The sequence below is a fragment of the Mangifera indica genome, unplaced genomic scaffold (genome assembly GCF_011075055.1).
Source record: "Mangifera indica cultivar Alphonso unplaced genomic scaffold, CATAS_Mindica_2.1 Un_0008, whole genome shotgun sequence".
Classification (NCBI taxonomy): Eukaryota; Viridiplantae; Streptophyta; class Magnoliopsida; order Sapindales; family Anacardiaceae; genus Mangifera; species Mangifera indica.
Window position 1 is genome coordinate 199,261 of NW_025401100.1, and position 117,421 is coordinate 316,681.

A 117,421-nucleotide genomic window follows, 5' to 3' on the forward strand; every position below is an offset into this window, starting at 1 on the left:
TTCCTTTGTAAAACAGTTTGAGTCTATGGCCATTAACTTGAAATACTTTTGATGTCGCTACGCTTTGAATCTCTAGCTTTTTCAGAATTTGCACCAGTTTCTCTTCTTGCTGCTCATTTAACTTGTTGGAAATGATCACTGGTAAGATTTTCCCATCTCCTAGGTACACATATTTAAGGTGATTTGGAAGAGATTTCAGCTCCAGCTCTAGTACCTGCAAAATAGAAGGCAACGATTTTTCATTAGGCACTGGCAGCTCAATATAAAATAAATTACCTGTATTTTTCAGCTCTCTGAGCTCATTCATCTCTGTCCCTGCATTCTGCACATCTGAAATTAATTTAAATTCATCTCTTTCTTTCAATATATTTTTATGGTTAGCCACCTTTAACTTATCATCACCATCAAGTATATCCTGCGCTAGAGAATCAATTAAATCAACTGAATACACAGGAAAATCCACATCAGAATATTTCATAGCATCATAAATATTAAATTGGATAGCTTCACCATCAAACTCCATGGTCAATGTGCCTTTGTGAACATCAATTTTCGTTTTAGCTGTTTTCAGAAAAGGGTCTTCCTAGCAAAATAGGTGCAGATTGGTCATTATTTTCCATGTCAAGAACATAAAAATCAGCTGGAAAAATTAATTTATCATTAACCTGAACAAGAACATCTTCCATTAACCCCTTGGGATATAAATTTGATTTATCAGCCAACTGAATAACTGTGCCAGTTTTTTCTAAAGGTCCAAGATTAAGAGCAGAATAAATGGAATATGACATTACATTAATAGATGCTCCTAAATCTAACATGGCTTTTTCAATTTTTGTTCCTCCTATGGTGCAAGGGATGCAAAACATACCTGGATCTTTGCATTTTTCAGGAAGATTTTTGCGAATTATGGCTGAAACATTTTCTCCTACCTTGATTTTTTCATACCTTTTGAGTTTTTGCTTTTTTTTCAATGTACACAGCTCTTTCAAAAATTTAGCATATCGAGGCACTTGTTTTATTGCATCAAACAGTGGAATATTGACTTCACACTCTCGAAAGGTCTCATATAAATCCGCATTGCTTTCGCATTTCAGTTTTAAAGCTTCAGGAAAAGGAGGAACAGGTTTGTATTTGCTGAAAGGAGGATATTTACCTGTCACTACCTTTTCGGAAAAATTATTTTCTGCTGCCAATTTTTCTCTGTTTTCTGTTGGCTGTGTTGGTGCAAGTTGTGCTTTAATTGGCATCTCCAACTCCTTTCCACTCCTAAACATTATGGCACTAACATTCTCCTTTGGGTTCATCACAGTTTGTGACGGCAGTTTGCTTGAATTTTGTGCTTCCAGCCTATTGATTGCAGTAGCCATCTGGCTCATTTGATTTTCCAGATTTTGAATGTTGGTTTTGGTTTCCTGCTGAAATTTCATAGTGTTAGTAGCCAAACTTTTAACAATATCTTCAAGAGATGTACCTGAATTAGAATTTTGAGTTGGTTGCTGTTGTCTAGGAATATAATGCTGTTGGTATGGCTGAAAATTATTTGAAGGCTGATCCACATGTGCATTCCCATAACGAAAATTAGGATGATCTCTCCAACCTGAATTGTAAGTATTCGAATAGGGATTATAATTATGATTTCGCTGCTGCTGTCCTAAAAATCTGCCCACTGCATTAGCATGTTCAGAGCAGTCCTCCTGAAGTGTTGGGCACATATCAGTTGGATGTCCTCCTATCGAACAGATTCCGCAAACTTTCGTTGTCTCTGTTTTTCCTACAGCCATTTGACGTACAAGAGTAGTTAGATCATCAAGTCGTCTTTCAAGAGAAGATACATTTACCTCATTGAAGCGCCGAGACGAATGGTCTAATCTATTTCCAAATTGTTGTGAATTTGATGCCATATTTGCAATTAAATTCCGGGCTGCTTCAGGTGTTTTGTCAGCCAATGCTCCACCACTTGCCGCATCAATCATATTTCTCTCATTCGATAGAAGTCCTTCATAGAAATATTGAATAAGCAGCTGGTCACTAATTTGGTGATGTGGACAGCTCGCACAGAGTTTTTTAAAGCGCTCCCAATATTCGTATAAAGACTCTCCACTTTGCTGCCTAATGCCACAAATTTCTTTCCTTATGCTGGCTGCTCTTGATGCTGGAAAAAATTTCTGCAAAAACAATCTTTTCATCTCATGCCAAGTAGTGATACTTCCAGCGGGTAGATAATATAACCAATCTTGCACATCATCTTTCAAAGAAAACGGAAAAGCCCTCATCTTGATTTGTTCTTCGGTTACTCCATTCGGTTTCATTCCGGTGCACACCACATGAAATTCTTTTAAATGTTTATGAGGATCTTCACCTGCAGAGCCACGAAAAATAGGTAAAAAATGAATTAGTCCAGATTTTAATTCGAAGGTAGTATTAACATCTAAATTCGGAAAAGTAATGCAGTGTGGTTGTTGATTTAAATTTGGAGCAGCAAGCTCTCTTAAAGTCTGATTTTCAGCCATATTTTCCTCTGTTTCGCAAGCAGATCTGTGTGCTTGCAGTCTCCTTTTCGCTTCTTTTCTCAGCCCTTTTGCAGTCTTTTCAATTTCTGGATCAAACTGTAAACTAGCTTGTTTCAAAGATCGCGTAACGAACATACAAATTAAAAACTCCCCGGCAACGGCGCCAAAATTTGGTACGTGCTGTCGTTGACACCCAAATTAAATCCTAAATTCCTGTAACAAAAATGTAGTAAAGGAAAGTAGGGATCGATCCCTCGAAGAGCCTTGATTAGTACGTCGTTACAAATAATCGAAACAAAGAAATAAAAAGGGGGGTTTTGAACTGAATGCAAATTATAATGGAAAACAATAAATAAAAATTCAAAAAAAGTAATCTAAAAGGAATAAATTGATTTAACAAACCTTAGTCTTCGGTCACATCCACCATTGGAACTACGATCGATCATCGAAACAAAATATCAAATTAATTAATTGAATATTCGTTGTGGTATTAAATTTACCTGTCATTCCTTACGATTAGTTAACCAAAAACATGTATTCTAATTAACCCTTATTGATTAATAATTCGAATACGATCTCGAATTTAATTAAACAATAGCATTACGAATTAGAAAGACCAACGAAGCAAGACAACACAAACGTACGACGTTGCATTTAATCCAGTTGATTATTTTCCTAGGATTTAAAGTTTCTAACGCAGCAAACGATAAACCTAGTTGCCACTTCGATTAGGTGGATTGAACAATTACGGATTCAGCACCTAAACTAGCAATAGATTATATTAATTGATAAACTAATTGCGCATCTTAGAAATCAACCAACACAATCATGAAAAATAATTCAGAAAGATAACCAATACTCAAATAATTAAAAGATGCATTAAAGAACAAAAATAAATCTCACAATCATTGTAGTTCCATGGTTTCAGATCCCTTCAACCAAGATAAATTACTCAGCCACTGTAGAACATGTTTTGCTCTCTAATTCTCTAAGTACAATGGTTGATAATTCTCAAATAAAAAAATAAGAATATATATATATATTATCTTCCGACTAAAAATCTGGAAATTGAATCCTAATCCAATCAAGCAAAGTTATACATATCTTCCCAAAAAGAAAGGAAAAGATATGTATCTTTAATATATATCCTTCTTCCTAAAATCTCCTTCCTTATCTAGCTCAATTAATCCTCTTTTCTAGCTGGTGATTATCCCTTTCCTTGGAAGCAAATCTTAATTTTTTATGGACTCTTGTAACAGATCTGGACGTTCAGATCTGCTTTCTGGATTCTGCTCTCATCTTTCACGTGCCCACGCCTAGTCTGCATTACGAAATTTCCAGTTTAATATATCTGTTGCAGTTTTTCCTCTTTTTGGCCCTATTTAGTCCAAAATTGCTCAAAGCTTCCTAAAAGCAAAAAGATAAGTAATTCTATTAGAATGAATCAAATTTCCACACAACACAAGGGAATTATAAATCAAAATAGTAACAATTAATGACCTTATCAATGCTTCAGTGCAAGCAACAAGAATCTCACAGGTAACATCCCCAAAAGCTTAAAAAACTGCACAGGCTTGGTAAGACTCCGTTTTAAAGTCAACCAACTCACTGGAGGTTTAGTGGCAGAGTTTGGCATTTATCCAAAGCTGAGCTTCATAGACATAAGTCATAACAAATTTCATGGTGAAATATCATCTAAATGGGGAAGTTGTCCAAATTTAAGTTCCTTACTTGTGGCAAGGAACAATATCACTGGAACTATACCACCAGAGATTGGAAATGTAACTCAGCTACAATCACTTGATCTTTCTTCCAACAATTTAGTTGAGAAGATTCCAAAGACATTGAGAAAGTTGACTACTCTTATTAAGGTCAACTTAAGTGACAATCAACTTTTCGATGTCATACCTCCAGAAATTGGGCTACTGACTAATCTTGAGTCTTTGGACCTGTTCTCAAATAGAGTAAGACAGGCAAAACCAAAAAATCTAGGAAACTTAGTTCAACTGCACTACCTGAATTTGAGCAACGACAAATTTAACCAAGAAATTCCAGTTCAGGTCGAGAAGTTAATTCACTTGTCTTAGTTAGATTTGAGTCATAATTCTCTCAGAGGAGAGATACCACCGCGAATGAGCCATCTAGAAAGCCTAGAACGACTAAATCTCTCCTACAATTCTCCAAATAGTTTTGAGGAAATGAGGGGTCTATTGTATGTTGACATATCCGACAATCAGTTGAAGGGCCTTATTCATGAGAGCAAAGCATTTCAAGATGTTGCTATGTTACAAGGGAACAACGGATTGTGCGATAATGTTCAAGGATTCCCACCAAGGGACTTGTTTGAGGACAGGTCCAAAGACTCAAGATTAGTCAGTAGGCCAATTTCTGGAGGTATGACATTGAAAAATTGATTGTCATTGAAGTTGACCTTAATAAGAGTAGTCAACTTTCCCAATGTCTTTGAAATCTTCCCAACTAAATTGTTGGAAGAAAGATCAAGTGAATGTAGTTGAGCTACAATTCCAATCTCTGGTGTATGCTTCCAATGATATTGTTTCGTGCCCCACGAGTAAGAAACTTAAATTTGGACAACTTCCCCATTTAGATGATATTTAACCATGGAATTTGTTATGGCTTATGTCTATGAAACTTAGCTTTGGATAGATATCGAACTTTGTCGCTAAATCTCCAATGAGTTGGTTAACTTCAAGATGGACTCTTACCAAGCTTGTGCAGTTTTAAGCCTTTGGGGATGTTACCTGTGAGATTATTGTTGCTTGCAGTGAAGTATACAAGTGAACCACCTTGACAAATGTTGGGTAGAGGACCAGTAAACTGGTTTGTGTCTAGTTGCAGTATTGACAATTTCATGAGATTTGTCATTTCTTGAGGAATGGATCTAGAAAGTTGGTTTTGGTGAAGATATAATATTTCTAAATTAATCAAATTGCCAAATGAAGGGGGAGGCGAACCATTTAATTGGTTTACACTCAACTTTAGATCTGTCAGAGATTTCAAGTTTCCAAGCTCTTTAGGAATGAGACTAGAAAGCTGATTTCCATAGAGATGAAAGTAGGTAAGGTTCGTGAGACCACCCAATGATACTAGAATAGAACCAGAAAGATTGTTTGAATAAAGGCTTAGATGTTCAAGACACTTTAAATTTCCTAATTCTTCAAGAATGGGACCAGAAAGTTGATTGTCAAGGGCGTGCAACATAGTAAGCTTTGTAAAATTTCCAAAACTGGAAGGAATGAGGCCTGTAAGATGGTTGGTATTCAAGTAAAGTTCGATTAAATTGGTTAGACTTCCCATTTCTATAGGAATAGAACTTGAAAGCAAATTATTGTGGAGATATAACTTAACCAGGTTGCTCAGATTACCAAGAGAAGTAGAAATTTGACCATCTAGATTGTTGCCATACAAGGCAAGCTCATTAAGAGATGGGCATTGACCAATTTCAGATGGAATTGTGCCATTCAATTGGTTTTCGTCAAGGTGTAGGTTCTGAAGATTTGTTAGGAGACTAATCTCAGGTGGGATTTTTCCAGAGAAATGATTAAAGGATAGATCAAGATAAATGAGCTTTGACAAGTTATCAATCTGAGCTGGAATAACACCAGAGAGTGAATTTACTGCAAGATCAACATATTTAAGACAAGGGAAAGAGAAGACTGAAAACTCATACAATGTACCATTTAAAACCGAAACTGGTAAGGTTTATTTTGGTGACACTTCCAGCTAAATTGCATGAAATTCCAGGCCAAGAACATGGGGTTGTGAGTGGCGTAGAGCTGGTGGCATTAGGAGAAACCAGAGTCCACGAAGTTAACTGAGATTTTGTTTGATTTTAAAAGCTAGGTTTCCATTTTAGGAGAGCATTTCCCTCTTCAGTAGAAGAGGCAGAAGCAACAACACCCACGAACCGGACAAGGAGGAGAAGGGTAAGTAGTTTTTTAAAGCTTAATTTTCCCATGTCTGTTTCTTTGTTGATATTGTGCTGATAATATACAAATTCCCTCTTATTTATAGCCAGCAAGCTAGTAGAGTCAGGCTAATTTGCCCATGTCTGTTTCTATCTTTCCTGAAGATAGGAAATTATACAGATATAATTCCTATTGCTATTTTATTCCTATTTCAAAATAAATGTTTACCCTTTTGCATCATAGGCCAATTTTATTGCTTCATGGTATTTTTTTTAATCATTCTTAACCTTGGACAGTAATTTAATCCAAGAAGTGGTTGCTTTTAAAGTTATTTTGGTCTCTGCACCATGGCTTTATCTGATTCTATGACTCAGAAACTCTTATCATTCTGTAGCAGAAATTATGTTGTTCAATATATTATAAAGCTGAAGATCCCTTCTGTCACTGCCAACTTACTTGCTTAGTTTAAAGGCCGCTATGTTCACCTATCAAAGCAAAAATTTAGCAGTCATGTTGTGGAAAAATGCCTCAAGCATTTTGGAGAGAGTCGATCACAAATTGTCCATGAATTGCTGTTTGTGCCTCATTTTGAACAGTTGCTGCAAGATCCATTTGCCAATTATGTCATTCTGACAGTTACCAAGGTTTGGAGCACAACATCCTTTTAGCAACTTCTCTGATGTCTTCTAAACTTTTGATAGAACCTTACTCCTTAATTTCTATCTTCAGGGTCCCCTTCATGCTGCACTGCTTGAAGCTGCTCCACCCCACTCTTTCTTACAAACTAGTCCATATTTTTAGCGGATTCTCTGGAAATCTGTCAAAGAAGTGATGTAAATTCGGGTGTGGTGGCAAGTGTTGTTGCTCTCCCAAACTTACTAACCTGTTCACTGTTCAGAAGTTTTACTATTTCTTGCGGCACTGGATGTAGAACAGCCTTCAAAATTTGAAGTGGGTCCTCAAGAGAACCTTTGAAACTTAGTACCTACGGCTGATCTCTCCATGATTTTGAAGAACGTAAACTGGAAGTTTTTGCTGCTGGTTGTTTATTTTGCTTATGCAACTTGTATGTACTGTTCTGTTGTCTTCTGGGTGTTGTTGTTGTCCTGTTGATATGAACTGTTACTGTATAATGTTTCACCCTTTTTACGTTTTAATCTGGGTAAATGCCATGCGGTTGTTTAGTTCCTCATAAATTCTGAGATGATTTTCTTAAGGGATGACAAAGGACACTTTCAAAGAATATAAAAATGATATAGAAAGATTATACTCTAACTGGGACCCATGTCCTAAAATTATGACTGCTCTCCGCCACTTATTGCTGTTCCATTCTCATGAAGATGTTTGTTTGCTTATGGCGGAGGTATTTTTCCTGGAAAATACTCTATGCAAGTGGCCATGCTCTGCTATGACTTTTCCATACCAGTTACGGGCCCAACATGTGATTGAACATTGGAAGAATGAGGTGGAAGTTGGAACCATGCATGTCTTCCAATACAACCAAACAGTGAATGTAATATTTTTCTTCAGTCCATCTCTCTGGTTGAATTTGATAGAGATGGATATCGATTTTGAAGATGACAAATGAGTTTATCATTTACTCCCGCTTCTGCGTTGACTGTCATTATCCGACGAATTTTCATGAAACAGTTTTCATTACGTTGTTTCAATTTTATTTTATTTGTTACCATTTTGATTATAAAAACTCCAACCAGCTTGTTAAATATAATTTCAAAAAAAAACTATACATAATTTTATATACAAATAACGATGTGTCATAATGCGATTAAGTGTTATTATTTTTAATTTTTAACTATCCAATCATATGGTGATACGTCGTTATTTATGTATAACGTTGTATATATAACATTATTCTTTGAAAATTCATTTTGGAGATGTGATTGAAACTATAGTTTGTCAAATCTATTAAATATATTTTTATTTGATTTGATTCTAATCAGATTTGATTTTTTATTTAGTCTTATTTTGATATGTTATTTGTTATTATTCTATTTCATAGAATTAGAATTTTAGTTTAATTATTTATTATTTTTTTATTTTATAGAATTAAAATTTCAGTTTAGTTATTTATTTATTTTTATTTCATAAATTTAGGATTTCATTTTAAATTACATTATAAAACTATATATTATACTATGTTTCGTAAATAATATTTATTCAGTTTCTAATTAATTCAAAATTCTATGTAATCGTGGTTTCTACAAACTTTATGATTTGATGTTTCGTAAATAATATTAATTTAGTTTCTAATAAATTCAAAATTCTATGTAGTCGTGGTTTCTACAAACTTTATGATTTGAATTCAATGCTATAAATAAATAATATAACTCCATGTTTATTTGTAAGCATTTGTTCCTTGGGAAGAAATATATAAATACCTTATAAACTAGGCAACACTTACCGTGTGGAAGCTGTTGCTTTTGCCTAACATTTCCTCTACATGATCCTGAACTTTTACAGCACAATTTATTTGTCCGGATTTAACACTGTAAAGGGCTCTAGAACTGATCTAACATCTGAGAAATCTTGTGCATGGATGGCCTAGATTGTGGATTGACATGTAAGCAAGCAGTTGCTAGCTTTACAATGGTCATCACTTGTTCCTCAACTTCAGGAGGAGGAAGTGGAAGTCGGTGGTCCAGAATATCTTTCAGCATGCTCTCACTTGTTAAATGAGACAATAGAGAAGCGATTATATCGCCTGGATGCTTTCCTTTAATCACTTCCACTGCTAACACTCCAAAGCTATAGACATCACATTTTTCTGTAACTTTCATTGTATAAGCGAGCTCTGAAAAAAATACAGTCTAAATCATCATTATGCAAATGTTATGTCATATATTAAAATTAGGCATGCAATTCAGGATGAGCTATAGTACCTGGTGCAATGTATCCATATGTGCCAGCAAGTTCGGTCCAATTGGATGAGTCTGATACAGACCTGGAGAGCAAGCAGTTCCCAATCCAGCAGAGCAATGGTACCCAGGGAGCAGCTTCAGTTATCAACAATCTCAGGAGCCCAGTCACACACCAAAACAAGAAAACAATAAGCAATGAAACAGTGAAATGCAATTATCTCATGTAACAGAACAATCAGATCTCTATTGTATTCATTACACAGAATTCCTTTTCATAAATAGAAGAGTCCAAAAGCATTACAATAGATTTTCTTACACAAAAGAATGGAGAGTTCCCTGTGCATTACAATCAAAATTTGCAGAATTTACATTGAGATAACTGTTCATACAAAATGACAGTCTTCCACAATACCCTCACCAACTCAACTGTTCTTCCTCCTTACAGCTATTCGAGAGGTTGTACTCTCCCCCTTCTATCTTCCTTTCATCCTCCAAAAAGTTGCCCATCTTTCCCTCCTCCAAGTCTATATCTACTCTCCCTTTTCTCTGCCTCCTGTCTCCCACTCATGGTCTGCCACCTCATCATTTGCATTTCCCAGGATCAAATCATTCCTGTTGCATTGATTTGAAAAACTCTCAAGGCCTGCTGTTTTGTTCTTTGCCTTTCCCGTTTGACTGCTATTTGCTGCTCTTCCTCTTTTGCTTTTCTTTTTGACATAAACCTTCACCCTGACATTGCCCCTCCCATCAAGAGGCACCTTGTCCTCAAGGTGCAAATTAGGGAAATGAAGTTTGAGGTTATCATATAGCTCCCATGAATTTTCGCAGTTCGGCAGTCCTCGCCATTTGATTAGTAATTCCAAATCGCCTTGCTCAGAATATCTATAATCCAACACTATTTCTGGTTAAGCCTGCAGCTCCAATTCCTCACTGAGACACTCTGGTAAGGGCTGATGAATCACAGCAGAACCCAAATGCTTTTTCAGCTGAGAGATGTGAAAAACAGGATGTATTTTTGCACCCACCGGCAGTCTCAGTTTATAGGCTACAGTGCCTATTTTTTGAATCACTTCGAATGGTCCGTAAAAGCAGGGACTGAGCTTCTCATTGGGGCGGGAGGCCAATGAACGAAACCGATATGGCTATAGTTTAAGGAACACCCATTCACCAACTTGAAGTTCCATGTCCCTCCTGTGTTTGTTGGCAGTCTTCCTCATTCTTTCTTGGGCCATGTGTAAGTTGGTTTTTAATTCATCCAAAATTAGATTCCTCTCCTTGATCATGACATTCACAGCTTCCATTCTTGATTCTTCTTCCACCCACTTCAAAAGAGGGGAAGGATCTCTGCCATAGACTGCTTTAAAAGGAGTCATACCGATCGAGCTGTGAAAGGACGTATTATACCAATATTCCGCCCATGCTAGCCACTTGGGCCAATTTTTGGGCTGCCTTGAAGAGAAACAACGAAGATACGTCTCTAAACAACGATTCACGACCTCGGTTTGGCCGTCTGTTTGTGGGTGGTAGGCGGTACTGTATTTCAAACTGGTTCAGGCAGCCTTGAAAATTTCTGTCCAAAATTTACTCAGAAAAATGCGATCTCGATCCGAAACAATTGTCTTCGGAAATCCATGGAGGCGAACCACCTCCCGTATGAATACCTCCGCTACATCCTTGGCATTATACGGGTGTCGTAGGGGGATGAAATGCCCGTATTTCGTTAGCCTATCCACAATCACTATAATTACACTCATCCCTTTAACCTTCGGAAGACCCTCAATAAAATCCATAGACAAGTCTTCCCATGTCTCAGCTGGGATGGGTAATGGCTGTAACAAACCTGCTGGCGACATAGCTTCATATTTCATCCTTTGACAGACATCACATTTGGCCACGAATTCCTTGACATCCCTCTGCATTCCTTCCCAATATACGACTGAATTGAGTCTTTTATAGGTTTTAAAAAATCCAGCATGACCCCCATAAGATGAAGAGTGAAATTCAGTGATGAATGAGGGAATAAACCTGGAATTTTTAGGCACCACCAATCTGCCTTTATACAGCAGCTTCCCTCCTCTTAAAGAGTAGCCAACGTGTGAGTTAGGATTTAACAACAGATCATGAATAATACCTTGGAGTTTTTCGTCCCCTTCTACTTCATGCTGTAAGTTGTCAGCTCCCTCCATTTGAACCACCGTTACCACCGTCATTTCTGAAACAAACCTTGGGTTTCTTGACAAGGCATCGGCAGCCTTGTTCTCGCATCCAGGATGATATAGAATTTCAAAATCAAATCCTAACATTTTCACCAGCCACTTTTGCTGCTCATGTCCTGTGATCTTTTGCTCCGTCAGGAATCTTAGGCTCTTTTGGTTTGTTCAAATTTTGAAGTGTCTCCCGAGAAGGTAGTGCCGCCATTTCTGAAAAGCCAAGACTATTGCCATTAATTCTTTCTCATACACCGATTTGCCACGATTTCGTAACGAGAGGCTTTGCTTAAGTATGCAATGGGTCGGCCTTCTTGTATTAGGACAGCTCCCAGCCCTGCTCCGGATGCATCCATCTCGATTATAAACTGTTTGGAAAAATCTGGGGTTGCCAAAACAGGGACAGTAGTCATTGTAACCTTGAGTGCTTCGAAGGCCTGTTGTGCTTCGGTTCCCCACTGGAAGGCATTTTTCTTCAACAAATTTGTTAAGGGTTTGGTGATCCGTCCGTACCCTTTTACGAATCTGTGATAATAACCCGTTAATCCTAAAAAACCTCTCAGATCTCTCAAGTCACGTGGAACAGGCCATAACTCTATATCTTTTATTTTTTTGGGATCAGCTACAACCCCCTCTTTGGAGACAATATGCCCTAGGTATTCTATCCGGTTCTGCCCAAACATACACTTCTTTCTGTTTACCACCAGCCCGTGATCTTGCAGCAGCTGTAAAATGATCTTTAATTGCTTTAGATGTTCCTATATACCCTTGCTGTAAACCAATATGTCGTCAAAGAAAACGAGGACAAATCTTCAGAGATGCGGTTTGAAGATCTCGTTCATTAGGCTTTGGAAGGTGGCTGGGGCGTTTGTTAGCCCAAACGGTATGACCATAAATTCGTAATGCCCTTCGTGAGTTCGAAAGGCCGTTTTCTCGACGTCTTCTTCTCGAACTCTTATCTGGTGATATCCCGACTTCAAGTCCAACTTACTGAACACCTTAGCCCCTCCTAATTCGTCCAATAGCTCATCGATGGTGGGAATCGAGAATTTGTCTGGAATGGTTATGTGATTAAGCGCTCGGTAGTCGACGCAGAATCGCCATCCCCCATCCTTTTTTCAGACTAGAATCACCAGGCTGGAGAAAGGACTCATACTCGGTCGTATAACCCCTGCGGCTAGCATTTCTTTCACTATTTTCTCGATCTCATTCTTTTGATAATATGGGTAGCGGTAGGGTCGTAGGTTCGGAGGTTGGGACCCCGGCAATAATCGAATAGCATGGTCGTGGCTCCTCTGTGGTGGTAGCCCCTATGGTTCTTTAAAAAGAGCTCTGAATTCCCATAACAATTTGGTAACCTCTGGACTTTCAGCCATTTCCACTGTGCCTTCCTGTTCTGTCAATGTAGCCAACTCAACCCAAAACCCATGCCCCCTGTCGCTGATTAGCTTACAGATAGTCTTCAGAGAGGTCTCCAATTTAACAAGAGAAGAATTCCCTATCAATTCTACCCTCCTGCCTTCCCACCAAAATTTCATATGAAGGTCATTCCAATTAATTTTGACCTCCCCCAATTTCTTCAACCATTCAACCCCCAGAATAACATCTATCCCTCCTAGTAGGAAGGGAAGGAAATTCAGTTGCATTGAAAGTTTCGACAGCGTCAGCTCCACTCCTTCACATCGCCCCACTCTCTGAACCTTCCTGTCATCACCCAATACTACAGAGTATTTTGCTGCTTGAACCTCCAGACCCAATTCGCGCACCAGTGTTTCAGAAAGAAAATTATGAGTGGCTCCACTGTCCACCAAAATCACTACCTCTCTGCCTTTGACTTTCCCTAATAATTTCATAGTTCGAGGCGAATCAATTTCTACCACCGAGCTACTATTCAAATTCGCTTCCTCTTCCGATAGCTCCTCTGAAGGTTCATCTTCAGCTGTCTCACCCCCGTCTACTTCCCCATCTTCTCCCGCTATCATGACTCTTAGTTGACGGAATCGACAACGATGACCAGACATAAATTTCTCATCACAGCGAAAGCAAAGTCCCTTCTCTACTCTGGATTTGAATTCTTCATTTGATAGTCACAAAAAATTGCTAGATCTAGGAAAGGAAGAAGTCGCCCCTGTCAAACGCACATGAGAGCTTGAGTGAGCTGAAGGCGGGTTGGCTTTGTTATAAGAGGGTGGGCAGCTTTCATTTAGAGATCGGGTCGGACCAGCAGGTGGGTTCAGAGTTGGGCTAACTGGTTTTTGGGTGTTGGGCTGATGATAATTGGTTTGGGTTGGGGCTAAGCTGAAGGAGACACTGGGCCTGGAAATTGCAATTGGTGGGTAAGGGTTGGGTGAGTTTGAGATTGGGTCGGGTTGGGAGGAATAAGTGGGTCGGGTCATCTGTGCCTAGTTTCTGCGGCTGCTTCTTCCTAAACGCAGCATATATTTTTCATGAATGATGCAATTCTTCTTCTCCACTTGCCTTGCCCACGTCATCATTTCTATCAACGTCCGAGGGTTAAACATCTTCACTTCTGATCGAACTTCCTCCAGAAGGCCATTCATAAAGATAACCTTCATGGTGTCCTCTGTAAGATTACTGACAGTTGCGAAGAGCAGTTCAAATCTGCTGCGATACTCCTGTACTGATCCTGTTTGCTGCAGAGCAAAGAGTTCTTCTTCTGTCGTACGTTCACCGGGAGGTGGAAACCGTTCCAATACTTCTTGCTTAAACGTCTCCCAACCAGTAAACGGGTGATGTTTCTCACGCCACTGTAGCCAGTGTAAAACATCCCCTTCCATACTAATTTCAGCTGCCGTCAATTTCTCTCGCTCCGTTAATCCATTGATCTAGAAGTAGCGCTCAACCTTGGATATCCAATCCAACGCTTCGTCGCCACCAAAGAGCGGCAACTCTAATCACCTGTATTGGAAATCTCTTCTGTTACCTCCCCTCATCACTCTTTCTTCTCTTTCTAGCTCATTTATTTCCCCTTCCCCGACCTTCCCTCCTCAGTCTTTTCAAAAGAAGGTATCGTCGACTCTCTTGGTAGAGAAGCACTCGTCGAAGCTGGGTTGGTCTCCATCGGTGCCTTCCCTTTGTTGTGACTCTCTCGTGAAAGAGTTGCTTCTCTCAGTTCCCTCAAGAATTCCTTGATGGTTTCCATATTGGATTCCATCTTTTCCATCTTGATGTTACTGTCTCTCAGCTCCGATCGAATGACCTTCATCTCTTCCTGTACTACTGTTAATTCTGATTCGATTCCATCCACTCTGGACTCCATCCGAGTCATGCTCTGATACCAATATGATACAGACCTGGAGAGCAAGCAGTTCTCAATCCAGCAGAGCAATGGTACCCAGGGAGCAGCTTCAGTTATCAACAATCTCAGGAGCCCAGTCACACACCAAAACAAGAAAACAATAAGCAATGAAACAGTGAAATGCAATTATCTCATGTAACAGAACAATCAGATCTCTATTGTATTCATTACACATAATTCCTTTTCATAAATGGAAGAGTCCAAAAGCATTACAATAGATTTTCTTACACAAAAGAATGGAGAGTTCCCTGTGCATTACAATCAAAATTTGCAGAATTTACATTGAGAGAACTGTTCATACAAAATGACAGTCTTCCATAATACCCTCACCAACTCAACTGCTCTTCCTCCTTACAGCTATTCGAGAGGTTGTACTCTCCCCCTTCTATCTTCCTTTCATCCTCCAAAAAGTTGCTTATCTTTCCCTCCTCCAAGTCTATATCTACTCTCCCTTTTCTCTACCTCCTGTCTCCTACTCATGGTCTGCCACCTCATCATTTGCATTTCCCAGGATCAAATCATTCCTGTTGCATTGATTTGAAAAACTCTCAAAGCCTGCTGTTTTGTTCTTTGCTTTTCCCGTTTGACTGTTATTTGCTGCTCTTCCTCTTTTGCTTTTCTTTTTGACATAAACCTTCACCTTAACAGAGTCTCTCTTCAACAGCTTAGCAGTGCCAAAATCTGAAACATGAGCCACATATTCCTCATCTAGCAGAATGTTGTTGTTTGATATGTCTTGATGAACAATCAGAATAAAGCAATTATGATGCATGTAGGACAGCGCATGAGCCACATCCTTGACGATATTCACCCTTTTGAACCAATTCAATTCTTTAGTAGTTTCTTCTTTGCTCAAGATTGTGGCCAAACTATCCCTTTCAAGATACTCATAAACCAAAAAAGAGTGTTGCTGGTTTGAGCAAAAGCCGTTCAACTTTACAATGTTTCGGTGTCGTATCTCCGTTAAAGTCTTGATCTCATTCAAAAACTCCTTTTGATGTGTTATTTCAACATTTGGTAACGGGTGGGGTTTTTTAATAGCTACTATGCTACCTGATGGCAGCATGCCCCTTTTCCCAATACAGTACCTAGCATCAAAAGCTTTGGTTGAATCCATGATTTCTTTGTACAAAATTCTTCCATCAACAGTTGACACCGAGAAAAGCTCGCCATCGTCCTCACTGCTTTGTTCAGCTGATTTGTTTTTCCTTCTTTTCTGAAAGATTAAGTAAACCCCGACCGCCAGCAAAACAACTCTTCATCCACGTAATATAATTGAAAACACCAATTTTTTGACCTTTCCATTTCTACGTTTGTAAGTGACAGGAGATGTGCATGGTGGAAATCCTTGAACATTACCGCATAATCCCTTATTCCCTTGTAACATATCAGCATCTTGAAATGCTTTGTTCTTAGGAATAGGGCCCTTCAACTGATTGTAGGATACGTCACCATACAATAGGCCTCTCATTTCCTCAAAATTGTTCGGAATGGAACCAATAAGAGAATTGTGGGAGAGATTTAGCAGCTCTAGGCTTTGTAGATGGTTGATTTGCGATGGTATCTCTCCTCTGAGAGAATTATGACTCAAATCTAACTGAGACAAGTGAAATAACTTCTTGAGCTGAATTGGAATTTCTTGGCTAAATTTGTTGTTGCTCAAATTCAGGTTGTATAGCTTGACTAGGTTTCCAAGATCTTCCAGTATTGACTGGCTTAAGTTGTTTGAGGACAAGTCCAAAGACTCAAGATTAGTCAGTAGCCCAATTTTTGAGGTATAACACTAGAAAGTTGATTGCCACTGAAGTTGACCTTAGTAAGAAAAGTCAACTTTTCCAAAGTCTTTGGAATCTCCCCAACTAAACTGTTGGAAGAAAGATCAAGTGATTGTAACCGAGTTGCATTTCCAATCTCTGACGGTATGGTTCCAGCGATATTGTTCTTCGCCATGAGTAGGGTAGTTAAATTTGGACAACTTCCCCATTTAGATGATATTTCACCATGGAATTTGTTATGGCTTATGTCTATGAAGCTCAGTTTTGCATAGATACTGAACTCTGCAGCTAAATTTCCAGTGAGTTGGTTGAATTCAAGATGGACTCTTACCAAGCTTGTGCAATTTTTGAAGCTTTTGGGGATGTTTCCTATGAGATTATTATTGTTTGCAGAGAAGTTTGTAAGTGAACCACCTTGGCAAATGTTGGGTAGAGGACTAGTAAACTGGTTTGTGTCTAGTTGCAGTACTGACAATTTCATGAGATTTCCCATTTCTTGAGGAATGGATCCAGAAAGTTGGTTTTGGCGAAGATATAATATTTCTAAATTAATCAAATTGCCAAAAGAAGCAGGGAGTGAACCATTTAATTGGTTCACACTCAACTCTAGATCTATGAGAAATTTCAAGTTTCCAAGCTCTTCAGGGATGAGACCAGAAAGCTGATTTCCATAAAGATGAAGTAAGGTGAGGTTTGTCAGCCTACCCAATGATGCTGGAATAGAACCAGAAAGATTATTGGTGTGAAGGCTTAGACATTTGAGATACTTCAAATTTCCTAATTCTTCAGGAATGGAACCAGAAAGTTGATTGTCAAAGGCATGCAACACAATAGGCTTCGTAAGATTTCCAAAATTGGAAGGAATAAGGCCTGTAAGATGGTTGATATCCATGTAAAGTTCCATCAAATTGGTTAAATTTCCCATTTCTACAGGAATAGAACCTGAAAGCGAATTATTGAAGAGAAATAACCTCACCAGGTTGTTCAAATTACCAAGAGAAGCAGGAATTTGACCGTCTAGACTATTGCTATACAAGGCAAGCTCATTAAGAGATCGACACTGACCAATTTCAGGTGGAATTGTGCCATTCAGTTGGTTTTCATCAAGGCGTAGGATTTGAAGATTTGTTAGAAAACCAATTTCAGGTGGGATTTTTCCAGAGAAATGATTAAAGGATAAATTAAGATAAATGAGCTTTGATAGGTTACCAATCTGAGATGGAATAACACCAGAAAGTGAATTTATTCCGAGATCAACATATTTAAGATGAGGGAAAGAGGAGACTGAAAACTCATGTAGCGTACCATTTAAACCGAAACTGGTAAGGTTTATTTTGATGACACTTCTGGCTAAATTGCATGAAATTCCAAGCCAAGAACATGGGGTTGTGAGTGTCTTAGAGTTGATGGCATTAGGAGAAAGTAGAGTCCAAGAAGTTAACCGAGATTGTGTTTGGTTTGTAAAGCTAGCTTTCCATTTTAGGAGAGCATTTGCCTCTTCAGTAGAAAAGGTAGAAGCAACAACACACGAGAACTAGACAAGGAAGAGAGTGGTAAGTAGTTTTTTAGAGCTTAATTTGCCCATGTTTGTTTCTTTTTTTATGTTGTCCTGTTAATACACAAATTCCCTCCTATTTATAGCCGGCAACCCCGTAAAGTTTGGCGAACTCTCTATCCAATTTACACTGTGGAATTAATATTGAAGGCAAATCATTTTGTCGGAAGACTTTGACCTTTGGTCAATGCAGCTAATTTCCTTCTCTGGGACCATATATGTGGAATTCTCTGCAGTAGTTCAAACATTTGCGTATTTTTAAAACATTTGCGTTTAAAAACATTTGCGTGTTTTTAAAACTGGACTGAACCAATCAGTTTAATTAATTGAATTAGAAATTAGTTTTAAGTCTAGCTTGATTAGTATAAAAAAACAGTTTATTCATTGATTGGATTAAAACTGATTAAAATTAGATGAAATGATCAAAACCAAATAGAATTAGGTTTGACTAAAATTTAAAGCATTTTTTAAAAAATTAATTATTTTAAAATAATTTGATTATTTTTATTAGATTAGATGAATTTTTAAAGGTTTGTAAGAAAAAATAAGTTCAAAAATAAAATTAAAAAGAAGAAAAATATATTTCATATATATTAAAATGTCTTTTATAAACAATAACTTAGATAATTATTTTTTTGTATCATGAGATTGAGATATTTTTTTATTTTAATTATTTTATTGAAATAAAATAAATAATTGTTACTCTTTAAAAATAATATGATCTAATTTTCATAAGTATGAATACTCTAATTTATTTTATTTTTTATAAATTTTAAATAAAATATATTTATTATAATTTAATAATAAATTAAATCAATGAGCTTAAATTGATGACATAAGGATGCGTGGTTGGGTTTATGGGTATTTGAAAAGAGGCTCAGCATATATTTTAAATCTCATTTCTGGCAGAACTTAACCGTTTAAGACCTAATTGCAAGAAAGTAAACCATGTTCAAATTATTTAAAACTAGGTGCGGCCAAGTGAATTGTAAAACAACAATACCCATTTTAATTGAAAAAATAAATACAAATTTATGTATATTCTTATATGATTAAATATTATTTTATTATTTATTTAAAATCATTAAGTTATATAATAATATATATCAAATATGGATATACATAATTTTATTGATAATAAAAATAACTTAATTTTTGGGAAAAAAAATCTCAACAGTTAGCTTCTTGATTAACCATTTGGAACTTTTGTAGCTTAAAATCGTTACATATGCAAAAGCTGGTCTTTGATTGAAGATTCAATACTAAAAACTGAAATAAAAACAGTAACTATACAGCCTCTTTAATACAAATTATTACAGCGTAGACAGTCCAACCGACATTGTACATTCATGCAACACCTTTTTTATACTTATAATAAAAATATGCGTATTTATTTTTTATATATAATTGATGCATATAGATAATGTGCTTTGATCAGGCTGGAAAAAAATGGATTATTAACATAGAAATATAATGTTTTACATGATAAGCTTATTGTTTTGATGGTACTCCGTAATCCCTACATATAGCAATTGCTAGGACTAAGCTTGAATTCTAGCATTTGCATAATTCTCCTCGATTTTTTTTCAATACATTTTTTTCTGTTCTTTTTCATTACCTATATTATAAGACTCACCAAACTCACCAGTCACCAACCAATTAAACAAACCGGATCTCTTCTCTTGAATCTCTCTCTCACTCTTACCAGACTCACCAGTCACCACCATTTAACCAAATCTCACCTCTCCCCTCAATCAATTCCTCTCACTCTCACCTTTCTTCTCAATCGACTCTCTCTCACTCTTTCCTCTCTTCTCTCTTCTCGGCTCAACCTCTTCCCACGTTCGTATACTAGTCACCATCAGACTAGATCCCTTTATTTTTCTCAATCTGACTCCGACCTCTCTTCTCATTCGCAGGCGTAATTTATTGAATTTTATTTGGAAAATTGCAGTCCAACGTTTCCAAGGGTGCTGGAATTTGGAAGTTGCAATGGAAGACTTGATTAGTCTAAGGACGTACTAAAGGGGGCACGCAGCTTAGATCACGCTGACTTGGAAGAAAGCTACTCGACAATAGATGCTTGAATTGATAATCAATCTACCACTCAAATTCTTCTATAGCTGATGATCAAACTTACTTGAGCAAAAATTGTTTTCTCAATACATGATTTTTTCTGTTCTTTTAAACTACTTTTCTACTCTTTTACTGTTAAGATTAAATAGTAAGACTGACTGATAGATGGGAGAACTGAATTTTCAAGAAATCTTGGGTGGGAAATAGTCATCCAACCTATCAAAAATCAGAAAGCGTGAAAAAGAAAATGCACAAGTTAATATCCTCTCTTCTATAAATCTTATTATAATAAGTTCTAATGATTCTTACCAATCAGGGCATCAACAAAGAAAGCACGCCAAGAGGATAAAAATTAGCATACAAGGTACAAAATGAAAGCACAGAAACTTATGTCAAAGCTAGTACAAAATGACATGTACTATTAATCAACTAAAGTATGGATGAGGCAGCATATATGGATAACGAAAAACCAATAATATGAAAGAAAATTGGTAAGAAAAAATGAACATGCCTGTACTACACTCTCACTTTTATCCCATCACGTTATATGTCATTTAATTAAACCTTTATTATTTTTGGGTTCTTTAACAATACTTTAGATGTCAAATAACAATCGAATGTATCAATGAAGTAGGACACTATCTAATCACTTTGCCATGCAACTAACATGTCCCAAATTAAAAACTAGCCTGCTTCTCAAATTAAGATCTAAAATGATAAACCCAAAATAATGAAAATCATGATAGATTTAGCGAATATAATTATAATGAAAATAATGTCGACAGTATCAACGAGACAAACAGTAACAACCATATGAAATGAGATTCAAAATCAACAGCTAATTATAATGAAAAAAAACTGCCCTTTTGATTATTAGCTCTTCTCATGATAATCTCATCCTTTCAGTTGTTCATTCTTGTTAACAAATGAGGTACAAATTTAAATTATGGCCAAAGGACTTTGTCCCACCCAAGTTTTTATGCACTCCCAAACTCCCACCCTCAACCTTTCAAAAACCAAAATGTCTACCTATTAGTGGTTAAAATTAATCAATTCTATTAATTTAATTATAAATTACTAATTTATCTTTATTAACATCGATCTATACATACCCATGAAAAACAAAAATTTAATGAAAGAGTATATTATTCAGAAAAATGACATTTTCCCCCTTGACCTAAGGTTTCCTATTACTCAAAAGGCCAAAAGAATTATTCTCACTTAAGGTATAGTAAAATCTCAAACTCTTACCCTTCAACTTTCAAAAACTCAAACACCCACTCATGAGCTAAAATTTGTTAACATTTTCAGTTAAGGTCAAGGGTAAAATTGTTATTTAACAATAATATTTAAAAAATAAAAGTTTATATCATTTTACCCCCTTTGTTTGAAAAACTAACAATTTTCCCTAAAATTAAGTTTTGAAAAGTGACATTTCCTCCCAACCTAGGGTTTCAAATTTTGCCGATGAATTTTTGGCCAATGACGACTGATCTCTCTCCCTCTTGGTGTCATCTCTCCCTCCAATGGTTTTCCTCCAATCAATGACGTTTGGATTTAATGAAATCCAGATGAAGAGTTGAAACCCTTTGTCTAGATGATGACAACAGTCCAAACGAGTGTATTATTCAAAAAATTACTATATTCCACCATTTCCTATTACTCAAAATTTCATCTTCTATCACCCCCCAAACTTTACAAACATCACAGTTGCACCCTTATATTCCACCATTTTCTCACTCCACCTTTGGCGGCTTCTCCCTTCATCTTCAACTAACAAAGAAATCCAAGGCACTGTCAGTGTTGTCGACTAAGAAAGCTGACAAAGAACGTTGACAAAGAAAGCCGGCATTGCCGACAATAATCAAGCAATGATCTGATATTGATTTTTCGATTCGAAGAAATCCAAGGAATGATCTGACATTCCTAAGCACAAATCGAAAACCTCGACCCTCTCCTTTCTCCTGCAATGCGGCATCATCGACCACCTAAGGAAGGGCAATGACGCTACAAAAATGAGTGAGAGATCCAAATCTTATGCTTGTTTTTTGGTCAAAAAATCATGATAGAATCATCAGAGATACCACCTAGGAGAAAAAAGGAGTGTCGACAAAGGTTTAGGGTGGGAAGAGAGCATTGCTGAAGAGAAAGACGGTGACCTGAGAGGGAAGAAAAAAAAAACCTATGATGAGGGGAAAAAGTTATTTTTCAAAGGCCAAACGACTATTTCCCACCCAAGGTATACTATAATCTCAAGTTTCCGCCCTTTAACTATGGAAATACCAAACACCCACCTATGAGCAGTTAAAATTAACGGTGGTAAGGGTAAAATCGTTATTTTCTCTATAATATTAAAAATAAACTAAAATAGAATCTACTTTTGCCCTCCTAAACTTTAAAAACTAAAATTTTCCCCTAGCCTAAGTTTTAAAAAATGGCAGTTTCACCCTAGGGTTTCTTTTTGAAATCTCCAGCGACATCTCCGGCTCCATTGCCGATGACCTCTCCCTCCCAAAGCATCCTCTCCTTCCGGCGATCTCTTTCCTCCCATTTGAACGCTCAATCGACATCGGAGAAGCTGTGGAAGATGAAGTTCTTTGTCTTCCCAGTCGTCGTCGTCTAGCATCGTCTTCCCAGACGAAGACGAGACGACTCATCATCTTCTTCATCTGGGAAAACGATCGTCTTCCCAGACGACGAAGACGAGATCGATCGATCTCTTCTTTGTCATCTGGGAAGATGATTTCTCTTCCCAGACGACGTCTCTCTGCATCGGATGGGTTGGGGTGGAGTTGAGAGGGGTCGTCGGTGGAAGAGAAATCGTCGGGAGGGGGAGACGGTCGACGATGGTACTGGAGAAAGTGAAAGGGTTTGGAAACTAAACCCTAAGGGGGGAAATGCGATCTTTTTAAACTTAGCTTAGGGAAAAAATGTTAGTTTTTAAAATTTTAGGGGGGGAAATGAGATTAAATTTTCAGGGGTTAGGGTTTCGTTAAATTTAACCGGCCATGGGTAGGTGTTTGGTATTTCCATAATTAAAGGGTGGAAACTTGGGATTGCAGCATACCTTGGGTGGGAAATAGTCGTTTGGCCTTTTTCAAAACTAGAAAAGTTGAACCTCGGGTGAAATTGTTAGTTTTCAAAATCTAGGGGAGGAAATAGGTTAAAATTATATTTGTTAATATTAATGATGAAATGACATTTTTGCCCTTTTTAGTTAATAGCTAAATGTAATAGAAGTTGGATGATAGATTGGGTATTTAAGTTTTTGAAAAGTTGCGGGTGGGAATTTAGGAATGCATCAAAACTTGGTTGGGAATAAGTCCTTTGGCCTAAAATTATTAGCTAAGTGATCGTGTTTCATAGCGTCGCAAGTCAAATCTTCATAGTACATTATGAATTTTGGTGTGATATTTTCATGAAGGGTGGACATGTTTCTAAATCAATTTTTGACAGAATGAATCTTATAAAAACTTTATACAGGAAGAAGAGCATTAGTTAGGTAATAATATTAATTAAGTAATGCTATGTGCACAACTCATATACACAATTTTGTGCACAACTAATGGCATGTCACTATGTAATTTGATAGTTTTAAATTAAAAATAAAACAATATTCAATCATATAATAACATGTTATTAGTTGTGTATAAAGTTGCATATATAAGTAGTGCATACAGTATTATTGATATTAATTAATATTAATTATGATAATAATTAGTATAATATTGCTTATCTTAATAAAATAATTAGTATAATATTGCTTATCTTGATAAATAATCAAATAATACTTGATAATTGAATTTGAATAATTGATGGGATATAAGTAAGATTTGAATTTGAAGATTAATATATATTTACCTTTAGATAGTAATTATATAGGATAATAATTGATTAGATAAAATAAATTAATTGGAAAGTTACGAAACATGTATATATAAGTAGTATACATAAAGGGCAGTTGGGATTGTAGAAGGAAGAAAGGAAAATACTGTCTTTGAGTTTAGAGTAGCTCATGGCTGATTGAAAGGCTAAGACCTTATGTGGAGTTAATAACTCTTGTTATTAATATTGTTTTATGTTAGAATATTTATTCTGTTTAGTGGTTCATATCAAAGTGGTATTAGAATTGTTGCGATTTTGAGGATGAATTTTGCAAAGGATGAGAGTAGAAGGTACTTGACTAACGAATACAGAAGCTCGGGCTATGGGAGCAAAAGGGATTTGACCTTGAACTGGGAGTGAATACAGTCTAAATCACGATTGTTGATTCAAGTCATTGGCGGTAGGGCTAGTGCGTGAAGACAAATCTGATGATAAGACCGTGAGTGATGAAAAGTGAGAAAAGAAAGACTTGGTTCTATACTTTTGAACTTGATAGTGGATCGGAAGATTTCGACAACATCTCAAATCTAGCAAAAGTCCAAAATGATAAATTGGTAGGTTTTGATGGAAAATTGGTTGATTCCGATGAAATCTAGTTGTCGAAACTCATTTTAAGAAATCAAAGATTTTAATAGAGTTTAAATTAGGATAGAATTTTAGGAAATGAGAGAATAAAAAGGGCAGAAGGGAGAGAAAATCTGAGGGAAGCTTCTAACTTGGAAGGAAGGGCACCTTTAACTGTCTAGGGAGGATTTGCATCTCTTTCTTGCTAGAATTATATTCTTTTTTATCATTATTATTTACATTTACACTCAATATTCTGGTATGTTTGATTCATTGTTTGGTTGTTTTGCTTGTTGTGTGAGATTTATTAGTTTGCACGGGTTACTATTAAATTGTTATCAAAGTATGTGAAATCTAGGTATAATTGAAAAAAGTATGGAGAGTAATAATATTGATTTGGAGAAGATTATGAGGATGGTTATAGATAGGTTGGGACATCATATACACTAGTTTAAATTGTTTGGTTAAAGACTTTAAAATAATGAAAGAACACATGAATAACTTAAAATGATGTCCTTTAATAATGTTGACAAAAAAGGAACTATGATGGAACTGAAGTTGTTAATGACAAAACACACAAACTTGATTCTAAGCCAAAATAAAATATTGATAGATTTTAGTAATTGAACAATAGACTCCAATGAATCCTAGCCAAGAAAACTCAATCGTGCACATCTCTGCCTTACGCCTTTGTTGAGTGAGGCAAAACTAGAAGTGAATGAAGAGAAAGATAAAAAAAAAGGGGTGAAACAAAGAGCAGAAGAGAAGAATTGGATCATGAAGAAATAATTCAGTCCAAAACCCACTTAATCAATCATCCCATTCCACAATAACAATGCAACCCAATTTGCTTTAGGTGTTAACTACCACTCATGTCCACGCACTAATAATCAATCCAACTACTAAACCACTCACACTCAAATCCCAATGCAATTTATTGCCAAGACCCAACCATTAGACTTGATCCGAAACCCAATTGAGTTAACTTAAAAACAATTTACCCATCATACTCAATCATTCACCAATTAAGTCCAATCACAATCCACTTAATCAATTCCAAACCATACCTGTTTCAATTAAACCCAAAACATTTTAATGGAATTGAATCGTAATTTAAGATTATAATTAAAGATTATGATAATATTTGAATAACGAAGGAATTATGATTGAATTAGTTTTAGAAGATCAATGATTTAATAGAATCTGAATTAAGATTGGACTTTAAGATATGACAGAAAAAAGGGACAACAACATGAGGGGAAAGAGGAGGGAAAATCTGGTTAGAGTATTTGATAGAGACTTTTACCTTGGGAGAAAGGGCACCTCTAATTGCCTGGGAAGGATTGATACCTCTTTGTTGCTTGAACTATTTTCTTGATTTATCACTATTATTCAGATGTATCACTATTTTGTTAAGTTCACTTCATTGTTTTTCCTATGCAGTTGTTTTTCTTGTTGTGTGGGATTGATTAGTTTGCATGATTGCTATCAACATGCTTAGGATAGTTTAACTAATAGGCAAAATGATTAACAGTGATTAGTCCATGTGTGTAAGGGGCCAGCAAAAATTCTGGCTTCAAGTTGACCAGGCACAAACTTCTTTACGTACAAATTAACGATTCTCCTAGTTTGGTAGATTTGTCCTGCCAATTCATAATCCTCTGTCAGTGTAGGTGTTGGAGCTTTTATGGAAATTCTGATCATCATTAGGCTCAAGCGCCTGCTTGCATAGTTTATACAATTTTTGCTTGGTACATACATATGCATGGATTCAGGACCAACAATTCACAGCCTCTAAATTCTTGGAGCTGGCCATGTTTGGTGCTCTGCAGCCAGAGGGGATCCAGGGAGATAAAGTCCATTCAACTGTTAACAATATAAGCACCAAGAATATTATACACATATAATTCCTATTACTGGATTAGCCCATCCGTACAAATCCAACCTGAACCCTGCCATATTTGTGACAACTCCAACCCAGTGATGGCAAGATGAACTTAAAATAAATTTAAGAAGATAAAATTTTTAGCTTTTTTCTTCTTGTTTTTTCTGACAATTTTTTCTGCAGTTTATTTTTTATTCAGCTGCAAGGTTTTGTGTTGAAATTGCAACTCGTCAGCATGGTTGCTGTGTGTTGCAAAGATGCATTGCTTATTCAATTGGTGAACTTCGTGATAAGTTATTAACTGAAATTTCCAATCATGGGCTTCTCCTTGCTCAAGATCCCTTCGGCTATGACCTAAAATGTGTTAATTCTTGTTGTTATTTTCTGACAGTCAAACTCATTACAGGACATGATAAAACATGGTGTCTATATATATATATATATATATAGCAGTATTATACTTATTCATTTCAAGTGTATAAATGTGTATAATTTATGTGTGCCTTCACTTATTGAGTATTTTTTAATTTTTAATTCAAAATTACTCAATTATATAATAATATATATTAAGTATATACTTATTTGTGTATTCAAAATGGATACGTATAGTTTTATTATATATATTCTAATATTTTTAAGATGTTGATCCATCTATTTCAATGACAAAGCCCTCGGGACAAATATTCTCTTTATTTGTATATTTTAGGATGCATTATGCTGGCTGGGTATTGGTCATTTGTTATTGTGGGAATTGAAAATATTGTTCCGTTTTACTTAGGTTTTGAGCAATTACATATTTATTTCCATGAAATATCTCATTATTAATTTCTTTTTATCTGGCCTGTTGCGCTGGTTATTAGGTAGGCTAAGCTACTCAATCTGCATCTTATATTGATATGCTACCTGATTATCTATATGTTGAAAAGAAACTGAGTTGCTCACTTTCCTTACACACACACACAGTGAATCTTTTCCAAGAGTAGCTTTCATATATTTTTCTTAGAGAGGAAAGTGTAAGAATTTGCATCACAGCTAAGTATTATGTCCTGTTTTCTCATCTCCCACTATCAAGGGTTTTTAACTATCCACTCTTGTCAGCATGTTCGAGTGGAAATTAGACATCATATGTGCATCAAATTTGAAAATGCAGAAGTAGATTTCAACACAATTTCATGAACCTTGATCAAAAGGAATCCAAGTTTTAGAATATTGGCCATCCTTTCCTTCTTCATTTTCCCATCTCATATCTGGCCCTCTCGCCTCGTTGACATGGCCATTGCTTATAAGTTTTGTTACACACCCCAAATTTTCTTGATAAATTATTCTTGTCTCCCAACTTAGGTGTCGATACTCACATTTGTCAACCTTAAATCACTAGGTTTCTCCATCCATCAAGCTAATGTTTACAGAAAGTGTTGCTTCCTTGGTCGCTCCGCATTTGGGTAGAAGAGGACTGGTCACTTAATGCCTTCATATAAAGCATTTGTTTTGTTTCAATGTGTTTATACACCATAATATCAATTTAAATATATAATCCTGTGAAGTAAGACAACAAGTATAAATAATAAGTATTATTTTGTATATTAATAATGATGTGTCATGATATGATTAAGTCTCACTTTTTTTCTAATTTAAAATCACTTAATCATACGATGTTATGTCTTTGTTAACACACAAATTAGTATTCGTTGTTAGTGTATGTACTTATCCCAAAATAAATGTTTACCCTTATGCATCATAGGCCTATTTTATTGTTTCATGGTATTTTTTTTATCATTCTTAACGTTGGACAGTAATTTAATCCAAAAAGTGGTTGCTTTTAAAGTTATTTTGGTTCTGCACCATGGTTTTATCTGATTCTCTGACACAGAAAACTTTTATCATTATGTGGCAGAAATTATGTTGTTCAATATATTATAGAGCTGAAGATCCCTTCTGTCACTGCCAACTTGCTCAGTTCAAAGGCCGCTATGTTCACCTATCAAAGCAAAAATTTAGCAGTCATGTTGTGGAAAAATGCCTCAAGCATTTTGGAGAGAGTCGATCACAAATTGTCCATGAATTGCTGTTTGTGCCTCATTTTGAACAGTTGCTGCAAGATCCATTTGCCAATTATGTCATTCTGACAGTTACCAAGGTTTGGAGCACAACATCCTTTTAGCAACTTCTCTGATGTCTTCCAAACTTTTGATAGAACCTTACTCCTTAATTTCTATCTTCAGGGTCCCCTTCATGCTGCACTGCTTGAAGCTGCTCCACCCCACTCTTTCTTACAAACTAGTCCATATTTTTAGCGGATTCTCTGGAAATCTGTCAAAGAAGTGATGTAAATTCGGGTGTGGTGGCAAGTGTTGTTGCTCTCCCAAACTTACTAACCTGTTCACTGTTCAGAAGTTTTACTATTTCTTGCGGCACTGGATGTAGAACAGCCTTCAAAATTTGAAGTGGGTCCTCAAGAGAACCTTTGAAACTTAGTACCTACGGATGATCTCTCCATGATTTTGAAGAACGTAAACTGGAAGTTTTTGCTGCTGGTTGTTTATTTTGCTTATGCAACTTGTATGTACTGTTCTGTTGTCTTCTGGGTGTTGTTGTTGTCCTGTTGATATGAACTGTTACTGTATAATGTTTCACCCTTTTTACGTTTTAATCTGGGTAAAAGCCATGCGGTTGTTTAGTTCCTCATAAATTCTGAGATGATTTTCTTAAGGGATGACAAAGGACACTTTCAAAGAATATAAAAATGATATAGAAAGATTATACTCTAACTGGGACCCATGTCCTAAAATTATGACTGCTCTCCGCCACTTATTGCTGTTCCATTCTCATGAAGATGTTTGTTTGCTTATGGCGGAGGTATTTTTCCTGGAAAATACTCTATGCAAGTGGCTATGCTCTGCTATGACTTTTCCATACCAGTTACGGGCCCAACATGTGATTGAACATTGGAAGAATGAGGTGGAAGTTGGAACCATGCATGTCTTCCAATACAACCAAACAGTGAATGTAATATTTTTCTTCAGTCCATCTCTCTGGTTGAGTTTGATAGAGATGGATATCGATTTTGAAGATGACAAATGAGTTTATCATTTACTCATGCTGCGTTGACTGTCACTATCCGACGAATTTTCATGAAACAGTTTTCTTTACGTTGTTTCAATTTTATTTTATTTGTTACCATTTTCAAAGAGTTTTTGTGTATAACATTACCCTTTGAAAATTCATCTTGGAGATGTGATTAAAAATATTTTTATTTGATTTGATTCTAAACAAATTTGATTTTTTATTGAATTTGATTTTAATGTGTTATTTATTATTTTTTTATTTTATAAGATTAGGATTCTAGTTTAATTATTTATTATTTTTTTATTTCATATAATTAAAATTTTAGTTTAGTTATTTATTATTTTTTTATTTCATAAAATTAAGATTTCAGTTTAGATTACATTATAATACTATATATTATACAATGTTTCCTAAATAATATTCATTTGGTTTATAATCAATTCATAATTCTACCAAATCGTGTTTTCTACAAACTTTATGATTTGAATTCAATGCTATAAATAAATAATATAACTCCATGTTTATTTGTAAGCATTTATTACTTGAAGAAATATATAAATACCTTACAAACTAGGCAACACTTACTGTGTGGAAGCAGTTGCTTTTACCTCACATTTCCTCTACTTGCTCCTAACCTTTTACAATACAATTTATTTATCCGGATTTAATAGTGTAAAGGGCTATAGAACTGATCTAACATCTTGGAAATCATGTCCATGGATGGCCTAGATTGTGGATTGACATGTAAGCAAGCAGTTGCTAGCTTGATAATGGTCATCACTTGTTCCTCAACTTCAGGAGGAGGAAGTGGAAGTCGTTGGTCCAGAATATCTTTCACCAGCATGCTCTCACTTGTTAAATGGGACAATAGAGCAGAGATTATATCGCCTGGATGCTTTCCTTTAATCACTTCTATTGCTATCACTCCAAAGCTATACACATCACATTTTTCTGTAACTTCCATTGTATAAGCGAGCTCTATAAAAAATTCAGTCTGAATCGTCATTATACAAACATTATGTCATATATTAAAATTAGGCACGCAATTCAGGATGAGCTATAATACCTGGTGCAATGTATCCATATGTGCCAGCAAGTTCGGTCCAATTGGATGAGTCTCTCTTCAACAACTTAGCAGTGCCAAAATCTGAAACATGAGCCACATATTCCTTGTCAAGCAAAATGTTGTTGCTTGATATGTCTCGATGAACAATCGGAATAGAGCAATTATGATGCATGTAAGACAGTGCATGAGCCACATCCCTGACGATATTCACCCTCTTGAACCAATTCAATTCTTTAGCGGTTTCTTCTTTGCTCAAGATTGTGGCCAAACTACCCCTTTCAAGGTACTCATAAATCAAAAAAGAGTGTTGCTGGTTTGAACAAAAGCCATGCAACTTTACAATGTTCCGGTGTCGTATCTCTGTTAAAGTCTTGACCTCATTCAAAAACTCTTTTTGATGTGTTATTTCAACATTTGGAAACGGGTGAAGTTTTTTAACAGCTACTATGCTACCTGATGGCAGCTTGGCCTTATAAACACTACTGTATCCTCCTTTCCCAATACAGTACCTAGTATCAAAAGCTTTGGTTGAATCCATGATTTGTTTGTACAAAATTCTTCCATCAACAGTTAACACAGAGAAAAACTCTACATCCTCCTCACTGCTTTGTCCAACTAGTTTCTTTTTCCTTATTTTCTGCAAGATTAAGTAAACCCCGAGTGCAAGTAAAAGAACTCCCAAAAAAGGGAATATAATTGATAACACCAATTTTTTGACCTTTCCATTTTTATGTTTGAAAGTGATAGGAGATATGCATGGTGGGAATCCCTGAACATTACCGCACAATCCCTTGTTCCCTTGTAACATAGTAGCATCTTGAAATGCTTTGTTCTCAGGAATAGGGCCCTTCAACTGATTGTAGGATACGTCAACATACAACAGACCTCTCATTTCCTCAAAACTGTTCGGAATGGAACTGGTAAGAGAATTGTGGGAGAGATTTAGCAGCTCCAGGCTCTCCAAATGGCTCATTTGTGATGGTATCTCTCCTCCGAGAGAATTATGACTCAAATCTAACTGAGACAAGTGAAATAAATTCTCGAACTGAGCTGGAATTTCTTGGCTAAATTTGTTGTTGCTCAAATTCAGATAGTGCAGCTTGACCAAGTTTCCTAGATCTTTCGGTATTGCCTGGCTTAATTTGTTTGAGGACAAGTCCAAAGACTCAAGATTAGTCAGTAGCCCAATTTCTGGAGGCATGACACCGGAAAGTTGATTGTCACTGAAGTTGACCTTTGTAAGAAAAGTCAACTTTCCCAAAGTCTTTGGAATCTCCCCAACTAAACTGTTGGAAGAAAGATCAAGTGATTGTAGCTGAGTTGCATTTCCAATCTCTCGCGGTATGTTTCCAGTGATGTTGTTCCTCGCCATGAGTAAGGCAGTTAAATTTGGACAACTTCCCCATTTAGATGATATTTCACCATAGAATTTGTTATGGCTTATGTCTATAAAGCTCAGTTTTGGATAGATACCAAACTCTGCATCTAAATTTCCAGTGAGTTGGTTGAATTCAAGATTGACTCTTACCAAGCTTGTGCAGTTTTTGAAGCTTTTGGGGATGTTTCCTGCGAGATTATTGTTGTTTGCAGAGAAGTTTGTAAGTGAACCACCTTGGCAAATGTTGGGCAGAGGACCAGTAAACTGGTTTGTGTTTAGTTGCAATACTGACAATTTCATGAGATTTCCCATTTCTTGAGGAATGGATCCGGAAAGTTGGTTTTGGCGAAGATATAATATTTCTAAATTACTCAAATTGCCCAAAGAAGCAGGGAGTGAACCATTTAATTGGTTTACACTCAACTCTAGATCTGTGAGAGATTTCAAATTTCCAAGCTCTTCAGGAATGGGACCAGAAAGCTGATTTCTATAGAGATGAAGTAAGGTGAGGTTTGTCAACTTGCCCAATGATGTTGGAATAAAACCAGAAAGATTGTTTGTCTGAAGGCTTAGACATTCGAGGCATTTCAAATTTCCTAATTCTTCAGGAATAGGACCAGAAAGTTGATTGTCAAAGGCATACAACACAATAAGCTTCGTAAAATTTCCAAAATTGGAAGGAATGAGGCCCGTAAGATGGTTGACATCCATGTAAAGTTCCATCAAATTGGTTAAATTTCCCATTTCTGTAGGAATAGAACCTGAAAGCGAATTATTATAGAGATATAACCTTACTAGGTTGTTCAGATTACCAAGAGAAGTAGGAATTTGACCTTCTAGACTGTTGCTACACAAGGCAAGCTCATTAAGAGATCGACATTGACCAATTTCAGATGGAATTGTGCCATTCAGTTGGTTTTCATCAAGGTGCAGGATTTGAAGATTTGTTAGGAGACCAATTTCAGGTGGGATTTTTCCAGAGAAATAATTAAAGGATAGATCAAGATAAATGAGCTCTGATAGGTTACCAATATGAGATGGAATAACACCGAAGAGTGAATTTACTGCAAGATCAACATATTTAAGATGAGGGAAAGAAGAGGCTGAAAACTCATACAACGTACCATTTAAACCGAAACTGGTAAGGTTTATTTTGATGACACTTCCAGCTAAATTGCATGAAATTCCAAGCCAAGAACATGGGGTTGTGAGTGGCTTAGAGTTGGCGGCATTAGGAGAAAGCAGAGTCCAAGAAGTTAACCGAGATTGTGTTTGGTTTGTAAAGCTAGCTTTCCATCTTAGGAGAGCATTTGTCTCTTCAGTAGAAGTGGTAGAAGCAACAACACACGAGAACTGAACAAGGAAGAGAGTGGTAAGTACTTTTTTAGAGCTTAATTTTCCCATGTCTGTTTCTTTTTCGATGTTGTGCTGTTAATACACAGATTCCCTCCTGTTTATAGCGACAACCTCACAGTTTGGCGAAGTCTCTATGCAATTTCACTGTGGAATTAATATTAAAGACACATCATTTTGTCGGAAGACTTTGACCTTTGGCCAATTCAGCTAATTTCCTTCTCTGGGACCATATATGTGGAATTCTTTGCAGTAGTTTGAACATTTGCGTATTTGACACTCTTTTTTAAAGTAGATTGTATCAATCAGTTCAATTGGTTAAATGAGAAATTGGTTTTAAGTTTAGTCTAATTAGTATAAAAAAATAGTTTATTCATTAATTAGATTAAATCTGGTTAAAATTAGATGAACTGGTCAAAACCAATAGAATTAGGTTTGACTAAAATTTAAAATATTTTTTGACAATTTAATTATTTTTAAGTAATTTGATTATTTTTATTAGATTGGATGAATTTCTAAAGGTTCGTAAGGAAAAATAAGTTTAAAAAAATTTAAAAAAATTTCATATCTATTGAAATGTTTTCTATAGGTAATAACTTAGATAATTATTTTTTTTCTGTATCATGATATTAAGATATTTTTTTATTTTAATTATTTTATTGAAATCAAATAAATAATTATTATTCTTTAAAATTAATATGATCTAATTTTCATAGGCATAAATATCTTGATTTATTTTATTTTTTATAAATTTTTAAATAAAATATATTTATCATAGTTTGATAATAAATTGAATCAGTTTAAACACTTGGTGAAAAAGAAAATGAGCTTGAATTGATGACATGAGGATGCGTGGGTTGGGCTGGGCTTATGGGTATTTGAAAAGAGGCTCTACATATATTTTAAATCTCATTTCTGGCAAAACAATACCCATTTTAAATGAAAAAATAAATATAAATTTATATATATTATTATATGATTAATTATTATTTTATTTTTTATTCAAAATTACTAAATCACATAATAACATATATAATGTTTTACATGACAAGCTTATTGTTTTGATGGTACCCCGTAATTCCTACATATAGCAATTGCTAGGACTAAGCTTGAATTCTAGCATTTGCATAATTCTCCTCGATTTTTTTTCAATACATTTTTTTCTGTTCTTTTTCATTACCTATATTATAAGACTCACTAAACTCACCAGTCACCAACCAATTAAACAAACCGGATCTCTTCTCTTGAATCTCTCTCTCACTCTTACCAGACTCACCAGTCACCACCATTTAACCAAATCTCACCTCTCCCCTCAATCAATTCCTCTCACTCTCACCTTTCTTCTCAATCGACTCTCTCACTCTCTCCTCTCTTCTCGACTCAATCTCTTCCCCACGTTCGTATACTAGTCACCATCAGACTAGATCCCTTTATTTTTCTCAATCTGACTCCGACCTCTCTTCTCATTCGCAGGCGTAATTTATTGAATTTTATTTGAAAAATTGCAGTCCAACGTTTCCAAGGGTGCTGGAATTTGGAAGTTGCAATGGAAGACTTGATTAGTCTAAGGACGTACTAAAGGGGGCACGCAGCTTAGATCACGCTGACTTGGAAGAAAGCTACTCGACAATAGATGCTTGAATTGATAATCAATCTACCACTCAAATTCTTCTATAGCTGATGATCAAACTTACTTGAGCAAAAATTGTTTTCTCAATACATGATTTTTTCTGTTCTTTTAAACTACTTTTCTACTCTTTTACTGTTAAGATTAAATAGTACGACTGACTGATAGATGGGAGAACTGAATTTTCAAGAAATCTTGGGTGGGAAATAGTCATCCAACCTATCAAAAATCAGAAAGCGTGAAAAAGAAAATGCACAAGTTAATATCCTCTCTTCTATAAATCTTATTATAATAAGTTCTAATGATTCTTACCAATCAGGGCATCAACAAAGAAAGCACACCAAGCGGACAAAAATTAGCATACAAGGTACAAAATGAAAGCACAGAAACTTATGTCAAAGCTAGTAAACAAGACACTAGTTTCAATAAAGTGTGTCTAGCTTCAAACTTTTCTTCTACATGATATGTCAGTTTAGCATAAATTACCATAAAATCACGCATTGAGCATTACACTCATGAAAAACACATTGCAAATATGCGTTCTTCCTTGTGGAAACAGATACAAACAACCCATCAAGCGAAAGAAATATCTATCACATCGTAGGCTGCTTTATGATTCCAACAAAGTGAAAATACCAACATAAACAGTTCAGCCACAAAGTTCATGACGCAATTTAGAACTAAAAAATGTGGATATGGGACTCACAAGAGCATTGGTTCTCCGCGGAGATGGAATTGGAGAAACAGAGCACCGACCATGTGGTGATGTTGAACAAGAGTGGTGCTACTAAAATAATAACTTTATTACTTAATAATTACAAACTTTATACAAAACCCACACACACACTTAATACACTCACACTCACACTTACTACACATACGGCACACTCTTTATTTTTGAACATCACAGCACTCACACGTAAGCAAACACTCACAGCGCTCACTTCTTAACTTTCTACACTAACTGCCTCTGAATTTCTTTTTCCTCTGCAGCATTCTCACTTCTTCTTCTTTTCACTCACAATTGCCTGGCCAACAAGTCTATTTATATGAATTCAGTTAGCAAAACTGGCATTAACCTTTCTTTACTCTAGAATGGCAGCAGACTTGCATTGCAAATTCTAGATAATTTGGAAGGTGGCAGCAACTTGCAACATGGAGGCGGTGCCTTGTGGAGAAACTTCTGGAGAGAAAGAGAGAGGCAGTGCTCTCTTTAGCACTCCCCCTCACCGCCTACTCTCACGTATCATCAATCTCGTATGTGGTCATATTGAGCTGTCTACAATATGAGATCTTCTGTTAATGTTGCATTCGCATATTTGGGATTTGGTTTATGTATCCTTGTAGACCTCCTAAGTTGAGGTACTTGCTCTTCCTACTCTTCTAATTGACTCGATTCAAGTTCTTCCATCACTCTAGGAGGTACTCAAGTCGATTAAACAAAACCCACACACTTAATACACTCACACTAACTACACAATCGACACACTCTTTTTTTTGGCACATCACTGCACTCACACATAAGCACACACTCACTTCTTAACTTTCTACACTCACTGCCTCTCAATTTCTTTTTCTCTAAAACACTCTCACTGCTTCTTCTTTTCACGCACAATTGGCTGGCCAACAAGTCTATTTATGCTTGTTGAAATCGGTTAGCAAAACTGATATTAACCTTTCTTTACTTTTCTAAAATGGCGGCAAACTTGCATTGCAAACTCTGGATAATTTGGAAGGTGGCAGCAACTTGCAACACAGAGGCGACGCTTTGTGGAGAAACTTCTGGAGAGAGAAAGAGAGAGGCGGTGCTCTCTTTAACAGGTGACACACTTTTCAGAGCAGGGGAGTGTTCTTTAGGGTTGTGTCCAATAGGACTCTCACTGCTCTAAGTCTTATGTTGAAGAGGGGCCCTTTTAGAATTAAGACCATGCCGATTAGGGGAGACACTTCAAGATATAAACATTTTCCTAATAATAAGAAATTACAAAAGCCAATTCAATGATGAAAGAATATATATATATATATATATACACATCCAATGTCTTCTATAAGATCGACTTTGACTGCATCTCTCTTCATTATATTTGTCTCTCCAAAGTGTTTCTGATGATCAGGACTAGAGTTTGACATGTACTATTAATCAACTAAAGTATGGATGAGGCAGCATATATGGATAATGAAAAACCAATAATATGAAAGAAAATTGGTAAGAAAAAATGAACATGCCTGTACTACACTCTCACTTTTATCCCATCACGTTATATGTCATTTAATTAAACCTTTATTATTTTTGGGTTCTTTAACAATACTTTAGATGTCAAATAACAATCGAATGTATCAATGAAGTAGGACACTATCTAATCACTTTGCCATGCAACTAACATGTCCCAAATTAAAAACTAGCCTGCTTCTCAAATTAAGATCTAAAATGATAAACCCAAAATAATGAAAATCATGATAGATTTAGCGAATATAATTATAATGAAAATAATGTCGACAGTATCAACGAGACAAACAGTAACAACCACATGAAATGAGATTCAAAATCAACAGCTAATTATAATGAAAAAAAACTGCCCTTTTGATTATTAGCTCTTCTCATGATAATCTCATCCTTTCAGTTGTTCATTCTTGTTAACAAATGAGGTACAAATTTAAATTATGGCCAAAGGACTTTGTCCCACCCAAGTTTTTATGCACTCCCAAACTCCCACCCTCAACCTTTCAAAAACCAAAATGTCTACCTATTAGTGGTTAAAATTAATCAATTCTATTAATTTAATTATAAATTACTAATTTATCTTTATTAACATCGATCTATACATACCCATGAAAAACAAAAATTTAATGAAAGAGTATATTATTCAGAAAAATGACATTTTCCCCCTCAACCTAGGGTTTCCTATTACTCAAAAGGCCGAAAGAATTATTCTCACTCAAGGTATAATAAATTCTCAAACTCTTACCCTTCAATTTTCAAAAACTCAAACACCCACTCATAAGCTAAAATTTGTTAACATTTTCAGTTAAGGTTAAGGGTAAAATTGTTATTTAACAATAATATTTAAAAAATAAGAGTTTATATCATTTTACCTCCTTTGTTTGAAAAACTAACAATTTTCCCCTAAAATTAAGTTTTGAAAAGTGACATTTCCTCCCAACCTAAGGTTTCAAATTTTGTCGATGAATTTGGCCAATGACGACTAATTTGTCTTTCTCTTGGTGTCGTCTCTCCCTCTAGTGATTTTCCTCCAATCAATGACGTTTGGATTTAATGAAATCCAAATGAAGAGTTGAAACTCTTTGTCTAGATGATGACAACAGTCCAGACGAGTGTATTATTAAAAAAATTACTATATTCCACCATTTCCTATTACTCAAAATTTCATCTTCTATCACCCCCAAACTTTACAAACATCACAATTGTACCCTTATATTCCACCATTTTCTCACTCCACCTTTGGCGGCTTCTCCCTTCATCTTCGACTAACGAAGAAATCCAAGGCACTGTCAGTGTTGTCGACTAAGAAAGCTGACAAAGAAAGTTGGCATTGCCGGCAATAATCAAGCAACGATCTAATGTTGATTTTTCGATTTGAAGAAATCCAAGGAATGATCTGACATTCCTAAGCACAAATCAAAAACCTCGACCCTCTCCTTTCTCTTGCAATGCGGCATCATTGACCACCTAAGGAAGGGCAATGAGGTTGGAAAAATGAGTGAGAGATCCAAATCTTATGCTCGTTTTTTGGTCAAAAAATCATGATAGAATCGTCAAAGATACCACCTAGGAGAAAGAAGGAGTGTCGACAAAGGTTTAGGGTGAGAAGAGAGCATTGCCAAAGACAAAGATGGTGACCTGAGAGGGAAGAAAAAAAAAAACCTATGATGAGGGGAAAAAGTTATTTTTCAAAACTGGAAAAGTTGAACCTCGGGTGAAATTGTTAGTTTTCAAAACCTAGGGGAGGAAATGGGTTAAAATTATATTTATTAATATTAATGATGAAATGGCATTTTTGTCCTTTTAGTTAATAGCTAAATGTAATAGAAGTTGGATGACGAATTGAGTATTTAAGTTTTTGAAAAGTTGAGGGTGAGAATTTAGGAATGCATCAAAACTTGGTTGGGAATAAGTGCTTTGGCCTTAAATTATTAGCTAAGTGATCGTGTTTCATAGCGTGGCAAGTCAAATCTTCACAGTACATTATGAATTTTGGTGTGATATTTTCATGAAGGGTGGACATGTTTCTAAATCAATTTTTGACAGAATGAATCTTATAACAACTTTATACAGGAAGAAGAGCATTAGTCTGGTAATAATATTAATTGAGTAATGCTATGTGCACAACTCATATACACAATTTTGTGCACAACTAATGACATGTCACTATGTAATTTGATAATTTTAAATTAAAAATAAAACAATATTCAATCATACAGTGACATGTTATTAGTTGTGTATAAAGTTGTATATATAAGTAGTGCACACAGTATTATTAATATTCATTATGATAATAATTAGTATAATATTGCTTATCTTAATAACATAATTAGTATAATATTGCTTATCTTGATAAATAATAGAATAATACTTGATAATTGAATTTGAATGATTGATGGGATATAAGTAAGATTTGAATTTGAAGATTAATATATATTTACCTTTAGATAGTAATTATATAGGATAATAATTGATTAGATAAAATAAATTAATTGGAAAGTTACGAAACATGTATATATAAGTAGTATACATAAAGGGCAGTTGGGATTGTAGAAGGAAGAAAGGAAAATACTGTCCTTGAGTTTAGAGTAGCTCATGGCTGATTGAAAGGCTAAGACCTTATGTGGAGTTAATAACTCTTGTTATTAATATTGTTTTATATTAGAATATTTATTCTGTTTAGTGGTTCATATCAAAGTGGTATTAGAATTGTTGCGATTTTGAGGATGAATTTTGCAAAAGATGAGAGTAGAAGGTACTTGACTAAAAAATACAGAAGCTCAGGCTATGGGAGCAAAAGGGATTTGACCTTGAACTGGGAGTGAAAATGAACTAAATCACGATTGTTGATTCAAGTCATTGGCGGTAGGGCTAGTGCGTGAAGACAAATCTGATGATAAGACTGTGAGTGATGAAAAGTGAGAAAAGAAAGACTTGGTTCTATACTTTTGAACTTGATAGTGGATTGGAAGATTTCGACAACATCTCAAATCTAACAAAAGTCCAAAATGATAAATTGGTAGGTTTTGATGGAAAATTGGTAGATTCCGATGAAATCTAGTTGTCGAAACTCATTTTAAGAAATCAAAGATTTTAATAGAGTTTAAATTAGGATAGAATTTTAGGAAATGAGAGAATAAAAAGGGCAAAAAGGAGAGAAAATCTGAGGGAAGCTTCTGACTTGGAAGGAAGGGCACCTTTAACTGCCTAGAGAGGATTTGCACCTCTTTCTTGCTAGAACTATATTCTTTTTTATCATTATTATTTACATTTACACTCAATATTCTGGTATGTTTTATTGATTGTTTGGTTGTTTTGCTTGTTGTGTGAGATTTATTAGTTTGCACGGGTTACTATTAAATTTTTATTAAAGTATATGAGAGCTAGGTATAATTGAAAAAAGTATGGATAGTAATAATATTGATTTGGAGAAGATTATGAGGATGGTTATAGATACGTTGGGACATCATAGACACTAGTTTGAATTGTTTGGTTAAAGACTTTAAAATAATGAAAGGACACGTGAATAACTTAAAATGATGTCTTTTAATAATATTAACAAATAAGGAATTATGACGGAACTGAAGTTGTTGATGACAAAACACACAAACTTGATTCTAAGCCAAAATAAAATATTGATAGATTTTGGTAATCGAACAATAGACTCCAATGAATCCTAGCCAACAAAACTCAATCGTGCACATCTCTGCCTTAAGCCTTTGTTGAGTGAGGCAAAACTAGAAGTGAATGAAGAGAGATAAAAAAAAAGGGTGAAACAAAGAGCTGAAGAGAAGAATTGGATCATGAAGAAATAATTCAGTCCAAAAGCCCACTTAATCAATCATCCCATTCCACAATAACAATGCAACCCAATTTGCATTAGGTGTTAATTACCACTCATGCCCACACACTAATAATCAATCCAACCACTAAACCGCTCACACTCAAATCCCAATGCAATTTATTGCCAAGACCCAACCATTAGACTTGATCCGAAACCTAAGTGAGTTAACTTAAATGCAATTTACCCATCATACTCAATCATTCACCAGTTAAATCCAATCACAATCCACTTAATCAATTCCAAACCATACCTGTTTCAATTAAACCCAAAACATTTTAATTGGATTGAATCCTAATTTAAGATTATTATGAAAGATTATGATAATATTTGAATAACGAAAGAATTATGATTGAATTAGTTTTAGAAGATCAATGATTTAATAGAATTTGAATTAAGATTGGACTTTAAGATATGACAGAAAAAAGGGACAACAACATGAGGGGAAAGAGGAGGGAAAATCTGGCTAGAGTATTTGATAAAGACTTTTACCTTGGGAGGAAGGGCACCTCTAATTGTGGAGAAAGGGCACCTCTAATTGTCTAGGAAGGATTGACACCTCTTTGTTGCTTGAACTATTTTCTTGATTTATCACTATTATTCAGATGTATCAATATTTTGTTAAGTTCAATTCATTGTTTTTCCTATGCGGTTGTTTTTCTTGTTGTGTGGGATTGATTAGTTTGCATGATTGCTATCAACATGCTTAGGATTGTTTAACTACTAGGCAAAATGATTAACAGTGATTAGTCGATGTGTGTAAGGGGCCAGCAAAAATTCTGGCGTCAAGTTGACCAGGCACAAACTTCTTTACGTACAAATTAACGATTCTCTTAGTTTGGTAGATTTGTCCTGCCAATTCATAATCCTCTGTCAGAGTAGGTGTTGGAGCTTTTATGGAAATTCTGATCATCATTAGGCTCAAGTGCCTGCATGCATAGTTTACACAATTTTTGCTTGGTGCATACATATGCATGGATTCAGGACCAACAATTCACAGCTTCTAAATTCTTGGAGCTGGCCATGTTTGGTGCTCTGCAGCCAGAGGGGATCCAGGGAGATATAGTCCGTTCAACTGTTAACAATATAAGCACCAAGAATATTATACCCATATAATTCCTTTTGCTGGATTAGCCCATCCGTACAAATCCAACCTGAACCCTGTCATGTTTGTGACAACTCCAACCCATTGATGGCAAGATGAACTTAAAATAAATTTAAGAAGATAAAATTTATCTTTACTTCATATATTTTTCCATAAGCATTGGTTACTAAAATATTCTCCTTTCAAATGTTTGATTGTTTTTTATTAATGGCTTCTAAGCTTCTGATTGAAAAAGTGAAGATTTTAACTAGATGTATGCTTTTCATTGAAAGAATAGATAGTTTGCTGGACCTGCCTACTACTGTCTAGAGATTCTAAATTTTTATCTTTTTTCTTCATGTTTTTTCTGATAACTTTTCCTGCAGTTTATTTTTGATTCAGCTGCAAGGTTTTGTGTTGAAATTGCAACTCGTCAGCATGGTTGCTGTGTGTTGCAAAGATGCATTGCTCATTTAATCGGTGAACTTCGTGATAAGTTGATAACTGAAATTTCCAATCATGGGCTTCACCTTGCTCAAGATCCCTTCGGGTATGACCTAAAATGTGTTAATTCTTTTTTTTAATTTTCTGACAGTCAAACTCATATATATATATATATATATATATATATTATATAAAAGTAAATATTATGTTTCTCTATTTTAAGTGCATAAATAGGTACAATTTATGTGGATCGTCACATAATTAGGTATTTTTTTATTTTTAATTTAAAATTATTCAATCACATAATAATATATATAAAATGTATATGTATTTATATATTTAAAATGAGTACGTATAATTTGATTATATATATTATAATATTTTTAAGATACAGATCCATTTATTTCATTGACAAAGCCCTTGGGTTAAGGATGCATTATGCTGGCTGGGTATTGGTCATTTGTTATTGTGGCAATTGAAAATATTGTTCCGTTTTACTTAAGTTTTGAGCAATTACATATTTATTTCCATGAAATATCTCATTATTAATGTCTTTTTTTCTGGCCTGTTGCGCTGGTTATTAGGTAGGGTAAGCTACTTAATCTGCATCTTATATTGATATGCTACCTGATTATCTATATGTTGAAAAGAAACTGAGTTGCTCACTTTCTTTTTATATATACATACTGTGAGTCTTTTCCGAGGGTAGCTTTCATATATTCTTCTTTGAGAGGAAAGCGTAAGAACTTGCATCACAGCTGAGTATTATGTCCTGTTTGTGTTTATCTCATCTCCCAATATCAAGGGTTTTTAACCAACCATTCTTGTCAGCATGTTCATGATGGAATTTAGATATCATATGTGCATCAAATTTGAAAATCCAGAAGTAGATTTCAACACAACTTCGTGAACCTTGATTAAAAGGAATCCAAATTTTAGAATGGTAGCCATCCTTTCCATCTTCATTTTCCCTTCTCATATCTGGCCCTCTCCTCTGTTGACATGCCTATAAGTTTTGTTACACACCCTAAATTGTCTTGATAAATTATTCTTATCTGCCAACTTAGATGTCAAAACTCACGTTTGTCAACCTTAAATCACTAGGTTTCTCCATCCATCAAGCTAATGTTTACACAGAGTGTTGCTTCCTTGGTCGCTCCGCATTTGGGTACAAGAGGACTGGTCACTTAATGCCTTTCTATAAAGCATTTGTTTTGTTTCAATGTGTTTATACACTATAATATCAATTTAAATATATAATCCTGTGAAATAAGACAACGTGTATAAATAATGAATATTATTTTGTGTATTAATAATAAAGAGTATTATGTCACGATATGATTATGTCTCACTTTTTTTTTTTAATTTAAAATCACTTAATAACACGGTGTTATGTCTTCGTTAATACACAAATTAGTACTCGTTGTTAGTACATGTACTTATCCCAAAATAAATGTTTACCCTTATGCATCATAGGCTGATTTTATTGTTTCATGGTATTTTTTTTTATCATTCTTAACCTTGGACAGTAATTTAATCCAAAAAGTGGTTGCTTTTAAAGTTATTTTGGTTCTGCACCATGGTTTTATCTGATTCTCTGACTCAGAAAACTTTTATCATTCTGTGGCAGAAATTATGTTGTTCAATCTATTATAGAGCTGAAGATCCCTTCTGTCACTGCCAACTTGCTCAGTTCAAAGGCCGCTATGTTCACCTATCAAAGAAAAAATTTAGCAGTCATGTTGTGGAAAAATGCATCAAGCATTTTGGAGAGAGTCGATCACAAATTGTCCATGAATTGCTGTCTGTGCCTCATTTTGAACAGTTGCTGCTAGATCCATTTGCAATTATATCATTCTGACAGTTACCAAGGTTTGGAGCACAACATCCTTTTAACAACTTCTCTGATGTCTTCCAAACTTTTGATCGAACCTTACTCCTTAATTTCTATCTTCAGGGTCCCCTTCATGCTGCACTGCTTGAAGCTGCTCGACCCCACTCTTTCTTACGAACTAGTCCATATTGTACGCGGATTTTCTCTGGAAATCTGTCAAAGAAGTGATGTAAATTCGGGTGTGGTGGCAAGTGTTGTTGCTCTCCAAAACTTACTAACCTGTTCACTATTCAGAAGTTTTACTATTTCTTGGGGCACTGGATGTTGAACAGCCTTCAAAATTTGAAGTGGGTCCTCAAGAGAAACTTTGAAACTTAGTACCTACGGATGATCTCTCCATGATTTTGAAGAACGTAAACTGGAAGTTTTTGCTGCTGGTTGTTTATTTTGCTTATGCAACTTGTATGTACTGTTCTGTTGTCTTCTTGGTGTTGTTGTTGTCCTGTTGATCTGAACTGTTACTGTATAATGGTTCACCCTTTTTACTTTTAATCTGGGTAAATGCCATGCGGTAGTTTATTTCCTCATAAATTCTGAGATGATTTTCTTAAGGGATGACAAAAGGACTCTTTCAAAGAATATAAAAATGATATAGAAAGATTATACTCTGACTGGGACACATGTCCTAAAATTATGACTGCTCTCCGCCACTTATTGGTGTTCCATTCTCGTGAAGATCTTTGTTTGCTTATGGCGGAGGTATTTTTCCTGGAAAATAATCTATGCAAGTGGCTATGCTCTGCTATGACTTTTCCATACCAGTTACGGGCCCAACATGTGATTGAACATTGGAAGAATGAGGTGGAAGTTAATACAACCAAACAGTGAATGTAATATTTTCTTCGGTCCATCTCTCTGGTTGAGTTTGATAGAGATGGATATCGATTTTAAAGATGACAAATGAGTTTATCATTTACTCATGCTTCTGCGTTGACTGTCATTATCCGACGAATTTTCATGAAACAGTTTTCTTTTCGTTGTTTCAATTTTATTTTATTTGTTACCATTCTGATTATAAAACCTCCAACCGGCTTGTTAAATATAATTTCAAAATAAATAAAATTACACATAATTTTATCAATAAAACTATGTATACCTATTTTTGGTACATAATTTATGTACACAGATTAGGTGTTATCATGTGATTAGATATTTTTTTATCATATGATGACACATGTTTTAAAATCACCTAATTACATAATGACACATCACTGTGTATATGAATTGTGTACCAAAAATGGATACACAAAGCATTGTTCTAATTTTATATATAAATAATAATGTATTATAATATGATTAAGTGTTATTTTTTTATTTTTAATTATCTAATCATCTGATGACATATCTTATTTATATATAAAGTTTTGTGTATAACATTACTCTTTGAAAATTCATCTTGGAGATGTGATTGAAACTATAGTTTGTCAAATTTGTTAAAAATATTTTTATTTGATGTGATTCTAATCAAATTTGATTTTTTATTGAGTCTGATTTTGATGTGTTATTTATTATTTGTTTATTTTATAAGATTAGGATTCTAATTTAATTATTTATTAATTTTCTATTTAATAGAATTAAAATTTTAGTTTAGTTATTTAATATCTTTTTATTTCATAAAATTAAGATTTTAGTTTAAATTACATTATAATACTATATATTATACAATGTTTCATAAATAATATTAATTCGTTTATAATCAATTCATAATTCTACCGAATCGTGGTTTCTACAAACATTATGATTTGAATTCAATGCTATAAATAAATAATATAACTCCATGTTTATTTGTAAGCATTTATTACTTGAAGAAATATATAAATACCTTACAAATTAGGCAACACTTACTGTGTGGAAGCAGTTGCTTTTACCTCACATTTCCTCTACTTGATCCTAACCTTTTACAATACAATTTATTTATCCGGATTTAATAGTGTAAAGGGCTCTAGAACTGATCTAACGTCTGGGAAATCATGCGCATGGATGGCCTAGATCGTGGATTGACATGTAAGCAAGCAGTTGCTAGCTTTACAATGGTCATCACTTGTTCCTCAACTTCAGGAGGAGGAAGTGGAAGTCGTTGGTCCAGAATATCTTTCACCAGCATGCTCTCACTTGTTAAATGGGACAATAGAGCAGAGATTATATCGCCTGGATGCTTTCCTTTAATCACTTCCATTGCTATCACTCCAAAACTATACACATCACATTTTTCTGTAACTTCCATTGTATAAGCGAGCTCTATAAAAAATTCAGTCTGAATCGTCATTATACAAACATTATGTCATATATTAAAATTAGGCACGCAATTCAGAATGAGCTATAATACCTGGTGCAATGTATCCATATGTGCCAGCAAGTTCGGTCCAATTGGATGAGTCTCTCTTCAACAGCTTAGCAGTGCCAAAATCTGAAACATGAGCCACATATTCCTCGTCAAGCAAAATGTTGTTGCTTGATATGTCTCGATGAACAATCGGAATAGAGCAATTATGATGCATGTAAGACAGCGCATGAGCCACATCCCTGACGATATTCACCCTCTTGAACCAATTCAATTCTTTAGCGGTTTCTTCTTTGCTCAAGATTGTGGCCAAACTACCCCTTTCAAGATACTCATAAACTAAAAAAGAGTGTTGCTTGTTTGAACAAAAGCCGTACAACTTCACAATGTTTCGGTGTCGTATCTCCGTTAAAGTCTTGACCTAATTCAAAAACTCCTTTTGATGTGTTATTTCAACATTTGGTAACGGGTGGAGTTTTTTAATAGCTACTATGCTACCTGATGGCAGCATGGCCTTATAAACGCTACTGTATCCTCCTTTCCCAATACAGTACCTAGCATCAAAAGCTTTGGTTGAATCCATGATTTCTTTGTACAGAATTCTTCCACCAACAGTTGACACCGAGATAAGCTCGCCATCCTCCCCACTGCTTTGTTCAGCTGATTTTGTAATATTCACCTTTTAATTATTATTATCATTAGTATTATTATTATTATCATAATTATTATTATTATTATTATTTTTTTAAATAGGATAAAATTTAAATTTTAGGGGATAAGGTGAGTTTAATTTTTTAAAAATATTTTATTAGGTAAAATCTAGATAATAGTTAAATCTTTCCATTAAGAGATGAGATATTTTATTGGTGATAAATGTGGATTTATTTCAAAACTTATTTTTCTTTAAAGAAAAATAAAATCATTATTAATAAAGGGAGAGAGAGGATTTTCTTATTTTCAAAACAAAGAGCAAAGTTTGGAGTAATGATTTTAGGAAGAGAAGAATTGTGAGTAGGAGACTAAAGCAAGGAAATAGTGTTGTTTTATTTCATTAAGGTATGTCTCAATATTTTATTATTTTGATATATAGGTGTTTTATGATTTGAAGATTAGGGTTTCTTTTAGGATTCGACTCAATTTTGCATTGTAAATTGCTTCTTTCATGATAGTTTTATATTAGTTTGTAAATTTACTAAAAACAAAAGAAAATTATGTACCTTTAATTCTATTTTTATTTTATATATTAATTTCGTTTTATGAAAAGAAAGAAAAAAATAATAATAATACAATTTTTTAGCAATTTGTTGATATCTTAATTTGGTAAAAGATTTATTTATTTTTATATATATTTTTTTCATCGTTTTCAATTTAAATATTTTTTTAACATAAATCAATATGTCTAGTTATGTTCTGAAAATTTTCATAATTTTATCTATTTAATACAATTTATTAAAATTGTTAAAGTATTGAGTGTTAAACCTGAAATTTATTTGACAGAATTTGTGACTAGTAAAGAAATATAATTTTCAGTTTCTTTTTGAATTGATTTTGACTTGAATAATTTTTTTATAAGTAAATTAGCATATATAGTTTAATTCTGGAAGTTTTCAAAATTTTGTAAATTTTATGTTATCTACTAAAATTATTATAAGTGTATATGTTCAATCTGGAATATTTTTGACAGTGTTAATGGTTTGTGATAAAAATTTCGTTTTGCATGACTTTTAAAATATTTTGGGTTCATATTTTTTTGATAAAAACGTCAATATGTTAAGTTTATATTTGCAAAATTTCGTGAATTTTCGAGTTATACAGAATTTTATAAAATTGCTGGAAGCATGAACTGTCAAACTTGAAAACTGTTGTTGTGATTAGGAGCTGTGGACGGAAGTAATTTTTTTTAGAAGTTTATATTTATTTTTTTTAGCTGAATAATTTTTGGGTAAACCATCTATATGTCTTCTTTGTCTTTGCAAAGTTTTGTAACGTTTTAATTTGTGTAAAAATTTATAAAATTCATAGAACGAAGGTTATACAGTATAAATATGTGTTAGTTAAGTCTAGGATTATTCACCTTAGACACTCTTAGAATTTGTAAAATTAGTTTTGGAATTGAGGATTTTCAGTGGGATTTAAGGATATTACTAAGAGTATTATTACAATTTGAATTCATTGGTTTTGGCTAGGATCCGAATAGGTTGTACGTGATAGCTTGGATCGTATAAGGGTTTGTGTAGACTTTTGCTGGTAGTCAAGGTAAGTAGAAACTATTCTTTTTGTATACATAAAAATGTTATATGTTTGGAAATGATACTTAAATCTGAAAAATTTGGTTTTCGCAAGCTATATAATATTTTTATAAACGTCTTCTATCAAACCCAAAGAATTTCTACAAATGCTTTGTTTATATAATATATATATATATGTTTCTTTGATTTATATATATAATTGTTTTGTTCGCATACATGGGTTGTAAGTTATATAAATGATATTTCATTCTGTTTGTATCAAATGACTTTTGCAAGTTATAAAATATTTTCGTATACTTTTTGTTCCACTTAAATTTTAATTACTCAGACATTGATTCAATAAAATTATTTATGGTACATTTATGATTTGAAATTTTGTTTATATATATACGGTTTTGACTCATTGTCCGTAGTCTCTGAATATCTGCTCTGAACTCTGAAACTATAAGTTTGGTCCAGCTGGATTATTTGTTCTGTTGTGCACATTTCTGAAATTCTGGCCGGGTCACCGGGATTACAGGTGACATTTGATTCTGAAATTTTGGCCGGGTCACCGGGAGTACAGGTGACACTACGTGACAAGAGTTTAAAATAAATTTTGACTTAAGTTTGATAGTTTGAAAGGTTCTGAAATAATTTATTTATTTATTTATTTATTTGTGGTTTTATATGTGTAAGCACTTGGTTTTCTGTTTGACCTTCTTTTATTTGATTTTCTTTATTAATGTTTAAATTAAATGTTTAAGTATGCATATATAACGTTTAGCTTCTGCTTACTGAGTTGACGGCTTACCCCTCGTCATTAACATTTTTGCAGATTAAAGATGTCATAAAGTGTGAGTTTCTGTTTAGCTTTGGGGAATAAAGAATAAAAGAAGTTAGCTGGGAAGATTGGCTAAGAGAAAAAAAAAAAAATAATAAATTAGTTTAGTAACTATTTGATTGTATGTTTTGTTTGAAAGATTTTTGTTTTTCATGTTTTTTTGTGGTTGAAAAACTTTGTATTCAAGATTTGACTTTATTTAAGGGATTTATGAAGTCTTTTGAAATCATATGTTTTATTATAGTTTTGGGGTGTTACAGTTGTGGTATCAGAGCTTTAGGTTTAAGATTCTGTAGACTTTTAAGATGATTTTAATTTGTGTTGTGGTAATATGATTTAGCAATAAAATCATGTTATATGATTATCTTTAGATAAATTTAGTATATATATAGGCTTATATTTTTAGTTTACACTAAAGTTTTGCTAATTTTGTTATTGTCATTAAGATGCCACCACGTAAATCTGCTACAAGGCAAGACCCTTCAGCTTCGAGAGATGACAATCAAGATAATGACAACATTACCCTTCGTCAACTTGCTCAAGAAAGCAACCCGATGTTGTATGCGATGAATAAATTTCTAGAAAGTCAAGCTCGAGTCTTAGAGCAATTAGCAAATGGTCAAGCCCCCGCAAGGCAGGATGTGAGGAACGAAGAACAAGATGTTAATGCTGGTGGTGCAACGTTGGAGCAATTTAAGAAGTTAGGACCTCCTGTCTTCAAAGGGACCACAGATCCTATGGTAGCTGAAGCTTGGTTGAAGCAAATGCAAAAGATATTCACAGCTATGGGGTGTAGTGATAATCAAAAGGTTGTCTTTGCTACATTTATGCTTCAAGGTGAGGCTGATCATTGGTGGGAGGCTACTTCACGTCTTTTAAGGAATCAATTGGGTGTAGCCCCTATTACTTGGAGTAGGTTTGAAGAGGTTTTCAATGAGAAATACTTTCCTGATCATGTGCGTTTTAAGATGGAGGCTGATTTTCTTAGTCTAATTCAGGGTGACAAATCTGTGGCTGAGTATGAAGAAAAGTTTACTACTCTATCTCGTTTTGCAATAGGACTTATAAAGGATGAAGGTAGTCGTTGTCGACGTTTCTTTGAGGGTTTAAGACCAGCTATCAAGAGTCGATTGTCTATTCTAAAGTTGAATACTTATGCTGATATGGTTGAGCGGGCAATGATAGCAGAGAGATATTTAGCTGAGTCTCAGAATGCTCGAGACAAACGGAGTAAGCAGTTTAAGCCTGGTGGTAATCGCAGTGGTGGTTCAAGCAAGCAAATTGGTTCTTTTCAACCTCGAATTTTGGGTGGTTCATTTCAAAAGCCTATGGGAGGGGGATCTCTTCAGAATAATGTAGCATCACTTTGTAGTTTTTGTGGTAGGGCACATTCTGGAGAATGTCACAGAAAGACTGGAGCTTGTTTTAACTGTGGACAGATAGGGCATTTAGTCAGAGACTGCCCAAAGAAGCGTGGTGTTTTTAGCACTCAAAATGTTGAAGGTCAAAACAAGAAGCCAAAGACTCAAGGACGAGTATTTGCCATGACTAATCAAGATGTTGAGGCTTCCAACGATGTGGTGGCAGGTATATTATCTCTATTTTCTAAGGAAGCTAAAGCTTTATTTGACTCTGGTGCAACTCATTCTTTTGTATCATGTGCTTTTACTTGTCATTGTGAGAAATCCCCTGAGCCACTAAAATACCCTTTATCAATCGCTACTCCTCTAGGTGATTGTGTGTGGATTGATTGTGTTTATAAGTCTTGTGAAATTTGCCTTGGGGGTAGAAAATTTCTTGTAGATCTTTTACCCTTAGAGATGTATGACTTTGATGTTATTCTAGGGATGAATTGGTTAGCAAAGTATCATGCTAGTATTAATTGTTTTTCCAAGGAGGTTATTTTTCATATATCAGAAGATGAAGCTTTTCGATTTCAAGGGGCACAAAGTTCCTATAGTGGGTTGATTTCGGCAGTTAGAGTTAGAAACTTAGTAAATAAAGGAAGTGGGGGATTTGTGGCTTGTGTTACAGTTGATAAGGATAAAGAGGCGAGACTTGAGGATATTCTGATAGTTAGAGATTTTTCAGATGTATTTCCAGAAGACTTACCAGGCTTACCTCCTGATAGAGAGATTGAATTTGCAATTGATTTGTTACCTGGGACTGCTCCAATTTCTAAGGCTCCATATAGGATGGCACCTTTAGAGTTAAAAGAGTTGAAGGTTCAATTGCAAGAGTTATTGGATAAAAGACTCATCCGTCCTAGTGTTTCACCTTGGGGTGCTCCTGTATTATTTGTGAAGAAAAAAGATGGGTCTATGAGATTATGCATTGACTATCGTCAGCTGAACTTGGTCACCATTAAAAATAAGTATCCTCTTCCTAGGATTGACGACCTATTTGATCAATTGCAAGGTGCAGCAGTGTTTTCAAAGATTGACTTACGATCAGGGTACCATCAATTGAAGATTAAGCCTGATGATGTGCCAAAGACAGCTTTCCGTACTCGTTATGGGCATTATGAATTTTTAGTCATGCCTTTCGGGTTAACTAATGCTCCAGCAGCTTTTATGGACTTGATGAATAGAGTATTTCAAAATTATTTGGATCAATTTGTTATTGTGTTTATAGATGATATATTGGTTTTCTCTAAGAGTGAGGAGGAACATGAAGAACATTTAAGGATTGTTTTACAAACCCTTCGAGAGAAAAAGCTTTATGCAAAATTTAAAAAGTGTGAGTTCTGGATAGACAAGGTGGTGTTTTTGGGACATGTGGTAACTAAGGATGGAATTAGTGTTGACCCTTCTAAGATTGAAGCTGTGGTGAATTGGCAACGACCTGCTAATGTTACAGAAGTTAGAAGTTTTTTGGGGTTAGCTGGTTATTATAGGCGATTTGTGGAAGGATTTTCTAGTCTTGCATCACCTTTGACTCAGCTGACAAGAAAAGATGTCAAATTTCATTGGGATGAGGAGTGTGAGAAGAGTTTTCAAGAGTTAAAACAAAGATTGGTTTCTGCACCGGTGCTAACGGTTCCTTCAAGTGGTGGTGGTTTTATCATTTATAGTAATGCATCTAAGAAAGGTTTGGGATGTGTGTTGATGCAACATGGTAAGGTGGTGGCTTATGCTTCTAGGCAACTGAAAAATTATGAACGAAATTATCCTACTCATGATCTGGAGTTGGCAGCTGTGGTTTTTGCTTTAAAGATCTGGAGGCATTACCTCTATGGGGAAACTTGTGAGATTTTCACTGATCATAAAAGCTTGAAGTATTTATTTACCCAAAAAGAGTTAAATTTGAGGCAAAGGAGATGGTTAGAACTTGTGAAGGATTATGATTGTCGTATTCATTATCATCCAGGGAAGGCTAATGTGGTAGCTGATGCTCTTAGTAGAAAATCATTTGGGGGTATAGCAAATTTAATTTGTACTCAGAAACATATATTGGATGATTTGAGGAAATATGAAGTCATGGTGGTATTACCTGGCCATAGTGGTTTTCTGGCAAACATAAAGGTTCAACCAATGTTAATTGAAAGAATTAAAATGGCTCAGAAGGAGGATCCGTTATTATTGGAAATTGTAAATGAAGTAAAGAAAGGAAATAAGTTGGAATTTGGATTGTCTGACGATGATATTTTAAGGTTTGGGAAACGAATTTGTGTTCCTAATAATAATAATTTGAAAAAGGAAATTTTGAGTGAAGCTCATGAATCTGCTTATAGCGTTCATCCAGGGGGTACTAAAATGTATCGTGATTTGAGAAATAACTTTTGGTGGAGAAACATGAAGAATGATATTGCTGATTATGTCTCTAAATGTTTGGTATGCCAACAAGTAAAGATTGAACATCAAAGACCTGGGGGACCTCTACAGCCTTTGCCTATTCCTGAATGGAAATGGGACCATATTACTATGGATTTTGTGAGTGGTTTGCCTCGTTCAAAAAGGGGATTTGATTCTATATGGGTGGTGGTTGATCGTTTGACTAAATCAGCACATTTCTTGGCAGTGAAAATCACCTATAATATGTTTCAGTTGGCTGACTTATTTATTCGAGAGATTGTGAGATTGCATGGAGTTCCTCAATCTATTGTGTCGGATAGAGATGCACGTTTCACCTCTAAATTTTGGGTAAGTTTGCACCAAAATCTTGGGACAAAACTTAGTTTTAGCACTGCTTTCCATCCTCAAACTGATGGTCAATCTGAAAGGACTATCCAAACCCTTGAAGATATGTTGAGAGCATGTATGCTAGACTTGGGTGGTTCTTGGGAAGACCATTTACCCCTAATAGAGTTTGCTTATAATAACAGTTTCCACTCTAGTATTGGTATGGCTCCTTATGAAGCTTTGTATGGTCGGAAGTGTAGATCACCTATTTGTTGGGAAGAAGTTGGAGAAAGGAAGTTGCTAGGACCAGAGCTCGTTCAGATTACATCTGATAAAATTAAGTTGATTAGAGAAAGGCTTCACACAGCTCAAAGTAGACAAAAGAGTTATGCTGATCATCGTAGACGAGAGTTGGAATTTGAGGTTGGAGATTTTGTTTTTCTGAAAGTGTCACCTTGGAAAGGAGTTTTTCGGTTTGGAAAGAGAGGGAAGCTAAGCCCTAGGTTTATAGGGCCATTCGAAATTTTAGAGAGGATTGGTGCAGTTGCATACCGTGTGGCCTTACCACCAAGTCTCTCAAGGCTTCACAATGTATTTCATGTTTCGGCATTAAGGAAATATTTGGCGGACCCATCCCATGTTTTAGACTATCAGCCAATCCAAATCTCTGAAGATTTGTCATATGAAGAGCAAGCCTTAGAAGTCATTGATAGAAAAGAGCAATTTCTAAGGAATAGAGTTATTCCATTGGTAAAGGTGCGTTGGAGAAATCACTCGTTAGAAGAGGCCACGTGGGAGCAAGAGGCTGAAATAAAGGAGAAGTATCCTCAACTTTTTGAAGCTTTAGGTATGTACTAATTTCGAGGACGAAATTTTTTTTTAGGGGGGAGAATTGTAATATTCACCTTTTAATTATTATTATCATTAGTATTATTATTATCATAATTATTATTATTATTATTATTATTTTAAATAGGATAAAATTTAAATTTTAGGGGATAAGGTGAGTTTAATTTTTTAAAAATATTTTATTAGGTAAAATCTAGATAATAGTTAAATCTTTCCATTAAGAGATGAGATATTTTATTGGTGATAAATGTGGATTTATTTCAAAACTTATTTTTCTTTAAAGAAAAATAAAATCATTATTAATAAAGGGAGAGAGAGGATTTTCTTATTTTCAAAACAAAGAGCAAAGTTTGGAGTAATGATTTTAGGAAGAGAAGAATTGTGAGTAGGAGACTAAAGCAAGGAAATAGTGTTGTTTTATTTCATTAAGGTATGTCTCAATATTTTATTATTTTGATATATAGGTGTTTTATGATTTGAAGATTAGGGTTTCTTTTAGGATTCGACTCAATTTTGTATTGTAAATTGCTTCTTTCATGATAGTTTTATATTAGTTTGTAAATTTACTAAAAACAAAAGAAAATTATGTACCTTTAATTCTATTTTTATTTTATATATTAATTTCGTTTTATGAAAAGAAAGAAAAAAATAATAATAATACAATTTTTTAGCAATTTGTTGATATCTTAATTTGGTAAAAGATTTATTTATTTTTATATATATTTTTTTCATCGTTTTCAATTTAAATATTTTTTTAACATAAATCAATATGTCTAGTTATGTTCTGAAAATTTTCATAATTTTATCTATTTAATACAATTTATTAAAATTGTTAAAGTATTGAGTGTTAAACCTGAAATTTATTTGACAGAATTTGTGACTAGTAAAGAAATATAATTTTCAGTTTCTTTTTGAATTGATTTTGACTTGAATAATTTTTTTATAAGTAAATTAGCATATATAGTTTAATTCTGGAAGTTTTCAAAATTTTGTAAATTTTATGTTATCTACTAAAATTATTATAAGTGTATATGTTCAATCTGGAATATTTTTGACAGTGTTAATGGTTTGTGATAAAAATTTCGTTTTGCATGACTTTTAAAATATTTTGGGTTCATATTTTTTTGATAAAAACGTCAATATGTTAAGTTTATATTTGCAAAATTTCGTGAATTTTCGAGTTATACAGAATTTTATAAAATTGCTGGAAGCATGAACTGTCAAACTTGAAAACTGTTGTTGTGATTAGGAGCTGTGGACGGAAGTAATTTTTTTTAGAAGTTTATATTTATTTTTTTTAGCTGAATAATTTTTGGGTAAACCATCTATATGTCTTCTTTGTTTTTGCAAAGTTTTGTAACGTTTTAATTTGTGTAAAAATTTATAAAATTCATAGAACGAAGGTTATACAGTATAAATATGTGTTAGTTAAGTCTAGGATTATTCACCTTAGACACTCTTAGAATTTGTAAAATTAGTTTTGGAATTGAGGATTTTCAGTGGGATTTAAGGATATTACTAAGAGTATTATTACAATTTGAATTCATTGGTTTTGGCTAGGATCCGAATAGGTTGTACGTGATAGCTTGGATCGTATAAGGGTTTGTGTAGACTTTTGCTGGTAGTCAAGGTAAGTAGAAACTATTCTTTTTGTATGCATAAAAATGTTATATGTTTGGAAATGATACTTAAATCTGAAAAATTTGGTTTTCGCAAGCTATATAATATTTTTATAAACGTCTTCTATCAAACCCAAAGAATTTCTACAAATGCTTTGTTTATATAATATATATATATATGTTTCTTTGATTTATATATATAATTGTTTTGTTCGCATACATGGGTTGTAAGTTATATAAATGATATTTCATTCTGTTTGTATCAAATGACTTTTGCAAGTTATAAAATATTTTCGTATACTTTTTGTTCCACTTAAATTTTAATTACTCAGACATTGATTCAATAAAATTATTTATGGTACATTTATGATTTGAAATTTTGTTTATATATATACGGTTTTGACTCATTGTCCGTAGTCTCTGAATATCTGCTCTGAACTCTGAAACTATAAGTTTGGTCCAGCTGGATTATTTGTTCTGTTGTGCACATTTCTGAAATTCTGGCCGGGTCACCGGGATTACAGGTGACATTTGATTCTGAAATTTTGGCCGGGTCACCGGGAGTACAGGTGACACTACGTGACAAGAGTTTAAAATAAATTTTGACTTAAGTTTGATAGTTTGAAAGGTTCTGAAATAATTTATTTATTTATTTATTTATTTGTGGTTTTATATGTGTAAGCACTTGGTTTTCTGTTTGACCTTCTTTTATTTGATTTTCTTTATTAATGTTTAAATTAAATGTTTAAGTATGCATATATAACGTTTAGCTTCTGCTTACTGAGTTGACGGCTTACCCCTCGTCATTAACATTTTTGCAGATTAAAGATGTCATAAAGTGTGAGTTTCTGTTTAGCTTTGGGGAATAAAGAATAAAAGAAGTTAGCTGGGAAGATTGGCTAAGAGAAAAAAAAAAAAATATTAAATTAGTTTAGTAACTATTTGATTGTATGTTTTGTTTGAAAGATTTTTGTTTTTCATGTTTTTTTGTGGTTGAAAAACTTTGTATTCAAGATTTGACTTTATTTAAGGGATTTATGAAGTCTTTTGAAATCATATGTTTTATTATAGTTTTGGGGTGTTACAGATTTGTTTTTCCTTCTTTTCTGAAAAATTAAGTAAACCCCGAGTGCAAGCAAAAGAACTCCCAAAAGAGGGAATATAACTGAAAACACCAATTTTTTGACCTTTCCATTTCTATGTTTGTAAGTGACAGGAGATGTGCATGGTGGGAATCCCTGAACATTACCGCACAATCCCTTGTTCCCTTGTAACATATCAGCATCTTGAAATGCTTTGCTCTTAGGAATAGGGCCCTTCAACTGATTGTAGGATACGTCACCATACAACAGGCCCCTCATTTCCTCAAAACTGTTCGGAATGGAACCGGTAAGAGAATTATGGGAGAGATTTAGCTGCTCCAAGCTCTCCAAATGGCTCATTTGTGATGGTATCTCTCCTCCGAGAGAATTATGACTCAAATCTAACTGAGACAAGTGAAATAACTTCTTGAACTGAGCTGGAATTTCTTGGCTAAATTTGTTGTTGCTCAAATTCAGATAGTGCAGCTTGACCAAGTTTCCTAGATCTTCCGGTATTGCCTGGCTTAATTTGTTTGAGGATAGGTCCAAAGACTCAAGATTAGTCAGTAGCCCAATTTCTGGAGGCATGACACCGAAAAGTTGATTGTCACTGAGGTTGATCTTAATAAGAGTAGTCAACTTTCCCAATGTCTTTGGAATCTTCCCAACTAAATTGTTGGAAGAAAGATCAAGTGAATGTAGCTGAGCTACATTTCCAATCTCTGGTGGTATGGTTCCGGTGATATTGTTCCTCGCCGCATGTAGGGTAGTTAAATTGGGACAGCTTCCCCATTTAGATGATATTTCACCATGGAATTTGTTATGACTCATGTCTATGAAGCTCAGGTTTGGATAGATACCAAACTCTGTGGCTAAATTTCCGGTGAGTTGGTTGACTTCAAGATGGACTCTCACCAAGCTTATGCATGTTTTCAAGCCCTTGGGGATGTTACCTGTGAGATTATTATTGCTTGCAGAAAAGTTTGTGAGTGAACCACCTTGGCAAATGTTGGGCAAAGGACCAATAAACTGGTTTGTATGTAGTTGCAGTACTGACAATTTCATGAGATTCCCTATTTCTTGAGGAATGGATCCAGAAAGTTGGTTTTGGCAAAGATATAATATTTCTAAATTAATTAGATTGCCAAAAGAAGTAGGAAGTGAGCCATTTAATTGGTTTACACTCAACCGTAGATCTGTGAGAGATTTCAAGTTTCCAAGGTCTTTAGGAATGGGACCAGAAAGCTGATTTCCATAGAGATGAAGTAAGGTGAGGTTTGTCAACCCACCCAGTGATGCTGGAATAGAGCCAGAAAGATTATTAGTGTGAAGGCTTAGATGTGCAAGACACATCAAATTTCCTAATTCTTCAGGAATGAGACCGGAAAGTTGATTGTGAAAGGCATGCAACACAATAAGCTTTGTAAAATTTCCAAAACCGGAAGGAATGAGGCCTGTAAGACGGTTGGTATCCATGTAAAGTTCCACCAAATTGGTTAAATTTTCCATTTCTATAGGAATGAAACCTGAAAACGAATTATTGAAGAGATATAACCTAACCAGGTTGTTCAGATTACCAAGAGAAGCAGGAATTTGACCGTCTAGACTGTTGCTAGACAAGGCAAGCTCGTTAAGAGATCGACACTGACCAATTTCGGATGGAATTGAGCCATTCAATTGGTTTTCAACAAGGTGCAGGACCTGAAGATCTGTCAGGAGACCAATTTCAGGTGGGATTTTTCCAGAGAATTGATTAAAGGATAGATCAAGATAAATGAGCTTTGACAGGTTACCAATCTGAGATGGAATAACACCAGAGAGTGAATTTATTGTAAGATCAACATATTTAAGATGAGGGAAAGAGGAGGCTGAAAACTCATATAGCGTACCATTTAAACCGAAACTGGTAAGGTTTATTTTGATGACACTTCCAGCTAAATTGCATGAAATTCCAAGCCAAGAACATGGGGTTGTGAGTGGCTTGGATTTGGCGGCATTAGGAGAAAGCAGCGTCCAAGAAGTTAACCGAGATTGTGTTTGGTTTGTAAAGCTAGCTTTCCATCTTAGGAGAGCATTTGCCTCTTCAGTAGAAGTGGTAGAAGCAACAACACATGAGAACTGGACAAGGAAGAGAATGGTAAGTACTTTTTTAGAGCTTAATTTGCCCATGTCTGTTTCTTTTTTGATGTTGTGCTGTTAATACACAAATTCCCTCCTATTTATACTGTGGAATTAGTAGGAGTTTGTAGAGTGCGGCGAACTCTCAATACGATTTACACTCTGGAATAAATATTAAAGACAAATCATTTTGTCGGAAGACTTTGACATTTGGTCAATACAGCTAATTTCCTTCTCTGGGACCATATATGTGGAATTCTTTGCAGTAGTTTGAACATTTGCGTATTTTGACACTCTTTTTTAAACTAGATTGGATCAATCAGTTCAATTGGTTGAATAAGAAATTGATTTTAAGTCTAATTTAATTAGTATAAAAAAATAGTTTATTCATTAACTGGATTAAACTTGGTTAAAATTAGATGAATTAATCAAAATTAATAGAATTAAGTTTGCCTAAAATTTAAGATATTTTTTGATAATTTAATTATTTTTAAGTAATTTGATTATTTTTATTAGATTAGATGAATTTCTAAAAGTTTATAAAGAAAAATAAGTTCAAAAATAAAATTAGAAAGAAAAAAATATTTCATATTTAGTGAAATGTCTTCTATAGGTAATAACTTAGAGAATTATTTTTTTTGTATCATGAGATTAAGATATTTTTTTATTTTAATTATTTTATTGAAATCGAATAAATAATTATTGCTCCTTAAAAATAATATGATCTAATTTTCATAGATATAAATATCTTAATTTATTTTATTTTTTATAAATTTTTAAATAAAATATATTTATTATAATTTGATAATAAATTGAATTGATTTAAACACGGACAGGTGAAAAAGAAAATGAGCTTAAATTGATGACATGAGGATGCGTGGGTTGGGTTGATGGGTATTTGAAAAGAGGCTCAGCATATATTTTAAATGTCATTTTTGGCAAAACTTAAGCGTTTAAGACGTAATTGCAAGAAAGTAAACCATGTTCAAATTATTTAAAACTAGGTATGGCCAAGTGAATTGTAAAAGAACAATATCTATTTTAAATGAAAAAATAAATATAAATTTATATATATTATCATATGAGTAATTATTATTTTATTTTTATTCAAAATCATTAAATTACATAATAACATATATTAAATGTTGATATATATAGTTTTATCCAAGGGTGTGGAATTTGGAATTGGAACTTGAAGTTGCAATGGAAGACTTGATTAGTTTAAGGACGTACTAAAGGGGGCACGCAGCTTAGATCACGCTGACTTGGAAGAAAGCTACTTGACAATAGATGCTTGAATTGATAATCAATCTACCACTCAAATTCTTCTATAGCTGATGATCAAACTTATTTGAGCAAAAATTGTTTTCTCAATACATGATTTTTTCTGTTCTTTTAAACTACTTTTCTACCCTTTTACTGTTAAGATTAAACAGTAAAGACTGACTGATAGATGGGAGAACTGAAATTTCAACTCTTGGGTGGGAAATAGTCATCCAACCTATCAAAAATCAGAAAGCGTGAAAAAGAAAATGGACAAGTTAATATCCTCGCTTCTATAAATCTTATTATAATAAGTTCTAATGATTCTTGCCAATCAGGGCATCAACAAAGAAAGCGCACCAAGCGGATAAAAACTAGCATACAAGGTACAAAATGAAAGCACAGAAACTTATGTCAAAGCTAGTAAACAAGACACCAGTTTCAATAAAGTGTGTCTAGCTTCAAACTTTTCTTCTACATGATATGTCAGTTTAGCATAAATTCCATCAAATCACACATTGAGCATTACACTCATGAAAGGCACATTGCAAATATGCGTTCTTCCTTGTGGAAACAGATACAACCCATCAAGCGAAAGAAATATCTACCACATCCTAGGCTGCTTTATGCTTCCAACAAAGTAAAATACCAACATAAACAGTCAGCCATAAAGTTCATGATGCAATTTAGAACTGAAAAATGTGGATATGGGACTCACAAGAGCATTGGTTCTCCGCGGAGATGGAATTGGAGAAACAGAGCACCCACCATGTGGTGATGTTGAACAAGAGTGGTGCTACTAAAATAATAACTTTATTACTTAATAATTACAAACTTTATACAAAACCCACACACACACTTGATACACTCACACTCACACTTACTACACATACGGCATACTCTTTATTTTTGCACATCACAGCACTCACACGTAAGCAAACACTCACAGCGCTCACTTCTTAACTTTCTACACTCACTGCCTCTGAATTTCTTTTTCCTCTGCAGCATTCTCACTGCTTCTTCTTTTCACTCACAATTGGCTGGCCAACAAGTCTATTTATACCTGTTGAATTCAGTTAGCAAAACTGGCATTAACCTTTCTTTACTCTAGAATGGCGGCAGACTTGCATTGCAAATTCTAGATAATTTCGAAGGTGGCAGCAACTTGCAACATGGAGGCGGTGCCTTGTGGAGAAACTTCTGGAGAGAAAGAGGGAGGCAGTGCTCTCTTTAGCACTCCCCCTCACCGCCTACTCTCATGTATCATCAATCTCGTATGTGGTCATATTGAGCTGTCTACAATATTGAGATCTTCTGTTAATGTTGCATTCGCATATTTGGGATTTGGTTTATGTATCCTTGTAGACCTCCTAAGTTGAGGTACTTGCTCTTCCTACTCTTCTAATTGACTCGATTCAAGTTCTTCCATCACTCTAGGAGATACTCAAGTCTATTGTGGACTTTTTTATTTTTCAGAAGACTCAACTCTACCCTCTTGGCGTTCAACTATTGGTTGCCCTTCAATCCTTCCTTCTTTACTTGGCTGCTCGTTGTCAACCTTATCATTTTCTTTAACCTTCTCTTGAAGCTTTTCTTAAATCTCTTTGGAGTCTAATAGTAAATCGACCTATGGTGACCACCATGAGGATGTCTCATCAAACACCACGTTTCTTGATATGTAACACCGTCCCGTTGTTGGATCACAACACTTCCAACCTTTCTTCTGATCATCACAACCCACAAAAATGCAACTAATAGCCTTTTTATCAAACTTGTTTTATTAATGATCAGACACAAACGCATAGCAAACGCATCCAGATTTTCTGAAATGGCATACCATGGGCTTGAGAGTCCACAACTTCTCAAAAGATAACTTAAAGTCAAGCCTTGCTTGTGGTAACCTATTAATCACATGTATTGTTGTCTTCATACATTCAACAAGGTGGGATGTTCTTTGCATGCAACATGCTCCTACAAATCTTGGCCAAACGCCAATTCTTTCTTTCAGCAACTCCATTTTGCTGTAGCATCGTTGGACAGGAGAATTGTCTACGTATCCTTCTCTCTTGTAAGTATTTTGTAAACTCATGTGATATATCTTCTCCCTTGTTGTTTGTACGTAAACATTGTACCTTTTTCCCTATTTCTTTTCCAACCTTCTCTTTAAATTCCTTGAACTTGGAAAGGGTCTTTACTTTTTCTTTCAAAAAGTAAACCTAGACATACCTGGAGAAGTCATCTATGAAGCTTATCACGTATTTGAATCCACTGATAGATGCTTACTTTATTGGTCCAAACACATTTGAGTGGATCATTTCAAGAGGTGTCTTACTCTTGCATGTTGACTCCTCATGTGAGAGCCAATGAGCCTTCTTGTATTAGCACCTGACACACACTAAGTCTTCTTTTACGTCTAACTGTGGGAGACCCTTGAGCATACCTTTCTTCATCATCATTTTTAATTTGTGGTAACTCATGTGTTTAAGCCCTGCATGCCATAAATTTGGTGTCTTACTTTTCCTTGTTTTCTCTACATATGTTGTTTGCGCTGACATTACATAGACTCTAACTAATGTCCCTCCATGATTGGTTTACCTATAGGCTTTAAACTACGATACAACTTAACATCACTCAGGTCAAACACGATATAGTTGTCTAGAGTTGTGAGTTGTGATACTAACAATAAGTTCTTCTTTATTCCTTTCACATGGAAGACATCTATAACTTGGACTTGCTATGAACCAAATCAAGATGTTATCACTATTTGGTCTAAATGAGTAATAGGCAATCTTAAGTTGTTCACAATGACAACCATTCTCCTTCCTTTATATTCATACATGCTTGAAAACTTGTCTTTATCCCCAGTCATATGATTCGAACAGCTTGAGTCTACTATCCAATCATCATTATAATTGATTTCATCTCTCACAGAGATAAGGGCCATTGCATCATCATCCGACTCAACGATACAGGAGATTGCAAGCTTTTCTAGATTTTCAGCTACATAGGATGCTTAAGAATCTCATTCTTCTTCACTATGATTCTCCTTCAAGGTCGACGTTGTTACATTTCCTTCTATTCTTTTGTATTGGCAATCTTTGGCAAAATAACCTTTCTTGCCACAATAGTAGCATACATCGTTGCACCTCTGACTGTTCTTATCTTCATTCAAATTTCTGAGTTGAGAGCTTCTTCCATCTAGTTGTTTTTGTTGATCTCTTTGACCTTTTATTCTTTTATTTTTATACCCTATTTTATTATTGAAGAGAGCACTCTTTTTATTTTTCACTAAGACCTAAGACAATTGTTTATCTAAAGTTTCTTGTTTGGTCAATATATTATCTAACTCCGATAACATTGGCTCCTTTGCCCATCCACGGGTGGTCGAAACTATTGCATTATATTTCAGCCTCGACCCATGAATAATAATTCTTCTCTTTCTTGTCTCAGTGATCTCATTCTGAGGGTCTTATTTGGAAAGTTCATCACAAAGAGTTTTAACTTTAGAGAAATGTTCTCTTACTGTCATGTCTTAGTGAGAGATCGACAAGAGCTTGTTTTTCAAGTGTTGCAACTTTGCATCATTCGTCCTTATGAATATAGTTGCTAGTGCGTCCCAAGCTTCCTTCAATGTTTTTGCACTCTTGATGGTTTGCAACCACTCTTCTTCTAATGTTACAATAAGGATGTACAGGGCTTCGCTAGCTTTAATCTTTCACTCTTATAACTCTTCAGCATACGTGGGCGGTGTAGTGTCTTTGCCACCTATTATATCTCATAAATCTTGTCCCAACAGATAAAACCGAATATGAGTACTCCAATTATTATAATTGAAGTTATTGAACTTCTCAATCTTGCCAACGGAACTTGAAAAATCTACCGTAATGACTTGATAGTAACGCCTAACAATATACAAAGTTTGGTCCATGACCAATTAACTTCACAGTCCCAGATTGAACACTGGCAAAGTTTTGGCGTGACTTAACAATTACATACCCGATTTGTGCGTTATGTACAGTCTGTGACTGCCTTTAAAGCTTCCATGATTGCGATCCTGACGACTTTCAAAACCTCCACAACCCCGATCCCTGACCATCTGCTTTGATACTACTTGTTAAACAAGAGTGGTGCTACTAAAATAATAACTTTATTACTTAATAGTTACAAACTTTAAATAAAACCCACACACTTAATACACTCACACTGACTACACAATTGACACACTCTTTTTTTTTTGCACATCACTGCACTCACACATAAGCACACACTCACATCACTCACTTCTTAACTTTCTACACTCACTGCCTCTCAATTTCTTTTTTCTCTAAAACACTCTCACTGCTTCTTCTTTTCACGCACAATTGGCTGGCCAACAAGTCTATTTATGCCTGTTGAAATCGGTTAGCAAAACTGATATTAACCTTTCTTTACTCTTCTAAAATGGCGGCAAACTTGCATTGCAAACTCTGGATAATTTGGAAGGTGGCTGCAACTTGCAACATAGAGGCGACGCTTTGTGGAGAAACTTCTGTAGAGAGACAGAGAGAGGCGGTGCTCTCTTTAACAGGTGACACACTTTTCAGAGCAGGGGAGTGTTCTTTAGGGTTGTGTCCAATAGGACTCTCACTGCACAGAGTCTTATGTTGAAGAGGGGCCCTTTTTAGAATTAAGACCATGCCGATTAGAGGGACACTTCAAGGTATAAACATTTTCCAAATAATAAGAAATTACAAAAGCCAATTCAATGATGAAAGAATATATATATATATATATATATATATATATATATATATATATATATATATATATATATTGTCAGTGTCTACAATATTGAATTGTGTCAAGCATAATGATTGATATACATGTGATATTTTTATTGGAGGCATACACAACAAGTATAACAAATTAATGGTAGTATTAGAGACAAACAATAATCCAACCCAAAACCAAGTACCTCCACATCGTAAATCAGCTACTCGTATCATCCCATCAAAATGGACACCAGTTAACTTGTTATCCAAATGCAAACACTAAAGAAAACTACACATGATACTATGAACTTTTACTAAAATCTAACTTAAGCACATAAACATGAGTCATGAACACTATCTGATATTTTTAATAAGCACTGAACTTTCCTATGGAACTGAAAGGGCAGCTTGAAAACAATAAAATCAAAGGAATAAATTGTTTGACATGTACTATTAATCAACTAAAGTATGGATGAGGCAGCATATATATATAATGAAAAACCAATAATATGAAAGAAAATTGATAAGGAAAAAAGAACATGCCTGTACTACACTCTCACTTTTATCCCATCACGTTATATGTCATTTAATTAAACCTTTTTTATTTTTGGGTTCATTAACAATACTTTAGTAGATGTCAAATAACAATCGAATGTATCAATGAAGTAGGAGACTATCTAATCACTTTGCCTTGCAACTAAAATGTCCTAAATTAAAAAGTAGCCTGCTTCTCAAATTAAGATCTAAAATGATAAACCCAAAATAATGATGAAAATCATGATAGATTTAGTGAATATAATTATAATGAAAATAATGTGGACAGCATCAACAAGACGAACAGTAATAACCACATGAAATGAGATTCAAAATCAATAGCTTATTAGGGAAAAAAACTACCTTTTTGATTATTAGCTCTTCTCATGGTAATCTCATCCTTTCAGTTTTTCATTCTTGTTAACAAATGAGGTGCAAATTTAAATTATGGCCAAAGGACCTTTTCCCACCCAGGTTTTGATGCACTCTTAAACTCCCATCCTCAACTTTTCAAAAACCAAAATATTCACCCATTAGCGATTAAAATTAATCAATTTTATTAATTTAATTATAAATTACTATTTTACCATTATTAACATTTTTCTATACGTGCCCATGCAAAACAAAAATTTAATAAAAGAGTATATTATTAAAAAAAATGATATTTTCCCCCTTGACCTAGGGTTTCTATTACTCAAAAGGCCAAAAGAATTATTTCCACCCAAAGTATAGTGAAATCTTAAACTCTCATCTTCCAACTTTCAAAAACCTAAACACTCATCTATGAGTTAAAATTTGTTAAAATTTTTTGTTAAAGTTAAGGGTAAAATCGTTATTTAATAATAATATTTATAAAATAAAAGTTTATATCATTTTACCCCTTTTGTTTGAAAAACTAACAATTTTCCCCTAAAATTAAGTTTTGAAAAGTGACATTTCCTCCCAACTTAGGGTTTCAAATTTTGCCGACGAATTTTTGGCCAATGACAGCTGATCTCTCTCCCTCCTAGTGTAGTCTCTCCCTCCAGTGGTTTTTCTCCAATCATCAACGTTTGGAATTAATGAAATTCAGATGAAGAGTTGAAACTTTTTGTCTAGACGATGATTACGGTCTAGACGAGTGTATTATTCAAAAAATTACTATATTCCACCATTTCCTATTACTTAAAATTTCATCTTTTGTCGCCCCTCAAACTTTAGAAACATCATAGTTGCACCCTTATATTCCACCAATTTCTCACTCCACCTTTGGCGGCTTCTCCCATCATCTTCAACCAACGAAGAAATCCAAGGCATTGCCGGTGTTGTTGACTAAGAAAGTTGACAAAGAAAGCTGGCATTGCTGGCAATAATAATGCAATGATCCGATTTGATTTTTTGATTTGAAGAAATCCAAGGAATGATCTGACATTCTTGAGCACAAATCGGAAACCTCGACCCTCTCCTTTCTCCTACAATGCGGCATTGTCAACCACCTAAGGAAGGGCAACGACACCACAAAAAATGAGTGGGAGATCCAAATCTCTTGCTCGTTTTTGGTCAAAAAATCATGATAGAATCGTCAGAGATACCACCTAGGAGAAAGAGGGAGTGCCGACAAAAGTTTAGGGTGGGAAGAGAGCATTGCCGAAGACAAAAACAGTGACTTGAGTGGGAATTAAAAAAAACCTATGATGAGGGAAAAATTTTATTTTTCAAAATTGGAAAAGTTGAATCTGGGGTGAAATTGTTAGTTTTCAAAACCTGGGGGAGAAAATAGGTTAAAATTTTATTTGTTAATATTAATGATGAAATGACATTTTTGCCCTTTTAATTAATAGCTAAATGTAATAGAAATTGGATGACAGGTAGGTGTTTACGTTTTTGAAAAGTTGAGGATAGAAATTTGGGAGTGCATGAAAACTTGGTTGGGAATAAGTCCTTTAGCGTTAAATCATTAGCTAAGTGATAGTGTTTCATAGCATGGCAAGTAAAATCTTCACAGTACATTATGAATATGGAGAATAATAATATTGATTTGGAGAAGATTATGGGGATGGTTATAAATACGTTGGGACACCATAGACACTAGTTTGAATTGTTTGGTTAGAGACTTTAAAATAATGAAAGAACACATGAATGACTTAAAGATGATGTCTTTTAATAATGTTGAGAAATAAGGAATTATGATGGAATTGAAGTTTTTGATGAAAAAACACACAAACCTAATTCTAAGCCAAAACAAAATATTGATAGATTTCAGTAATCGAATAATAGACTCGGATGAATCCTAGCCAATGAAACTCAATCGTGCACATCCTGCCTTAAGCCTTTGTTGAGTGAGGCAAAACTAGAAGTGAATGAAGAGAAAGATTAAAAAAGGGTGAAACAAAGGGCTGAAGAGAAGAATTGGATCATGCAGAAATAATTCAGTCCAAAAACCCATGTAATCAATCATCCCATTCCACAATAACAATGCAACCGAATTTGCATTAGGTGTTAATTACCTCTCATGCCCACACACTAATAACAACACAATCATTCACCAGTCAAGTCCAATCACAATCCACTTAATCAATTCCAAACCATACATGTTTCAATTAAACCCAAAACATTTTAATGGAATTGGATTCCTAATTTAAGATTATGATAATAATAATTAAAGATTATGATAATATTTGAATAATGAAAGAATTATGATTGCATTATATTTAGGAAATCAATGATTTAATAGAATTTGAATTAAGATTGGATTTTAAGTTATGACAAAAAAAAGGGACAATAACATGAAGTAAATAAGGAGGGAAAATCTGGTTACAGTATTTGATAGAGACTTTTACCTTGGGAGGAAGGGCACCTCTAATTGCCTGGGAAGAATTGACATATTTTTGTTGCTTGAACTATTTTCTTAATTTATCACTATTATTCACACGTATCAATATTTTGTTAAGTTCACTTCATTGTTTTTCCTATGCAGTTGTTTTTCTTGTTGTGTGGGATTGATTAGTTTGCCTGATTGCTATCAACATGCTTAGGATAGTTTAAATAATAGGCAAACTGATAAACAGTGATTAGTCCATGTGTGTAAGGGGCCAGCAAAAATTCTGGCTTCATGTTGATCAGGCACAAACTTCTTTACATACAAATTAACGATTCTCCTAGTTTGGTAGATTTGCCCTGCTAATTCATAATCCTCTGTCAGTGTAGGTGTTGGAGCTTTTATGGAAATTCTGATCATCATTAGGCTCAAGCGCCTGCTTGTATAGTTTATACAATTTTTGCTTGGTACATCCATATGCATGGATTCAGGACCAACAATTCACAGCCTCTAAATTCTTGGAGCTGGCCATGTTTTGTGCTCTGCAGCCAGAGGGGATCCAGGGAGATAAAGTCCATTCAACTGTTAACAATATAAGCACCAAGAATATTATACACATATAATTCCTATTACTGGATTAGCCCATCCGTACAAATCCAACCTGAACCCTGTCATATTTGTGACAACTCCAACCCAGTGATGGCAAGATGAACTTAAAATCAATTTAAGAAGATAAAATTTATCTTTACTTCATGTCTTTTTCCGTAAGCATTGATTACTAAAATATTCTCCTTTCAAATGTTTGATTGTTTTTTATTAATGCCTTCCAGTCTTCTGATTGAAAAAGTGAAGATTTTAACTAGATGTATGCTTTTCAATGAAAGAATAGATAGTTTGCTGGACCTGCTATTCTACTGTCAATAGATATTCTAAATTTTTAGCTTTTTTCTTCTTGTTTTTTCTGACAATTTTTTCTGCAGTTTATTTTTTATTCAGCTGCAAGGTTTTGTGTTGAAATTGCAACTCGTCAGCATGGTTGCTGTGTGTTGCAAAGATGCATTGCTCATTTAATTGGTGAACTTCGTGATAAGTTGATAACTGAAAATTCCAATCATGGGCTTCACCTTGCTCAAGATCCCTTCGGGTATGACCTAAAATGTGTTAATTCCTTTTTTTAATTTTCTGACAGTCAAACTCATAATAGGATATATATATATATATATAAAAGTAATATTATATTTGTCTATTTTAAATACATAAATAGATACAATTTATGTGTATCGTCACATAATTATATATTTTTCTATTTTTAATTTAAAATTATTCAATCACATGATAGTATATATAAAGTGTATGTGTATTTATATATTTAAAATAGGTACATATAATTTGATTATATATGTTATAATATTTTTAAGATACAGATCCATCTATTTCATTGACAAAGCCCTTGGGTTAAGGATGCATTATGCTGGCTGGGTATTCGTCATTTGTTATTGTGGCAATTGAAAATATTGTTCCGTTTTACTTAAGTTTTAAGCAATTACATATTTATTTCCATGAAATATCTCATTATTAATTTCATTTTTTCTGGCCTGTTGCGCTGGGTATTAGGTAGGGTAAGCTACTCAATCTGCATCTTATATTGATATGCTACCTGATTATCTATATATCGAAAAGAAACTGAGTTGCTCACTTTCTTTTTATATATACATACTGTGAGTCTTTTCCAAGGGTAGCTTTCATATATTCTTCTTTGAGAGGAAAGCGTAAGAACTTGCATTACAGCTGAGTATTATGTCCTGTTTGTGTTTATCTCATCTCCCAATATCAAGGGTTTTTAACCAACCATTCTTGTCAGCATGTTCATGCTGGAATTTAGATATCATATGTGCATCAAATTTGAAAATCCAGAAGTAGATTTCAACACAACTTCATGAACCTTGATCAAAAGGAATCCAAATTTTAGAATGGTAGCCATCCTTTCCATCTTCATTTTCCCTTCTCATATCTGGCCCTCTCCTCTGTTGACATAGCCATTGCCTATAAGTTTTGTTACACACCCTAAATTATCTTGATAAATTATTCTTATCTGCCAACTTAGATGTCAAAACTCACGTTTGTCAACCTTAAATCACTAGGTTTCTCCATCCATCAACCTAATGTTTACAGAGAGTGTTGCTTCCTTGGTCGCTCCGCATTTGGGTACAAGAGGACTGGTCACTTAATGCCTTTCTATAAAGCATTTGTTTTGTTTCAATGTGTTTATACAACATAATATCAATTTAAATATATAATGTTGTGAAGTAAGACAACGTGTATAAATAATGAGTATTATTTTGTGTATTACTAATAATGTGTCATGATATGATTATGTCTCACTTTTTTTTAAATTTAAAATCACTTAATCACTTGATGTTATGTCTTCGTTAACACACAAATTAATATTCGTTGTTAGTGCATGTACTTATCCCAAAATAAATGTTTACCCTTATTCATCATGGGCTGATTTTATTGTTTCATGATATTTTTTTTAATCATTCTTAACCTTGGACAGTAATTTAATCCAAAAAGTGGTTGCTTTTTAAGTTATTTTGGTTCTGCACCAAGGTTTTATCTGATTCTCTGACTCAGAAAACTTTTATCATTCTGTGGCAGAAATTATGTTGTTCAATATATTATAGAGCTGAAGATCCCTTCTTTCACTGCCAACTTGCTCAGTTCAAAGGCCGCTATGTTCACCTATCAAAGCAAAAATTTAGCAGTCATGTTGTGGAAAAATGCCTCAAGCATTTTGGAGAGAGTCGATCAGAAATTGTCCATGAATTGCTGTCTGTGCCTCATTTTGAACAGTTGCTGCTAGATCCATTTGCCAATTATATTATTCTGACAGTTACCAAGGTTTGGAGCACAACATCCTTTTAGCAACTTCTCTGATGTCTTCCAAACTTTTGATAGAACCTTACTCCTTAATTTCTACCTTCAGGGTCCCCTTCATGCTGCACTGCTTGAAGCTGCTCGACCCCACTCTTTCTTACGAACTAGTCCATATTGTACGCGGATTTTCTCTGGAAATCTGTCAAAGAAGTGATGTAAATTCGGGTGTGGTGGCAAGTGTTGTTGCTCTCCCAAACTTACTAACCTGTTCACTATTCAGAAGTTTTACTATTTCTTGGGGCACTGGATGTTGAACAGCCTTCAAAATTTGAAGTGGGTCCTCAAGAGAACCTTTGAAACTTAGTACCTACGGATGATCTCTCCATGATTTTGAAGAACGTAAACTGGAAGTTTTTGCTGCTGGTTGTTTATTTTGCCTATGCAACTTGTATGTACTGTTCTGTTGTCTTCTTGGTGTTGTTGTTGTCCTGTTGATCTGAACTGTTAATGTATAATGTTTCACCCTTTTTACTTTTAATCTGGGTAAATGCCATGCGGTTGTTTATTTCCTCTTCAATTCTGAGATGATTTTCTTAAGAGATGACAAAGGACTCGTTCAAAGAATATAAAAATGATATAGAAAGATTCTACTCTAACTGGGACCAATGTCCTAAAATTATTACTGCTCTCCACCACTTATTGCTGTTCCATTCTCGTCAAGGTCTTTGTTTGCGTATGGCGGAGGTATTTCTCCTGGAAAATACTCTAAGCAAGTGGCTATGCTCTGCTGCGACTTTTCCACACCAGTTACGGGCCCAACATGTGATTGAACATTGGAAGAATGAGGTGGAAGTTAATACAACCAAACAGTGAATGTAATATTTTCTTCGGTCCATCTCTCTGGTTGAGTTTGATAGAGATGGATATCGATTTTTAAGATGACAAATGAGTTTATCATTTACTCATGCTTCCGCGTTGACTGTCATTATCCGACGAATTTTCATGAAACAGTTTTCTTTACGTTGTTTCAATTTTACTTTATTTGTTACCATTTTGATTATAAAAACTCCAACCGGCTTGTTAAATATAATTTCAAAATAAATAAAACTACACATAATTTTATATATAAACAACAATGTATTATAATGTGATTAAATATTATTTTTTTATTTTTAATTATCCAATCATATGATGACAGATCATTATTTATGTTTAAAGTTGTGTATATAATATTACTCTCTAACAATTCATATTGGGGATGTGATTGAAACTATATTTTGTCAAATTTGGTAAACATATTTCTTTTTGACTTGATTATAATCAAATTTGATTTTTTATTGAGTTTGATTTTGATGTGTTATTTATTTATTTTATTTCATAGTATTATAATTCTGGTTTAATTATTTATTATTTTCTCATTTTATAGAATTAAAATTTTAATTTAGTTATATATTATTTTTTTATTTCATGAAATTAGGATTTCAATTTAGAGTATATTATAATATTATATATTATATAATGTTTTGTAAATAATATTAATTCGGTTTATAATCAATTCATAATTCTACATAATCGTGGTTTCTACAAACTTTATGATTTGAATTCAATGCCATAAATAAATAATATAACTCCATGTTTATTTGTAAGCATTTATTACTTGAAGAAATATATTAAAACCTTACAAACCAGGCAACACTTCCTGTGTGGAAGCGGTTGCTTTTACCCCACATTTCCTCAACTTGATCCTAACCTTTTACAATACAATTTATTTATCCGGATTTAATAGTGTAAAGGGCTCTAGAACTGATCTAACGTCTGGGAAATCATGTGCATGGATGGCCTAGATCGTGGATTGACCTGTAAGCAAGCAGTTGCTAGCTTTACAATGGTCATCACTTGTTGCTCAACTTCAGGAGGAGGAAGTGGAAGTCGTTGGTCCAGAATATCTTTCACCAGCATGCTCTCACTTGTTAAATGGGACAATAGAGCAGAGATTATATCGCCTGGATGCTTTCCTTTAATCACTTCCATTGCTATCACTCCAAAGCTATACACATCACATTTTTCTGTAACTTCCATTGTATAAGCGAGCTCTAAAAAAAATAGTCTAAATTGTCATTATACAAACATTATGTCATCTATTAAAATTAGGCACGCAATTCAGGATGAGCTATAATACCTGGTGCAATGTATCCATATGTGCCAGCAAGTTCGGTCCAATTGGATGAGTCTCTCTTCAACAGCTTAGCAGTGCCAAAATCTGAAACATGAGCCACATATTCCTCATCAAGCAGAATGTTGTTGCTTGATATGTCTCGGTGAACAATCGGAAGAGAGCAATTATGATGCATGTAAGATAGCGCATGAGCCACATCCCTGACGATATTCACCCTCTTGAACCAATTCAATTCTTTGGCGGTTTCTTCTTTGCTCAAGATTGTGGCCAAACTACCTCTTTCAAGATACTCATAAACTGAAAAAGAGTGTTGCCGGTTTGAACAAAAGCCGTACAACTTCACAATGTTTCGGTGTCGTATCTCCGTTAAAGTCTTGATCTCATTCAAAAACTCCTTTTGATGTGTTATTTCAACATTTGGTAACGGGTGAAGTTTTTTAACAGCTACTATGCTACCTGATGGCAGCATGGCCTTATAAACGCTACTGTATCCTCCTTTCCCAATACAGTACCTAGCATCAAAAGCTCTGGTTGAATCCATGATTTCTTTGTACAGAATTCTTCCATCAACAGTTGGCACCAAGAAAAGCTCGCCATCCTCCTCACTGCTTTGTTCAGCTGATTTGTTTTTCCTTCTTTTCTGAAAAATTAAGTAAACCCCGAGTGCAAGCAAAAGAACTCCCAAAAGAGGGAATATAATTGAAAACACCAATTTTTTGACCTTTCCATTTCTATGTTTGTAAGTGACAGGAGATATGCATGGTGGGAATCCCTGAACATTACCGCACAATCCCTTGTTCCCTTGTAACATATTAGCATCTTGAAATGCTTTGCTCTCAGGAATAGGGCCCTTCAACTGATTGTAGGATACGTCACCATACAATAGGCCTCTCATTTCCTCAAAACTGTTCGGAATGGAACCAGTTAGAGAATTGTGGGAAAGATTTAACAGCTCCAGGCTCTGTAAATGGCTGATTTGCGATGGTATCTCTCCTCCAAGGGAATTATGACTCAAATCTAACTGAGACAAGTGAAATAACTTCTCAAACTGAATTGGAATTTCTTTGCTAAATTTGTTGTTGCTCAAATTCAGGTAGTGCAGCTTAACCAAGTTTCCCAGATCTTCCGGTATTGCCTGGCTTAATTTGTTTGAGGACAGGTCCAAAGACTCAAGATTACCTAGTAGCCCAATTTCTTGAGGTATAACATTGGAAAGTTGATTATCACTTAAGTTGACCTTAGTAAGAAAAGTCAACTTTTCCAAAGTCTTTGGAATCTTCCCAACTAAATTGTTGGAAGAAAGATCAAGTGAATGTAGCTGAGCTGCATTTCCAATCTCTGGTGGTATGGTTCCAGTGATATTGTTCCTCGCCATGAGTAAGGAACTTAAATTTGGACAACTTCCCCATTTAGATGATATTTCACCATGAAATTTGTTATGGCTTATGTCTATAAAGCTCAACTTTGGATAGATACCGAACCCTGCTGCTAAATCTCCAGTGAGTTGGTTGACTTGAAGAAGGACTCTCACCAAGCTTGTGCAGTTTTTCAAGCCTTTGGGGATGTTACCTGTGAGATTGTTGTTGCTTGCAGCAAAGTATACAAGTGAACCACCTTGGCAAATGTCGGGCAGAGGACCAGTAAACTGGTTTGTGTCTAGTTCCAGCACTGACAATTTCGTGAAATTTCCTATTTCTTGAGGAATGGATCCAGAAAGTTGGTTGTCACGAAGAAACAATTGTTCTAAGTTAATTAAATTGCCAAAAGAAGTAGGAAGCGAACCATTTAATTGGTTTACACTCAACTCTAGATCTGTGAGAGTTTTCAAGTTTCCAAGCTCTTTAGGAATGGGACCAGAAAGCTGATTTCTATAGAGAAGAAGTAAGGTGAGGTTTGTCAGCCTACCCAATGATGCTGGAATAGAACTAGAAAGATTGTTTCTCTGAAGGCTTAGATCTTTGAGACATTTTAAATTTCCTAATTCTTTAGGAATGGGACCAGAAAGTTGATTGTGAAAGGCATGCAACACAATAAGCTTCGTAAGATTTCCAAAACTGGGAGGAATGAGGCCTGTAAGACAGTTGGTATCTAAGTAAAGTTCCATCAAATTGGTTAAATTTCCCATTTCTGTAGGGATAGAACCTGAAAACGAATTATTATAGAGATATAAACTCACCAGTTTGTTCAGATTACCAAGAGAAGCAGGAATTTGACCTTTTAGACTGTTGCTATACAAGGCAAGCTCATTAAGAGATCGACATTGGCCAATTTCAGATGGAATTGTGCCATTCAGTTGGTTTTCAACAAGGTACAGGATCTGAAGATTTGTTAGGAGGCCAATTTCAGGTGGGATTTTTCCAGAGAATTGATTAGAGGATAGATCAAGATAGATGAGCTTTGACAGATTACCAATCTGAGATGGAATAACACCAGAGAGTGAATTTACTGCAAAATTAACATATTCAAGATGAGGGAAAGAGGAAGTTGAAAACTCATACAACGTACCATTTAAACCGAAACTAGTAAGGTTTATTTTGATGACACTTCCAGCTAAATTGCATGAAATTCCAAGCCAAGAACATGGGGTTGTGAGTGGCTTAGAGTTGGTGGCATTAGTAGAAAGCAGAGTCCAAGAAGTTAACCGAGATTGTGTTTGGTTTGTAAAGCTAGCTTTCCATTTTAGGAGAGCATTTGCCTCTTCAGTAGAAGAGGTAGAAGCAACAACACACAAGAACTGGACAAGGAAGAGAGTGGTAAGTTTAGAGCTTAATTTGCTCATGTCTGTTTCTTTTTTGATGTTGTGCTGAATTATGCAAATTCCCCCCATTTATAGCCGGCAACCTGGTAGAGTTTGGCGAACTCTCCATCCAATTTCCACTGTGGAATTAATATTAAAAACAAATCATCGTCAGAAGACTTTGACCATTGGTCAATACAGCTAATTTCCTTCTCTGGGACTATATTTGTAGAAATCTTTGCAGTAATTTGAACATTTGTGTATTTGATATTGTTTTTAAATCCAGATTAGATTGGTTAGTTTAACTAATTGAATCAAAAATCGATTCTAAATTTAGTTCAATTAACATAAAAAATAGTTTATTCATTAACTCCGTCAAACCTAATCAAAATTAGATGAATTGATCAAAACTAATAGAATCAAGATTGATCAAAATTTAGGATATTTTTTAAAAATTTAATTATTTTTATTAGATTAGATAAATTTCTAAAGGTTTGTAAAGAAAAATAAGTTTAAAAATAAAATTAAAAAAATATTTTATATATATTGAAATATCTTTTATGGACAATAACTTATAGAATTATGTTTTTTTTTTTTGTATAATGAGATTAAGATATTTTTTTTAATTATTTTATTGAAATCAAATGAATAATTATTACTCCTTAAAAATGATATGATCTAACCTCTATAAGTATAAGTATCTTGATTGATTTTATTTTTTATAAATTTTTAAATAAAATATATTTATTATAATTTGATAATAAATTGAATCGATTGAATAATAAACAACAAGTAAAAAAGAAAATGAGCTTAAATTGATGACATGAGGATGCGTGGGTTGGGTTGATGGGTATTTGAAAAAAGGCTCAGCATATATTTTAAATGTCATTTTTGGCAAAACTTAAGCGTTTAAGACGTAATTGCAAGAAAGTAAACCATGTTCAAATTATTTAAAACTAGGTATGGCCAAGTGAATTATAAAAGAACAATATCTATTTTAAATGAAAAAATAAATATAAATTTATATATATTATCATATGAGTAATTATTATTTTATTTTTATTCAAAATCATTAAATTACATAATAACATATATTAAATGTTGATATATATAGTTTTATCCAAGGGTGTGGAATTTGGAATTGGAACTTGAAGTTGCAATGGAAGACTTGATTAGTTTAAGGACGTACTAAAGGGGGCACGCAGCTTAGATCACGCTGACTTGGAAGAAAGCTACTTGACAATAGATGCTTGAATTGATAATCAATCTACCACTCAAATTCTTCTATAGCTGATGATCAAACTTATTTGAGCAAAAATTGTTTTCTCAATACATGATTTTTTCTGTTCTTTTAAACTACTTTTCTACCCTTTTACTGTTAAGATTAAACAGTAAGACTGACTGATAGATGGGAGAACTGAAATTTCAACTCTTGGGTGGGAAATAGTCATCCAACCTATCAAAAATCAGAAAGCGTGAAAAAGAAAATGGACAAGTTAATATCCTCGCTTCTATAAATCTTATTATAATAAGTTCTAATGATTCTTGCCAATCAGGGCATCAACAAAGAAAGCGCACCAAGCGGATAAAAACTAGCATACAAGGTACAAAATGAAAGCACAGAAACTTATGTCAAAGCTAGTAAACAAGACACCAGTTTCAATAAAGTGTGTCTAGCTTCAAACTTTTCTTCTACATGATATGTCAGTTTAGCATAAATTCCATCAAATCACACATTGAGCATTACACTCATGAAAGGCACATTGCAAATATGCGTTCTTCCTTGTGGAAACAGATACAACCCATCAAGCGAAAGAAATATCTACCACATCCTAGGCTGCTTTATGCTTCCAACAAAGTAAAATACCAACATAAACAGTCAGCCATAAAGTTCATGATGCAATTTAGAACTGAAAAATGTGGATATGGGACTCACAAGAGCATTGGTTCTCCGCGGAGATGGAATTGGAGAAACAGAGCACCCACCATGTGGTGATGTTGAACAAGAGTGGTGCTACTAAAATAATAACTTTATTACTTAATAATTACAAACTTTATACAAAACCCACACACACACTTGATACACTCACACTCACACTTACTACACATACGGCATACTCTTTATTTTTGCACATCACAGCACTCACACGTAAGCAAACACTCACAGCGCTCACTTCTTAACTTTCTACACTCACTGCCTCTGAATTTCTTTTTCCTCTGCAGCATTCTCACTGCTTCTTCTTTTCACTCACAATTGGCTGGCCAACAAGTCTATTTATACCTGTTGAATTCAGTTAGCAAAACTGGCATTAACCTTTCTTTACTCTAGAATGGCGGCAGACTTGCATTGCAAATTCTAGATAATTTCGAAGGTGGCAGCAACTTGCAACATGGAGGCGGTGCCTTGTGGAGAAACTTCTGGAGAGAAAGAGGGAGGCAGTGCTCTCTTTAGCACTCCCCCTCACCGCCTACTCTCATGTATCATCAATCTCGTATGTGGTCATATTGAGCTGTCTACAATATTGAGATCTTCTGTTAATGTTGCATTCGCATATTTGGGATTTGGTTTGCGTATCCTTGTAGACCTACTTGCTCCTCCTACTCTTTTAATTGACTCGATTCAAGTTATTCCATCACTCTAGGAGGTACTCAAGTCTATCGTGGACTTTCTGATTTTTCACAAGACTCAACTCTACCCTCTTGGCGTTCAACTATTGGTTACTCTTCAATCTTTCCTTCTTTACTTGGCTGTTCGTTGTCAAGCTTTTCATTTTCTTTAACCTTCCCTTGAAGCTTTTACTTAAATCTCTTTGGAGTCTAATAGTAAATCTACCTGTGGTGACCACCATAAGGATGTCTCATCAAACACCACATTCCTTGATATGTAACACCATCCCCTTGTTGGATCACAACACTTTCAAACTTTCCTCTGATCATCACAAACCACAAAAATGCAACTAATAGCCTTTTTATCAAACTTGCTTCATTGATTATTAGACACGAACACATAGCAAACACATCCAAATATTCTGAAATGGCATACCGTGGGCTTGAGAGTCCATAACTTCTCAAAGATGACTTAAAGTCAAGCCTTGCTTGTGGTAACTTATTAATCACATGTATTGTTGTCTTCATACATTCAGTCAAGTGGGATTTTCTTTGCATGCAACATGCTCTTACAAATCTTGGCCAAGTGGCGATTATTTCTTTTAGTAACTCCATTTTGCTGCAACGTGCTTGGACAATAGAATTGTCTACGTATCCTACTCTCTTGTAAGTATTTTGTAAACTCATGTGATGTGTATTCTCCCTTGTTGTCTGTACGTTAACATTGTACCTTTTTTCCTATTTTCTTTTCAACCTTCTCTTTAAATTCCTTGAACTTGGAAAGGGTCTTTACTTTTTCTTTCATAAAGTAAACCTAGACGTACTTGGAGAAGTCATCGATGAAGTTTATCATGTATTTGAATCCATTGATAGATGCTTGTTTTACTAGTCCAAATACATCTAAGTGGATCACTTCAAAAGGTGTCTTGCTTTTGTATGTTGACTCCTCATATGAGAGCTAACAAGTCTTTCTGTATTAGCACTTGACACACACTAAGTCTTCTTTTACCTCTAACTGTAGGAGCCCTTGAGCATACATTTTTTCATCATCACTTTTAATTTATGGCAACTCACGTGTCCAAACCTTACATGCCATAAATTCGGTGTCTTACTTTTCCTTATCTTGTCTACATATGTTGTTTGTGCTGACATCACATAGATAAAATCTAACTAATGTCCCTTTATGATCGGTTTACCTATGGGCTTCAAATTACGATACAACTTAATATCATTCAGGTCGAACATGACATAGTTATCCAAAGTTGTGAGTTGTGATACTGACAACAAGTTCTTCTTCATTCCTTCCATATGGAAGACTTCTATAACTCAACCTGTTATGAGCCGAACCGAGATGTCATCACTGTCTAGCTTACATGTGTAATATGCAATCTTGAGTTGTTCTCAATGACAACCATTCTCCTTCCTTTGTATTCATACATGCTTGAAAACTTGTCTTTATCCGCAGTCATATGATTCGAACAACTTGAGTCTACTATCCAATCAACATTATAATTGATTTCATCTCTCACGGAGATAAAGGCCATTGCATCATTATCCGACTCAATGATACAGGAGGTTACAAGCTTTTTTGGATTTTTAGCTGCATAGGATGCTTGAAAATCTCATTCTTCTTCACTATGATTCTCCTTCAAGGTCGACGTTGTTACATTTCCTTACATTCTTTTATATCGGCAATCTCTAGCAAAATAACCTTTATTGTCACAATTGTAGCATACATCGTCGCACCTCCGACTATTCTTATCTTTGTTTAGATTTCTGCCACAATCCTGACGAGCTCCCCCTAGTTGAGAGCTTCTCTCATCTAGTTGTTTTTGTCAATATTCTTGACCTTTTATTCTTCTATTTTTGTACCCTATGTTGTTATTGAAAAGAGCACTCTTCTTTTCTTTTACTGAGACCTAAGACAATTGTTTATCTAAAGTTTCTTGATTTGTCAATATATTATCTAACTTTGCTAATAGTGGCTCCTTTGCCCATCCATGGGTGGTCGTAACTATTGCATTATATTTCAGCCTCAACCCATGAACAATAATTCTCCTCTTTCTTGTCTTTGTGATAGCATTCTAAGGGTCTTATTTGGAAAGTTCATCACAAAGAGTTTTAACTTTAGAGAAATATTTGCTTACTATCATGTCTTATTGAGAGATCGATAAGAGCTTATTTTCCAAGCATTGTAACTTTGCATAATTCGTCTTTACGAATATAGTGACTAGTGCGTCCCAAGCTTCCTTCTGTGTTTTCTCACTCTTGATGATTTGCAACCACTCATCTTCTAATGTTACGATAAGGATATATAGGGCTTTGCTGACTTTAATCTTTCACTCTGTTAATTCTTCAGCATACGTGGGTGGTATGGTGTCTCTAACGCCTATTGTATCCCATAAATCCTATCCCAATAGATAAAATTGAATATAGGCATTCCAATTATTATAATTGAAGTTATTGAGCTTCTTAATCTCACTGACTGAACTTGAAAAATCTACCATAATGACTTGGTAATAATGCCAAACAATATACGAAGTTTGTTCCCTGACCAATTAACTTCACAATCCCAAACTGAACACTTGCAAAGTTTTGGCGTAACTTCACTATTAATTACGTACAGTCCTTGACTGCCTTTAAAGCTTCCACGATCGCGATCCTGACGACTTTCAGAACTTCCACAATCTCGATACAAAACCCACACACTTAATACACTCACACTCACTACACAATCGACACACTCTTTATTTTGCACGCCACTGCATTCACACATAAGCACAAGCTCACATCAGTTGCTTCTTAACTTTCTACACTCACTGCCTCTCAATTTCTTCTTTCTCTGCAACACTCTCACTACTTCTTCTTTTCACGCGCAATTGGCCGGCCAACAAGTCTATTTATACTTGTTGAAATCGGTTAGCAAACTGATATTAACCTTTCTTTACTTGTTGAAATCGGTTAGCAAAACTGATATTAACCTTTCTTTACTCTTCTAAAATGGCGGCAAACTAGCTTTGCAAATTCTGGATAATTTGGAAGGTGGCAGCAACTTGCAACATAGAGGCGACGCTTTGTGGAGAAACTTCTGTAGAGAGACAGAGAGAGGCGGTGCTCTCTTTAACAGGTGACACACTTTTCAGAGCAGGGGAGTGTTCTTTAGGGTTGTGTCCAATAGGACTCTCACTGCACAGAGTCTTATGTTGAAGAGGGGCCCTTTTTAGAATTAAGACCATGCCGATTAGAGGGACACTTCAAGGTATAAACATTTTCCAAATAATAAGAAATTACAAAAGCCAATTCAATGATGAAAGAATATATATATATATATATATATATATTGTCAGTGTCTACAATATTGAATTGTGTCAAGCATAATGATTGATATACATGTGATATTTTTATTGGAGGCATACACAACAAGTATAACAAATTAATGGTAGTATTAGAGACAAACAATAATCCAACCCAAAACCAAGTACCTCCACATCGTAAATCAGCTACTCGTATCATCCCATCAAAATGGACACCAGTTAACTTGTTATCCAAATGCAAACACTAAAGAAAACTACACATGATACTATGAACTTTTACTAAAATCTAACTTAAGCACATAAACATGAGTCATGAACACTATCTGATATTTTTAATAAGCACTGAACTTTCCTATGGAACTGAAAGGGCAGCTTGAAAACAATAAAATCAAAGGAATAAATTGTTTGACATGTACTATTAATCAACTAAAGTATGGATGAGGCAGCATATATATATAATGAAAAACCAATAATATGAAAGAAAATTGATAAGGAAAAAAGAACATGCCTGTACTACACTCTCACTTTTATCCCATCACGTTATATGTCATTTAATTAAACCTTTTTTATTTTTGGGTTCATTAACAATACTTTAGTAGATGTCAAATAACAATCGAATGTATCAATGAAGTAGGAGACTATCTAATCACTTTGCCTTGCAACTAAAATGTCCTAAATTAAAAAGTAGCCTGCTTCTCAAATTAAGATCTAAAATGATAAACCCAAAATAATGATGAAAATCATGATAGATTTAGTGAATATAATTATAATGAAAATAATGTGGACAGCATCAACAAGACGAACAGTAATAACCACATGAAATGAGATTCAAAATCAATAGCTTATTAGGGAAAAAAACTACCTTTTTGATTATTAGCTCTTCTCATGGTAATCTCATCCTTTCAGTTTTTCATTCTTGTTAACAAATGAGGTGCAAATTTAAATTATGGCCAAAGGACCTTTTCCCACCCAGGTTTTGATGCACTCTTAAACTCCCATCCTCAACTTTTCAAAAACCAAAATATTCACCCATTAGCGATTAAAATTAATCAATTTTATTAATTTAATTATAAATTACTATTTTACCATTATTAACATTTTTCTATACGTGCCCATGCAAAACAAAAATTTAATAAAAGAGTATATTATTAAAAAAAATGATATTTTCCCCCTTGACCTTGGGTTTCTATTACTCAAAAGGCCAAAAGAATTATTTCCACCCAAAGTATAGTGAAATCTTAAACTCTCATCTTTCAACTTTCAAAAACCTAAACACTCATCTATGAGTTAAAATTTGTTAAAATTTTTTGTTAAAGTTAAGGGTAAAATCGTTATTTAATAATAATATTTATAAAATAAAAGTTTATATCATTTTACCCCTTTTGTTTGAAAAACTAACAATTTTCCCCTAAAATTAAGTTTTGAAAAGTGACATTTCCTCCCAACTTAGGGTTTCAAATTTTGCCGACGAATTTTTGGCCAATGACAGCTGATCTCTCTCCCTCCTAGTGTAGTCTCTCCCTCCAGTGGTTTTTCTCCAATCATCAACGTTTGGAATTAATGAAATTCAGATGAAGAATTGAAACTTTTTGTCTAGACGATGATTACGGTCTAGACGAGTGTATTATTCAAAAAATTACTATATTCCACCATTTCCTATTACTTAAAATTTCATCTTTTGTCGCCCCTCAAACTTTAGAAACATCATAGTTGCACCCTTATATTCCACCAATTTCTCACTCCACCTTTGGCGGCTTCTCCCATCATCTTCAACCAACGAAGAAATCCAAGGCATTGCCGGTGTTGTTGACTAAGAAAGTTGACAAAGAAAGCTGGCATTGCTGGCAATAATAATGCAATGATCCGATTTGATTTTTTGATTTGAAGAAATCCAAGGAATGATCTGACATTCTTGAGCACAAATCGGAAACCTTGACCCTCTCCTTTCTCCTACAATGCGGCATTGTCAACCACCTAAGGAAGGGCAACGACACCACAAAAAATGAGTGGGAGATCCAAATCTCTTGCTCGTTTTTGGTCAAAAAATCATGATAGAATCGTCAGAGATACCACCTAGGAGAAAGAGGGAGTGCCGACAAAAGTTTAGGGTGGGAAGAGAGCATTGCCGAAGACAAAAACAGTGACTTGAGTGGGAATTAAAAAAAACCTATGATGAGGGAAAAATTTTATTTTTCAAAATTGGAAAAGTTGAATCTGGGGTGAAATTGTTAGTTTTCAAAACCTGGGGGAGAAAATAGGTTAAAATTTTATTTGTTAATATTAATGATGAAATGACATTTTTGCCCTTTTAATTAATAGCTAAATGTAATAGAAATTGGATGACAGGTAGGTGTTTACGTTTTTGAAAAGTTGAGGATAGAAATTTGGGAGTGCATGAAAACTTGGTTGGGAATAAGTCCTTTAGCGTTAAATCATTAGCTAAGTGATAGTGTTTCATAGCATGGCAAGTAAAATCTTCACAGTACATTATGAATATGGAGAATAATAATATTGATTTGGAGAAGATTATGGGGATGGTTATAAATACGTTGGGACACCATAGACACTAGTTTGAATTGTTTGGTTAGAGACTTTAAAATAATGAAAGAACACATGAATGACTTAAAGATGATGTCTTTTAATAATGTTGAGAAATAAGGAATTATGATGGAATTGAAGTTTTTGATGAAAAAACACACAAACCTAATTCTAAGCCAAAACAAAATATTGATAGATTTCAGTAATCGAATAATAGACTCGGATGAATCCTAGCCAATGAAACTCAATCGTGCACATCTCTGCCTTAAGCCTTTGTTGAGTGAGGCAAAACTAGAAGTGAATGAAGAGAAAGATTAAAAAAAGGGTGAAACAAAGGGCTGAAGAGAAGAATTGGATCATGCAGAAATAATTCAGTCCCAAAACCCACGTAATCAATCATCCCATTCCACAATAACAATGCAACCGAATTTGCATTAGGTGTTAATTACCTCTCATGCGTACACACTAATAACAATACAATCATTCACCAGTCAAGTCCAATCACAATCCACTTGATCAATTCCAAACCATACATGTTTCAATTAAACCCAAAACATTTTAATGGAATTGGATTCCTAATTTAAGATTATGATAATATTTGAATAATGAAAGAATTATGATTGCATTATATTTAGGAAATCAATGATTTAATAGAATTTGAATTAAGATTGGATTTTAAGTTATGACAAAAAAAAGGGACAATAACATGAAGTAAATAAGGAGGGAAAATCTGGTTACAGTATTTGATAGAGACTTTTACCTTGGGAGGAAGGGCACCTCTAATTGCCTGGGAAGAATTGACATATTTTTGTTGCTTGAACTATTTTCTTAATTTATCACTATTATTCACACGTATCAATATTTTGTTAAGTTCACTTCATTGTTTTTCCTATGCAGTTGTTTTTCTTGTTGTGTGGGATTGATTAGTTTGCCTGATTGCTATCAACATGCTTAGGATAGTTTAAATAATAGGCAAACTGATAAACAGTGATTAGTCCATGTGTGTAAGGGGCCAGCAAAAATTCTGGCTTCATGTTGATCAGGCACAAACTTCTTTACGTACAAATTAACGATTCTCCTAGTTTGGTAGATTTGCCCTGCCAATTCATAATCCTCTGTCAGTGTAGGTGTTGGAGCTTTTATGGAAATTCTGATCATCATTAGGCTCAAGTGCCTGCTTGCATAGTTTATACAATTTTTGCTTGGTACATACATATGCATGGATTCAGGACCAACAATTCAGAGCCTCTAAATTCCTGGAGATGGCCATGTTTGGTGCTCTGCAGCCAGAGGGGATCCAGGGAGATAAAGTCCATTCAACTGTTAACAATATAAGCACCAAGAATATTATACACATATAATTCCTATTGCTGGATTAGCCCATCCGTACAAATCCAACCTGAGCCCTGTCATATTTGTGACAAGTCCAACCCAGTGATGGCATGATGAACTTAAAATCAATTTAAGAAGATAAAATTTACTTTACTTCATGTCTTTTTCCATAAGCATTGATTACTAAAATATTCTTCTTTCAAATGTTTGATTGTTTTTTATTAATGGCTTCCAAGCTTCAGATTGAAAAAGTGAAGATTTTAACTAGATGTACGCTTTTCAATGAAAGAATAGATAGTTTACTGGACCTGCTATTCTACTGTCAACAGATATTCTAAATTTTTAGCTTTTTCTTGTTGTTTTTTCTGACAACTTTTTCTGCAGTTTATTTTTTATTCAGCTGCAAGGTTTTGTGTTGAAATTGCAACTCGTCAGAATGGTTGCTGTGTGTTGCAAAGATGCATTGCTCATTCAATTGGTGAACTTCGTGATAAGTTAATAACTGAAATTTCCAATCATAGGCTTCTCCTTGCTCAAGATCCCTTCGGCTATGACCTAAAATGTGTTAATTCTTTCTGTTATATATATATATATATATATAAAAAAAACTGTGTAAATGCCATGCGGTAGTTTATTTCCTCTTCAATTCTGAGATGATTTTCTTTAGAGATGACAAAAGTATCTCTCTTTCTAAGAATATAAAAATGATATGGAAAGATTATGTTTCTTTTTAACTTCTACAATGGAAAGATTATATTCTAACTGGGGCCACTGTCCTAAAATTATGACTGCTCCCCACTACTTCTTGCTGTTCAGCTGCAGTCCAGAGTGAAGGTGTCTTGTGTACTTCTTTTCAGTCCATCTTTATAGTTGAGTTTGATAAAAATAGATATCGATTTTGAAGATGACAACTGAGTTTCTCGTATACTCCTACTTCTGCGTTGACTGTTATTGCCAGACGAATTTTCATGAGACAGTTTTCTGTATATTGTATATAAATAATAATAATATATCATTATATAATGGAATGTTATTTTATTTTTAATTTTCGACTATCTAATCAAATGATTATATGTTATTATTTTTACATAAAATTATGTATATATTATTATTCTTTATTATTTTGATCAAATTTGATTTTAGTTGAGTCTGATTTTGATGTGTTATTTATTATTTTTTCAGTTTCATAGTATAAAAATTCTAATTTAGTTATTTATTCTTTTCATTATTTCATAGGATAAAAATTCTAAATTAGATTATATTATAATATTATATATTATATAATGTTTCATTAATAATATTAATTCGAATCATAATCCAATTCATAATTCTACACAATCGTGTTTTCCGCAAACTTTATGATTTGAGTTCAATGCTAAAAATAAATAATATAACTCTATGTTGATTTGTGAGCATTTATTAAGTGTGGAAGCAGTTGCTTTTACCTCACATTTCCTCTACTTGATCCTAACCTTTTACAATACAATTCATTTATCCGGATTTAATAGTGTAAAGGGCTCTAGAACTGATCTAACGTCTGGGAAATCATGTGCATGGATGGCCTAGATCGTGGATTGACATGTAAGCAAGCAGTTGCTAGCTTTACAATGGTCATCACTTGTTCCTCAACTTCAGGAGGAGGAAGTGGAAGTCGTTGGTCCAGAATATCTTTCACCAGCATGCTCTCACTTGTTAAATGGGACAATAGAGCAGAGATTATATCGCCTGGATGCTTTCCTTTAATCACTTCTATTGCTATCACTCCAAAGCTATACACATCACATTTTTCTGTAACTTCCATTGTATAAGCGAGCTCTATAAAAAATTCAGTCTGAATTGTCATTATACAAACATTATGTCATATATTAAAATTAGGCACGCAATTCAGGATGAGCTATAATACCTGGTGCAATGTATCCATATGTGCCAGCAAGTTCGGTCCAATTGGATGAGTCTCTCTTCAACAGCTTAGCAGTGCCAAAATCTGAAACATGAGCCACATATTCCTTGTCAAGCAAAATGTTGTTGCTTGATATGTCTCGATGAACAATCGGAATAGAGCAATTATGATGCATGTAAGACAGCGCATGAGCCACATCCCTGACAATATTCACCCTCTTGAACCAATTCAATTCTTTAGCGGTTTCTTCTTTGCTCAAGATTGTGGCCAAACTACCCCTTTCAAGATACTCATAAACTAAAAAAGAGTGCTGCTTGTTTGAACAAAAGCCGTACAACTTCACAATGTTTCGGTGTCGTATCTCCGTTAAAGTCTTGACCTCATTCAAAAACTCCTTTTGATGTGTTATTTCAACGTTTGGTAACGGGTGGAGTTTTTTAACAGCTACAATGCTACCTGATGGCAGCATGGCCTTATAAACGCTACTGTATCCTCCTTTCCCAATACAGTACCTAGCATCGAAAGCTTTGGTTGAATCCATGATTTCTTTGTACAGAATTCTTCCATCAACAATTGGCACCAAGAAAAGCTCGCCATCCTCCTCACTGCTTTGTTCAGCTGATTTGTTTTTCCTTCTTTTCTGAAAAATTAAGTAAACCACGAGTGCAAGCAAAAGAACTCCCAAAAGAGGGAATATAATTGAAAACACCAATTTTTTGACCTTTCCATTTTTATGTTTGTAAGTGACAGGAGATGTGCATGGTGGGAATCCCTGAACATTACCGCACAATCCCTTGTTCCCTTGTAACATATCAGCATCTTGAAATGCTTTGCTCTCAGGAATAGGGCCCTTCAACTGATTGTAGGATACGTCACCATACAACAAACCCCTCATTTCCTCAAAACTGTTCGGAATGGAACCAGTAAGAGAATTGTGGGAGAGATTTAGGAGCTCCAGGCTCTGCAAATGGCTGATTTGCGATGGTATCTCTCCTCCAAGAGAATTATGACTCAAATCTAACTGAGACAAGTGAAATAACTTCTCAAACTGAATTGGAATTTCTTTGCTAAATTTGTTATTGCTCAAATTCAGGTAGTGCAGCTTGAGCAAGTTTCCTAGATCTTCCGGTATTGCCTGGCTCAATTTGTTTGAGGACAGGTCCAAAGACTCAAGATTAACTAGTAGCCCAATTTCTTGAGGTAGAACACCGGAAAGTTGATTGTCACTTAAGTTGACCTTAGTAAGAAAAGTCAACTTTCTCAAAGTCTTTGGAATCTCCCCAACTAAACTGTTGGAAGAAAGATCAAGTGATTGTAGTTGAGCTGCATTTCCAATCTCTGGTGGTATGGTTCCAGTGATATTATTCCTTGCCACGAGTAAAGAACTTAAATTTGGACAACTTCCCCATTTTGATGATATTTCACCATGGAATTTGTTATGGCTTATGTCTATGAAGCTCAACTTTGGGTAGATACCGAACTCTGCTGCTAAATCTCCAGTGAGTTGGTTGACTTGAAGACGGACTCTTACCAAGCTTGTGCAGTTTTTCAAGCTTTTAGGGATGTTACCTGTGAGATTATTGTTGTTTGCAGTGAAGTTTGCAAGTGAACCACCTTGGCAAATGTTAGGCAGAGGACCAGTAAACTGGTTTGTGTCTAGTTGCAATACTGACAATTTCATGAGATTTCCCATTTCTAGAGGAATGGATCCAGAAAGTTGGTTTTGACGAAGATATAACATTTCTAAATTAATCAAATTGCCAAATGAAGGAGGAAGCGAACCATTCAATTGGTTTACATTCAACTCTAGATCTGTGAGAGATTTCAAGTTTCCAAGCTCTGTAGGAATGGGACCAGAAAGCTGATTTTCATAGAGATGAAGGTAGGTGAGGTTCGTGAGGCCACCCAATGATGCTGGAATAGAGCCAGAAAGGTTGTTGGTATGAAGGCTTAGATGTTCAAGACACTTCAAATTTCCTAATTCTTTAGGAATGGGACCAGAAAGTTGATTGTGAAAGGCATGCAACACAATAAGCTTTGTAAAATTTCCAAAACTAGAAGGAATGAGGCCTGTAAGACGGTTGGTATCCATGTAAAGTTCCACCAAATTTGTTAAATTTCCCATTTCTACAGGAATGAAACCTGAAAGCGAATTATTGAAGAGATATAACCTCACCAAGTTGTTCAGATTACCAAGAGAAGCAGGAATTTGACCGTCTAGACTGTTGCTAGACAAGGCAAGTTCATTAAGAGATCGACACTGACCAATTTCAAATGGAATTGAGTCATTCAATTGGTTTTCAACAAGGTGCAGGACCTGAAGATTTGTCAGGAGACCAATTTCAGGTGGGATTTTTCCAGAGAATTGATTAAAGGATAGATCAAGATAAATGAGCTTTGACAGGTTACCAATTTGAGATGGAATAACACCAGAGAGTGAATTTACTGTGAGATCAACATATTCAAGATTTGGGAAAAAGGAAGCTGAAAACTCATACAACGTACCATTTAAACCGAAACTAGTAAGGTTTATTTTGATGACGCTTCCAACTAAATTGCATGAAATTCCAAGCCAAGCACATGGGGTTGTGAGTGGCTTAGAGTTGGTGGCACTAGGAGAAAGCAGAGTCCATGAAGTTAACCGAGATTTTGTTTGGTTTTCAAAGCTAGCTTTCCATTTTAGGAGAGCGTTTGCCTCTTCTACTGAAGAGGCAGAAGCAACAAAACACAACAACTGGACAAGGAAGAGAGAGGTAAGTAGTTTTTCAAAACTTAATTTGTCCATGTCTGTTTCTTTTTTAATTTTGTGCTGATAATATACAAATTCCCTCTTATTTATAGCCAGCAACTTAGTAGAGTTGGGCTAACTCTCTATCTAATTTCCACTGTGCAATTAATATTAAAAGACAAAAAAAATTTACTTATGATTTTCTCCGAAGACTTTGATCTTTGGTCACTGCATCTAATTTCCTCACATATGTAGACTCTTTGCAGAAGTTTGACCGTCTGCGTATTTGACTCGTTTGAATAATATTCGGAAGTAGGAGCTTGAAATTTTTTTGCCTGCCCAAAGTCCACAAGAATTAAACGAAAAGAAAATGAGCTTAAATTGATGACAAAATTTTTTTCTTTTGAATCAAATGAATATTATTTGTTTGAATAATATTCGAAAGGGCCTTTGTCGATCACCGTCGTCCTAGTTTTCATCAGACGAAGACCAATCATCTTCGTCAACAAAAACCCTTCATCTTCATCCTCAATGAAAACAGCCAATAAGTGAAAAGACAATCACCAGAAGGAAGAGATCTGATCGCCAAAAACTGCAGATGTCGCCAGAGTGAAGGACAAAGGAAATTGGGTGTAACTAAAATTTTTTAAAAAGTTGGGGGGGTTGATGATATAGAAAAGAGTTTACAACCCTAGAGTTGGGAGAGGGGTAGAGAAATGAACTTTTAAATCTGGAAAATTGTTTTCTAGTCACCTCTCTTACTCTGACTTTTACCTCTCTTCCCAATCACAGGCGAAATTTATTGAATTTAATTTGGAAAATTGCAGTCCAACACTTAAAGGGGGCTGGAATTTGGAATTGGAACTTGGAAGTTGAAATGGAAGAGTTTATTAGTCTAAGGACGTACTAAAGAGGACACGCAGCTTAGATCACGCTGACTTGGAAGAAAGCTACTTGACAATAGATGCTTGAATTGATAATCAATCTACCACTCATGTTCTTCTATAGCTGATGATCAAACTTATTTGAGCAAAAATTGTTTTCTCAATACATGATTTTTTCTGTTCTTTTATACTACTTTTCTACCCTTTTACTGTTAAGATTAAATAGTAAGACTGACTGATAGATCGGAGAACAGAATTTTCAACAAATCTTGGGTGGGAAATAGTCATCCAACCTATCAAAAATCACAAAGCGTGAAAAAGAAAATGGACAAGTTAAAAGCATCTCTTCTATAAAGCTTATTATAATAAGTTCTAATGATTCTTACAAATCAGGGCATCAACAAAGAAAGTTTGGACATCAGTACTCTTTTAAGTTAAAAGGACCAACAGCAAGGTTATCATCTTGCAATCAAAGTATTCGAACCTACTAACTGAAACATATGATAATCAACGTTGGCATGTTCAGTGAAAAATCACTGAGTGCATAAAAATTAGTATAAAAGGTACAAAATGAAAGCACAGAAACTTATGTCAAAGCTATTAAACAAGGCACTAGTTTCAATAAAGTGTGTCTAGCTTCAAACTTTTCTTCTACATGATATGTCAGTTGAGCATAAATTACGATCAAATCATGCATTGAGCATTACACTAATGAAAAACACATTGCAAATATGTGTTCTTCCTTGTGGAAGCAAACACACACAACCCATCAAGCAAAAGAAATTTCTATCACATTGTATGCTGCTTCATGCTTCCTACAAAGTAAAAATACCAACATAAAAAGTTCAGCCATAAAGTTCATGATGCAATTTAGAACTAAAAAATGTGGATATGGGACTCACATGACCATTGGTTCTCTGCAGAGATGGACTTGGAGAAACAGAGCGCCGACCATGTGGTGACACAGTTTTCAGAGCAGGGGAGTGTTCTTTAGGGTTGTGTCCAACAGGACTTTCATCTCTCTGAGTCTTATGTTGAAAAGGGGCCCTCTTAGAATCAGGACTATGCCGAGTAGGGGAGGCACTTCAAAATATAAACATTTTCCAAACAATAAGAAATTACAAAAGTCAATTCAATGATGAGAATATATATATGTGTGTGTGTGCCTCTCTCTCTCTCTCTATATATATATATATATGAATCTTTTAACCATATTTCAATATAAATGTTTTAAAACTTTCCATTTAGCACTAGACTTGGTTTTAGAAAAATCACCACTAATTCAGCAAAAAAAATACATACATATATATATAGACATCCAATACCTTCCATAAGATCGGCTTCGACTGCGTCTCTCTTCATTATATCTGCCTCTCCCAGAATGCCTTCGATGATCAGGACTAGAGCTGCGGCTCATGCTTCGGCAGCGATGATCTCTTTCCCTCTCACTGTATCTGTCACGATCATATCTATCCCTGCTTCTACTATGGCTTCTCTTCCTATAATCTTTGTCCCTGTCCCTGTATTCATCCCTATACCTAAAAATATATTCTTTTTGTCAGCGTCTATAGTTTTGAATTGTGTCAGTATATTCAAGCATAATGATTGATATACATATGATTTTTTTAATCAGAGGCATACACAACGAATATAATAAATTAATGGTAGTATTATTGACAAACAAAATGATTGCATTCAGTATTCTACTTCATAGCATAAAAAGGTGTTTTTTCCAGACACTGACATTATAGATGTATATGACAATATCAAACAGCACCAAAATCATACACTCATAAGCATATGCACAGATATAAGTGTGCTTGTAGTGGAAAACAATTCCCGAACATTGGACTCTCCAAAGCAAAGAAAAAGCTCAATCCATTATGCAAAGACGGATGTAAATAGCATGGAGAGTCATTTCAAACTTGGTTTAAGATGTGAAAAAACACTAATTCATTATTTTGGCAGACAGCAGATCAAAAGGAAAGAGATTTTGGTGGATAAAGGATTTTAGGGTAGGAAGGTATTTAGAATGAGAAAATCAACGATCTAAAAGTAAGGGCATAATCCAGCCAAAACCAAGTACCTCCACATTGTAAATCAGCTACTTGTATCATCCCATCAAAATATACACTAGTTAACTTGTCATCCAAATGCAAACGGTAAAGAAAACCACATATGATACTATGAAATCTGTACTAAAATCTAACTTAAGCACATAAACATGAGTCATGAACAACATCTGATATTTTCATCAGAATTGAACTTTCCTACAGAACTGAATGGGCAGATTGAAAACAATAAAATCAAAGGAATAAATTGTTTGACATGTACTAATAATCAACTAAAGTATGGATGAGGTAGCATAGATAATGAAAAACCAATAATATGAAAGAAAATTGATAAGGAAAAAAGAATATGCTTGTACTACACTCTCACTTATATCCCATCACATTATATGTCATTTAACTAAACCCTTCTTATTTTTGGGTTCTTTAACAATACTTTAGATGTCAAGTAACAATCAAATGTATAAATGCAGTAGGACACTAATAAATTGCTTTGTCATGCCACTAAACTGTCCTAAATTAAAAAGTAGCCGGCTTTTCAAGTTAAGATCTAAAATGATAAACCCAAAATAATGAAAATCATGATAGATTTGGTGAATATAATTATAATGAAAATAACATTAACAGTATCAACAATACAAACAGTAATAACCACATAAAACAAGATTCACAATCAATAGCTAATTAGGGAAAAACTACCCTTTCGAAACAAGGGCCTAATGGCATGGCCCAAACTATAGTTGTTAAAAACAAAAAGTGTTTAAAGGCGATGAGGGGTACTATCGCTTAGGTGAAAAAAGCGAGGCAAAGGCATTGCTTTTGGACCAAAGGTGATAAATAAAAATTAAAAAGGACAGTGATTGAACAAGAAAATAGAGCAGAGGGTTAAGCAAAAGAAAAGAAAAATCGGCAAATAAAAAGTTGGTAGATGGTTGCATTTAATGCAGCACATGTAAAACTTTAATAAAGGAAAAAATGATAAATTAAATATTATTATTTGATCACCATCTCTTGGCCAACTTCTCCGGCAACCTCAGAACTCGTCAGTGATCTTTTCGTCAACCTTAAATCTCTCCAACAATTCGATGATCTCAAAATTGACTAACCACCTCTTCGGCAACCTTAGAACTCCTTGTTGACCTCTATGATGACGTTAAAACTTGTCGATAACCTTTAAAATTGCCTTGAACATTAGTCTTGTGTGATAACAAAGCACGCTTTTGCAACACCTAAAGCTTCTCCAAAGGCGTCAAAAAAGCACTAAAGATCACCTTTGGACCACTAATCGCCTAGAACATACTCAAAGTGATGGCCATAACACCTTGAGTATAGCCTTGCCTAGGCGTGCCTGTAACAACTATGGCCAACACATTGGCAGAATCATCTTTTTGGTCGAAGAATAATTATCCTTGAAACTTGGTTCAAAAAATTCCTTAACGTACCACAACCCTTAACAACTAAAAATCCAAGACAAAATCAACTTTCATGTTGATGGGCAATCACAACAAGAGACTTCACTAAGTGTATTACAAGCCAATACCAACAAATATGGCTTAGTAAAGAACATAAAAGTCCAATTATAACAAGGATATTCTTGAAAATGATCCTGACCTTGGACGAGGACTGCGGCTTCCTGACCGGCCTGCTGCTTTTGAAGATGTCTCAACTATCCTCCCTTTATGACTGAAAAAAATTAACCAGAAAGGACTCAAATAAACAAATGGCCTGCCACATTATAAATATCATGCAAAAAACCATATAAAACTAAGTTCAAAACAAAACTGCGATTGCAATTAAAGAAATATTCCCCAATAAAACATAAACGATTAATTAAACAAGCACCACTCACATTCGCTCGGCATTTGGACCGTACTTGGCGAATTGAACCATAATTTCTCTTCCATCCACAACTCTCCCTAAACATAAGGTTTAGAACCAATTAAATATAACCAAATCCAAATTCTTTGTATAAAAAAAATCTAGTTTTCATTATTAGATAATAAAACAAGATAAGGAATTAAACCATCAAGCTTGTCCACAGCCTTTTGAGCCTCGTCCGCATACTTGTACCGAACGAAAGCAAAACCTCTCGAGTCACCAGTCCTGCACACATAAAAAGAAAAAAACATTTAATTAAAAGAAAAAATAAGTACAGGCATAAATGAGTATATGCATAAAGATTAAAATAAACCTTCGGTCCCGGGGAATGAAGACGTCGACGACCTTCCCGTACTTTTCGAAGAGAGGAAAGAGGTCATCCGCGGTGGTGCCTAGGTTAAGAACACAAAAAGATAAAATGAGAATTGAAGACGAAAATATGATTTTAAAAGAGGGATGATACTAGGGTAAATACGGAAAGTGATATTAAGGACGAGGAGTGAGTGAGTGTCTCTGATGTCTGGAGGTCCTGATTTCCCAAAATGCGACATCTCCTCTGCCACCGAGGGAGAGCGAGTCTGTGAGAGGCAGAGAGGGTAGCTGGTAGGGTTTGAGTTAAGGGACAATGACGAATATGCCCCTTCGCAACCTTTTACATTTTAAGCTTTTCCGCCAATTTCACTTCCGCAAAAATTTATTTCAAGAGTATTATCATATAATTAGATAATTATAAATTAAAGATAAAATAATATATAATTATATAATAATTTATTATTATTTATATATAAAATTATGTATATTATTTTATCGATTAATAAAATATTCATATTTTAAATAACTATACAAAAATAATCAATTCTTTAACGACTAAATTTATAATCACATAATTTGATCGAATATAATTTTTACTCTTATCTTTAACTTGATAATAAAAACTTTAAAATCTCTAACCATAATTGTCATGTTCATCTAACTCAAAAACTCATATATAAAATATCATGCTAAAAGTACAAACTCAAAAAAGAAAGAACAATTATCTAATAAAAAAACAATATTTACTTTCATTGTATTGTTAGAAATATGGATTAGATTTCAAGATCTTGCAAGGTGAAAGCATTTGCCAAGAGTTTAAGATATATGTTAAACTTTAAATATGAAATGTTAAACTTCAATTTAAGGGCTAAATGTAAGATTTAAAACTATTGGGGTTTAAAAAATTTGTAATAGCATTTTCAATTCAGGGGTACAAATGCACAATTTTAGAATCTAAATATTCTAATTAAGTATAGCGTTTCAACTAAACTTTATAGTATAACGCTAATTTTTGATTTAAATGGTAAGTATAATATTTTACAATATAGAAGTATAAATAATTTTTATCAATATTTTTACGGATGTATCCACAATATATAATACATTTAAACAATGTATAGAAGTTTAGTACTCCAATATATCGTTTGGTATAAGAACAAATCATGAAGATAATGTTTGATATGATAAATTAAGTGTAGCTTTCACTTATTATATACATGTTAATAATTCTTTAAGTGCTCTAAATTATTTTCTTTCCAAAGCATTTCATAGGACCCCAATATACCCTTAATGTCATTACCATGAATTTGTTTTATACAAGGGTATTTTGGTAATTTTAAATTATTGTGTATGTTTAATCACCCTTTATGCTTGAGTAGTCAAATGATAATGTATGACATGATTTCTGGATTGGGATTTTTATACTAAAGCCAATACACAATAGTTGTGACACAACTGTTTGTTTAATGGCAATCAACACATATGAATGTAAAGAGAATAATATTAAAAAAACAGATAAAACCTCTGTTAATTTGTTATAATTAAAATATCTTTTGTTATATATAATCTATCAACTATATAAGGAACCAAGTCTAACAAAAAGGCCAAACACTTGGGCCTAACAAAAGTGAACACTGAGACAAGACAATTTAGAAAGAAGAGTCAAAAAAATAAATAAATAAAATAAAAAAGGTTTTGGACCTTAGATAATCCGGAAAATACTATTTTTTTTAATTAGGCCAAATAACTATTTCCCACTCAAAGTTTAATACAAATCTAATTTTTCACTTATTAATTATCAAAAATTTAAATATTCATCCGTTTATTAAATTTCATTGTTACTATTAAGAGTAAAATTATTATTTAATACAAATATTTTTAAAAAATTATAAATTCATCATATTTTTCCTTTACGTTTAAAAACTAATAATTTCCTTTTATTCAAAGTTTCAAAAATGACCATTGCCCCCCTAGGGTTTGCATATTCTTCCTTGCTGCTTCTCTAACAATCTGAGCCAACCAGCCTTCTCCCTCCTATCTCCTAGACTAGGATGAATCGTCGGCTAACCGGAGGTCGACCGACAATTCATTAACCAAGCATCATAGATTTGTGTGACCTTGTCAGCCAAGTTAGGTTTGTATCAAACCTTTGGGTGGGAAATAGTCATTTGGCTTTTTAATTAATATAATAAATAGTATAAAAAAATATTTTAAAATAATTATACCTAAAAACATTTAAAAAATAATATTTTAGAACTCTTTTATTACACTTAATCAAACACAATAATTATTTATCTCTATCATTTTTTATCAAATATAATAATATTTTATATCTAATAATCTTTTAAATAATCTATTCTTATTATAATATTTTATTTTTAATAATAAAACATTATTCATACCAAATACAACCTCAAAGTTATAAAAAAGTTTGAAGAAGATATACTATTTTACTTAAGTCAGGAGCTATTCGTAATATAAAGGCTTCACAATCCAGTCAAGCCTTCGAGGTGATCACCTGGCTGTCATACTATTTGATAGAAAACTCTAATACCAAACCCTAGATAAAACAATCATTATGACATGATAAAATATGAAAAATAGAAAACCCATTAATTTATATATATATATATATATATATATATATATATAGATACACATGTATTGTACGATGTATATACATAACTGGAAATTTAATACATGAGATGAAGTCCATAAGATAATCTATCTCCCTACCCACCGCAGAAACAACCATCCAGGAGACAGCCACAACAAAAAACTGCAACGAAATCACATGCAAATAAACAATTTAGAACCTGCGTCGCTCATTAATAATCCCCACATTATTTTATTGATCATTTTAATTATATTTCATAATGTAATTCTATTGTGTAGATTAAGAAGCAAAACAGCTCAATTTTATTTAAGTTTTTTTTTTTTAAATCTCATTTATATTTCATTTGCATTTTTCTGTCATCCTTGCATACCAACAAAATCATAGTATTAATTATTTTATTTTATAAAATCATAAATACTATATGTTTCATTATAGTCATTTTCTAATTAATTTTATAGTATTTTTATTCAAAGTTTCGAAAAAAAAAAAAAAAAAGCTTGAAAAGTATTTAGATAAAATGACAACATGTGACATGATAATGCATATGAATTTCCTTAGAAAACACTATAATTATAATTTTGAAATCTAGAAAATTTGGCCATCAATCAAATAAGAATTTTTTGCATACGTCAGGAAATTTAATGTATTAAAAAGTCAAACTTTTATGTTATAAAATTTCTTCTTTTGACTTAGCCCTCTTTGAAGGAAAATTGGTGATCTGACCGTCAGCCAGACTGCTACATTTATCATTCATAAATTTATCCTCACCACTCAGATTCAGATATCTACTTTCGGCCTAGAAAAACAAGAAATAAGTAAATGGAATTCCACCACATATCATCAATATCAAAATAATTGCACATCATGTCCAGCCAATTCAAACCAGTGCAGTTGACAATATTCTGCCTGATGCCACACCCACAATATTCTGTTCACACGCCAGTTACATACAGTAAATGTGACTTTCAGTTTATTTATTTTTACCTTTAACTAAAACATTCTGTAGTAAGAATTTGTTTTACCTAATTTCACCTCCCGTGCATAAAAACTTCTTTCTCCAGTTTCGTCATCCATTTAAGTCTAGCTTCTCGATCAATTTATACCACAAAAAAACATAAATAAATAAAAACAAGATTTCTTTCCGTAGGTGGATATTGACTTCTATTACATTATCTTAGTTTGTAACTCCGGTCAAGGCAAAGCAAAAGCTTCATATTTATCTATAGAATTAGATTTGAACTAAATCAAATTTATTGAACTAATTTTAAAAGTGTTTTAACTCAACTTATTTGAAAAGAGTCAAACTTAAACTCAATTTGGAGTTTAAGTTCAAATTGGGATTTGAGCTCAACTTGATGGTATAGTCAAACAAACATCATTTTAATATGTATTGATTAAAATAACATCGTTTTAGTTTATTCATATTGAAATTTCTTAGGTTTACAAGTATAATGAGCTAAACACCTTTAAAACTTGAGTTCAAACTTGAGCTCATTTAAAATAAACTCATTTTGAATTCGTTCGTATTAAGCTTGAGTTTAAACTAATACAAATTGAGTGCAAATCTAACTCTATTTATCTACCTCGTAGATTCTTTGTCTTATACTTTCATTCTTTTTTAGTTAATTATTTTTGGAATATCAGGAACATATCTCCACAACAACCAAGATTTTTTTATTTTTTAATGTATATTGATATTTTGTAGGAGAGAAATGTTGAATATCCATTGAAGAAATAAAGCCCCCGAGTAGGTATCGCCAGTAAAAGCATGAATTCGGAGATTGACGACAAGCTCAAGACGGTTGTACCGTCTCATTAATTAGTCTTGTTTTTGAGATGTTCATTCAAAACTGTGACATCAACCCAAATGACAATTCATCCTTTACTTTTGACTAAAGCCTGTAGTTGAGTTGATCAACCTTATACAGCGAGTTTGAAAGCGATTTAATAACTAATTTAGCACTAACAAATCAACAATTTCTTACTAAATAATTCATCAAGTTGCACATGTCGCAGATGACAAATATCATATAAAACTAAGATAACGAAAGCCAAAAACAGTCCGTCTTCCATTCTTTAATCAAGGTCGGCCTCCTCATGCAGCTCCTGTTCAAACGGTAATAGATATAAGATAATCATGGAAGAGTTTTTAATTAGTTTGGAAATATTAGTCAGACCTGTAGAATTATGGGGTTGCAGATGACTAAAACTCCATATTCCAACTTCACTTTTCTTGGTCCTATACGTCCCCCACAAGTACGAAGAATTGTGAGTAAAATTTTACGTTCATATTAATGAAAACAAATACAATACGATCCAATTAAAAAAAAATATATCTAATCTTACATAAAAAGAAATACATGTATTACAATAAAATAAGGAAAGTGAATATTGCCTTATTAGATAAATAAATATAATAAAATAGGAATCAAATAATCATTTAACATTCTCTATAATTGTAGCAAGAGTTTACAAAGCTGTAATATTGGAGACACAATAAATGAAAACGGTTGCAAGACAACCCATTTGGGCAGTTATTTCCAAGTTGAGAGATCATAATAACATGTAGAAGACAAAAAGCTCCTCAAAAAATCAATAACTCATGAATGAAACGAAGATCAATATTGATATGTCAAGTGCAAACAGAAAACATAGTTAGTGGTTGCATGTTTGGTGAGTAGAAATAGATAATCGTTGAGCAACATGATTGATAACAAATGCAATATTAAGTTTAGTAAGAGTAAGATTTAGACCACCAACAATGTTTTTGTTTGTGATTAGAGAAAATGAGAAAATTACAACGTTTTGATTTGTTGACAAAGGAGGAAGGCAACTATCAACGAGAGAGAGTTATCAAGAAAGAGAAACGAACAAGAGTAGGGGGTCTATTGCATGTTTGTGGCCAAACTAAGAGAGAGGACAATGATAGAGTGGTTGCTAAAGGGAGAGCGCATTGGAAGCCGAGAGAGGATAGTGCTTTAGTGAACACTAGAAAAAGGGTGAGTCAAAAACAAGAGTAGTTTTGTCGTGGGGGTGAAACTATAAAGTTTTAGAAGTGTAGGAAGACAATACAAGAAAAAATTTAATTTTAAGGGTGAAGAATCAGTGTTTAAAACTGAGAGGTATAAAAGGACATTTGTTGTTTTAATACCATCAAATTGTGAGAAAAATTGTATGTTTATATTATGATAAATTGTACAATTTATACAAATACAATACAATCCAATAACGAATTTTAATCTTACACAAAAGTTTAAGAGAATTCCATTTGAACTGACTAATATTGGATCTACAATTTGACTCAAATAAATCAATTTTGAATTGAAGCTCTAGCTCAACAACTTAACTTGAAATCAATTAATTTATTCATCTGATAATATTGTTTATCTTTTGACAATATTGTTCATCTCTTTAATGAAATAGACACCCCTCCAATGATATTATTTACCCTTTGAAGACGTTCTGATGATACTGTTTATTAAATTGAATTTAAACTTAAGTTAGATACTATAACTTTGATTTGAATTTGAGCTAACCCCATACTCAATTCTACTAATATAGAACACACTTGTACAGTAAAGGAATACATAAATGACCATAAATAAGAAAATAAATAAGGAAGGTGAATTAAATATAATAAATTAGGAAACAAATATCATTAAAAAAGTAAAGTAGGTGAATAGGATAGATATATGCACCAACCGCCGGTCACTTATATATATAAATATATGGGGTTTCATCCCTGACACAGAACTTGCGAAGCTTTGTACTTGGCTTTCTCTGGTATTGCTTCTGGTTACCAAGAAAGAGCAAGGAAAAGAGAGAAGCATAATGGCCGTAGGAGGTTTTGCTGTTGATGGATCCTCCAACTTTCATGGGAGGATTACAGCGTCAGTGGTTGTCACCTGCATCGTCGCTGCATCAAGTGGCCTGATTTTCGGCTTCGACATCGGAATTTCAGGTCTGTTTAATTTCTTCCAAAGCTTATTTGTTTATTAATTTTATTTCTCATATCAAAATTCGCCCGTGCCGTTTCCGTAAGGAAATTAAATTTTCAGATAATCTTCACTGAACAAGTAGACCAATCGAATGTGTTGCCGTTGAAGAAAATAGTTTAGTAGCCATAACAGAACTTGCCCAAGACAACGATAGAAATGGTTTTTTTTTTTTTTTTTTCCGACGTTCTAAATGAAGAATGAGTTAACAAACATTTGTCCTTCAATTTTTGTTAAAATAAAGTCAGTCTTGAAGTTTCAAAAAGTAACACTTTTAATCCATAAAGATAAGGATACTGATATCTGCTTCCTCGTCATAGTCCACTTTCCCACTCTGTCCAAATTTTGTCAAAAGGAACCGAATACCCAGTTGTTTGAGTACAGGAAAATACATAAATTTTCAATCAATAATCTCGTATCCTAAGAAAATATGCGAATTGGCAGGAACTGTGTTGTTGTTTTGTTTTTCTAAGAAAGAGAATAACAATTCTTATGAAATTTTCTTTGATTTGTTTTTTCATGTGACAAGTATAATTTTAAAATCTGAGGACTGCCTGAAATTTAACCATAACTATGGAAAAGTAAGCGAACAAACGTTTTTTATAATAAATTTTGAGAGTTGGATGATTAGGTAAGCGGCAGGTACAAGAAGTGGCAGGCGACCTGGTTTGGCTAGGTTTTTCTATATTTATATATTATTTATTAGATGTTAGAGTTTAAATCTTCGATATCGTGAAAAATTAGTTATATGACATAACTGAGAGGGAGAGAGAGTGGACTCTGGAAGTTGACTGGTAGACAAATTATTAGTGGTAAAATAAAATATTAGCTATAATTTTATTCAGAATTACGTTATTGATTGCTGGAATGAGAAGGAATAGTGAAAGGAGTATGAATAAAGTTTTTTATGGCGTGGAAAGTCAATCCACCAATTTGGAGGCTTTCTAATTGAATGAGTCCCCACGTATTTGTCATTCTGTTATTTACGTATGTAATGAACAAAGCTATCGTGCCCTTTTCATGTGTATCCTGACTGTATCATACGTTTTTTTAAAATAATATTAAAATTAAAAAAAATTAAATATTACTTCATCATCTTAAAAAGGAGTTTTTTGTTTTGTAAAATAAATAGTAAAATTATTATTTTAATTTAATTTTTTTGATTTTAGATAAAAAAATTATAATATATATTATTTAAGGTGAACAAGTGTTTTTGGACCAAACTTTAGATGAAAAAAAAAAAAATGTAATTCACCCTCTCTTGGGTTGTTACTGTGGGTGAGAAAGGATCATAGGATAGATACATCAAATAGTCATGAGAGAAGGTGACCCCTAACATAATTTTCCTGGTTATTCTCTTCTTGTTAACTTGTTGGAGTCTTTGTTGACAGCAACAATTAGAGGATTTGGACTGGTTAGGTGAATTGTTTCAATGGATTTACATGTTTTCTCTTTAAAATACATTCGATTAAATGAGAAATCTGGTTGCCATAATAGCTAACATATTTCTTACTACTAATGTCAACAATTAACAGGAGGTGTGACAACAATGCTGCCATTTCTGCGGAAATTTTTCCCATCAGTGTTGGCGAAAATGATGGGGGCCAAAACAAATATGTATTGCCTGTATGACAGCCAGGTTTTAACACTGTTTACATCATCACTCTACATAGCAGGCTTAGCCTCATCTCTTGTGGCTAGCCGCCTAACATCAGCAATTGGCCGCCGTAACATAATGGTCCTTGGTGGCTTAACTTTCCTTGCTGGTGCTGGCATCAATGGTGGCGCAGAAAATATAGCAATGCTCATCTTAGGCCGTATCTTGCTTGGCTTTGGCGTTGGTTTCACTAATCAGGTGACAAGAAATTAAGTCTTATATTAATTCAATATGAAATGTGCTTAATTAAGAAACTAGTATCGTTTGTATAGTTTTTCTAACAGCAATAAAAATGTTCCAATGAAGGCAACTCCCATATACCTGTCCGAGGTGGCACCTTCAAAATGGCGTGGCGCCTTCAATACGGGTTTCCAGTTTTTCATAGGCATTGGTGTGGTGGTATCCAATTGCATAAATTTCGGCACAACTAGACTCAGCTGGGGCTGGCGCCTCTCACTGGGGCTTGCAGGAGTTCCTGCTGCTATCATGACAATAGGGGCCCTTTTCATAACTGACAGCCCCAGTAGCTTAGTTGAAAGAGGCAAAATCGACAAAGCAAGGCGTTCTTTACAGAAAGTTCGAGGGAAAGACGTTGATGTGGAAGATGAGCTAAGTGAAATAATGAAGTCAAGTGAAATTGCGAAAGCTTCTTCTGAAGAACCTTTCCTCACCATATTTGAGAGGAAATACAGACCTCACCTAGTTATGGCAATTGCCATACCGTCTTTCCAACAGCTAACTGGCATCAACATTATTGCCTTCTATGCTCCCCAACTGTTTCAATCAGTTGGCTTTGGAAATGATTCAGCTTTAATAGCATCCATTATACTAGGAATGGTAAATCTTGGCTCTATTCTTGTATCTACCGGTGTAGTCGACCGCTACGGTCGAAGATCCTTGTTCCTGGTGGGTGGCGTTTTGATGTTTGTTTGTCAGGTATGCACCAAATTATCTCATCTTACTATCTTTTTTGCGTTATAATCTTTTAACATACATATGGGAAAGTTTATACTTCATAATTTTCTAATTGTTTCGAAGATTGCTGTTGCTTTCGTGCTGGCGTATGCATCAGGAGTTTCAGGCAACAGGGAAATAAACAGGGGATATGCCATATTAGTACTGGCACTAATGTGCATCTACGCTGCTGGTTTTGGTTGGTCTTGGGGTCCTCTATCCTGGCTCATTCCAAGTGAAATATTCCCCATGAAAATTAGAGCCACTGGTCAAAGCATAGCTATTGCTATGAATTTCGCAGTAACATTTGTGCTGTCACAGACATTCTTGACTATGCTATGCCACTTCAAATTTGGCACCTTCTTGTTCTATGCTGGTTGGATTGGGGCGATGACCATATTCATTGCACTTTTCTTGCCTGAGACCAAGGGAATTCCACTGGATTCAATGTATAGTGTGTGGCAGAGGCACTGGTTTTGGCGCCGATTTGTCAAAGACTAGACCCCAACACCAATTTTACACCATCAACATATGTTACATACTTCTCATTTCAATAAGTCATGGAGTCAGATATATGTGTATATACATATATATGTATCTGTTCATAGTGGCTCTAGCCTTTGTTGTTGCGTTAGCACTACAGTATTACGTCTGCCAAGTTACTTGCAATCTATGTAATATAAATTAATGCTTCAATAGTATACTGTGATGTAAAAACACAATTTTGATATTTCTTCCAATAGTTGACCGTGTTTGACTCAATTGAACTACCTCTATAATTATTAATTCTTCGACCATTTGAAAAACTCAAGATATTAGCCAAGCAAAAGTGAATGTGGGTTTCAAAATCAATTCATAATAGTTGAAGTGTGGAACTTTTCAAAAAAGACGGTTGCCAACCAAGACCGATTAATAGTAATACTGGAACCAGACACACCTAACTCATGGATTTACAATTGTAGTGTCTTTAATTACATAAAAATCTTCAAATTCAATAAATTTAATTATCAAATTATTAATAAAAATATATATACATAATTTTAAATATTTAATTAAATACTTAAATAATATATCTTTATATAATTTAATAATATTAAATCAAAAATAAAATAACACGTACTTTACATGAAAAGAAAACATTACTCATAATTTATAAGATGCTGGGTTGTTAGCAGCATACAACAGCAACCAAATGTTCCTGTTTTCTTCAATTTGATTTACCAGAATAGAGTGATCAAAGTTAGTTGTCACCTAGTATGTTTGTAACAAAATGGAACTTAAAGCATATAAAATTATTTCAATAAAATTATATATATTTACAATAAATAAATGTATATATATGTGATAGATAATATTATGTAATTAAATAATTTTAAATTAAAAATAAAATAATATTTAATTATATAATAATATATATAAATATATGTTATAGGAGACATTATTCGAATTATTTATCCTTAACATAAGGCATTTCAATTCCTCATTTGTAAATGGAAATAATTTTTATTTGGAAAAGGACTATTTCCCACCCAATTTTTAGCCCAATCTCAAACCCACACCTACAAGAGATGAAAGACTCAAACTTCCACCTATGGTCAAACTTCTGTTAATTTTTTTTATTAAAGGGAGGGGTAAAATAGTTATTTTACTGTTTATATTAAAAGTTATAAACTTTGTTACTTTTTGCTCTCCCAAGGTTTTAAAAACTAATATTTCACCTTTACCTAAAGTTTTTAAACTTTGAAAAGTAATATTTTTACCCCTAAACCTAGGGTTTCTATATTTTTCAAAACTCAGCCGCCCCCATAACTTTCAAAAACAGTAGTTTCATCCCCATTCTTCAATTTAATCTTTCAATGTTGTCTCCGGCGTCATCTCTGACCTCCTCCTTCTCCTAGTGTGACAACGGTGGTGCGACGAAGAGATCTCTTCATCACACAACTCAGATGATGAAGGACAAAGCTTCGTTGTCCTTCATCGCTATGGACGATGCGACGACAAAAAATGACGAAGCGCTGTCCTTCATCTGTTCTTCCAGATCTGGATGACACTTTGTCTTCTAGATTTGGCCAACGAAGGTTCATCCTTTATCGTCCTTTGTAGTCGGAGAAGAGAGATTAGTGGAAAGCATCGGTCGTCGGTGGTGGCTGGAGAAGGAAGCAAACCTTAGGGTGAAATCTAAACTTTTTAAACTTGGAGGATGGGTTAAAGTGTTAGTTTTAAAACCTAGAGGGGAAAAATGATAAAATTTTGAAGTTTTAAAGTTTATAGGTAAAATAATGATTTTACCCCTATCTCTAACTGAAAATTTGGATGATAGTTTGGTCATAGGTGAGAGTTTAAGTTTTTCATCTTCTATGGGTGTGACTTTGAAACTTGGCTAAAATTTGGGTGGGAAATAGTACTTTTCCCATTTTTATTTCATACAACTTGATGTCTTATGCTATAATTCATTCGTAACGGACATTTACGTTTGACGAATCACTAGGGCTCATCGAATTGAATGCACTTGTTTTTATTTTCCATTTGATTTTTCACACGTTTTTAATTCAATTATCCCAGGCCCACAAAATATTTTTAGGAGTGAACTACACATTTTCGCCCATACTGTTTGGCCTACTGCCACTTTGACCATGGTATAAATAATTATATTTTATCCAAAATCAAACTTTGTTTAAAATCTTTAGAGTCTGATGGAAACTCTAACTATCGGCGATGTTCTTTTACCATTACCATAATCTCAACGTCAACTCAAATTTTGGTCCTCGATACCCTCTCTTTGTTGAGATTTTCACTATCACTGAAACTTCCTTTATTTGATTGAGAAGATTTATTGACAACAATTTAGATTACAAAGAATCGAGGATGATGGGAGTTGAAGCTCATGTTAATAGAGAAAGGAAAGATGGTAGGTTAGGGAAAAGGGTGGATTAAAGCGTTGGAACTGTAGAGTCTATCATCAAAGAAAAGGGAAGTGGTGGAGGTCGATTAGTAGGACTCTAAGAAAGAAGAGGGTGATGAGAAAAGAAAATAAAATAAAATAAAATGGGGTTTCGTAAATCAAATATCTAAAATTCTCTTTATTAATTTTTTACTACTTGGGGGTGATATGCTCATTTTTAAAAAGTAAAATAGTTAAAATATGTTTGGTAATTTAGCTTTCGACCACTATACTAGACTTATATTTTGTTAACAAAATTTGATTTTGGAATAAAAAAATATTATTTATGTCATTAAAGTGTGAAAAAGTGTTTTTGGCCATAATTTTTTCTCTATTTGTTAATTGATATTATCTCAATGAAATTAAAATGGAGTATGTATGTATTATGTACCAACCAACCTCGAATCTAACCTGCACCTCTCTGCGATGCCTGCTCAGGTAGGCACATTACTTTCTACAGAAATTAAGCTAGTCAGCTCCATAATGGCATTTAATCCAGTGAATTTCTGAAAATAATGCTGTACTTTAATACTTTTTATCTTATAAAAACACGTAAATCATAAACGTCCAATTTTAATTTCCCATATATAAATATTTTTACTTCAAAAAGGCTTTTGGAATAAAATTTATACAATTAATTGCTACTCATAATTAGGGCTTTTCAAAATTTTTGATTACTCCTTTCATTATCTCTTGGATAAAAATGAACCTGTTGAGGCATTAAAGTATATGATTTGTAAAAAATTAAATTTTGTTAAATATCTCATTAATTAAGGTGATGATCAAAAAAAGAAAATTAAAAAAAAAATACATTCTCTCTGCGAAGTCACTTGTTGTGAGATACTAATACGCTGCGGCTTCTGCAAGGTAATTCATTTATGCTTTTTCCCATGTCATAAATATGCCTGGAAATTAATACTAATTTATGGATTGTGTTTTGTGTCCTAAGCCACAGCATTGCATTTTAGATAGCAAATACTAATGCAGCATTGCAGCTTGAAGTGGGATATTAGGAATTTTGTCATGTCTTGCTCTGATTAATTATTATTTGTGATATTATATTTGATCTTTCCCATGTCCAATTTACTAACATGCATGCATGATGGTTAATGTATAATGTGGAATATTTTCAGACTTGCACCAAAAGTGGTGACGGTAGTGCAGCAGGACCTCACCCTTGCAGGGTGGTTCTTGGGAGGTTTGTGGAGGCAATATATTACTTTGTTTGACTCATTAGGGTCGAGTGACTATGAGGAGAGTGAAGAGAGGCACGTGGTGGAGCAGCAGCTGCTGTTGAGAGAGATACCCAACGTGACCAATCACACTGCACCTGGCGCCCATGCAAGCCCACTGGCGCCCCAGCTCAGCGCTACTCTGTCTCAGTGGAGGGCAATGGCACCCTCAAGCTCGGTTGGAAAGACTTTTACTTGCTTACTGCATCTGCTTGGAGGCCATTTCTTGCTAGCTAGTGCAGTTGCTGCCACCACACATCACTATTCAAATTAGTTTCGTCACTTTAATCATTGTATCAAATATATATGTCGGCTGGGTGTTTTTATATATGTCAATCTTCCTTCTTGCGTTACTTCGCCACATGAATTGGGATAATATGATTATGAACGGAAACGTCCATGGCCAAGTAAAAACTCATATCCGGTTATCTTTTTTCGAAAGGAATTGGCATATGTTCAAGTTCCCACAATAAAGATTATTAATTTTGGCTCAACAGGGAGTCACAGTTGATTCAGAGTTACCGACATGCTGATTTTGAAGTAGAAGAAGGAAGAAGACAGAGAAGAAATGGTAGAGAGTATGAGAGAATGGAGGAGGGTAAATGTTTAATATTGTGGGATCGATGTGGGAAAATTATATTTTTTACATTAAATTGCTGTATTTTAGTTTATGTAAAATGACTTTCTTACCCTTCCACACAATGGTTTTCATCGACATGAGCGGATAATGGGTGATCAAATGGATTTTTAAATTTACAGAATAAAAATGGTCATTTCATTAAAGTTATCAGAAGCGCATGATATTCAGTTTTGAAAGCATTGTAGGTTGATTCTGACAATAACTGATAGAGTAGAAGTGAAGGAAAGTATTTAAGAGAGAGAGATAAATGGAGAAGAAGAAGAAGAAGCATAAATGAGAGGAAGGAGAGGTGGTTTGAGAGCATTTAAACACAAAGGAAGCGGGTGGAGAGAGTGACGAAGAAAGCAAGGTGGCTTCAATAGTCATCTTTGAATCCAGCATTTAAGTGAATTGAAGATGAGTTAAATGAAGGCAGGTGGACTACTCCCTTGAACCTCCCTCTCTCTCAATGCCTTTAATGGCTTTGGTCCCTTTTTAACTCTTTATATTCCTATCTATTTCTAACCAGCTTATTCATTTTTTTCTACTGATTCTCTCTTTTCACTGTTCACCCCTGCCTTACAAAAACATCCTTACTTGGAAACCAACTTAAATTTGATCGCACCTTATTCTTTTGACTCGTTGCAATGAAATGGCTTTGTTAAATTAATTTCATGTAGCTGCTTAGTCTATTTAGTGTCCCTCACCAATTTATATTTTGGTTGGTGAAATTCAGTAAAGGGCAGCTTTTTAAGCAAAACCCTCCTCCATCTCTGGATATTTTCTCAAATATGGAATTTTTTTTCTATGAAATCTTCTGAGTTATATGTGGATAAAGTTTATATATATGCAACATTTTTCAAGGTAATATTATAATGGAAGCACACATATATGACAAGAATAATTGCTATTGTGATAGAGCTTATCATATAGACATTGAAGGACAATAGAGAGAATTTTTTTGTAATTATTATTACAAAAGAAATTAAAAAAATATACTATACATATTTATTTTAAGTACACATTTTTATGTGTCATTACGTAATTAAATATTATTTTATTTTTAATTTAAAATTATTTAATTTTATGATGATATATATAAAATATGTATTCATTGATGTACTCAAAGTGGTATATATAATTTTACTCAAAGTGGTATATATAATTTTATTGATTGCAAAATGGGGTTAGGGGAGCAGCAGAGAGTAATAAATTAGAGAAGATGAGGCATTGGTTGTTTTTATAGCTGAGGGGTGTTGAGAGCTTTAAAGGCTTGTGTAATATGAGGGATTGATTGATATAGCTCATGGGATGGATGTGGCTTGAGAGCCTTAAGTTATTTCTACTGACCCAATTGAGGAAGTTGGAGTTATTATCTAATAAAAATTGTATATGCAATCAAGGCCTTCAACTGCATACACCCTCCCTACATTTAATGAATCCTTCTACACCTCTCCTCCCTCTCCTCAGCACTCACCGCCTCTATTAACTACGACGTTTGGCTTTTGGGCTGCCTTATAATTTTATCACTGTGATGTCATGGCACATGAGCCTCTCTTGGGTGAATTTTTTTTTTATAACCAAAATCCTTATTACATTGGTTAGGTAGATAAAGTTAAAATATAATAATTAGTTTTATAATCATTGGATCAAATAAATTAAAATTTCACAAATATGATATAGACTCAAATCTAGATCTTTTTTCTGAAATATTTTAGAACTTCACTAATTTTATAATCTTTGAATTCAGCTTGAAATTTTAGATGAATATGTTTGCGTTTAGCTTTGACGAAACTGTGAATTGGTTAACTTTTCACATCGAGAGACGCTTCTAATTAAATTTATGAACAGTGCTAGCCAACTTTGACTGCACGTCATGCCTATGTACCAGTCCCTTGATTTTACTTAGTTCTAGCTACCTTCAATGTAATTTTCCTCATTAGATTCTTCCCTTACTGTTGTTAAATGTGCCATTTTCTCTAATACCCAAACTTGGCCTATATAAACAACCCGAACAATTCACCATTTCCTCACAGCCACAGAGAAAAGTAATTCTATCATCTTCTTCGCAGATTGAAATTAGCAACTATGGTTTCTTTCCAGGCGCCTATATTTTCAGATAGTAGATCAAAACCCAACACTGAGTTTGATCATTTATCAAAGCGAAAGAGGGAAGACGTCTTAGAAGGCGAAAAAACTTTCAACAAGCGAGCAAAACAAACCACGAAATCAATCTTTGATATGGATCTGCACCTCGAGACTCCATTGCCTTCGGAGTGGGAACGATGCTTGGATATTCAGGTATATAGTATTCTTCAAACAAGTATGATCAGTTGGCAGCCTAAGCTATAGATGTAGCATTATTAATTAATAATTTTGACCCATATGCAGTCAGGCCAGATACACTTTTATAATACAACAACACATAAGAGGGCATCTGGGGATCCGAGGAGAAGCCAGGAGATGCCAGGTTCCTGTGGCAATAACATGAGCTTAGACCTTGTGTTAAACCTACCTTGCAATTCGAACAACAAATTGATAGGGCATTATTCTGGCAGCCCATCTGGAGAGCCTTTGGGTGATCATCTTTCCATTGACATGATCACCAAAGAGAAGGTGAAATCATCAGGAGATCATTCAACAAGTTTTCCGTCATGGTTGGCGTTCGAAAGAGACGATGAACAGGAAATGGTAGCAACAGCGTGCATGCGGTGCCACATGTTGGTGATGCTGTGCAAGTCGTCTCCTACATGCCCTAATTGCAAATTCATGCACCCGTCAGACCAAAGCACTCCAAAACTATTCAAGCAGAAGCTTAGCCTCTTGTGCTAGTTATTGAATGGTTGTATGTTGATTTGGATTAAATGAAAGTTCAGTACTACCTGTTTCAAAATTTAATATTTTGCTTAATTGAACAATCTACTTCTCGTCATTTGAAAAGGCTTTCAGTTGGTTTATAGTTCTCACAGGTCCATTGAGATATAACCGCTGACAGAGAGAAGGAAAGACTCATCTATTGAATGTAAATATTAAAATGTCTTTATATTCTTAACAGTTCTAAACTGGAAGTTTAAATGGTAGAATATAGCATTGATCATTCATAACGATGGAAAGCTATTAATCAATCGGCTTCTTGTCAGAGTGAGCCCACATCGCTACATGTCCACTGACAGTATTACTGTTAGAAGTACAACCAGCCCTGTTCCACGTGGTCTCAGTGTTAAACTTGAAGAGCACCAACAAAACGTCTGAATTCTGGGATCTTGGTACCTGAACTTAGGGACCGTTTTAACCCAATTAATGGGAGACATAATCATTGATTTACATGCATTATGTTGAAAAAATGCAATCACAGATTTCTTGGTTCTCTTAAATTTCTGGTCAAACAAAAGACAGTATCAGAAAAGCACAGTTCAACTGCATTAATAATTCCATGTGTTTAATTGATTCTTCTGGCTATAGCTGTACATGAATAGAAGAGAATGCTCGAACAGATAAGATTACCAATCCAATGTCTAATGTGAGGGTTAATGAATTAATCACTGCATAATATATGAACGGTTCTTCAAAAATGGTAAGAGCAAGTCTGGACTCCAATATAGGGCTCAACTGTAAGAAGTGAAAAGATTATATCTGGTTGCGAAGTAATACATCTTCATTTATTTCTCCTCTTTACAGATATGCATGTCCTCTTTAAAAGCTTGTTTCTGTAACTTGACTTCGGTGGTGGTGAATGGTGATTCTCCCGCTTGGAGGAAGGTTGTGATTTTGGTGTCAAGGTGGAAGCTAGGTGTAATGAATTTGATTGTTGCCATGAGAGCAATATGGGCTGGTGACCACTAAGATGAGGGAAGTCCAGCGGCCAAGCTTTCTCTTTTAATAAAGTGTTTACATTTATAACCCAAAATCTAAAGATAAGATTTTATAGAGTATTGGTTAGATAGTCATAATTGAATTATGATTATTCATAATATAATAATCATAAATTACACTAAACATATCAAAATTGATTATCATATTATCAATTAATGATATAACTATAGTATATAATAATAATTTAATAATTATAAATTATACTAAACAGATACTAAATATTTTATTTGTATCATCGAATGATTACATTCCCATATTGGTGTTTCTAAGATGGGTATGAATCATACCAGAAGGGCAACAAGAAGAAAACTTGTATACAAAGATCATTATATATGTCATTAAGTTCCTCATTAGACGGAAACTTATAAACAACACCAGTTGATATGATATTACTGAATTCCTATTAGGCATTCGCCTGCCCTGCCGTTGAAGAGTCAATTCCATGTTAAAACACAAAACAAAAGTTACTCGAACGCAAAATATGACCGCGGAAATGCAAGTTACTGTTCACGCATTGTTTGACATAAAAATAACATTATGTAAGCAGTGACCTTTGCGTGAATAGTATTTCTGCGTTTGTTTGCACATTTACATGAGTTTCTATCTTCAATGAATGATGACTTTTTTAGATAAAATTCAGCCAAATTATAAGAATTAAATGATAAAATATGTCAAATTAATTATTATAACACAATTTTTAACATCATACAAAAAAAATATGGATTTATTGAGAAAAAATAATTAAAAAAAGATAAATATAATAGAAAATACATTATTGACACAAAAATATAGGTTTGTTGAGAAAAGTTAAAATTAACAATTTTACTCGTTCCGTAGATTTGAGGTTTCAAATGGAAATATTAATCTTTTGCTTTCCTGCACATGTGGGTAAATGTTATATATGTGAACAGACAATTGAAAAAAAAGGTTAGAAGACTTACCCTTACCAAGATTTAAACTTAAATTTATACTCGTTAATTTTTACAAATTTAAATATCATTCATATATTAAATTTTATTATTATTATCAAAGTAAAATTATTATAATAAAATTTTATTTAAACTCATTTTTATGATCATCCTTAAATTTTAAAATTTTTATTTATACTTTTTATCTTCGGATTTTTCAGAATTAAAAACTGATTTTTTCCCTCCAAGTTTACAATTACAGACTTTCATCTTTTTCTCATGCACGCCACTCTTTTAGATTTATAGAAAAATTCAGTTTCATCCTCTATCTCTCCCTCTGTTTCCAGTTATGCTCCTCTTCGCTGATTGTTCGCTATCTCCAGCCGTCAGCTTTCTCCCTCTTGACCGTTCACTATCATGAGCCATACACGACACATCAGCCTGCAGCCCTTCATTTTTCCGTGGCTTATTTTCAGTTCTCCAAAATTCAAATATCAGAAACGCACAAGAAAGACAGACAAAGGTAGTGATGGAGAAGAAAGTCGAAAGTGTGAGATCTCAGGTTGCAATACAATGTGCCAAAGCTGCTATTCTGCCCCCTTCGTTGGCCAATCGGTGTTCAAAGGCCACAATCAACGACGAAGAAGGGCCAAAAGAGATGCTGAAGAGAGAAAAAGAAAAGCTGAAGGTGGAAATGGCGAGGGAGCGAATGAAGAGTAAGAAAATTAAGCTTTGCAGCTTAGTTGAGGAGGCTTTTCTGGTATCTATTGTGTTGTTTGTCTCCAGTCTCTTCTTGATGCCCGCATTCCAGCCCAGTTGGAAAAACTGTGATAATTAGATGTGTTTTTGTTGAGACTATAAGCGTAGAGATCGAAACTCATATTATATAAAATTAATTTGTTTGTATTAATAGTCAATCTATCATACTTATATATCACTCTTTCACATTATTTTTATTAGACATGAAACTCTTTTTAATCTCCAAGAGTTATTAACATCACCAAAGCTTGATCGGTTTTAGTAAGGATGATTTCTTGTAGAATTCCTCTTCTGGAAGCACTGAGATTCATGTTTCAGAAAACGCCAGGAAATAGGAGACAGTACCGTAAGAGCACTTTTCAGCGGCACCGGCGGCAATGGCTGAAGCCATCTCTCTCACTGTGATTTCGGAAACTGTCTATATTCCATTCCAATCAATTTTCAATTTAGTTCCATTTGGAGCGTTATGTGTATTCATTTAAAAAGAAATTGAACCTACAAATCCTTAAATAAAAGGAAGCAATAAAGCATCCCACTCTTCACAACCATCAAACAACGGGAAAATCATCTCACTCATCACGGACACCACCACCGTCACATGGACACAACACAGCACCGCCAATTCAATTCTTCTTCCGTAAACCAAATCTGCCATTCAATTCTTCTTCAAATTAAATCCACCTATTCAATTATTCTCTAAACCAATTGTATTCTATACTTACTCAACGCTCCATTAGAAACAGATCAACAAATCATAATGGAAGCCTACTGCCTCTAACAGCTGCTCTATCGCCGCCGTATGCTTTCGGGTCCAAAGAAATGCAGTTTCACCATCACGCCAAGACTGTGGCGGCAACAACCAGACTGCGAAGGGCCAGATCCTGACAGTCACCGGCCATGTGGTGGTGGGGCTTACATGTATGGTTTTCCTTTTTTTTTTTTTTTTTTAATTAACTTTTGGTGTTTTGATTTTTCGTTTATTTGAAAATAGTTGATGATGTGAAGTTGACTTTTGATGTGTTCGGATATGGTATGGCTCACATATATTGTGACATGAAGATAAAAGAAAGTAACGAAGTTAGATTTGAATCAAACTAATTTAAACTCTTTCGTTTATTCAATTCAAATAAATTTAAAACTTGTTTGATTTAAATGAGTTCCAATTTAAGGTTAAGTGTAGAGGTTTTATATTTTCGAATTCAAATTTAAATTTGATTTAGAATTTAAAAGATATTTAATTTGTCAAACTCGCCACACTAGAAAATCAGAACAATAACAGGTAGAGATAGAGATGAAACGAGATCACAGGTTGCACTTCCGCTTTCTCCGATCGCCCACTTGCCATTTCAAAAATAAAACGAAGAGAAAATCGTCATTGTTTTGTTTAAGCTGAATAAGTCTCATAAATGAGATAAACTCAACCCTACGACTGTTACGGGCATTTGCCATAGATTGTGAAATCAAATAAA

At 34.3% G+C, this 117,421-nt stretch overlaps 8 protein-coding genes, 2 long non-coding RNA genes, 1 other non-coding gene and 1 pseudogene across 11 annotated transcripts; 5 read left to right on the forward strand and 7 right to left on the reverse strand.

Moving 5' to 3' along the window:
* The first annotated feature begins 2,031 nt into the window (after nt 1-2,031).
* On the forward strand, nt 2,032-2,138 carry LOC123205574. The gene has a single exon (XR_006499866.1). It is a non-coding gene; the product is annotated as a small nucleolar RNA R71 (small nucleolar RNA).
* A 6,661-nt stretch (nt 2,139-8,799) lies between these two features.
* On the reverse strand, nt 8,800-19,901 carry LOC123205559 (annotated as a pseudogene).
* A 10,269-nt stretch (nt 19,902-30,170) lies between these two features.
* On the reverse strand, nt 30,171-33,505 carry LOC123205542 (MDIS1-interacting receptor like kinase 2-like). Its single transcript, XM_044622525.1, has 2 exons — nt 30,717-33,505; nt 30,171-30,628 (listed from the first exon to the last, which is right to left on the reverse strand). Exons 1-2 carry the CDS (start codon nt 33,496-33,498, stop codon nt 30,315-30,317), a joined length of 3,096 nt encoding a protein of 1,031 aa, XP_044478460.1. The 5' UTR covers nt 33,499-33,505; the 3' UTR covers nt 30,171-30,314.
* Nucleotides 33,506-44,255: 10,750 nt separating this feature from the next.
* Nucleotides 44,256-45,050, forward strand: LOC123205545. Its single transcript, XR_006499860.1, has 2 exons — nt 44,256-44,536; nt 44,622-45,050. It is a non-coding gene; the product is annotated as an uncharacterized LOC123205545 (long non-coding RNA).
* A 1,288-nt stretch (nt 45,051-46,338) lies between these two features.
* LOC123205544 (MDIS1-interacting receptor like kinase 2-like) lies at nt 46,339-47,451 on the reverse strand. The gene is made up of 2 exons (XM_044622526.1): nt 46,885-47,451; nt 46,339-46,796 (listed from the first exon to the last, which is right to left on the reverse strand). The coding sequence occupies exons 1-2, from the start codon at nt 47,054-47,056 to the stop codon at nt 46,501-46,503; spliced, it is 468 nt and encodes a 155-aa protein (XP_044478461.1). The 5' UTR covers nt 47,057-47,451; the 3' UTR covers nt 46,339-46,500.
* A 9,931-nt stretch (nt 47,452-57,382) lies between these two features.
* On the reverse strand, nt 57,383-59,751 carry LOC123205561 (MDIS1-interacting receptor like kinase 2-like). Its single transcript, XM_044622550.1, has 3 exons — nt 59,115-59,751; nt 57,750-58,970; nt 57,383-57,399 (listed from the first exon to the last, which is right to left on the reverse strand). The coding sequence occupies exons 1-3, from the start codon at nt 59,749-59,751 to the stop codon at nt 57,383-57,385; spliced, it is 1,875 nt and encodes a 624-aa protein (XP_044478485.1).
* An 11,906-nt stretch (nt 59,752-71,657) lies between these two features.
* LOC123205566 lies at nt 71,658-72,514 on the forward strand. The gene is made up of 2 exons (XR_006499862.1): nt 71,658-71,946; nt 72,032-72,514. It is a non-coding gene; the product is annotated as an uncharacterized LOC123205566 (long non-coding RNA).
* Nucleotides 72,515-73,661: 1,147 nt separating this feature from the next.
* Nucleotides 73,662-76,925, reverse strand: LOC123205562 (MDIS1-interacting receptor like kinase 2-like). Its single transcript, XM_044622551.1, has 3 exons — nt 76,333-76,925; nt 74,102-76,269; nt 73,662-74,015 (listed from the first exon to the last, which is right to left on the reverse strand). Exons 1-3 carry the CDS (start codon nt 76,923-76,925, stop codon nt 73,720-73,722), a joined length of 3,057 nt encoding a protein of 1,018 aa, XP_044478486.1. The 3' UTR covers nt 73,662-73,719.
* A 10,987-nt stretch (nt 76,926-87,912) lies between these two features.
* Nucleotides 87,913-92,470, reverse strand: LOC123205496 (MDIS1-interacting receptor like kinase 2-like). Its single transcript, XM_044622455.1, has 2 exons — nt 88,530-92,470; nt 87,913-88,441 (listed from the first exon to the last, which is right to left on the reverse strand). Exons 1-2 carry the CDS (start codon nt 91,309-91,311, stop codon nt 88,146-88,148), a joined length of 3,078 nt encoding a protein of 1,025 aa, XP_044478390.1. The 5' UTR covers nt 91,312-92,470; the 3' UTR covers nt 87,913-88,145.
* A 102-nt stretch (nt 92,471-92,572) lies between these two features.
* On the reverse strand, nt 92,573-96,719 carry LOC123205497 (serine/arginine-rich splicing factor SC35-like). The gene is made up of 8 exons (XM_044622456.1): nt 96,561-96,719; nt 96,399-96,477; nt 96,231-96,310; nt 96,057-96,123; nt 95,819-95,890; nt 93,464-93,676; nt 93,041-93,221; nt 92,573-92,953 (listed from the first exon to the last, which is right to left on the reverse strand). The coding sequence occupies exons 1-8, from the start codon at nt 96,634-96,636 to the stop codon at nt 92,945-92,947; spliced, it is 777 nt and encodes a 258-aa protein (XP_044478391.1). The 5' UTR covers nt 96,637-96,719; the 3' UTR covers nt 92,573-92,944.
* A 6,019-nt stretch (nt 96,720-102,738) lies between these two features.
* Nucleotides 102,739-106,382, forward strand: LOC123205518 (sugar transport protein 5-like). The gene is made up of 4 exons (XM_044622486.1): nt 102,739-102,975; nt 104,545-104,864; nt 104,973-105,602; nt 105,705-106,382. The coding sequence occupies exons 1-4, from the start codon at nt 102,846-102,848 to the stop codon at nt 106,119-106,121; spliced, it is 1,497 nt and encodes a 498-aa protein (XP_044478421.1). The 5' UTR covers nt 102,739-102,845; the 3' UTR covers nt 106,122-106,382.
* Nucleotides 106,383-112,385: 6,003 nt separating this feature from the next.
* On the forward strand, nt 112,386-113,305 carry LOC123205551. Its single transcript, XM_044622531.1, has 2 exons — nt 112,386-112,713; nt 112,804-113,305. Exons 1-2 carry the CDS (start codon nt 112,501-112,503, stop codon nt 113,242-113,244), a joined length of 654 nt encoding a protein of 217 aa, XP_044478466.1. The 5' UTR covers nt 112,386-112,500; the 3' UTR covers nt 113,245-113,305.
* The last annotated feature ends 4,116 nt before the right edge of the window (nt 113,306-117,421 follow it).

Coding starts and splice junctions, on each gene's coding strand:
- LOC123205518 (XM_044622486.1), top strand. CDS start 102,846: ATGGCCGTAGGAGGTTTTGCTGTTGATGGATCCTCCAACTTTCATGGG. Junction 102,976..104,544: donor CTTCGACATCGGAATTTCAG/GTCTGTTTAATT, acceptor AACAATTAACAG/GAGGTGTGACAACAATGCTG. Junction 104,865..104,972: donor GCGTTGGTTTCACTAATCAG/GTGACAAGAAAT, acceptor GTTCCAATGAAG/GCAACTCCCATATACCTGTC.
- LOC123205544 (XM_044622526.1), bottom strand. CDS start 47,056: ATGCATCATAATTGCTCTATTCCGATTGTTCATCGAGACATATCAAGC. Junction 46,797..46,884: donor ATATGGATACATTGCACCAG/GTATTATAGCTC, acceptor AATTTTTTATAG/AGCTCGCTTATACAATGGAA.
- LOC123205551 (XM_044622531.1), top strand. CDS start 112,501: ATGGTTTCTTTCCAGGCGCCTATATTTTCAGATAGTAGATCAAAACCC. Junction 112,714..112,803: donor AACGATGCTTGGATATTCAG/GTATATAGTATT, acceptor ACCCATATGCAG/TCAGGCCAGATACACTTTTA.
- LOC123205542 (XM_044622525.1), bottom strand. CDS start 33,498: ATGGGAAAATTAAGCTCTAAAAAAGTACTTACCACTCTCTTCCTTGTT. Junction 30,629..30,716: donor ATATGGATACATTGCACCAG/GTATTATAGCTC, acceptor AATTTTTTATAG/AGCTCGCTTATACAATGGAA.
- LOC123205562 (XM_044622551.1), bottom strand. CDS start 76,925: ATGGGGGGAATTTGCATAATTCAGCACAACATCAAAAAAGAAACAGAC. Junction 76,270..76,332: donor TCTCTTAATGAGCTTGCCTT/GTATAGCAACAG, acceptor CAAACTGGTGAG/TTTATATCTCTATAATAATT. Junction 74,016..74,101: donor ATATGGATACATTGCACCAG/GTATTATAGCTC, acceptor TATTTTTTTTAG/AGCTCGCTTATACAATGGAA.
- LOC123205561 (XM_044622550.1), bottom strand. CDS start 59,751: ATGGGCAAATTAAGCTCTAAAAAAGTACTTACCATTCTCTTCCTTGTC. Junction 58,971..59,114: donor ATATCTCTTCAATAATTCGT/TTTCAGGTTTCA, acceptor TTCACAATCAAC/TTTCCGGTCTCATTCCTGAA.
- LOC123205496 (XM_044622455.1), bottom strand. CDS start 91,311: ATGGACAAATTAAGTTTTGAAAAACTACTTACCTCTCTCTTCCTTGTC. Junction 88,442..88,529: donor ATATGGATACATTGCACCAG/GTATTATAGCTC, acceptor AATTTTTTATAG/AGCTCGCTTATACAATGGAA.
- LOC123205497 (XM_044622456.1), bottom strand. CDS start 96,636: ATGTCGCATTTTGGGAAATCAGGACCTCCAGACATCAGAGACACTCAC. Junction 95,891..96,056: donor GGTCCAAATGCCGAGCGAAT/GTGAGTGGTGCT, acceptor AATTTTTTTCAG/TCATAAAGGGAGGATAGTTG. Junction 93,677..95,818: donor AGCCGCAGTCCTCGTCCAAG/GTCAGGATCATT, acceptor ATATATTTTTAG/GTATAGGGATGAATACAGGG.